Source organism: Adelges cooleyi, unplaced genomic scaffold (genome assembly GCF_023614345.1).
Source record: "Adelges cooleyi isolate 19-005CV unplaced genomic scaffold, UGA_ACOO_1.1 ACOO_flye_CR_arks_rails_tigmint_CR_PRNA_23, whole genome shotgun sequence".
Lineage (NCBI taxonomy): Eukaryota > Metazoa > Arthropoda > Insecta > Hemiptera > Adelgidae > Adelges > Adelges cooleyi.
Window position 1 is genome coordinate 18,332,193 of NW_026095893.1, and position 143,286 is coordinate 18,475,478.

At 28.5% G+C, this 143,286-nt stretch overlaps 16 protein-coding genes and 2 long non-coding RNA genes across 41 annotated transcripts; 14 read left to right on the forward strand and 4 right to left on the reverse strand.

The window, feature by feature from the left end:
* Positions 1-3,068: 3,068 nt before the first annotated feature.
* Positions 3,069-6,464, forward strand: LOC126835455 (uncharacterized). Its single transcript, XM_050568060.1, has 11 exons — positions 3,069-3,089; positions 3,382-3,445; positions 3,521-3,550; positions 3,641-3,688; positions 4,173-4,226; positions 4,628-4,657; positions 4,740-4,766; positions 4,877-4,927; positions 5,256-5,285; positions 5,772-5,861; positions 6,046-6,464. Exons 2-11 carry the CDS (start codon positions 3,388-3,390, stop codon positions 6,303-6,305), a joined length of 678 nt encoding a protein of 225 aa, XP_050424017.1. The 5' UTR covers positions 3,069-3,089; positions 3,382-3,387; the 3' UTR covers positions 6,306-6,464.
* A 2,953-nt stretch (positions 6,465-9,417) lies between these two features.
* On the forward strand, positions 9,418-21,305 carry LOC126836075 (uncharacterized). Of its 7 annotated transcripts, none has more exons than XM_050569079.1 (20): positions 9,418-9,656; positions 9,980-10,009; positions 10,504-10,552; positions 11,088-11,117; positions 11,377-11,406; positions 11,500-11,535; positions 11,644-11,694; positions 11,967-11,996; positions 12,233-12,322; positions 13,197-13,380; positions 15,146-15,179; positions 17,396-17,459; positions 17,541-17,570; positions 18,176-18,223; positions 18,346-18,399; positions 18,912-18,941; positions 19,036-19,071; positions 19,212-19,262; positions 20,167-20,256; positions 20,941-21,305. In XM_050569079.1, the coding sequence occupies exons 3-20, from the start codon at positions 10,534-10,536 to the stop codon at positions 21,213-21,215; spliced, it is 1,182 nt and encodes a 393-aa protein (XP_050425036.1). In that variant the 5' UTR covers positions 9,418-9,656; positions 9,980-10,009; positions 10,504-10,533; the 3' UTR covers positions 21,216-21,305. The 7 variants fall into 7 exon arrangements, with proteins under 7 accessions (XP_050425036.1, XP_050425033.1, XP_050425034.1 ...); XM_050569076.1 differs by having other exon boundaries at positions 10,504-10,551; positions 11,104-11,157; positions 20,941-21,304; XM_050569077.1 differs by lacking the exon at positions 11,967-11,996 and having other exon boundaries at positions 10,504-10,551; positions 11,104-11,157.
* A 4,152-nt stretch (positions 21,306-25,457) lies between these two features.
* LOC126836209 (uncharacterized) lies at positions 25,458-55,897 on the forward strand. The gene is made up of 19 exons (XM_050569415.1): positions 25,458-25,581; positions 45,309-45,464; positions 47,191-47,257; positions 47,333-47,362; positions 47,468-47,515; positions 48,195-48,266; positions 48,638-48,667; positions 48,756-48,782; positions 48,880-48,930; positions 49,190-49,219; positions 49,833-49,922; positions 52,805-52,858; positions 53,504-53,533; positions 53,621-53,647; positions 54,033-54,095; positions 54,425-54,451; positions 54,621-54,641; positions 54,943-55,029; positions 55,458-55,897. The coding sequence occupies exons 3-19, from the start codon at positions 47,197-47,199 to the stop codon at positions 55,694-55,696; spliced, it is 987 nt and encodes a 328-aa protein (XP_050425372.1). The 5' UTR covers positions 25,458-25,581; positions 45,309-45,464; positions 47,191-47,196; the 3' UTR covers positions 55,697-55,897.
* On the reverse strand, positions 26,299-40,003 carry LOC126836214 (deoxyuridine 5'-triphosphate nucleotidohydrolase, mitochondrial-like). The gene is made up of 4 exons (XM_050569423.1): positions 39,917-40,003; positions 38,506-38,560; positions 26,613-26,832; positions 26,299-26,549 (listed from the first exon to the last, which is right to left on the reverse strand). Exons 3-4 carry the CDS (start codon positions 26,830-26,832, stop codon positions 26,353-26,355), a joined length of 417 nt encoding a protein of 138 aa, XP_050425380.1. The 5' UTR covers positions 38,506-38,560; positions 39,917-40,003; the 3' UTR covers positions 26,299-26,352.
* LOC126836213 (uncharacterized) lies at positions 40,378-41,233 on the forward strand. The gene is made up of 4 exons (XM_050569421.1): positions 40,378-40,601; positions 40,656-40,763; positions 40,829-41,019; positions 41,079-41,233. Exons 1-4 carry the CDS (start codon positions 40,563-40,565, stop codon positions 41,227-41,229), a joined length of 489 nt encoding a protein of 162 aa, XP_050425378.1. The 5' UTR covers positions 40,378-40,562; the 3' UTR covers positions 41,230-41,233.
* On the reverse strand, positions 43,775-44,465 carry LOC126836216 (uncharacterized). The gene is made up of 2 exons (XR_007685296.1): positions 44,181-44,465; positions 43,775-43,971 (listed from the first exon to the last, which is right to left on the reverse strand). It is a non-coding gene; the product is annotated as an uncharacterized LOC126836216 (long non-coding RNA).
* Positions 55,898-58,355: 2,458 nt separating the features above from the next.
* On the forward strand, positions 58,356-61,876 carry LOC126836212 (uncharacterized). 2 transcript variants are annotated; one of them, XM_050569419.1, is made up of 11 exons: positions 58,356-58,498; positions 58,964-59,030; positions 59,108-59,137; positions 59,218-59,262; positions 59,844-59,897; positions 60,195-60,224; positions 60,316-60,342; positions 60,439-60,489; positions 60,770-60,802; positions 61,103-61,192; positions 61,498-61,876. In XM_050569419.1, the coding sequence occupies exons 2-11, from the start codon at positions 58,970-58,972 to the stop codon at positions 61,731-61,733; spliced, it is 657 nt and encodes a 218-aa protein (XP_050425376.1). In that variant the 5' UTR covers positions 58,356-58,498; positions 58,964-58,969; the 3' UTR covers positions 61,734-61,876. The 2 variants fall into 2 exon arrangements, with proteins under 2 accessions (XP_050425376.1, XP_050425377.1); XM_050569420.1 differs by having other exon boundaries at positions 60,770-60,799.
* A 466-nt stretch (positions 61,877-62,342) lies between these two features.
* LOC126836217 (uncharacterized) lies at positions 62,343-65,254 on the forward strand. The gene is made up of 5 exons (XR_007685297.1): positions 62,343-62,421; positions 64,550-64,613; positions 64,685-64,714; positions 64,807-64,854; positions 65,201-65,254. It is a non-coding gene; the product is annotated as an uncharacterized LOC126836217 (long non-coding RNA).
* Positions 65,255-67,431: 2,177 nt separating this feature from the next.
* On the forward strand, positions 67,432-68,672 carry LOC126836215 (uncharacterized). Its single transcript, XM_050569424.1, has 4 exons — positions 67,432-67,534; positions 67,843-67,872; positions 68,079-68,168; positions 68,415-68,672. The coding sequence occupies exons 1-4, from the start codon at positions 67,507-67,509 to the stop codon at positions 68,669-68,671; spliced, it is 405 nt and encodes a 134-aa protein (XP_050425381.1). The 5' UTR covers positions 67,432-67,506; the 3' UTR covers position 68,672.
* Positions 68,673-69,303: 631 nt separating this feature from the next.
* On the forward strand, positions 69,304-73,754 carry LOC126836211 (uncharacterized). Of its 2 annotated transcripts, none has more exons than XM_050569417.1 (11): positions 69,304-69,738; positions 70,096-70,171; positions 70,256-70,285; positions 70,378-70,428; positions 70,784-70,837; positions 71,185-71,214; positions 71,309-71,335; positions 71,459-71,521; positions 71,836-71,865; positions 72,695-72,784; positions 73,437-73,754. In XM_050569417.1, the coding sequence occupies exons 2-11, from the start codon at positions 70,102-70,104 to the stop codon at positions 73,667-73,669; spliced, it is 678 nt and encodes a 225-aa protein (XP_050425374.1). In that variant the 5' UTR covers positions 69,304-69,738; positions 70,096-70,101; the 3' UTR covers positions 73,670-73,754. The 2 variants fall into 2 exon arrangements, with proteins under 2 accessions (XP_050425374.1, XP_050425375.1); XM_050569418.1 differs by lacking the exon at positions 69,304-69,738 and adding an exon at positions 69,806-69,909.
* A 1,623-nt stretch (positions 73,755-75,377) lies between these two features.
* Positions 75,378-80,420, forward strand: LOC126836210 (uncharacterized). The gene is made up of 11 exons (XM_050569416.1): positions 75,378-75,447; positions 76,497-76,569; positions 76,654-76,683; positions 76,761-76,811; positions 76,981-77,034; positions 77,445-77,474; positions 77,563-77,589; positions 77,773-77,835; positions 78,148-78,177; positions 78,901-78,990; positions 80,053-80,420. The coding sequence occupies exons 2-11, from the start codon at positions 76,503-76,505 to the stop codon at positions 80,289-80,291; spliced, it is 681 nt and encodes a 226-aa protein (XP_050425373.1). The 5' UTR covers positions 75,378-75,447; positions 76,497-76,502; the 3' UTR covers positions 80,292-80,420.
* Positions 80,421-81,661: 1,241 nt separating this feature from the next.
* On the reverse strand, positions 81,662-87,357 carry LOC126835601 (uncharacterized). Of its 7 annotated transcripts, none has more exons than XM_050568283.1 (12): positions 86,973-87,355; positions 85,296-85,371; positions 85,182-85,211; positions 85,088-85,117; positions 84,691-84,741; positions 84,228-84,257; positions 84,117-84,143; positions 83,968-84,018; positions 83,140-83,169; positions 82,329-82,418; positions 82,117-82,176; positions 81,662-82,021 (listed from the first exon to the last, which is right to left on the reverse strand). In XM_050568283.1, the coding sequence occupies exons 2-12, from the start codon at positions 85,363-85,365 to the stop codon at positions 81,756-81,758; spliced, it is 735 nt and encodes a 244-aa protein (XP_050424240.1). In that variant the 5' UTR covers positions 85,366-85,371; positions 86,973-87,355; the 3' UTR covers positions 81,662-81,755. The 7 variants fall into 7 exon arrangements, with proteins under 7 accessions (XP_050424240.1, XP_050424239.1, XP_050424245.1 ...); XM_050568282.1 differs by having other exon boundaries at positions 86,977-87,354; XM_050568288.1 differs by having other exon boundaries at positions 82,117-82,133; positions 86,977-87,352.
* A 1,423-nt stretch (positions 87,358-88,780) lies between these two features.
* LOC126835442 (uncharacterized) lies at positions 88,781-94,721 on the forward strand. Of its 7 annotated transcripts, none has more exons than XM_050568027.1 (15): positions 88,782-88,914; positions 89,752-89,871; positions 89,985-90,039; positions 90,479-90,555; positions 90,636-90,665; positions 90,753-90,815; positions 91,190-91,246; positions 91,447-91,476; positions 91,562-91,588; positions 91,671-91,733; positions 92,041-92,073; positions 92,552-92,581; positions 92,740-92,829; positions 93,369-93,458; positions 94,333-94,721. In XM_050568027.1, exons 3-15 carry the CDS (start codon positions 90,029-90,031, stop codon positions 94,590-94,592), a joined length of 861 nt encoding a protein of 286 aa, XP_050423984.1. In that variant the 5' UTR covers positions 88,782-88,914; positions 89,752-89,871; positions 89,985-90,028; the 3' UTR covers positions 94,593-94,721. The 7 variants fall into 7 exon arrangements, with proteins under 7 accessions (XP_050423988.1, XP_050423984.1, XP_050423985.1 ...); XM_050568028.1 differs by having other exon boundaries at positions 91,671-91,721; XM_050568030.1 differs by having other exon boundaries at positions 90,489-90,555.
* Positions 94,722-98,998: 4,277 nt separating this feature from the next.
* On the forward strand, positions 98,999-105,774 carry LOC126836184 (uncharacterized). Of its 2 annotated transcripts, XM_050569372.1 has the most exons (12): positions 98,999-99,129; positions 100,208-100,274; positions 100,355-100,384; positions 100,474-100,536; positions 100,946-100,999; positions 101,511-101,540; positions 102,358-102,384; positions 102,566-102,616; positions 102,937-102,966; positions 103,169-103,267; positions 104,862-104,954; positions 105,390-105,774. In XM_050569372.1, exons 2-12 carry the CDS (start codon positions 100,214-100,216, stop codon positions 105,644-105,646), a joined length of 795 nt encoding a protein of 264 aa, XP_050425329.1. In that variant the 5' UTR covers positions 98,999-99,129; positions 100,208-100,213; the 3' UTR covers positions 105,647-105,774. The 2 variants fall into 2 exon arrangements, with proteins under 2 accessions (XP_050425329.1, XP_050425330.1); XM_050569373.1 differs by lacking the exon at positions 102,937-102,966.
* Positions 105,775-108,374: 2,600 nt separating this feature from the next.
* Positions 108,375-112,688, forward strand: LOC126836182 (cathepsin B-like). Its single transcript, XM_050569371.1, has 6 exons — positions 108,375-108,643; positions 109,022-109,234; positions 109,319-109,519; positions 111,265-111,409; positions 111,999-112,115; positions 112,309-112,688. The coding sequence occupies exons 1-6, from the start codon at positions 108,503-108,505 to the stop codon at positions 112,509-112,511; spliced, it is 1,020 nt and encodes a 339-aa protein (XP_050425328.1). The 5' UTR covers positions 108,375-108,502; the 3' UTR covers positions 112,512-112,688.
* A 199-nt stretch (positions 112,689-112,887) lies between these two features.
* On the forward strand, positions 112,888-117,467 carry LOC126836181 (cathepsin B-like). 2 transcript variants are annotated; one of them, XM_050569370.1, is made up of 7 exons: positions 113,756-113,770; positions 113,851-113,947; positions 114,293-114,505; positions 114,595-114,795; positions 115,528-115,672; positions 115,953-116,069; positions 117,104-117,467. In XM_050569370.1, the coding sequence occupies exons 3-7, from the start codon at positions 114,323-114,325 to the stop codon at positions 117,304-117,306; spliced, it is 849 nt and encodes a 282-aa protein (XP_050425327.1). In that variant the 5' UTR covers positions 113,756-113,770; positions 113,851-113,947; positions 114,293-114,322; the 3' UTR covers positions 117,307-117,467. The 2 variants fall into 2 exon arrangements, with proteins under 2 accessions (XP_050425326.1, XP_050425327.1); XM_050569369.1 differs by having other exon boundaries at positions 112,888-113,947.
* A 9,306-nt stretch (positions 117,468-126,773) lies between these two features.
* LOC126835807 (uncharacterized) lies at positions 126,774-131,902 on the reverse strand. Its single transcript, XM_050568632.1, has 3 exons — positions 131,896-131,902; positions 130,562-130,643; positions 126,774-127,685 (listed from the first exon to the last, which is right to left on the reverse strand). Exon 3 carries the CDS (start codon positions 127,520-127,522, stop codon positions 126,845-126,847), a length of 678 nt encoding a protein of 225 aa, XP_050424589.1. The 5' UTR covers positions 127,523-127,685; positions 130,562-130,643; positions 131,896-131,902; the 3' UTR covers positions 126,774-126,844.
* A 129-nt stretch (positions 131,903-132,031) lies between these two features.
* On the forward strand, positions 132,032-135,845 carry LOC126835589 (uncharacterized). 2 transcript variants are annotated; one of them, XM_050568265.1, is made up of 11 exons: positions 132,032-132,266; positions 132,340-132,409; positions 132,495-132,524; positions 132,593-132,622; positions 133,551-133,604; positions 133,938-133,970; positions 134,051-134,074; positions 134,221-134,271; positions 134,583-134,609; positions 134,966-135,064; positions 135,443-135,845. In XM_050568265.1, exons 2-11 carry the CDS (start codon positions 132,346-132,348, stop codon positions 135,700-135,702), a joined length of 672 nt encoding a protein of 223 aa, XP_050424222.1. In that variant the 5' UTR covers positions 132,032-132,266; positions 132,340-132,345; the 3' UTR covers positions 135,703-135,845. The 2 variants fall into 2 exon arrangements, with proteins under 2 accessions (XP_050424222.1, XP_050424223.1); XM_050568266.1 differs by lacking the exon at positions 133,551-133,604.
* Positions 135,846-143,286: the final 7,441 nt, after the last annotated feature.

The window sequence follows — 143,286 nt, forward strand, 5'->3', positions numbered from 1 at the left end:
GTAGCATTTTCATCCCGAGATAAAGAAAAAAAAATTCTTCCTACAAAAAAAAAAGCAAAATAGATATTATAATGTACAATTTTGTATTGTAGTATACAGGGTGATTCGTGTGAATTTTTTATTCCTGCCAAGTTTAGGGTAAAATGGTAACGCATCCATTTTATTAACTTTTTAAATTGAGATTAATGTACTAAACATTTTGACTGATCGATAGCGACTTTTGAAACTACTACTTTTGAAGTTAATTAAGTTTCAAGTTTAGGGCAGGAGGAAAGGTGGAGTGTAGTATTATTTTTATCGGCGTGCACTTCCCAACCGCACTTCTTCTCCCAACCTAACTATTAGACTCTTATTAACTTCAAAAAAAGTTATCCAAAACTAGTTATCGACCAGTAATTTCTTATATCTGGTTTTACGAACGCCGTTTAATATTGTACAGTGTTTTTGAGTACTTTTTAAAATGTTTCACACAGTTTTCGTTTCATAATTCCTAGCCTCGAAAAAAAAAGAACAACCCTAACAATTTTACTAATAAACACCTGAATACAAGTGGAGCCAATAATGTTCTGGCTTTGCAAATATTCGAAGGTATTAAATCACAAGTTGATCATTTTCTCAGACGTGCGATTTTAGGTATTGTGCACGTAGGTATTTTTTTTTTCTTACAATTACTGTCTACAAGGTGATTAATTTAAAGTAAAACGCTTTTTTTCTCGGAAAAAATTGTAACTTTAAAAGTTTTTTTTTTTGAAAAGCAATTTACTTTATGTTATTTTACAATATTATAACATTAAATACATAATTACCTTTTTTAGCATTTTCTAAAATTCTATCAACTTTCGAAACATAAATGGGAACGTAGCCATTTAAATTAGTTTTTAGATTAAAAATATTTGGCTGAAAACTTTGACTAATCGATAACCAGTTTTGGAGAATTACTTTATTAAAGTTTGAATTGTAAGACGGGCGCATACTCTACCTGGCTCCACATTCCGTTCCAAATTCTAAACTTAGTAACTTTAAAAGTAATTGCCCAAAACTAGCTATAGACCATTCAAAATTGTCAGCAAATTATTTTTAATTAAACAAATTAATTTAATCTTTACGTTGGCATTTAAGTTTTAAAAGTTGATAGAGCTTTTGATAGTGCTAAAAATTTGTGTCTTCAAAATTCCAATCATTTTAAGAGAAAATGAGCGTCTTACATTAAATTGAACACAGTGTATATTATTATATGAATTATAAAACAAATATTAAACTCTACTAAAACAACTTGTGGGAACGATTACAGACTACGTGTATTAAAACTATGAGACTTTGACTATTTTGTCATCTAAGAGCAAAAATCGAATTTAATTTACATGGGGATTACAATACGTTTTTGAAACAAGTTAGGAAATCCATCTACAAAGTTTCTAAACGAATTTTTAATAATAAATTGTAAAATCAAAAAAACAATACAATAACATGCTGAATTATCGTTTTTATTAAATTGATAAAAAAACAATAACTATAATCACGGTTTGTAACGTTACCAACCCAAAATTTACATTATTTGATTGATTATCCGTATGTTGTTCTGAAGCCTGACAGAGTTTGAACTTCAAACAAATAATAAAATAAAAAAATTAATGCATGTGATTATTATCAGTAACTTCTATTGATTTTTTGCAAACATGTTGGGTTGATACCTCCCACATTACTCTCATCATACCTAGTCCATGTGACTTATACTGGAACGGATGTATCCGTGGGCAAATCACAGATCTCGCTAAACCATAGTCTAATAAGCGAATCTACCATCTCAAGAAACTGACTTTGTGTAACCATTTCTGATAGACAGATCAACACTCAACATCGTTACATAGAAGCAATAGATAACATTTATTGGAAAAATCTGCGAATTTAACGATCCAGCGATTGAATTTCGTCCGATCGTTATGTATTAGCTATGCAGATGATACTGTTTATAGTTTTGCATTGAACGGGTTGTGGTTCAAGCTGGTTTGTAACTTCAGAATGTCTTATGGAAGGAGTGTTATCGAAAAATCATTTGACCTCAAAGTCCGGCACAAGAGCCACAGATCCCGTAGCTAATAGTGGATATAGTAAATCTAACAAAATATAGGACTTTTTTTTTGTTTAGGTTTATTGTTGGGAGCTGGTCAGTCCATTACGATAACGAGTGCAATGCGACTATAATGGTTCACTGATGTTGCCTGAAGTAACTTGTAAGTCATACATACTAACTACGAACGCGGTGCTCTGGCACCAAACAAAAACGTGGGAGATACGCTTGCGGCGTGAACTTGGACGGTACATTAAAATTGAACGTTGAAAATCGAGATTTAAGACATTTTCTCAATGCTAATTGCATTAATAAGAGCAAGTGTTTTAATGTTAAGCGCTCGTCGATTAGGGTTGTTAAAAAATAATTTAAAAAAAATCAATCTAAGTAGGAGCGCTTGCATTGGTAATCGTCGCGTTCGGCTGGCAGAGCCAAAAAAATGTAGTTAAATGTCTTTAATGTAAACATTAAGATAGTTTGAACTCTACATCAGAGAAAAAAAATATATATATATATAACCATATTGAAAAACCTCAGCTATATAAATTAATAAACATAGACAACCTTCAAAATATAACACGTAGAGTTGATTGTTTCAGTCGACATATTATAAATCAATTGACAAGTCGCAAGAAATCCACTTTAAAACAGTTCTTTAATAAAGCTGATCAAACTAATATTTTTGCTAATAGTTTTAACATTTCAATAATTCAAGTAAGTAATATTGTTAAGCTTCAATTGTTGTAAGTACGCTATTAGTCAGATATTTGTCAGATATCATTTTTTTAAAATAAATGTATTTAAATGTGTGTTTGAGAAATGACATAACTTTTTTCGTTCTTGTACCTTGAATACATGTTAAGTTATTTTACATCTTTTTAACAAGATTGGGTAATAATAAATTAACAAATAGTTATTCAAATTAGATTATTTAAAAAAAAAATGAATAGGAATAATATGACATTATAGAGTTTGAGACATTATACAATTGTTCAGCCCTACTAAAAAGCTAAAAGCTAAGGTGCAAAAATAAGTAAACAGTAATTAAGATTGTCCATTTTTCATCCGTTTTTGAAGTGTTGTTTTTTTCATTATCAAATATTGCACTTTATACAGTTTTATAATTTTCTTTTAAGAAATCAAAAGACCATGACATTTTGGATAGATAGCTTTAATGATTTTTTTGTTATTTATTATTTGCCTTAAAGTGTTTTGTTTGAAAAAATATAATTTTTTTTTTATTAAGTATTTCAACTTAAAATAACTTAAAATAGTTGACATGACTTTATGATATATCGTTTATACATTTGCAGATAAAAATGAAACTTTTCTGTGTTTTTTTATCATTTGTCTTTGTAAATGTTATAGCAGATATAAGTAATTATTTCATTTTTTATACTCACTTACAAGAGGTATTTAAAAATAAAAATAATATGTCACCCTCTTTTATAGGGCAATATATGATGGCGGTTTTCATTACAAGTCAGTAACACTTTTTGTCATGTAGATTGACTGCATACGTTTTTGAAATTTTACTGTTTTTATACAAATTATTTAAAAAATGTGTTACAGACAGACACATACAGCTAGCTTTTGAACACAACACTATTCAGATTGGAAGTGAGATATATTTTAAAATAATATACTAGTATGTAATTTGATTTGTCATAATTGCCTAATTGTCAGATTATTGATAACCTAAAAAGTATACTGGAATGGTCACGTTTAGCCGCCCCATATCATATATTATTGCTGTAGGTATTGAGAGGCTATAACAGATAACTCCTTATGGACTGAACCAAAAATTATGAAATTCGCACAGAACTTTCTTAGATGTATATAAAACAATTATTACTAGATGCTATAAATCAAAAGAATATTGTATGATTTGTCGTGGTAAAAAAAAAAATTGAAACTGACCTTGAGTTGATATAAAAGTTTTGAATTTTTGCTACTTCATTTATGTAGATGAAATCATTTATATAAATTAATTAGTTGTCATCGCTTAAATCATGGTATACACATGTATTCTGATGGTTATTGTACCTCTAATGATTTTATTTGAATTTTTTTTAAAGCCAAAACCTTTATTTCTTTATTCTAGATGGTTTGGAGCGTGTAATTAAAACAATGGTTTATGATAATGCATACTTGATGGGTAGTTATTTTTATATAATAATACAAATAATGCTTCCTACTAGAAAAAAAAATTGAAATTTGTATAAAAATTGCGAACGAAATTCATCAGTGATATAAATATTAAAATTGTTTCTTAAATCTGAATGGAAGTGTAATGAAAAACAACACTGGTGATACGTCTGTCGACCTTATTAAAACATATTTTTTTCTAATAACCACATTTGCTTCAATTTAGCCATTATATTATTTTCATAAAGTTTCCCCTCTATTCAATGGAACCCAATAAATTTTTACACGAATTTGTAATACACATATTTTTCTACCTTGACCTGGCTTATTTCTAATAGAATATTTATTTTTTATTCATTTATAATATTAATTTAAATGCCATATAAATAATTTGTTTAATTTTAATTTCAGACGAAATTAGTGTTATGATCGCTATACCTGGTAATAATTTTCATTGTATTTCATGGAAATATTTTCATTCGGTTGTTTGATAAAGTAAATAATGTCTTGGTGTTAATTTCAGAATATGCAAACCTTAACGACATACAGCGTAAAAAACATTTGTATTTACAATTTTTCACACAAATATTTTTTATATCTATATATATATAATATCATATAAAACACGTACATTAAAACGTATTTTGTTATACATTTCAGAATCCACAAATTACCAAACACTTATGCAAAATGAAATAGCAGTGCAATTATGTAAGTATAAAATAAAATAATTTTCAAAATTGATAGTCACATAGTTTTAAAAAAAGTTTTTAAAAATTATATTATCAATTAATAGTTAAAAGTCATATATTTAAACGTTATTTGCTTAATTTTTTTAATGATCTTACCAAATATAATTCAATGGTTACTATTTGAAATGATTTAATGGTAATAGAATATTTTGCATTAATTAATTGGTCAAATTATCTCAGCTTTAGATTTACTGTTAAGGATAAAATATAAAATATGCTTAAATTAATTTTATAGATATTTAATAAGTGTATACAATTGAAGCATATATATATTTTTTTTGTTACAGCTCTTCCTGTGCCTGAATTTCCAAACCAAAGTACTTACGATTTTTTTTTTTGGATACTAGTATATAGACCTTAAGGCTCATTTATTTTTCAAATTTAATTTATAGTTTTGTTTTCATACAATGATATTACAATGAAGTAAGCTTTTGGTTGGCGAGAGATATTGATATTGAATAACTGTATTTAACAATTGCAAAAAGTTCTTGTCAACAGTAACTAACAATATATAAATTAGTATAAGAACTCATGCATTTGTAGTTTAAGTTTCTAAGCTTCTACAAGTAATCTAGTTAAAAATAATACCCAAAAGGTACTTTATAATGCTAAAAATGGACATAGTTTATCACTCTCCATTAAAATTGAAAAAAAACACCCTAAAAATGTACATATTTTTATAACTTGGCAAGTTGTTCAAACATTAGTTCTACCAAAGTTCCTGAAATTATGTAATGCAACTTATTTAGTTTTAATTTGTATCATTTGTTTTCTACGACACTGGTGTTTATTAATTTTCGCAGATTTTGGAAATCTAAATTTAAGACAACTTGGAGAAGAGAGAAGATTTTTTACTGCAGAAGCTTTAAAAAATATAACCATCAGGGCTTTAGGTAAAAGTTACTACAGAGTTGGAATTGTATAGCTTGTTGAACCATTATATTATTTACCTACTAATTAAAATAATTGATTAAGGGGGCATGCATGATATGGCACAGTGGACACCTCGGCTGTGTACTAAAAGTAGTAGCTATTAATCTAAATTAAAAAAATAAAAAAGTATTTTTTATTTTTTAGACGGACTCGAACCAGGTGTCACTCTAAAACAGTTGTGTCGTATCATAGGAGTATGGACGAGTACACAAATCCCAAATTTATTTATAACATCTACCAATGTTGAACCTTATAGTGTTTGTGCCTTAGAAGATGAAGAAGGTCATGTTGTAAAATACAGATCATTTGAGGGCATATATTGGCAAGTAGACGTCACTGACATTGATCTTCAAATAATACAACTTAGAAACCTAGTGATGGCTACCAACAATAGTAATTATTAAGATCAGGATCTAAAAGCATAACTCTTCTAAAATAATATAATATATTACATAACACTGGTGTTATTATATTTAAATAGTTTTTAATAAAATTATCAAATAATTTGATGAATGTCATAAACAGTTTTGCTAATAATTATAAATTAATACATCTGTTGCTTATGTATTATTGTCATTATTACCACTACTTGCCAGCGTTGAATCTTCGCAAATATTTATTCATAGAACGTTTTAGGTTTTTTGAGACTTAATTCATCCATGTCCGCCTGGCCTGTTACTCTTCGAGTACATCATGTCCTTTCTTTAACTTTTTTTTTCTGGTTTTTATTGTTTCAGATATATTTTCTTCTCATCCTTATCAAAAAAAAAAAAAAATCACCTAGATTTTAAGTTTTATCTCTCATTTACTAATCTTACTACGGTCACAGAGCTATTCTTTTGAATATTATAAGATTTTGTCCTTTTCCTTAATTACTCCAATATTTTACAATATTATTTATCTAAACAATTGTCAATTATTGATAATTATTTTTTGTGAAATTCAAAGAAGAAACGTTTTTATTTCTGTTAATGTCAACACGTTTATATTTAATACAATTATTTAACCTTTCTCAAAATGTGCCGCCTCCACAGTTTATTTATATTATTATATTTTAAGAAAAAACCTTTAAAATAAAACATTTTCAATAATTTTATATCGATAAATAAGCATACACAAAATTATAATTCAAATTATTTAATACGAACATTAGTCTTAAAATGTAAATCCTATACCTAAGAAGAGAATAGTTTGTGCTCTGTGTCAGTATAAAGTTAGTATGTACCATATAGAAATAAAAAGTTATTTTCGGGCAAAAGAGTAATGAAATTTAAAATATCATCAGTCAAAAATGTATGACTTGAATCATAAGTCTAGTCAGATAAAACAAAATCCTTACAGTTAAATAACGTGTTAAAAAATAATTAGTAAACTATAATGTTTAAATTAGGAAATATCATATAATTAGGACAAATGGTGAATAGCTGTTGTAGTAAATTTATATACACAACAAAATAGAGGAAAATTCATATTGTCTTCAAGTCAAGAGTAGTGTAAATATCTAAAAAAAATCACCTCTGTAAATAGTCACATAGAAAAGCTTGCCAAATATTTTTCGATTTTATGCGATATAAATTGTAAGTTATACCAAAAACCAAAAGTTTTAAACTTGCGTCAAAGTGTTGTACATGTCTAGTCATAATTAAAAAGATAACACCAGCTATGTAAATAAACTAACAAAGGCAACCTGTAAAATGTAATTAGATTTTAGTGTTTTGGTCGATATATAAGCACACAGACAAGACTTTAAAATAGTTAGCTTAAGAAGCTTACTAGTCTTTTAATAAGACATGGGACAATTGCATAACACTTTAATTTTGAATAAAACATATTTATCATACCAACTTCTATGTTCTATTATGTATCTTAACTGTAAGACGATGACATTTTGGAAGTAATGCTATATTAGATTTTCAACTTATTCATTATTTAGCTTAAAATATATAATGTTGGAATAGACATTTTTTTATAATTGCCATACATTTATTTTTTAAGAATTGTTTAACGGATAAGACAATCTCCCTAAAATTGTATCATCTTTAGATCATAATGTATGTTATTATGAATGTTTTTGATTTTAATAAATTAAGGAACATGCATTAAGCTCAACCATGTTCTAGAGCTATATATAAAGTCTATTACAGATAGAGCAAGCATGTCCGAACTGATTATTTGTAAAATTACCGTTAAAGTGTTTGTGAGCAAATGTATGTACTTGATTATTGCTATAAGTGTTAAAGTGTTGTGCTTCGTTTACGTGTATTAGATCTCTAATAAACTATTAAACTAACCTTTGGCTTGAATTACTTAATTGTATGTTGTCATCCTGCACATTTTTTTTTTTTGAAGAGCTCTGCGTTATGAAACTCAAATTAAATTAAAATATCTAAGTTATGTGACGTTTAGCATTTGAATTTATATTGTCAGATTCAATAATTCCAATAAAAAGCTACTTTAATACAAATATCGTTAATTTAAACTAACTATATATTCTGTATTGCCATGGAAATATATTAGTAGCATAGTAATATAATAAAAGAATTAAACTTACGCGCTGATGATAAAAAATAATCACTATTACAGTCGCTGCGCCGATAACAGGTTAAATCAGCCAAAAAAACCTAGTCATTAAAACCTATGTATAATAATAATGATAAATTTAATTGATTTCAATTTAAAATAACATTTTTAGGTGTATTTTTTAATTTTATTACAATACAAACCTAATATTCTATTGGTCGATTGACTCTTTTAAAAAATTATAAGGCGACACATTTGTTTTGCTATTTCAAAATAATTTTACTAACGAACAACATGGATGTAGACCTAGAAGATTAACTGGAACTAATCTTGCCACCTATCAGTCATATATAGTCATAATTAATTTTTGAATCCGATTTGCAAGTCGAGGTTATATTTTATACTGATCTAGAAAAAGCCAACCACAGTGCTAACCATATCTTATTAATTATAAAGTTAAAACAATTTGGTGTGTCCAATCCCTTTTTTGCATGGTTTAATCCTCTACTTTTAGGTCATTCACAAATTATTGGCAAGATACATAATTATTTGTCTATTCCATTCTTGGTTTCAACAGGTGTTTCACAGGTGTTCCACAGGGTGGATATTTTTCACCTTGGCTATCAAACGAATTTAGCAGATAGACAAAGGGAGTTAGATTTTTATTTTGTTTATTATTTATTGATTGATTCAATTGAATCAAAAACAAAATAAATCTCGAACATTTAAAGACCTCATTAAAAAATGATCAATTTAAATTAAAATTCGTATCATGAGCCAAATTAACGAAAACCTATAATATATAAATATATATTTAGAATTTTTTATCGATAAAATGGCATACTCATTAAATAGAGAAAAAGTTATGTCTCCGCTTAATGAGTATCGTAAATATGTACAAATCGGCTGTGTAAATAAATTCATATAAGCGAGTCTGCAAAATATTTCTATATATTTCAAGCCATTATAATTTAGTTGTAAAACCAATAACTAATAATGAAAAAATCTTCGTCAAAGTAGTGCACATGTGTAGCCACACTTTAAAAAAATATATAGCAGCTATGTAGAAAAATAAACACCACCACCCTAAAAAAATCGATTTAAATTTTAGTCTTTCCGTCGATGTACAAGCCCAAAGACAAAACGTAAAAAACTCACTTCAAAATAGTTTAACAAGGTAATAATTGGTGCGTTTCAATAATATAACTAAAATGTACTAGCAATCTACAAAAGTCGTAAGTATGCTTTTAATCAGATGTGCGACAATTTTTAAATACTATCAAAAAACCCGTTATGCAGACACACGATGATGGTTGGTTCACTCTAGTACCCTAGAAATTTACCACGGTCAAAATATAGTTTTCCTAATATTTTTGTATTTTAATTATAATATTTTTATAATTATTTACAGATAATAATGAAACTTTTCTGCGTTTTAATGTCATTTCTCTTTGTGAATGTATCTGCGAATATAAGTATTTATTTTGTTTTCGTACTTACCTAAGCGAGGTAGTTGAAAAACTAAAAAAAAAAAATTATGTTTTACTCTACTTTACAGCGCGCTATACGATGGAAGTCTTTATTACAAGTCGGTAACATTGTTAATCTTCTACAGGGTGATTCATAAGGTTTAAGACACTCAATATCTCTTAAGACAATTGCAATTTTGTGATGATTTGTTTTTTAAAGATATTTTCGTTTATATTATCGTACAATATAATAAAATTAACTTAATTAAGTTAGTAAGATAGGGAATTGGATATAAAATAGTTGAAACAATAAGTAGCTAAAATTTTGTAAAAATAAAAGTAGGTCATGCTGGTGTATACATAAAACTTGGGATGTAAGAGTAGTCAGTAATCAGTATTCAGATAGTTGTATTAGCTTATATCATCTTTATAGCTGTTTTTTAAGTTAAATAAAAACCAATTGTATAAATCTTTTATTTCAAAGAGAAAAAACTACAAAAAATTGCAAAGAAAAAATGAGCATACTATCCTAGATGAATCATCCTAGAATAACTTCATGAATTCGATTGAAATTTAATATTTTATTACATATTTAAAAACAAAAATACTTTAGACAAACACATCGAGCTAGCTTCTGAACACAATGATCGTTTGCTTGGAAGTAAGATATTATATCAAACAATTTATTTAATTATATAATACACATATTCCCCGTGGAAGAGCATCAGAATACTCCCACGGCACGTTCGCATGTGGTAAGAGGTAACAAACGAGGGCATTGGTTTGTAGGGGTAGAGGAGGTCTAGTGGAGCTGTTTCACTAGTCATGTGTGCAGGTCCACCCATCGCTTTTGGATTTAAGGACATCACTACTGCGCCCTGGATTAGTTTTGAGAAACAGGTATAAAGTAAAAATAGCACATTGAATGCAAGGCCATTAAACAGTACGAGTAGAGAATAAGTGGAAGTACAGTGGGAAAATTAGAAGGTCAGTGTTTGTTGTTTTCAGGTGACTAATTGTAAATAAGGAAAGGAAAAAAATAGGGGAGTTATTATAATAGATTCAGGCAGGACTAATACAGGGAAAAGAGTGGAAATAATAACGAAGGACGAGAAGCAGGATATACTAATATAATGGTCATCGTTTAACAGAAACTTATTCTGGTATTTATATCTGTTATGATTAATTTTCAAAGGTTTTTTTTTTATTCTAGATGGACTGGAGCGAGTAATTAAAACAATTGTTTCTGAAAACATACATCATATAGGTATTCATAATAGTAAATATAGCTGCTTAAGTATGCGAATTTATCAGTGATGGAAATCTGAAATTTTACTATAAAATAGAAATGGAAAATTATCTAAACTGATATGTAAACGTTCTGGCGTTAGGTCTGTTAACCGTTCTTGTCATTCGTCGTTTAATTTATTAAAGCATGGGAAATTAAATCCAATATCAATACTAAAATATGTAATGTTAATTTCAGAAGTGATGAATTTTATGATCGCTGTACCAGGTAACAATATTTTTTCATTTCATGTTATGGAACTATTTCCAAAAAAATTGTGTGATATTCATTTAGTATACCATATTATCGTATTCATTTCAGAACATGGATTCCTCAACAATAGCCACAACATAATGAGTATTTAAATTGTTTTTACACAGATTCTTATAGTTGTGTATTAAAATTTATCAAAGACTTACATATAAAACATAAAAAACAAAAAAATAAATTGCTTTTAAATTTCAGTGTCTATACGTTACCAGATATGTATGAGAACAGTAATAAGATATAAATTAGGTAAATACAAAATAAAAAATTTCCTAAGCGGACAATTTTCAAAATTGATACTTACAGGTCTGAAGAAAAACTATAAAAGTTCTATATAAGTCATAAAGCTATAAGTATTTTTTTAAGCCTTTGATGATCATTCAACATAAAATTAAAATTATATTAATTCAAGCGTCACTATTAGAAATAATTAATGATAACACATTGTTTGGTCAATGGGTCCAATTAATCACAGTTTTAGAGTGAATATAAAATAATTATATTTAACATTTTTGTAACAGGTATTCCTACACCTAATGGTCAAAACTTGAGTAATTATGAATTATGATAGTAGCATAATACATTATGGCTTGCTGTAAAGATGAATTTTGTCTTATATTTTTTCTTTCTCAAGAAAATAAACTTTTTGTTGGAAAGAGAGAGTGAGACTAAATATCTATTTAACAACTATTATATCTAATATATTTTCTTAAATTAACAATGTTTGCAATCCTGACATTTCACCGTATTCAACTTCACTTAATTTTAGCCATAATTTATTTCTCAGGTATTGGAAACTTACATTTATCACGACTCGGAAATGACAGAAGACTTCTAACTAGAAATGCTTTAAAACAAATAATTAGCAACGCCTTGGGTAAATGTTATCATAGAGTTTTAATGTTATTGCTTTTTTAACCATTATGGAATATACTATACACAAAGCATCGCAGTCCCATTTAACACGTACAAATTGTTGCTTTATGGTGGGCTAAAATTGTCGATCAAACGGCTGGACAGAATTGACATTTTATGAGATAGATACTAACCAGTAGATTGGCAATGTTGTGTACATTAGAGAGCTAAAATAAAAATATAGATTGGTTGAATACTATCTTAGTTACTCACAACAATAGTACAACATTTTACTTATGTGGTCATAAAATGTTTAATTTATCACAACGGGGCATTGGTGACGAAGTGGACAAAGAGAGATGGGGGATTGCCAAGTCGATTTCTAGCCATAAGATTTATGCTACACTACCTTAGTAAATGCGATTGTCTGTTTAGCCGTCACGTTTACTGGTATTAGTACACACCAGCAATGTTACCATCATCAGCACATAAAACAGACTGAGACCGATTAAAGGACAAAAAAGATCAATGCTATGTAGGTCAGACACACAAGAAACATAAAAATCCAAAAAATATAAAACCTCCTGTAGTATTTATTGAATACTAATCATAGCATAAAATTAGTAAAACTACTTAAAAATGTAAACTTAATACTCAGTAGAAATGTTGAAAAATAGGAATGACTTGTTAAACAGAGACTTGAGTGAATTACAAAACATTTTATTGAAATTCATAAAAACACATGCTCACAATGATTATTTCCGGTATGACGACGCTGTATATAATAATATATAAAGAAGGTGTTGCATAGTTGCATTTGTACAACAATGAAAATTAGTATCTATTAAGCTTAATTAATCAAATTAAAAAAAATTGTTTTTTTTTTTACTTTTTAGATGGAACTGACCCTAATGTTACATCACAACAAATGTGTCGTTTCATAGGATTGTGGATAAGTACGGAAATCCCAACGTTATATATAACAAATGCTTATATTGACCCTTATATGAGTAGAGTTTGTATCTTAAAGGATAAAAACGATCACGCTATAAAATACAGAACCTTTAATGGCACATATTGGCAAGTAGACGTGAATAACACTGAACTAAAAATAATAGAACTAAAAGATCAACTGCTTATAGAAGAGTTATCATTTATCATAGTTAGATAATATTTTACACTAGGAACCAAAAGTATAACTCTTCTAAAAAGTACTGTTATGTTATTATATTTTAATAATTTTTACATAATGTACCAATAACGAAAATGACAGTTGATTTAATTTAAATCATAATAAACAGTTTTGCTCACAATTATAGATACATTTTTTGCTTTTGATAATTTATTATTTTGACCGGAATTATGGTAGTCTCTCCTCTCTCTCTCTCTCTCTCTCTCTCTCTCTAGACTGTTGAGAGAGCTCTCCCTGTCCGACGGTTGGAATGACTGTAGTCTTCCAAAGAAAAAGACCACCTACCTGAGTGTTGATCTGACGACAGTGAGCTCACATACATAATACAACCTTACCTTGCCTGATTATAAGCCATTCAAGTCCTTTGCCGCCACTACCACTCCTCTGCACCTATTTCCATCAGAAGTCATTTCTTTGCATATTTATTCTTAAAAATGTTTAGGTAATTTTAGTTTTAGTTCAACCATCTCTGTCTGGGGCACTATAATGGTTTTCTATCCTTCCAGTCAATTTAATCACTTCTCGGATCAATCCATCTTGTACCCTACATGTTTCGTGTACTGTCCAAATTATTTTCTTCTTTTTTGTTGTTCAAACTATTTTTAATTCGTACCCTCTACAAATTATATATCCCCTAGATGTCGGGTTTTAATCTCTTGAATACTCATGTATTATAATCACACTATGGCCTAAAACTTTGGTGCAGAACTTTTTTCTCTAACATAACAAAATTGTTTCTATATTTTTTTGTTTTAATATATTGATAATATAATGAAATTTGCAAAAAAAAAAGCTTGAACAGTTTATTAACGTTTCTATCTAAAATAATAAATCGTTCTTCCGAGATATGAAGCAGATAATTATGCATAAAATAAATTTACAGACTTAATAAACTCACGAATTTTAATCTTTTTTAAAAAAAAAGCCATGAATTAAATTATAAGAAGTTTTTTGGAAAACGCATTTGCTGTTTCATAGTTAAATATGTTGATATTATACACAAGTTAAACAAATTTTAAGAAAATATATTTATCTGTCCTTTTTTTGACCACTCTTTTGTTGTGAAAACGGTGATTTCAATTAAGAGATTTCTTAACTAGTAGTATTACTGTTGAAAAATATCATCAGCATTTTGTGACTTGATTCATAAATCATAGCCAGAAAAAATAAAATAATTTAATTAAAGAGCACAATATTAAAAAATTAGTAAACTAAAAATTATTCAAATCAATATCGAAAACAATGAATACTTATTAATTATAAATTTTTATTTATAATATTTTATCAATAAAACGCTATTAAAAGTAGTGAAAAATGTACAATGTAAAAAAAAAAATCATAATTATTTTTGCTTGCCTGCAAAATATTCTTTTATTTGACGCCATGACAAACTATCAGTTGTAAAACCAACAACTAAAAAGAATTTAAACTCTGCATCAAAGTATAGCACCTGTGTAAAAATAATTTTAAAAAAATATATCAGCTATCTAAATAATTTAACATGGGCAACCTGATAAATATATCTAGATACCTACTAGTGTTTCGGTCGAAACGTAAGCACATGCATAAAGCACAATAATGTCACTTAAAAATGGTTAGCCTAATAAACAGATGAAATGTATCTTAGTCTTAATAATTGTATAATTTCAATAGTTTAAGGAAGTTGTATTATCAAGCTCCAAAAGTTGTAAGTATTCTTTAAATTACATATGGATCAATCTTAAAAAAAACGTTATTAGTAGAAACTCATATAAGACAAAAAAAAGCTACTACACAGGGGTTGGGGCATAGTGGGGATGAGAAGGTCGCGGGTCTACATGAATTATTTCAAATTTATTTCTAATAAGCGCCTTTTCCATTAAAAAAAAAAAAAATTGACTTCAGATTTTTAACATCGAGTCGGTTCTCCATAAACTTTTTTGTTAACTGCAAATTTAAGTTTACAAGTTCACCTATATGGCTGCAAAACGGTAAGAAACGCACTTTCTTCTTTCCTAACAGTGTTATTTCTAAAACGGCAAACGGCGGTTTGTCGTTCGGCCGCGTTTGGTCTGGTGGCCATATTTTATTTAAATTGAACTTACGATTATACCGGGTGTTCGATCACACCTGGTGATACAGGATGTAGCAGAAGTCCGTTCTCGGATTTTGAAGAATCTACTTCCTGACCCCACCCCCCCGGAGGACTAAAACCGCGCTACCGTATTTGTCTTGGACCTAGAGACCCCAAGCCCGCGGCCACCTCTTAGGGGCTCCTAGGCACCTAACATACTGAAAGTGACCTTTCCCCCCCCCCCCAAATTTTGGTTTTTTGTAAACGTCATAACTCCGTGGCAAACGGTCTTGGAGACTTGGTTTAAACGTCGACCATTATGGTTCGGAGTACCCTTACTGGTACGCCTTCACTCCAGGGGTCTACGATCCCTTCCAAGGGACCACCCCCCCAAGTTTTGCGCCCAGAGCCCTCAAACTCAGTACCCACCTTTGGGTGTCCTAACTTGGTCTGCCAATCAAATTTCGTGAAATTCGGACGATTTTACCCCCGTGGTTAACGGTTCTAGTGTTGTACACCGTGTCTACAGCCCGTTGATCGTACCATACACACAACCGAGGATTCTGAAATGAGCAATGTGGAAGAGATACGCCATCTAGTCCACTCCATAAAAAGCAGAAGTTGAGTTCCTCACTTTTCCAGTCTAGTTTGGATGCGGTAGGATGGCTTAAGACCGCCATGCCATCGAGAAAGAAGCATATACGAACAGGAAGTTATCTGAAACGACTGCTTTACAACTTTCGAGCAAATTGGATACAATCATTAACTTAGCCAACCAGTTGGATGAAGATCGGACAAATTTCTCAGGCATAGATATTGGTGTTCTTGTGTGGAGTTCACAAAGGAAATATCGAACAAGCAAACAGAATTCGAAATTCTCAAAAATCCAAAAACCGATCACCGCGCACTATCTGCTCACAGTGAGATCCCGAAACAACTGAGATGGAAGTTGTTGTGAGTAAAGAACCTAATCGAGGAAGAAAAGAAACCAAAATCAATCCGGCAAAAGACAGGGCAGAGAAGGTACGAGGACCTCGCTGAACCACTCAGTTGGGGTTGATCGTGGCGCTGGATTTTTAAGACAATTTTACATGTTTCATTCTAGATCTACCTTTGGACTAATTTTCAGACCGAAATGTCTAAAATGTTGCTTAAAAAAATTGCAATAAAGAAAACATCTCTATCCCTTCTAGAGGAAAGGGTTTATAATATTTTTTTGTTTCACCGATGTTTATCGATAGTACTATGATGAAAAAATGAGATAAGAGATAAGTGAGACAAGAGTGATAAGAGATAAAAAATCTATGATTCGATGTTTTCCTGTAGAGCGGAGAAAAAAACTAAGTCTAATTTTTATAAAAATCACACCTGTTTAATACTCTATAGTTAATTTTATAATTAAAATGTACAACAGTTAAACAGTTTCTTTTGTTTATTATTACTTTATTGTTTTAAGTAAAAAACAATGCAAAAAAAAAAAATTCAATCTTAGGCAAACATGTTCATACTGCTTCTTAGGATTTACACAATATATCGGTTAGTACTATATCTTAACAATAATCTAAACAAAATTAAAAGAGATTTTATTTTTTTTTTAAAATTATACCAGATCTAGTTTAGTTATGTAGAGAAAGGTGTGAGTCAGTTTAAATGTTGACCCAATTAAGTACTTTCCATTCACCATATACGACTTTTATATGAACAAATTAACTAACCTATCTAGAAAATATTGTAAAGTCAAAAAAAAAAAAAATTTTAATAATAAACATTGTAAAACCAATACCTCGTCTACTTACCTGAGGCGACTGTGATTAGTTTTAAATTAAATTCATATTTTTTATTCTTTACAGATAATAATGAAACTTTTTTGTATTTTAATATCATTTGTTTATGTGAATGTATTCGCAAATATAGGTATTTAGTTTGTTTTCATACTTACTTAAGCGAGGTAGTTAAAAAACTAAAAAACAAATAATGTTTTACTCTTTTATACAGCGCGCTATAGGAGGGAGGTCTTCATTACAAGTCAGTAACATTTTTAATCATATACAATGTGATTTATTAAGCATAAGATATACCTACTCAATATTTATTAAAAAAAAATTTCAAATTTATAGTATTTCTTTTGGAAAATATGTTCGAATCAATTTAACGGTATTTTAGACACTAACCGAATCGGACACATAACGTCAAATTTTGATATTTACTATCAGCTTTATTAAAGTTTTAGGAAGGATGGAGTGTCATATCATTTTTATCTACCAGCATTAATTTTGCGCACTACACCTTCCGTCCATATATTAAACTTAAGTATTTTTTATATTAATATCGACCAGTCCACATTTTCGTACAATTTTTTCTAATTTAAAAATTAGTGAAATATTTTGTACGTTTTCTTTTAAATTTTTAAAGCTGACGAAACTCTTGAAAAAAATAAAAATGATAATATATAATTGTTATTGTCTAATGTTGTAAAAAAATAAATAAATAAAGTGCTCCCCCAAAAAAAAGCTACAAAATTTCCCAAAAAAATGAGTACCTATCTTATCCCTGATAATTCATCCTAGAATAACTCTATGATTTTATTTTTAATTTGAAATTTAATTAAATATTTAAAATAAATTTTTTAGACAAACACATCGAGCTAGCTTCTGAACGTGATAATGATTTACTTGGAAGTAAGATATATAACAATTTGTTTACTTATATACATACCCTGTGAGTAAATATAATACCCCATTCCAGTTTTAATAATTTGTTATCATGATTTAGCTTGAAAACCTATTTTCGTTTATTCTAGATGGACTGGAGCGAGTGATTAAAAAGATTATTAATGAAAATACTTTCCTATTAGGTATTTATTATTATACGGGTCTTAGTAAGAACAAAGCTACTTAAAAGAAAAAAGATATTTTGAATTTTTATAATAATTACAACAATACTTTATGCAAATTTATCAGTGATATAAATATTAAATTATACTATAAAATATAAATGGAAACTTCAGGAATAATCATATTGATACTCATCCTCAACATATTATTACAATATCTTATTCTACTCGCCACATCGTCTTTAATACAGCCATTATAATATCATAATACTTCCACTCTATTTAAAAGAGCCAAGCACAGTTCTTTTCAAAAACATGTTTATTATTATACATTGAACTTCGTCGTCCAATTTATTATAGAATAGAAAAATTAATCCAATATCAATTATTTATGTATTAATTATACTAAATATTTATTAATTATATAATTTAATAAAATATCACTGTAATCAACCTTCTACCTCCAAGGTTTGCTTATAGGATGCAGATAAACCTTAATAAATGGTTTTCTAAAAAAAAAATGTTAATTTCAGATGTGATGAATTTTACGATCGCTGTACCGGGTAATAATTTATTTTGGCTGTATAATATTTTGGTCATATTTTCACAGATTTGTTTGATATTTATTGGGATACAATGTTTTCGTATTTATTTCAGAGCATGCAAAACTTAACGGCAGAAACAACATAATGAGTAACTATATTTATATTTACAATACTTTGCACAGATTTACTATTGGTATGCATTAAAAATAACTATTAACTTACATACCGGTATTAATAATTAAAAAAAAAAAAAAAATGATAATCAAACTTAAATTCTTTCAATTTCAGTGTCTATACATAACCAGCGACGTATAAGAACAGAAATAACACATATACTAGGTATAGGTAAAATTTAAAATTTTCTAGCAAACAATTTTCAAAATGTAATTATACATAGTTCTAAGAAAAAATTCTATTTAAGTCGTAAGCTCATAAAGCTATCAATATTTTGATAAGCTTTTGATGATCATTCGACATATTATTACAGTTATTAATTCAATCGTCGCTATTAGAAATCATTTAGTGATAATACATTAGATTGTTAATGGTTAATCGGTTCAATTATATCGGTTTTATGGTTAAGCAATAAAAAAAAATATATATTTTTAACATTTTTGTTATAGGTATAGTGGCACCTAATGCTCGTAACTTAAGTACGTAGCTATGAATTTATTAGATAGTAGTAAATAATATAAAGATGACATTTTTTTATGCTTATTTTCACCACAATAATTACAATAGAGTACACTTTTAGTTAGAAAGAGAGAATGACAGTAAACAACTGTTTAGCAACTATTACATCTAATATATATATTATTATCTTTAATTAATGGTATTGGCAATCCTGAAATTTCAGTAGTTAATTAAGCAACAACTGTTATTGTTGTATAGGCATTATTTTCATTGTATTTATTTTCCTTTTTAAATGTTGCGTTTTCTTCGTTATTTATTGTAAAGCTCTAAACCGACTTTTTTTATGTTTCGAGTCTACACACAAAAAATTGTATCAGAACGGTACTTTATAAGGCTAAACATAGTTAATGTTCATTCCTCTCAATTTAAATCAATAAAAATAACACAAAAATGTACGTACTTTTTAACTTTACAGATTGTACAAACCATTAGTTATATCACTGTTCTTCAAAATGTAATACGATTATATATCATGAGCGACTTATTTATTTTTCACTTGTATTATTATTATTTTTTTTTTATCTAAATGGTTATTTAAACGTTTTGACAGATTTTGGAAACTCAAATTTACCACAACTCGGAGAAGAGAGAAGACGTCTTACTGGAAAAGCTTTAAAACAAATAATTATCCACGCGTTGGGTAAATATTAATATAGAGTTGTTGATTTTAACCTTTACATATAATTATATAGTATTAAATCTACATCTTATATGTACCAATGAAATAATTGAATCATAAAAATATTATTAAAAATCAATAACAATATAAAGTATTTTACAGACAAACATATCACAGATTTATCTTCATCACAGTAACACACAAATTAAGTTCATTATTTATTTCAAACATAGGAACTTAGAAAATAAATAATTATTTTGAGCATTTATTTTCTCCGTACTTACTATTGTTGTTAACATCACGGTCAGAATTTGTCTTTTTTATTTAGTTAATATTCTTTAATTTCCTTTGGACTCTCTTTGGTCCATATCTTATGCGATGCGTTATAACGCCAATTTGCCAATTTTTTTACAATTATTTAATAAGTATAATTCAGAACAATAAAACTTAAAAACGTATAATTACATTTCTTAACACCTAACCTGATAAGTGATCACTAGATTACCAATTTGTACATGTGCACTATCTAGTCACCACTAACACATACTTTTATTACAATACACAAACCCTTAAAGAGTTTTGTGTATAGAGCAAGACAATAAACTTCAGTTTCTTTTTTTTTTTGGTGGGGTCAATAAGAAAATTTGAGCATCACGCAGATTTTTTTTAAATATAAAAAAATTGTTTTTTTTTTAAACTTTTTAGATGGAACTGACCCTAATGTTATTTCACAACAAATGTGTCGTTTCATAGGATTGTGGATAAGTACGGAAATCCCAACATTATATATGACAAATACTTATATTGATCCTGATATTAGTAGTGTTTGCATTTTAATGGATAAAAGCAATCACGCTGTAAAATACAGAACCTTTAACGGCACATATTGGCAAGTAGACGTGAATAACATTGAATTACAAATAATAGAACTAAAAGATCAACTGCTTGTGCAAGAGTTATCATTTATCATAGTTAGATAATATTTTACACTAGGAAAAGTATAACTTTTCTAAAAAGTACTGTTATGTTATTATATTTTAATAATTTTTACATAATGTACCAAGTTCGAAATTGACAATTAATTTTATAATAAACGTTCTGTCCACGAATGTAAACACATTTGTTACTTATTAATTATTAAAACTGGGGTTGTCACTCTAACAACTCTAAAGGCATCTCTTTAAATCAAGTATCCATGTTAAAAAAATACTCTATTACTGCTCCTCATAGCCCATCATACTGGCCAACATCACACAGAAAACGTCCAGATATTCTGGACACACCAAATAACATTCAAAAATCAATTAAAAATATATTCGACCCCTGTTCTGACCCTTCTTGCTTAAATACCAATCCTGCCAATCCGCACCAATCTTTAACAAATAAAAACACAAATTGGGAAACATTCAGAAACATTATTGATACTAGTTTAACTTTAGATATTACCTTAAAAACTGTGATGATATTTAAACGCAACTAACAATTTTAACATCTCTTGTACAGACTGCTGCCTGGAAATCTACCCATACATTAAATAAAACCACCCCCCCGAATTCCACCCCTCTTCCTCTGTATGTCCGTGACCTGATTGTCTTTGAACCAAGAGCCAAAGTTGCGTGGCAAAGAACAAGATTTCTTTCTGACAAACATGTATACAATAATTTAACTCTTAAAGTTAAAAAAATGCTTTCCGAAATATAGTCTGCGTAGGCCAGAAGGCCAACAGTTGTCTGTCTTAGTGAAAAACCTACAGTGACATTTGCTCTTCTAACAACCTTCTCCAACACTAAGTCAAAGAGATTAGGTGAAAGTGCGTGCCCTGTCTCAGTCCTGTTGTTACTTAAAGTCTACGAATAATGCGCATAGGTTTTTATCGAATTCCCGTGCTTTTGAAAAATTTGTCTCATGTTGTAAAATCTGATCCGTGGTTAACCTGTTCTGTTTAAAGCTGCATAATAAAATGTAATTTTCTGTCTTTGTTCATCTAGTCTGATTATTATTTTTAAAGTTTTTAGTTTAAGAAAAGAAAAACAGATTAAATGTTTCTGAGAATTTAATAAGTTTGAAATAGAGTACGGGAGCGAACGGGAAACAATAGGAAAACATAAAAAAAATGATATCGTGGACTGTTTGTATAATTAAAACTGGTGCTTCGTCTACACAAATTGATTGGATATGCGACCAAATTCAAACGAATTTAGATTTAATTTTGTTCTGATATTCTCGAAAGCGCAGTGTTTTCTAGAAACAAACGACGGCGGAATAATGTTATTCTACTCGAACAAGCTGACATATTGCCAGTGGCTTTTTTTACACCTAAAGACGGACTAAAAAATATGACGTCCAAATTTAAAGAACTACTTTTCGGGGATAGTTCTGTCACGCGAAAGTCGCTTGAGAATTAAAAGTACGACTTACTCGTCCTCTCCTTCTACCGCAGTGGTCTTCTCGAGACGGGAGCTGTGGATACACCGCTGAACGGCGGTTGGTCGAACAGCCATTTCCTGACGGTCTTCCTCTCCATCCCCAGCACGTCCGGAGCGGAAAGACCGGAAACGACGATCGATAACTTTTCGGGCATCTTGAATACGATTCGATTGGCAAAGTCTGTGTTTAATCGGCGAAAGTCGTAAAAACTTGGGCAGTGATATCCGAGTAGCATCAACTGTTTGAACGGCAAAGGAAAAAATCTTGTTGACCGAGGTCACCTAGACGACGGCCGAGCAAACCGGCCTTGACGACCAAACGCATAATTACACAGATCGAACGGTCGCTATGAGAATTCAAATTACCTATTGTTTTTTTACCACGTTTTTTATGTTTTAATGGGGAAAAAATCGTACAACCGCCTTTTTTTTAAGAGCCGGGGCGACATAGCTGACCCCGAAAAGTGTTTAAAACTCGACAGAGTAATATTGTACCGAGGTACATTTAATCTGTGTTTCAACAGGGTTTTCTTGTGTCTGTCTTAATTAATTAAAACGCCACAAGGATTTAAAAACATTTTAGTTTTATTAAATTTTTTACTACATTTCAGTTACACAAAAAACGGCGTCTCGCAAAGGCAATTTCTATACGTCCGCGTATTCGGGTATTTTGCTGAACGTCATTATTATTTTTTAGTGTAATTTCATTTATACAGTCACACAATATAAAAGCTTATTTTACGAGTAGCGTAATTATTGTGTAAAATAAAAAAATCTTACAAATATTTTCTACAACGATATTATCTGCACACTACACTATAATATATTGCCGAGCTGTTAAAGGAGTCGTTTGCTTTCACAACGGACCGATTAGATACTTGAAGGGTTTGAAACGTGTCGCCAAACCGAATACACACGTTATTATTATACTAGTCGAGGTGGCAAAAAAAAAAAAAGTAATAACAATAAAGCGTCGATTTATTATGACAAGATAACGCGGATGTGCGTACACGGTTAGGTTAGGTTAGGTGATACAATATTATGCACGATAGACAAACGATCCGCCGGCAAAAGATTCAAGTCCGAGCCACCTTCGTATGCAAATATTATATTTAAATTCAAATACAGAATCTATTCGATATTGTTTTGCTTACTAAACTTTAAAATTTTAGTAATCGTATTTTGATTTTCACATTAAATTGTTTATTTTTGTATACAGTTGCATATTACAGGTTGTTACATTTATACATTTTTGATAATAATTGATTCACAAAGTTTATTATTTACCATTTTTTTTTTGTTTTAGTTAGTTTTATTTAAAGATATTTGTTTGTTTGTACTATATTTTGTTCTTTTCGTTATTACTACAATGTTAAAAAAAAAAAGTCGTTTAAATTGTTACGATTTTTGTGTTAGTTTAATTAATAAAATGTACCTAGTTTTCTGTCTTTGCCAAACTGGTTTGATTATTTGCTATTTTAATTTTGGCTGTATAGTGTATAATAATTGTTTTTTATACATCTCACGGCTTTAGATTTTGTTTGATATGCGTTAATAATATTGCCCGACGGTGTTGGCATGTCTGTATTTTTTTCCCGGCTGTAATATAATATTACGGTATACATCAAAATAATTATACTTTACGGGTCAGTATTTTTTTTTTTTTTATGTATTATGAAATCACGTTGAATTTTGTACCGATATTGAATATTGTTTTTATCTACTGTAATCGTCGTTTATCGGGGAAAAAATCCGACCGGTCCTTATCATAACAAATCAACACTAATGAAAATCATAAAAAAAAACTCGAGTTTATGTATAAAAAAAAAAAAAAAAAAATAGGCAATTTGAGTTTGCATAGCGACCGTTCGATCTGTGTAATTATGTGTTTGGTCGTCAAGGCCGGTTTGCTCGGCCGTCGTCTAGGTGACCTCGGTACCAAAAAGTACCAGGCTTCTATACTTGTACAGAAAAACTTATCCAAATTCCCATGTGCTTCCGTACAGTAAAAGCCATGCCTACATTTTTTTTTTTTATTCATGAAAAAGCGGATTTTTAGGTTGTTTTTCGACTAACGTTTTTTTGCATTAAGGGGGCTCCATACAGACCATTTTTTCAGTCAAAACACATCATTTTCATTCCATCGCACAGGCCTTACCAGTGCTTATCCGATAAGCAATCTAAAAACAGATTTGAGTTTGTCGTGAAGTTTACTTAGGATCGGTCGAGGTATTTTTTTCAATTTTTAATTTTAACCCTTTTAAATTTTATTTTAAAATGTTGAAATATTGTAAAATGTTTAAACGTGTTTTATGCACAGTAGGAATAAGATACCTATCAAAAAAGTACGTCGACCGATCTCAAGTGAATTTTTTGACGAATACAAATATCTTCATATTACTTATCGGATCACTGGTTGAGCCTGTACTATGGAACAAAAAATGTATATTATATTAACTAAAATGGCTTTTACTCATAGGCAAAATGATTTAATTAAAAATAATACCTTGAAGCTTGTACAAAATTAATCGGTAAATTTATTGAAATGGTCGAAATTTATTTAAACTAATTTTTTCTTAAATATTGCCTAAACAAAACTCCTTAAAAATGATCTGTATGGAGCCCCCTTAATTGAATTCTAAACGTTTAAAACCAATTACCAATAAAAAATAAATGAAAACTCTGCGTCAAGTACTGTACATATTTAAATAGTTACACCAGCTATGCAAATAAACTAACATACGGACCTTGTAAAATATATTTCAATTTTAGTGTTTCGGTCGTAATATATGACTGAAGACAAAACGAAAAAAAGTCGATTCAAAATATTTAGCTTAACAAACAGATCAATTTGATCTTTGTCTTAATAATTGTAGCATTTAAATATTTTAAGTAAGCTGTATTATCAATTTCAAAAGTTGTAAGTATGCTTTAAATTATACATGAACCAATTTAATAAAAAATATTGTGTGCTACTGGAAAAGATAATTTTTACTCTGTTATAATGTTTATAATTTTATTTTTTACCGAACATGACATTCTCAATTAAATGTTGCCCGCTTTCGATTTCGATTATCAATGTTTTTGCTTTAAATCAAGCATAAAATAAGTATTGCCTTAGGAAGTTTTTGATCGCAAAATGTTAGCAATTAAAATTGCAAGCGTGGCATTTATAATTTTACGCAGTCTTATTAACTATCGTACAAAAGAAATATAATGCAATATGTTTCTGTCAATAGCTAAACATAAATTATACAATTATTGATGTATTTGTACTTGTATTTTTATAATCAGTCAAGCTGAATTAAAGTAAATAGAAAAATTAAATGCCAAACGTGTAAAATTAATAACTAATAAAAAATAAACTCTGCGTCAAAGTATTGTACATATGTAGTCATAATAAAAAATATTTACCTAAAATATAAATAAACTTAAATATTCTTTGCAAAATAGTAGTAGTAATTTGGGGCTTTACCGCCCATTTTTACAAATTGTAGTAAATTAAACTAGAAATGAATAACAACATCTCTTTATATAGTATAATACCTTTTATTAATCATAATAATTATAATATTTTATGATTTATCAATCTGTATAGTATAAAATAAACTTATATAAAGGTTTTTTGTCTCTATTATTCAAAGCTAAATCAATTTTAAATTACATAAATTCTACCTAACACACATGAAAATTATCCTGAAGAACCGAATCCTTTTTCTCCTCTATCAGTTTCATCTAATGACCGAAGTTCCCTGAGTTCTGGATACACAATTTTTTCACATATTAGTTGTGCTACTCGATCTCCACGTTGAACGATAAAGTCTACACCAGAATGATTGAATAGGAGAATACCAACGTTTCCGCGGTAATCTTGATCAATTACTCCAGCTAGGATTTAAAAAAAAATATATATATAACATTTTATTTAGTGATTAGATTTTATAAGCATACCTCCAACATCAATAAAATGTTTCCATGCTAATCCTGATCTCGGTGCAATTCGTCCATATGTACCATGTGGTACCACAATTTGTAGATCGGTCTTAATCAATTCTTTTCCATGTGCTACTACAATATATTGGTATGCACTTTTTAGATCGTATCCAGCCGCATGTTGACTTCCTCTAATCGGCGTGTATGCTTTATCGGTTAATTTAGAAAATAAAAGCATCTAAAGTTTTAAACAATCATTCATTCATAATAATCTTTATTTAATTTAACCCTAGCTTCATTTACTAATTTTATCATAGCATCATTCGTTTTTTTGTCTAAACTTTTTTCTAATTTTTTTTCTAATTCATCATTCATTAACGTCATATTTATTTTATTTTCCAAACTAGTGATACATTCTTTGAATGAGTTATTTAATTCAGATTTTATTGTTTCTATTGTATTTTTTGAAACATTAGTTATTGATTCATTATGTGTATTTAGTTTTTTTTCTAAACTATCTTTTAAACCAGTCTGAGTTTCTAAGATAGAATTTTTTATACTATTTTCCAAATCAATTAATTTCGAATTTAAATATTTACCAACTCCGATATCATTGAAATGATTTATATGATGACCAAAATAATCCATTATTAATTTAAAAATAGAGATCTTAACAGTGACAAGGACTTCTTATATACTAAAACCAAAACAAAAAAAACTATATTATACGAGTTTACGCACTTCTCGGGTAAATGGCGAATACTCAACTATGCGGTCGTGTATTAACATACAATAAGCACTAACACCAGTTAAATTATCATCAGCTTCTATTTCTAAACGTAAGTCAATTGTAGAAGAAATTTCAGAATCGTTTTGTTTACTAACATCTAAAACAATAATTGGAGCATTTGATAAAAACAATTTTGGACTTAGTATCGGATTTCGAAGTCCATTTTCATAATATGATTCTTGAAACGATGTATACATATTATATAATAATGTAAAATCGTTGTGCGTAAAATCTAAATTTAAATTATCATAAGGATAAACATTTGAGTTCAGAAACACTTTAATATTTTTCAACTTAGAATGATCAAATTCGCTTTTGTCTGCAGTTATTGAATTGTTACGATTTTTTTGGAGGCCTACAATGATATAACGAGGTTTTTCCAATTTCGTTGATGTTTTTAAATTCCATAGTACATTTTTCGTGTTTCCGAGTTCAGGGTAAGTATATGTTTCAAATGATCTAAATGGTATAAACAAATGTTTTTCTTTTTCAACTATTTTCATTAACTTTAGACGCTGGCTATCATCAACACTAACATGAGGAACTTTCCAAACAATATTCTTAATATTCACACTACCTGTAGTTGCATCATCACTTTTTTTAATCAATGCATTTAAATCACTATTTGATCTAGTTAATATGAGTTCTATTCGTGAATTTAATAAAATTTTTCTATAATGCTCAAAAAAGCCTAACCAGTATTTTAGTGGTATACATGCTGTAAAATGACCATTTGTGTCTGATATGGATGAACTATTTTTGAAAGTCCATCCAGCATTTTCATAACAATAATAATTATCTGGTGTACTTGAAAGATATCCTTTGATAGAACTTGTAATACCTAACATTCGTGAACTATCTATCTCGATACCATTTAATTCTAAACGAACTTGTTCAAAAAGAAAAGATAATCCATTATTACCTAGTTTTACTTTATCTTTATCTTCAATGTCGCCTTCGATGTATAAAAAGCTTTCATGTAAATATGGGTATACATCAGTTTGTTGTACACATATCCTAATTTCATCATTATTATTAAAAGCTTTAGTATAAGGAATATATGAGTGAAAATCAAAATTAGTTATTTTCGAATCTGACACATAACCCATATCAACTTCCAAAATATCATTTTCAGGCATTTCGATTACTTTTTAATTCAAATCCAAGTTGTCTTAAAATATTTTTATTTTTTGACGTAAGATTTATTTTTGTTTTTCTCCTTGTTGCTCGGTTAGATTTCGTTTTGGGAATGGAAGATTTTTTATGTGACGGTTCCTTTATATCTAATATTTTGTTTTGGAAATTAAAAAATTTCAACCCCATTTTATGAACCGTACCGTCTAATATGAAAAACTGTTGTAATTTTTTCACCTAAATTCTTTAGTGGTCTTTGATCCTGATCAACTAACTTTACCGTTATATTATTTATTTCATTTGTTATCAATGGATAATATATTAAGTTGCTAGGTGCTTCAACAATTTTTGATCCGTGTACTGCTGTAGGGTAAAACTCATAGACTGAGTGTGAGGGTTTGTTACCATCAAATGATCCTTGAGCAATACTACATAATACTTTTATTGAATTAATCATACTAATATTAACAGTTTTTTGAGATTCGTGTAATTTATTCGGTTCTAATTCCACTTCATCAAATCCTAAAACATGTCTTAAACTATTATCAATAGTGAAATCGATTGTTTCAGAACAGTAAACATATGATTTAAATGTATTGATGTTTGGAAATATGCTAAATACAATATTTGGATGGGTTTTTTTAATCATGTTTTTAATATATTCATTTATTTGACTTAGTTCATAACACCCTGGTTCTATTTCAAGCTTTAAGATTTCTTTATCCGTTTGTTCACTCAGAATGTGTTCATTACTTTTTGAGAAAAAATCGGAAGATTTATTAATATTACTCGTATATGATTCCGTGAAATATTTAGATAAATGTCTTGGATTATGATCAATAACATTCTTATCTGATTCTAGTGAAGAACTACTGCTTACAGGAACATCGCGTTTATTTAATATTGTATTGTTCTTTATAATTATTCTCAATTTATTATTGCTTTCATTAATATTAGGAAAAGAATTATATGTCTGAAGATTTAATAATGCTATTTCTGAGTCCTCAGCTATAGTTAGTGATGGAAAAAAATTTGTTGATAACTCTGTAGTGTTACCTGATAAACTTATTGTTGTTGATTCATACATTGTAAAAAATCAATACATAAATGACCACAAATAAATGTATTATAATTTTGATATTTTGAGTAATTATATAAAATATTGTACCCTTTAAAACGATTTTGGAGTTCAATTGGTGGTGGTAAATTACCAAAGCTATCAAAATACCATATGTTGTTATATTTTTTAAAGTAAGCAACCCAATGCGATCCTTTTTGACTTATTCCAGCAAGGTTAATAACCGCACATTCGTTTTTAAAAATAGTTTTTGGTAAGCTGTCACGTGAAAATACACCACGGAAATGTGGAATTTTTAATTGTGCAACATGTTTTATAATGTCTTGAGAGGAAAGAGGTCTATTAGGTAGCATAGTAATTAGTTTTTTTTTCTTAATATTTCTTCTTTTCTTCACACCTAAACCTGATTTGTCTAAGTATAAACCTTTACCATTACGAACATTCAAATATAAGCCTTTACCAATTTTTTTCGTTTGTCCAGTTTTAGAATCTTTAACAGCTTTATAGATATTTGCTGCACCAGACGCAAGACTACCGAGGGCTGAAAGTCCTGCAAATATTGGTATCAAAGGTATAGCAGAACCCCTTTGATTTGGTACCTTAATTTTTCTAACTTTTTTAGACTTTCTTCGAGATATTCTTTTTCTTACTGCTCCAACTAATTTACCACCTTTTTTAGCTTTGCAACAACCCATACCAATTTTACGTTTAGCTTTCATAATGTTAGTAACGGTGTAGGCTGCAGCTTTTTCCCCGAATGAACTATCTTTTGCTTTCACCCTATCCCACGCTTGAAATTCTAATTTTTTATCAGCTAAATTACGGTTTGTTACGTCTTTATTTTTTAAATACGCTATATCGTGGTCACGACAAGCCTCATCAAGAAGATTTATAGGTTTATCACCTCTAGCCAATCTTTTTTCAAGTTTTGTTCCAGGTCCACAATATTTATAACCTGGTAAATGTGCTTCGAACGGAAGTTTATTTATTAGTGTATTAACGAGACCTTTACCGGTTATACACTTTTGCACTCTTGGCATTTCCTATATATACTAAGTATTTTTTCTTAGTTCACAACTATTATATATACAAAAAAATGCGTTTTATAGAACAGAATAGTAAATTAAATATTAAAAATATAGACACAGAAATTTCTAATAAAGCAATCTCAAGACATGGACCTTTACTACCAGATAGTATCCGATGTATTATTGTTGGATCTAGTGGCTCTGGTAAAACAAATGTAATGTTTAATCTTCTTACACATATAAATGGTTTAAAATTTGAAAACGTTTATTTGTATACAAAAACGCTTAACCAAGAAAAATATATTTTATTGAAACAAATTTTTGATGGTCTAGAAGGAGTGAAGCTGTTTATTTTTACGGAAGCTGAAGAAGTAGTTAAACCACAAATAACGAATCCAAATTCTATTTTTATTTTTGATGATGTGTTGTGTGATACTCAAATACCCATTCAAGATTATTTTAGTATGGGGAGACATTTTGGTGCTAATTCAGTTTTCTTTTTAGTTCAAAGTTATTCTAAAGTTTTAAAACGATTGGTACGCGATAACTGTAATTTATTAGTGGTGTTCAAACAAGACGAACGTAATCTAAGACATATATTTAATGATCATATTTCAACTGATATGGATTATCTAGATTTTCAAAAAATGTGTATTTATTGTTGGGGCTATGAAAAATATGGTTTTCTTGTTATAGATAAAACTAGAAATGTTAATGATGGTCGGTACAGACGTGGTTTTGATGTCTATATAAGCTTGGTGTAAACTGAAATATTTTTTAGTTTGCTAAAATGTCAGAAAACAAAATATTACTTAACAATTTGGTAGAATCAAAAAATAATATTAAGCGGAAAATTATGGAGTTAAAGCGCGGTGTTTTAGATTCTGAATATACATTTAACGAAACATTTAAACCGATTATAGAACCACTTAATATGCTAGTTAATGACAATAAAATGAATAATGTTATTGATGAGGAATTATCTGTTACAACAAATGAGGAAAACGCTGATCCTCAATTATATGAATTCAACAATTTTATGAAATTACCTCCAAATAGAAGATCATATGATCCATCTTATGGTATGCGTTATGATAATATTGATAATCAACTAAAAATTGGTAATTTCCCAGTATTCATTGCCAACAATAAAATTTATGTAGCAGACAAAGACTATGATTGGACCCCAGGTCTATGGTCGTTACTTTGTGAAAAAAACCCTAAATTAACTACACGTCAGGATTTTAAATCGTATTACAAAATATTAGATGCTACAGAGGTTCACTTAAATGTTAACGGAGGACCTAAATCTAGCCAATCTTATAAATGGACTTTTATTGTTAAGCCATATTATACTGAAAAAATGTTACAATTGAAGACAACAAAAAGAGCGAAACTTGATGTCAGTTTTATAGCTTCAAAGGCAGCGGAAGCTGCTCATTCAAAAGATCCAATCACATTTGAAAAACCTACTGACTTAGAAAAGTCAGACGATTTTAAGTCAAAAGAAGGATCTGGTATATTATATAAGAATGTACAACCTAATACACAAATCATTTATTATGATAATCCAAATGAATTAGTGTCTAGGCTTGCTCTTTTAATGGCTTCTAAAGAGGCTGGGAATACAGGTGTAAGTAATGAAATAATATCAATAATTGAAGAACTTCGTGAACAAAAAATTATTGTTTAATTAAAAAAAAAAAAAAATATATATATATAAACATTACCACTCCTCCTCTATACAATTATTTATACTTTCTTCTAAAAAGTATTTTTTTAACGAATTTAAATTTAAATTAAAAAAAAGAAATGGTATTTTTTTAGAATTAATTATTATTAAGTCATATTTTTTAATTATACTATCTACCCATTCATCTATCTCTTCCCAGCTTATTTGTACTTCTTCTTCTTCTTCTTCATCCTCTTTTTGATTCAGTAAATCCTTTCTATACCTATAATATTTTAATATATGGTTTAAAAAATAGAAGATGTTTTACATTTTTTTATATTACCAATAATCAATTTGTTCATCTTCTTCAACATCATCCTTATCTTCTATCTTCAACTCCTTAAAATATTCTTTAATCAGCTCGATTTTCTCATTATGATTTAAATGGTCCGGAATCCAAGGAACGTAATAATCACAACATGACATATTTTCCAAGTTGTAATTATAAATTGTTTGTTCTATAAATTTTCTATCATTGATGCAAATCATTATGAACTGTAAAATAATGTAATAAAAATTAAGGTGATAGAAAAAAAATTATTTCAACTAGTTTACATATTAATCTATTATGACTTCTTTAAGAGATATAGCCAACGAATTACATAGACCAGCTAGAAAAATATTTCCAAGACGTAAAGTTATTACAAGGTTCATGGATGAACTTTGGCAAATTGATTTAATGGATATGCAGGCGCATTCGAGGAAAAATAGTGGTTTCAAATATATTTTAGTTGTTATTGATACGTTTACTAAATACGTATGGTTAGAACCTTTAAAAAATAAATCAGCAATTACTATAAAAGATGCGATGATGAAAATATTAAAAACTCATCAGCCTAAATTTGTTCAATCGGATTTTGGATTGGAATTTCATAATGAGAAATTTCAAAATATTATGAAAAAATATAACATTAAACATTATTCAACTTATAGTAGTATCAAGGCGGGGATGGTAGAACGAGTGATTAGAACTTTAAAAAATTATATTTATACAAATTTTACAGCTCAAGGCAGTTGGGACTGGATAAAAGCATTACCAAAACTAGTAAACAGATATAATAATAGTAGACACAGAACAATTAGTTGTACTCCACAAGAAGCCAGATTAACTCCTCATTCTGTTACACATAAAAGTTATTCTAGCAAAAGTTTAGAGAAAAAACCAAAATTTAAGTTAAATGAAAAAGTTAGAATATCAAAATATAAACACATTTTTAATAAATCTTACACGCCAAGTTGGACTACAGAAGTTTTTACTATTAGCAACATTTTAGATACTAATCCTATAACCTACAAATTGTCTGATGAGAAAGGTGAGCTAATTTTAGGATGTTTTTATGAGCAAGAAATTAAAAAGACTAATTACCCTGATACATATCTTATAGAACGTGTCTTGAAAAGATCAAAAGGAAAAATGTATGTAAAGTATTTAGGACTAGATTCATCTCATAACTCATGGGTGAAAACAGAAAATATTGTAAAATAATTTTTATTAAAAAAAAAAAAAAAATACAATTTCTTTATATTAAACTATTAAAAATAGTAACTTAGTTATATATTTAAAAATTAAAGATTTATGTGTCTAGTTGACTAATATAAAATGTTAAACCAGTTAGGATCTTGTAGTTTATATGCTGATCTTTCAGAGCCAGCGAGGAAGATTTTATCCAGTCTACACTTCATTTGTACCCGTTCATCTCTATTGGTGGTTGAATGATGGATGCAATTGACAATACCCAATACCGGTCTAGAAAAAATGGTAGACTCTATCCGTTCAAAGTGGTACATATTTAGTTTTTTATGACCACCACATACAGTACGTTTAAATGTAGGATTTGATGCCAATAAAGACAAAACTTCACCGTTATCGTTTATGGTTACTGCAGCATTCATATCGAATTGCTCAATGGATGGATGTAGAAATATTTTCAAAATATCATTTATGACTACGTAATCCGGTCTTCTCCTAACATAGTATGTACCACCTGCATGTTCATTCCTCCACTTGCGTAGCACAATACGTGCATTGCCATCAAGTATATGACCGATGGGATATACATACTTGGCACCATTATCTATCGTTGGTACAAACGATGGAAATATCTCTTTTAGTTTTTCATCATCAAGCTCTCTATTATGATAAAATAGTATGATATCTGTTTCTGAAACGTCATCAATTGTTTGATTAAAATCATCGTCTGTCTCAAAGATAAAAATAAGAGCTAATTCTCCAGGCATTGCTGCAGTTACATTGAGTGAACGAAATGTTCGAAAAATTTCCAAGAAACGGTTGAATCGCGCCATCTAAATAACAGAATTATTTAAATAATTTTTTTAACATATAAAATTATTTACATATTTAAATTTTATAATGTTCATAAATATTTGTAGTGACCATGTGCTATTGTATCTATCCCATTTTCCAATATTATTCGCTTGTCATCGCTTGCACTAAGTGCGAGTTTGTAAATTTTTTTTGAATATACTTGATGTTTTTCTGATTGAATTGTGTTCATAGATTGATATGTTATTGTATTGTTCTGACTAAAAGTGTTTTGACTAGAATATGCTTTTAAAACGCTGATATAATGTTCCATTTTCATATTTTTTTCAATCACATACTTTTTTACTCCTTTTGCTTTCTTTGTTTCCTTTCCTCCAACATTAAAAGCATACAGTTTCGGTCGCAAGGTTACAAATTCAAGTAAAATCAAACTTTTTAATTCATCTTTAAAGTAACCTGGTACATTCTTCCTCCTTTCTGAAAAACATGGATGATCTTTGGGAAAATTTGATGTATCGAAATATGGTGACAAATCATTTGTGAGATCAGTCATAAAATCGTCTGTAATAATTTCATAGATTAAGGAATCTGTATCGGAGTAGCATAATCTAATGTTGCGACCATACTTAGGCTTCATTACATTATAGTGAAAATTATACATAACAGTTTTGGAAATATCTAGAATAGCTAATCCTACATATATGGGTTTATCAAATTTAAGTTTCTCCTTGAACATGTGTATAGCCATTAGATTATTAGAATAAATTGTACGATCTTTAAAACTAGGTTTTATCATTAAACGATGTGCCTGTCGATCAGTTGTCACCAATTTCATATTCATACGTTTTCTCACGTTTTCCATACATTTTCCAAAAACAGAATTGATAGCGAGTTTCCAAAACGCTTTTTCAAACTCATTTGTTGCGTTTCGTCTCATTTCAGTACAAAGTTTCACGTAGGGTGCCATCCATTTCTTTTGCTCGAATTTAACAATTCTATGTACTTTTGTCACAACTAATCCGTTTGCGATAGCTTGCTTCAGTGAACGATAATGTACAACATAATTTCGTTTAGGATTAAAAGTAGTCATCAATTTTTTCACCTTTGAATTAGGTGGGAATGTAAATTCGGGTAAAAATGGGAAATCGTTATGATCATTGTGTAAATGCTCAGGGTAATCAACATCAACTTCTAATATATAACCATACTTTGAATTGTTTGGTATTGTTGTAATATCTAATGATAAATCTTCTAACCATTCGAAATTACGAAAAGGTAAAACCGATAGCATAGCTTTCCCATAGAGGTTTACACAGTCAAAATATGTAAGCCAAGACGTGGGTTTATCAGGATTGTAATTAATTCCCTCGACATTAGGGATATTAGCTTTTACGTGTCGTTTAACACTGTTACAGATACCTCCGCGAATACCGGCTTCAAGCATGAGATGCATATCATAATCTTTTAGCCTTTCAAGTTCAACATTAGTAAATTTCAACATTGCTTGGAATGCGAATCCTGGAGCTGTAAAATAATGTGATGCATCAAGATGAAATGTGTTCATACAAAGATTTCGAAATGACTCGAAAACATCGGCTAATATTAAAATATCAGTCAACAGATAGTGATCAGAATATTCACCTAAAGTTTTTATTCTAAATGTATTCCAAACAGTTTTCGCATGGTTATAATCTTGGTTACTGATTTCTTCATCATTTAGTGAGTTGTAAAAGTGTTTTTTGGATGGTAAATAAGTCTGTTCAAGTTTATCCCAGTTATTCACGTATTCGTAGGGGAAACAACCTTTACGACATACTAAATCTAATTTATCTATTGAAAAAAATCGTAATGTCTCTTTAAACCTAGATTTGTCTTCGGCTAAATTATTAGCAAGCGTACTTAAAGGCTCTGACATAAATCTAAACGTATCTATGAATTTTATTTTCATAGTTTTGGAAATTTCTTTGCTAAATGAAATATATTTTTCACTCGAATTAGGAATAACATCAATTCGTTTGTTATTTATTCCTAATTGATGTACTATGAAATTACTATCGTACGCTAAGTTATGAAAATAAATTGGAATGAAAGTTACATTTTTCAACTTGAAATTACAGGTCAAACATAATACATTTCTAAATTTACCCGTAAAATGACAGTGATCTCTAACTTTTATGGTATTGATAAAAGATCGCTTACATATTTCACAATTGCTAGCGTTTTGAAATCGATTTGTTTCTTCACTAGTTAAAGGATTCATTGCTATGTTTGTCTGATATAATTTATCTACTTCTTCTCCGACTTTTATAAGAGCTTCCATAAATTTTTTGGCAGCATTTTCACCTCTGTAAATAACTGGTTTTTTAGGTATTTTAAATTCATTAACTAATTCAGGTGGAATGGTTGTGTAATCAATTTTAACATAAAAGCCAAAACTCATCGGTTTGTGTTGAAAAGTTTTAATAGATTTCTGTTTTTCATTTGACTGTTCCATAAGAGGTTTTAAAAAACATTCAAAATCTGCATAGATCACTATTGGTACGCGTTGAGTAGCTATATAATTTGTAAATTTGATTACAGAATCATCATGATCTTCAAGCATAACTGGTCTGCTTAATTTATGTTGAGAACAGAATTTTTTATGTTCTCGTAGTCCTTCAAACCCCCATAATTTATTCTTACAAGGTGTGTTGTTAAAAATAGTAAAACATCGTTTGCAGATATTTATTTGTTCTTTGTGTTTAGTTCTTTGAGACCTAATAAGTCTTGAAAAATTGGATATAAAGCAATAATGTTGTCGTGAAGTGTTGCTAAGTAAAAGTAAGTCAAAATGGTTTCGTTTTTCAATATCGGAAACTAGTATTGGATAAATTAATGATTTACTGTCTAGTCCATATATGTTAATGGAAACATTATTGATCTTTGCAAATTTTCTTACTTCTTTAATCGAAGTTGGGAATGTGATACACTTGAAATCAAATTTATTTTTAGTCTCTAAATAATCAAAATATTTTTTAGAGAATTTACTTTTATTATTACGCCTATCAAACTTAGACAATATTGCATACTTAAAACATTTTTCGTCGTTATTATTTATGTTAACTATAGCTCTTCTACCCTGAATTTTTTGTGGTAGAGGAATGTATGATGAACCTTCTAAAGGATTTACAACATTTATGCGTAGCTGTATACCATCAATATTTCGAAGAGACCAACCACTGCCTTTAGCAATAAATTCACTTTCTTCCTTCAAAAGTTTACCATATATATTATTCAACAATACTGTAAAATCGGATCCTGATGTTGTGAATGTGTTTTTTGTTTTAAACGAAATATCTTGCAACTCAAAAGTTAAAACATTTTCATACACACAATCCAAGTGAAGATTAAATTTAATTGAGTTATTTTTACACGCTTCCTTAATTTTTGGTAAAATAAATGTAGTAGCATATTTGAAAAAAAGTATAAAGTCTAGAAACTTTAACTTATTTTTTAAAAAGAAAGTTTTCGACCTGGACCTAAATCTTCCTATTTCTTGTAAACCATCACCAGTTGAACTCAAACGAATGTTTTTCGTAATTTTCATGTTTTTTTTTTTTTTTCAAACTAGAAATATAAAACCAAGAGTCACATAATCATATACAAATACAACAACAACAAAATTATTCATAAATTTAAATATTTTCTTTTATTGTTTTTATTATATCGTACATTTTTTTTATTATTTCATCGTCTAATTTATTTTTTATTTTATTTTTATAATTCTTTCTTCTCCTAGCATGTTTGCTAGGCTTACCTAGTGCTTTAATAATTTTTATTTTTTCCTTAGGGTTTAATAAAAGTGTGGAAGTTTGTTGTGCCATACCTTAACAGTTTTTAGATGAGTTGACCTTGAGAGTGATGAGGACTGTAACGATATTCTAAAAAAAAAAAAGAATCATAATGTTCATTCTTCATACTATTTTTTTTTTTTAAAAGACACTCAATATTTTCCATCCGTTGGTGACATAATTAAAATATATATTTTTTATTAGCACTGCTATCAAATAAATGACGCGACTTAAATAAAAAAAAATATGATTTTAAAGAGCACTACACAACTGGAGTAGAAAATTAGAACTGATAGCTTAATTTATGCATCCGTTGGTGACATAATTAAAATATATATTTTTATTAGCACTGCTATCAAATAAATGACGGCGACTTAAATAAAAAATATATTTTTAAAGAGCACTACACAACTGGAGTACAAAATTAGAACTGATAGCTTAATTTATGCATCCGTTGGTGACATAATTAAAATATATATTTTTATTAGCACTGCTATCAAATAAATGACGGCGACTTAAATAAAAAAAATATTTTTAAAGAGCACTACACAACAAGAGTACAAAATTAGAACTGATAGCTTAATTTATGCATCCGTTGGTGACATAATTAAAATATATATTTTTATTAGCACTGCTATCAAATAAATGACGGCGACTTAAATAAAAAATATATTTTTAAAGAGCACTACACAACAAGAGTACAAAATTAGAACTGATAGCTTAATTTATGCATCCGTTGGTGACATAATTAAAATATATATTTTTATTAGCACTGCTATCAAATAAATGACGGCGACTTAAATAAAAAATATATTTTTAAAGAGCACTACACAACAAGAGTACAAAATTAGAACTGATAGCTTAATTTATGCATCCGTTGGTGACATAATTAAAATATATATTTTTATTAGCACTGCTATCAAATAAATGACGGCGACTTAAATAAAAAATATATTTTTAAAGAGCACTACACAACAAGAGTACAAAATTAGAACTGATAGCTTAATTTATGCATCCGTTGGTGACATAATTAAAATATATATTTTTATTAGCACTGCTATCAAATAAATGACGGCGACTTAAATAAAAAATATATTTTTAAAGAGCACTACACAACAAGAGTACAAAATTAGAACTGATAGCTTAATTTATGCATCCGTTGGTGACATAATTAAAATATATATTTTTATTAGCACTGCTATCAAATAAATGACGGCGACTTAAATAAAAAATATATTTTTAAAGAGCACTACACAACAAGAGTACAAAATTAGAACTGATAGCTTAATTTATGCATCCGTTGGTGACATAATTAAAATATATATTTTTATTAGCATTGCTATCAAATAAATGACGGCGACTTAAATAAAAAATATATTTTTAAAGAGCACTACACAACAAGAGTACAAAATTAAATGTCTTTAAGTAAAAAATGATTACACTTACATAGCTAAGAATGATATAGTACTGTCGAAAACACTTCACTAGCAGGAGACGGTGTTTCCACTGGTAAAAGACAATCACAGACTGATGTTTAAAACACACGACTAGGCAGTATTTATGCAGTCGAAAGGAGGTTATTCTCCTCCTCATATTATAATTTTAAAGACATTCACAACATATACCACTTCTATAGTGTTATTAAAAAAAAAAAATTAAATCGACCTCGCTTGGAGAATATAGTTAAACGTCTATAGCAGTTAGGTTCCTCAAGGATTGTAACACGCAGCGAGTCGTAGGGTTTCTGTGGTCTGTGGTTAGTTCATTGAATCGTATTTATAAATTTTTTTTTTTAGCTATTGTACAATGATTGTTACAATGTTACAACTGGAATGAATAAAAGAAGGTTAATTATCTTTCTCATATTATTATTTCGAAGACACTCTACATAGTATTATAAAAAACAGAATCATCCCACTCCGTACATATTTTCGCTTAAGTTATTTTTTACCATGCAAATTTGAACGTTAGCACTATAGTGGGATATTTTTTATTTGTCAAGATTGGTATAAAACGAGAAAAAACATAAACATCAGAGTTATATTAACATTAGTTGTGTGACAGTACAGTTCGAATTTATTTTACAAACAAAATGTCGATTCTGGAATCATCCGACGAGGACTTCTTCGCAGTAAGTTAACTAAATAATAATAATAATATGAATGATATAAAAAATGTTTTTTAGGAGACCTCACAGAGAAATGATGAATCAAGCTCGTTTGATCCACCACAAGTGAAGAAACCCAAAGTAGTTAGCAAAAATATAAGAAAACAGTCAAAAAACAACAAAACGGTATTATTTATTTATATACTTTTTTTGTTTTTTTTTTTTTAAATAGTAAAATTATGTATTTTCAGTCAACAATTTTTCAAAAAGCGTTAAAGGATGCAGTTATTTTAGATGAAGCGAACTATGAAGAATCGATGCTGCTTTTACGTGACAATAATCAAAAATGTGTCATTAATATTAAAACACCGAGTCCAACGTCTTATATAATTATACAAGAATATTTAGTAAATGATGTATTAGGATTATCCTATAGTGAGAGGTGAGAATTTTTTTTTTTATTTTGGTACCAAAACGTAGCATAATTAATTTTTTTTATAGATGGCGAAAAGTGAACCGATCTGCTAAAATTGGTCTTACAAATAATAAGGCGAATTCTAAAATCAACAATTTATTGAAAAATCTATTTGATGAATTGGGAGAAAAATTTTTATCAGATGAATCTCGCACAATAAAAATGACAAAGGAATGATATTATTACAGCTATATCAACTATTTTAAATACATGATGGTGGAGGTTCTTTTCATAATAATAATATTAATATTGTATGGTATTAACGTAATGATATATTGTTAAGACGAGTTATATTTTTTACTTATATACCATTGTTTTTTTCAGTAGTATAGCAGAGGTATAATATAAATTAGAAATCATTGTTTTTTTTTTTTTCAGCAGTATAACAATAATAATAATGGTGGAGAACATTTCATTATAATAATAATATTGTATGATTTTAACGTAACGATATACTGTTAAGATAAGATTATATAGTATTACAATAAAATATTTTAAATTAGAAATCATTGTTTTTTTTCAGTAGTATAGTAAAGGTATATAATAATAATAATATTAATGTTTATTCACGTGTGAAGAAAGTTAACTAGACTCAAACATTACCCACATAAACCGCATAAACACAGATCACGCAGCGTATAGAATACAACTAACCACAGGGTTTCATTGACGCGGTGTGTCTTGTTCAATGAATCGTAGTAATTTTTTTGTGTAATGGTTGCTATGACTCAAATGATTATATTTATTACAAGGCGAAACTGTTTCACTAAAAAGTAAGTGGGATTTTTTTTTTTTACTATCAAACTTAGTGTATGAGTAAGAGCTGTTAGTTCAAAATGGACAGCGATTCCTATCCATCGTCTGCTAGAACGGTGAGGCGTTGCAAACGACGGCGGCGACCGCGTAAAATCCGAACACAACGGCGACGGATAGGTTCTTACACATCTCTTGAGACTGATACTACCGCATCGCGAAGTCGATCGGTAAGTGTTAATTCCAGTTCTAGTTTTTTTTCATTATCACCCCTACGTCAACGGTCGCTCTCGTCGACTTCATATTCTCCTTGGAGCTCGAGTAGCGACGTGAAGTCTTTTCATAGTAAATCAACACTGTGGTTGGAATGTAAGTTTTTTTTTTATTTAACCCATCGTTTCACACAGAGCACATTTTAAGGTTTTTTTTGTACTATACAATTTTTTTAAAAAATAAACTTATAGTTTTTTTATTTTTTTTTATTTTCTAATAATAGTAATTACAAAAAAAAAAACATATTATCAATTAGTAGTGAGTAAAAAGATACATATTTCTTTGAATGATTCAATGTTCTGAGTTTAACTAGTAATTAATAATAATGGAAAAAGTTTAGCAATCGTGTTCTTCAATATAGGTTTACCAACGATGGGTTAATAAATGAATATTAACATTTTTTTTTTTTTACAAAATAAGTAACGTACTTTTTTTATTTAGCGGATACAGATGACGAACATGGAATTGGAAATTGGTCTACATCAGAACCATCAATAATTTCGCTAGCAGATTCATGTAAGTTAATTTTTTTTTTATTTGAAATAAAATAATATTTTCTTCTTTTTTTTTTTAAAAAAAAAAAGGGTCATCAACAGATGTTACTTATGAATCGGATGCAGACGTGTTACCTCCACTTCTGCGTCTTAATCAGCCAGCTATTGAAACCATTTGGCTAACTGATTCGGATTAATATGTAAGTTAGTTTAATTTTTTTAATTATTGTTGAATTAATATTATACTGTTTTTTTTTTTTAGGGTTTTTAGGGAGGTATTTATTATTGTTGAAAACATGAACGTTAGAGATCACTGTAAGCTGATTTTAAATTAGTAAAATAAAAAAAATATTTCAATATATTTTTTTTTTTTTTAAAGGTTAACAGATAGAGTTGTTGGAAATTATTGTCATGTGTACTCTACGCTATGAGACTTAAATGTGAGTAATTATATAATATATATATATATATAACACAATTGATTAGTTAATAGAATGTTTATTAAACACTTTTTTAAATTCACAATACAATTACATTATTTAATAAGATTAATAATACTTTAAAAATAATCCTCGTTCACTCAGATTTTGTTGAATTTTTTATTCTGTAAGCGCTTGGATCGACGAGCATCTGGCGTTTTCACAATTAATACTGAAATATCATTTTCTAAGTTTTGATTAATTATTTTAACACTATTTTTGGTTGCTTCAATAATTATATATTTTAACAAACGACACTTTCGACAGGAGCAGCATTCTAAATGTGAAGGCATTATTATACCTTCTTGTAAGACGGCTATTTCTAAACTAAAACGAGTGAAATATTTTTTTAAATAATTAGCTTGTATACGTTTTCCCTCTCTCAATACATATATTTTTTTTTCCTTTTCGAAATTATACTATAGTTACTAGAAGTTCTCGCATAATCAAATTTATAATTTGATCATAATTAATTTTTAATTCATGGATGAATAGCGCATTTGTATCCGTTGCAAACATTTGAAAATCATAGTTTGCGACAAAAGCCGTTATGAAATCGATACGTCGACATTCACTTGAAAAATTATTAACATCATTAAGTATAGCTGAATATATATCGTTAAAAGATTTTTGATACAACTCCAACTTATTTAAGCGTTCAGTTATATGTGCTTCAATACAATTTGAAATCATCTGAAGTGTTAACAAATTTATACGCGTCAATTTCATACGTTCATTTTTATTACGTAATATCACTGAATCTGTTTTAGGGTTAGTAGTACAACTAAAATCTGAACCTAATTGTATTCGCTTTGCATTGTTTTGAATTGTGTTCACAATGTTGTTGAATATTTGAAATTCCATCAGAGTACGCCACTGTTTTTCATCAAGAATTAGCTGGTCTTGACTATTTTTATAATCTAAATAAACAATAATAGATAATTTTTTATTTAAAAGAATACCTACCGAGATAGTTCTTTTGGGGTCAATGGTGAACGTAGATTTAGATAACACATTTGCCATTTTGTTTAAATAAAATTTTAGCATGCACATAAACGTCCGTACAACTTAACTCTATATTAACTACTTATATCTTTAGCATAAAGATGACGTATATATATATACAAACCTTGAGTATAAAACATACCCCCTCTTCTACTTATTCCAGTGTAATTGACCAAATGGGTTGTGCAATTTTTAGATTCTTTACATTTTGTAATTCTTTTGTCTGGTGTAGAACTTCTTCAAAAGATTCCTCAAGTTTTGTTTTAGATGTAGATTTTTCTATATTTGAATGTTCAATTTTGTCTAATTTAATTATAAAATTATAAATAGCTTCTAGTAGACTACATTTAATACAAGGCATTGTGCTTGGAATAATACTTTTAACATCGACTGTACTACTATACGAAACTCTATGTACTAAACACTTGAAAAAACATTTGATTAACTATATTAGCCCCCCCCCCTCTTCTTACCGCTATATTTTATTTTTAAATTGGAAAAAAAAAATGCAAAAAGTGTAGACGCAGTGACGGAATGAATTAAAGTATGACTCAACCTCAACCTACCTAGCCTAGCATGAGTGCTATCAATCCACATCCTATTAAATTTATCCTAGAAAGTCACGCCTTAACCTACTACGCCACTGCGTCTACAATGTGAATTCATGGTTTTACTAGTACTTAAAGAGTTAATTTAAATGTAAGAATGTTGTAATAAATTAACATCTTTTTTTTATTTAATAGGTTTTAAAATCAATGAGGTGAACCCTTCACTAACCGAAGATAACCACAATCTGGAGACCATCTTGCATGCTCGATCCAAGGTTCGTCGTTCGGCTCCCAAGATCTCAGACCTTGACGACAATAAAAACATGAGACATCATCATTTGATCCATCACCAATATAAATAAAACCGGCTTCACTCATAAGTTCTCGCTTTGAAATAAGTAGTGTATTACTACATTTATCAAAAGTCTTGTTACGCGTTTTACAATCTAAATAGTCTAATGTACAAAAAACATCACATTCACTATTATAATCATCCATTATTATACTGTTTAAATTGAATTAAAATGACTATCATTTATTTGAAACATGTTTTTATATATGATTTATTTCTTCCACTTCTTATTTAGTAAAACACTCAATGTTACAAATAATTTTCTATACTAAACAATGTATAAGGTTAAACTATAATTTGTATAAAATGGGCGGTAAAGCCCCAAATTACTACTACTCAAAATATACTTCAGTTTTAGTATTTCGGTCGTAATATAAGACTATAGACAACACGGACGAAAGTCACTTCAAAATAGTTAGCATAACAAGTTAGATAAAGTTGATATTTGGCTTGACAGCTGTATCATTTCAACCATTTAACTAAATTGTTCCAGCAATCTTCAAAAGTTGTAAGTATGCTTAAAATGTTTATCCAACAAAATACCTTTCAAGCACTCAAACCTTGTTATATAATAAAAGAAATGTATTGTTTTAAGAAACATCGTAAAGTCAAAGAAATTAATTATTTAAATAATAAACATTACTGTAAAACCAAAACCTCATACAAACCTCACATACGTACCGGAGGCGACTGTGACTAATATTTTTTTATTATTTTTTTCTATTTGGTATATACAATCTATACAATTATAACGTACAATGAGTATATATGATAATTTTGATTATAACTGCGTGTTGGGCTTGAATAAGAAACCGCCCATCGACCACACTTTACGGGAATTTTATCATTTTTTTCGTTTTATTACTGTTGTAGTAGGTCTCGGCACCACTTGCGTTTCAGTCTTTAAATAGGGTTCCTTGGCATGCTAGGTAATGCTAGGTTCCTGGCCAGAATCTTAGTATAGTTGAAAAGAGAGTTACGATATCTGACATATGATTGAGTAGCACATTCAGGTACTGTTTTAACGTGAAGATGTAAGGTTTTGTTGGTTATATAGAAAGAAGCCTTAGTAATGAGACGGAGAGTTTTATTTTGGACGGTTTGAATTTTCTTTAGATTTGATTTTTTTGCGGTTCCCCAGATTTGTAAGCAGTAGGTCCATAGTGGTTTTATTAGTAGTTTGTAGAGGGTCGGTTTGGTCTATAGCATTAATTTTGACGATGGATTTAAGAATATTTTGATGATGCGTAGTCAGTGGTTAAGGTGGGTTTTAGAATTTCAACTTTGCGTCGGAGTAGTTGGAAATTTGGATGTTATGTTAAAATAAAGAGCAGTGGTTTTGTTTTTAAGGTAAATGTGACTTGTACTCATTTGCTATCATTGATTTTTACCCTCCATTCTTTGTTCTAAATTTTGAAGTTACTCGAGGTGAGGTTGGATATTGTGAGGGGCTATTTCTGGGGTTTTGTGAGAGGAAATAATGACTTTGTTGTCAGCATATTTTGCTACTGTTGTGTGTTGGTTAAACAGGCTGATCTGCCGAAAACAAATTAAAAAATAGTGCAGCTGCAATGGCTTCTTGAGGTACTCCAGCTTCTATTTTTGAGGTAGACGAAAGGGATGAACAGGTAAAGGTACGGTGGAAGTGTTTTTTTTTTAGTTTGAACAGGAGGCCTGTGTGCCACACCCGTTCGAACGCCTGGGCAACATCTAAAAAAGCTGTCGTGCATATTGTTTATTTTCTAAAGCGGCGGCTATTGTGTCAGTTAGTCTATTTATTTGATGAATTGTCGAATGGTGACTACGGAAGCCAAATTGGGTGTCTAGGATAATGTTGGCTGAGGAAAAAAGTGGGTAGAGTCTTTTAAGGATTAGTTTTTCGAAAATTTTGGAAAAGATTGGAAGCAGACTTAAAGGACCGTAAGAAGATGGAACGTTAAGAGGTTTTCCGGGCTTAGGAATAAGTACTACGACAGAAAATTTCCATCCAAGAGAAAAGTACGACAACCTTAGAATTGCATTAGAGATATATGTTAGGAGAACTAGTGTTTTTCTTTTTTGGTAATTTCTTAGCAACTTCAGAGGTTATTAAATCGAAACCAGTCCATTAAAATTTAGAAAAATTAGAAATACAGTGTTCAATTTCTCCAGGAGAGAACGCTTTAGGAGGAAGGATCATAGGGAGAGGTGTCGTGACAAACATGAAATTATTTTATGTTTGTTATTTTTTGCAGGTAACAATGAAACTTTTCTGCGTTTTGTTATCATTTATATGTTCCGTATATGTTTCAGCAGATTTAAGTACTTATATTATTTTCATACTTACCTACACAAGACAGTAAAAAACTAAAAATAATATTTAACTAATTTTTATAGATCTCTATAGAAGGGAAGTTTTCATTACAAGTCAGTAATACTGTTTAACATATAGATCATAGACTAACTTTATAAGCATTTTATTAATTTTAATATTTTTTTACATATTATTCGAACAAAAAAAAAATACTACAGACAAACACATCAAGGCAGCTTCTAAAAATAATCATGATTTACACGGAAGTAAGATATATAAGAAATTAATAATATACTAATATTTGTATCACCTGAAGAAAGGGAATACTCCCACAGTACCTTTTCTGTCATAACAGAAGCCAATTATGAGGTTACGTCAGGTCGACAGCCAGTAAAATATTTTTTCAAAAAGTACGAGGAGTCCTATTTTGTCCCATGTAAGTCCCATGTGCGCTGGGGCAATAGGTAAGAGGAAATGATGTAGGAAATCCTCATTCCTAGAGAATGAAGCTTGTGACACCAGCCGAACTAACATTGCAATGACTGTTTATCCAGCCATGTGTCTACCCAATTCTTGTGTTATTAAAAGTGGGGACATATTTCAAAGACAATATTTTGGTCTGGTTCGCTAGATAATATGAATGGACGTGTCTGTAAAGAGAGGACAGAATATGAGAGAATACATAAAGGGTGTGATTTCGAGTAAAGCAATGAGAATCGAGAAAGATTTCTAGAAGAGAGGATAGATTTATATAACTTTTACGAATGGAGGAAATAAGTAACAAATAATTATTTTATGTGAAATAGAGAAATTTGAAATTAGATTAAAAATGTTAAAGTAAATCACTGGTAGGACTAGCGTTAGAATAAATGGCGTGGTGAAATATTATTCTAATATTTTTATATTTATTATAATATAATTGAACAATTTTTTTGTTTATTATAGACAGTCTGGAACGTGTTATCAAACATATTGTTTTTGCAAATAATTATGGATATGGTTATGAATATAATATGTGTAATTATTATTACATAAAATTAAAAACTTATCAAAATAAAACGTACTAGTAAAAAACATATTTTCATTGTTTATTAAAAATTTAACAATATTTTAATTTTATGCAAATTTATTAGTATTTTTTATAAATTATACTCTAAAATTTAAATGAAAAACCACACTGTTAGCAATGTGTTAACTCTATCAACCACTACCAATCATTGTCTTTAAAACGGTTAGTTTAAAAGTCACCACTCTATTTAATAGTATCAAGGGCATTTCCCCCTAAATTACTAATACACATGTTTTTTTTTTCTATCATGACCTTCGTCTTTATTGTAGAATAGAATCTTAAATCCATCATACAATAAATTACATTATATTAATTGCAGACGCATTAAGTCTTATGATCGCTGTACCAGGTAGTAATTTTCATTACATTTTATGGAAGTATTTCCGCCCAGTTTTTTGATTTTCATCAAGTATACAATGTTTCCATATTCATTTCAGAGCATATAGACCTTGCCGATATATTTTGTAACTATATTTATATTCATAATTAACATACATTGTTTCAATCATAGAAAATATGTACATTAAAATTAATTAAAATTTAATATATTTTAAATTTTAGTTTATATCCATTTCCAGAGATGTATAAGATCAGTAATAAGACTTAAAACAAGTAAAAATAAATTTATCATTTTTTTTTTTTTTTGAAAATTGATAACTACTTAGTTGTAAAGTTCAGAATCATAATGCTTTTGCAGTATTTGTTAAGCTTTTGATAATAATTTGAAATATAATTCAAATTTTTTACTTAACCGTTTTTATTAGAAATAACTTAATGGCTATACAATATAATGATTGGTTAATATTATTGGTTTAATCAATCAATCTTAGTTTTATAATGACTGTTATCACTAAAAAACTTAACGTTTTAGGTGTACCTGTGCCTGATGTACAAAACCAAAGTAAATATGAGCTTATACTATTTACAGTCCCTCTCACCTGAATAGTTTGACTGGTCGGATTACTTACACCTTCCATTTTCAGCGTTATGGTTCGTTGTTGCTCTATAGCTTCTCATTTCAATTTTATTGTATTGCAAGTCTGTAAATAAGAAATTGTATCGGAAAAGTACTTTATAAAGCTAAAAATGGTAGAATGTTATCCCCCTCAATTGTTTGGATCCAGAAAAATACCCTAGAAATAAGTATTTTTTCAACTTGCCAGTTTGTACAAACAATTATTAGCTATATCACTGTTCTGTGAAATTTTATACAATTTTGTATCTGGAGAAACTAGTTTATGTTTTGAAGTGAAATTTTCTTATGTGACTCCAAAACATTAAATAAACGACGTTCAATGGCCGAGCTGGTGTGTTTACCTCGAAAGGTTTACGGTCATTAATAGAAAATAGTTAGTTAGCTATCAATCTCTCTTCTCTCCTATCTCCCCAATGTCATTTAGATACAAAAAGACATTTTTTTTAAAAGTTTGCTACTTAAAAACAATACTCGAGAAAATATTTGTTCAATCTTTTTATTATTTGTTATCAAAATGATGATATATACATTTTCGCAGCTTCTGGAAACTTAAATTTGCCTCAACTTGGAAAAGATAGAAGACGTACTACTAGAAAAGCTCTAAGACAAATAATTATCAACGTATTAGGTAAATATTAGTATAAAATTGTAATGGTACTGCTTTTTCAACCATATATTCATTATATTTAAAACGTTATTATCATATTAAATATAATACAATTGTAATGAGATATATTTTGCAAACTAACAATAGTTACAAATTATATTAAAAACCAAAATTTTACAAGAAACGAGGTGAAAGTTCATAGAAAAGTTGAAAAGTGTAAAAAAGCGACCACCGTAATCAAAATAGTTAAAATAATGATGTATAAAAATAAGATAACTTTTTGTTTTATTATCTTTACTATGAAATTTACACAATTTATTTTAAATTTTCTCAGCTTTCTGAAAAATTATTAGACAAATTTTTAAATTTTGGACTACGCAAATAAAAAAACAATTTTAATGATTTTCTGATGACATGCAGTGTAATTTCCAAAAAAAATTTTCGGAGTGGGGGGGGTGGACATTTTTTATTTACTTTCTCGATTTTTAAAAAAACAAGTTAGTATGGGGATGGAAATTAAAATAAATTGACTCTGTAAGTCTAATAGCTTGAAGTAAATAGACGAAATATTATTTTACTTTTTAGATGGAACCGAACCTCCCGTCTCCAAAGATAAGATGTGTCGTCTCTTAGGATTGTGGACGAGTACAGAAATCCCATCATTTTACATTGAAGTTGCTTACATCGAACCTTATCAGAGTGGTGTTTGTAACTTAAAGGATAAATACGATCATGTTATTAAGTACAGACCTTTCGATGACGTATATTGGCAAGTAGACGAAAAAAATATCGAACTAAAAATAGTAGAACTTAAGGAACAACTATTTCATGAAGACATAGCAGTTATCACAGTCAGATAATTTTGACCAGAAACTAAAAACTTCTAAAATTATATAGTATCATTGTTTTTATATTTAAATAATTGCTGCTGACTGAAATAATATTCCAATTGTCAATTTATATAATGTATTTCATAAAAAAAATATTTTGCTCACGGTTAAAACACATTTGTTGTTTTATATTTTTATCATTATCGCGTGTGGTATTATTTTGACCGAGAGTAGGTTTATGTTACGGTCTAGTCTGGTCGCAAATGACGCGAAGAGTAGTCTCTCTCTCTTCAGAAACAAGTTGTTTTTGTGAACGTATGTTATATGATATAAGGGAATCTGAATTTATGAACGATATTGGGTTAGGGCTGTTGGGTAGTTACAGGGGTTAGCTAGTTGGTGATTTCTACAATGCAAAAATATAAAAACTTCAAACATTTTACTTTTAGTACACTTATAACGATAAAACAAAATACTTTTGGAAACCAATAATGGTTATATAAAAGTAGTTTATGTGGAGTTCTAACAATGTTAAAACATATAAATGTGATACCTACAGTTGTTTGTCGTTAATTTATATTTCCACAGTCTTTGTGAATAACATCTGGTTTCTGATATGAACAAAATAAAACTAAACAAATTGTTGTAAACTGTAGTATGTTATAATGTAAGAAAACAATATATTGTTGGCTGCATGCGATTATAATATGACCTATGGAGTAAAATAACATTATTAATATTAATAGGTTATGTGATAATATTATAGCTATTTTAAAATAATTTTAATGAAAACTTGTTTTCGATCAAAAACAAAATTGTACATTTTTTTTTTGTATAATATTACAGTTTTTAAAATGGTAAACTTAAAAGATTGCAACACCTATAGGTATTTGTCATTTGTTTACGTTGTTTACTTTGCTACATGTAATTTCAGAAAAACGGTTCAAACTTTTGAATACACAAACGACAAAGCAAAATAAAAAAACAACTGGGTAAAACAAATATGAAAAAAACGTTGTGGTTTTGTTTTAATAGACGTTTTTGTACTTTTTTCGTTTGGTGAGATACTTTAGTTTGTGGAGTTAATGTTAGACAATGTTATTTTCTTCCAGAGCTCTATCGACCGTATTATTTAGTTTGAACATATTTAAATTAAATGGATGTTTTTCTAGATTTTGAATGAGACTTCACCTTAGAACCGAAACCGTACCGAAGGCGACTGTGACTAATAAAAATTGTTTTTTTTTTGTAAATTATTATTTGAAATTTAAAATGAAACAATTGTTTATTTTTTTATCGTTTGTCTTTGCAATTGCTTCGGGGGACGATCAAAGTAAGTATTTTCATGCATAACCACACAAGAGAGTTAAAAAAAAAAAATCTAAAAAAAAATGTGATATTAAATTTATAGTGGACTATTTGGAGGAGGTGGTCATTACAAGTCAGTTACAAATTTTTCATACGGAATAACTTTTAAATTATTGAAATTTTACTGTTTTCATAAATATATATTTTATTTAACAATTTACTACAGACGCGTATATCCAACAAGCGTCTGACTATTATGATGATGTAAACGGAAGTAAGATAAATTTAAAATTAATATTATTATATTTTGTAATTGTTTCATTATGTTGGCTTGGTTTTCAAATGTTTTAAAAAATAAAAATAAATAAATTCTTTGAAAAAGTGAGCGAGGTGTATACATTCCTGCTATTAAAGAACCAGTATATACAAAACTAATGTTGCCGGTATAGGTTATCACTGTAAAATTATTAAATTTCGGTCAAAACGGCAAATATGAACAAATTTTGTGTAAATTACAAATTGGGATCTCCATAAAAACGCTTAAAAAACAAAAAAAGAGTTAATATTAAAAAAAAACGGAAAATCATGTTATTTTTATACATAAATATCTTAACTATTTTTAGTAGTGTGTTAGTTTTTTCCCCGTCTTTCGACTTTTCTATGAATTTTTACCTCTTTTTACCTACCAACTTGTTTGTCTTTTATGTCTATTATGATTTTATTTGAAACTTGTTTTATAGTGTTACAATTATTCGTTTATTCTAGATGGTTTGGAGTACGTAATTGAAACAATTGTTAATGAAGATATTTATTGGAAAGGTAATTTTCTTACCTATAACATTATAGACATGGCTTGTTATTAGATACAAAAATACCACAAAAATGTATTCATTTATGATGAGTAAACCTTAGATTTTACTCTCAAATCTAAATTGTAAATTTTATGAAAAAAAAACAATGATGTTAGCTCTGACAATATCAACCTATCATTATAATATTTTGTTCTGCTCACCACATCTACTTCCATTTTATCGTTACATTATTATCATAAAGTTTCTCGTTAGAGGCTTCCCATAGGATTCACGCAAGTTCGCCGTACAAGTTGTGTGGCCGCCAAGGTCGTCCAGAGCTTTCTGTCGAACCACATTCTGTAGAAATACGTTTACACAGAACGTTTAGCTTAAGTATGATGTTTGTAGTCATTTCTCCATGCCAAACCGGCCACAAGCTTCCCTGGAATTAAATAAACTCATTTTACTCTTTCCCGCGATTAATCTATTTCTTATCTTCGCTAACCCTTGTCGCGCCAATGTAAAAGTAAGGTAAAAAACTTAGCCTCGTCATGGTATGAAAAATAGGTCGCCTATCGATCAAATAGTAGGCTTAGGTGTATAACTCTTCACTTTTAATTTTCAAAATTTTATTGTTTATGTAGCAATAATTATGTAATATATTTTATTTCAGCCCACCTGCATTTTATGCTCGCTTTTCCGGGTAATCATTTTCACTGCATTTGATGGAAATATTTCCATACCGTCGTTCGATATTCATTTAGCATACAATGTTTTATTTTAATTTCAGAAAACGCAAACCTGACCAACATACAGAGTAACTACATTTATGTTTACATTCTTATATTTGCCATATATTTGTATTTATTCTTTACACAGCCCCATTATTTATACGTATTAAAAATAATCATACAAGGTGATTCATTATGGATAAGGCTCTCATTTTCTCTGAAAATATTAATATTCCGGACATCATTTTTTCTCTATACTTTTAGGTACACGTTTTACTATATTTTACATTTTTTCCCCTCTATTTCTTCTACAAAAAAAAAAGCAGTTTGAGTTGATTTTTACAAACGGAAACATATGTTTTTAGTTTCATAAATCAGTGTGTTATCCAATATGAATCACTCTGTATGCTTACATTTTGGATTCAATCATAAGTATCGCATATTATATAAAATAATTTTTTTATTTTTCAGTACCTATTTCAGAATTTATAGATTTACAGAGAACTATACGAGAAAAAATAATAGCTACATTACGTAAATATAAGATTTAACATTTAAAAACGAACCATTTTTAAAATTTATAAATACTGTGGTCTAAAAATGAATGAAAATAATTCAATTTAAGTTCAAAATCATAAAGCAATATATTTTTTGTCTATGTTTTGCATGGTAATTATCGATTGAATAATAGTTCAAATTAAACAATTTGGAGTTGCCATTACAAATAATGTAGTGTTAATAGTATATTGTTCATTGAATAATTATTATTGTTTAAATAATTTTCAGTTTTTGAATTTATGTTACGGATGTAATAGAAAGTTAGTTTAAATTAACTGTATAATGATATGAATTTTTTTTTGTAGCTGAAATGCCTCATGTTGATGTCCAAAGTAATTATACATTTATTCGATAGATTTTAAAGTTTGTTTTAAAATTAAAATTTGCTTTTTTTGGTTTTCAAATAATGATAACAACAACATGTGTAACTTTATGAATTAAATAGATGATTTTGGATTTATTTACTGTATAATAATTTATTATATAATATTTTATTTATAGCTATTCCTGTGCCAGACGAAGGTAGTTACAAGTCATTTTTCAAGAGTCGTAAATAGCATTTAAGGCTTGTTTTATAATTGAAAATCGTATGTTGTTAATGTTTTATGTCAAACAATTCATCCAGAAGAAGAATCTATGATTTATCAATAATATGACTGTGTTATTATCATATTTTTATCGCCTAATCTAACATTATAATATTTATCATGGAAAAGTAACGTAGTATTTTTATGTTCCATGAAATATATTACAGCTCAGTACAAACAACATGACATGCAGTATGGTGTTTTTTGATATCAAATTTTCTAAATCATTTTTGCAGATTTTGAAAACGATTTGAGACAGCTTGGAATTGATAGACGACTTCTTACTGAAAAAGCTATAAAAAATGTAATCAGAAGTGCACCAGGTAAATATTACTAAAGAGTTCAGTAAATGTCATAGATTTTTTCTAATCACTTAATCATGCAAATTCAATCATCAACTATCTTATTTTGCTCAACTTCAACCCCTATGCGGCACGTGAATGGGTTGAGTAATCTAACCTAAATTTTTGCAGAATTATTTTCTAATATCATAGAAAAAAATTAGGGGGTTACAGAAACCAAATTCTAAAGTTAGATTTTTTTTTTGAACCACCCTAATAAACACTTAAGCAATATGTGGATTATGGAGAGTGTTCTTAGCTAGATTTAGTTAATGTAAGATTAAGTGTAGTTCCATTAATAAATTTAAAAAACTAGTTATTTGATATTTTATAATTATTTATAAAAATGTATAAAACTAATTATTTTACTTTCAACTTATTGAAAAAAAATTGTTTTTTTTTATTTTCAGGTTTAACTGAACCAAATACCGCTTTGAGAGAGTTGTGTTGTTTAATTGGATTGATGAATAGTACAAAATTTGGCAAAATATTTTCAACAAATGAAGGAGTGTATCCAGAAGTCTATTGTAGCTTATACGATGGAGCTTATCATTATATAGTATACAGAACCTTTGAAAGCATTTGGCACCAAGTAGACCCTCATAATTTCGATATTCAACTAGAACCACTTTGGTCCCAGCTAGAATAATAGTTTAGGCCAGGAATCAAAATCATAACTCTTATAAAATTATATACCTAATCCTATTGTTATTACATTTATATAGCTTGTTCATATTGCACTACTAACTACAATGTCAATTGATTTCATGTGTTTCATAATAAATAGTTATGCCAACTAATAGAATTTGTTTCTAGTTTGGTTTTCTAGGAGATGTATAGTAGCCTTTCTCTCTAGTCTGTTCAAAGAGTTGCTTTCCATTTTGGCCTTAGAAAAAAAGATTGAGGTTGATCCATTTCTTGATATTTATTTATGTTGCCTGTGAGCCAACAAACCTTTGTGGTCTGGTACTTTGTTTAATCCTTGTTGCTAGTAGATGTCTTTGAATTCCTCGAGGCAACTTTCCTATGCTTTGAAATTTTTTTCATTCTTGGCCCTTTCCTTTTCAATCCTTTGCGCGTCCTTAACTCTGTATCTCCCCGTGGTATCTAGTCGCACTACTGTAGACGTCGAGCTACTTGACATTGATGATAAGGAGGCGTTTGGCTCTCCTTCTTCCCACTCCTTAGGCATCTGTTATGCTTGTTTGCAGTGTACTACATTTTTTTTGTGGTTTTATCCGTCTGGTTTTTGTTATTGCTAATATTGTGTACTGTAATTATTTTTTTTTTTTTAACACACCGCACGTGTGGCCTACTTTGGCACGCGCCCGAGTTCTCGGTGGGCGGTGATGGGATGGGAAAAAATGTTTCAGTCTTATTCAGCGCTTCCTCTAGGTCTATAAGTTAGGGTGTTGTATTACTTATCATTACTACTTTATCTAATTTTCAGAAAATACTACTGTATAATATGTCTCAAAAGTGCAAAAAAAATCGAGAACGGAGCATATAACACTCCTGTCCTATTCAATTGACTCAGCTGACCAATCTATAATTATACCTATTTATAATTCTTTACATTGTTTCAGTCATAATAAACATGTACATTAAAATTAATTTAAATTTTATTTATTTAAAATTTCGGTATTTATTCATTACCAGTAATGTAGGTATATGATTAGAAATAGTACTTGGAATAAGTAAATATAAAATTTAACGTTGTCTTACGAATATTATAAATTATATATTAGGTACATATTAGATAAATTAAATTTATTATAACAAAACTTAAAGCTAAAGTTCATAATCGTAATACTGTAAGTTTTTTGGCTAAGCTTGAAAGCTCTTTTGAAAATATCTAATTAAAATTGTTCATTTAAACTATTAAAGCTATAAAGCTTAAAGCTAGTTTATTCAGGCTATTAGAAATAAATAGTCATACAATATATTATTTATTTATCGTATGGCATATACTAAATAACTTGCATATAGTATAAAGGAACAACAAAAAAAATTAAAAAAAACAAAAGTCAAACAAAATAAAAAATTATAATATATTACAAAAAACCAAATTATTTTTACAAGTGTATATCCAAGGTAACCAATCCAGGGCCTCTTTGGTCATTGTCATGGTATCCTTCATTCCTCCTTGGAATTTTCTTCTTGGATAGTCTGATACAATGTGTTCCGTTGTCTGATTTTCATAACCACAATCACACTCAAGACTATAAAATATATTATTTAGTTTAATTAATCTAAGTTTTAGAGTGACTAATATAGACAAAATCAATATCCACGTTAACCCTTATTCATTTCCACGTTTTGGTCAGAATTGGATTTTCATAATAGTAATTAATATTATAATTATTTTTACTTTTTTTATCAGCCGTAATGCTATCTTTTTGATACTATTTTCAAATTAGGATTCTATCAAAACATTGTTAAACATTTCATTTTTTAAATGGTTAAAAAATATTGGTTTTTCCTTCACTAAAACTTCACAGAATGCAAAAAATTGGTTTGAAAAAAAAATTTGTAATTATTGTTAAAGAAATGACTGTAATAGTCTGACAAATAAAAATGACTTATAAGGAGTCTTCATTTCTGTATTAAGAAGTAGTAGACGCCGTAGTTCAAGCTCTAAATTATAATTTTGCGAAAAATTGCTTATACTTTACTCATTAATAAACGGATGGTATGGTATCCTTTAAAATAAACACTTAGTTGGGAAAATAGATTGCTACTAAATAATTAACTATTAAACAGTTAAACAAAGCATAACTCGGAGGCTTACCAGACTATCAACAAGACTTCACCAAAATGTACAGAGTGCAGATTTATGAATGATGAGTCATAGCGGATGAAGTCTCAGCACGAATGTGTTATTTTTATTCAAAATAGTTGTGACATTAAAATTTATATATGAGAGCAAATGTGTTATACATATATTTTTATAATACACTCTTGACATACAACTAAGGTATTTATATATTATTAAAATGGATTTCTTAAACCGTCCAGAATAAATATTCGGTAAATTTCGAATAAACGAAAAAACAAATGTAAAAAATAACATCATTATAAAAAAAAAATGTTGAACGAATGGTAAATACATGTACAATATGAAACAAGTACGGGTTTTATCGACAAAATAATTGAAATTATTGAATATTTAAACACAAGTCACAAGAGTATCGATTGTAAAATCAATAAATGAAAAGAAAAAAGTCAAAACACTGCGATAGAAAAAAATCAAATCATATAAAATGAATACACCAGCTATGTAAATAAATTTACATGGTACTTTGCAAAATATATTTAGATCATAGTTTTACAGTCAAAATATAAGCCTATAGACAAGACTTTAGCAAGTCGTTTCAAACCGTTTAGTTTTACGAGTAAACCGAGTTTCAATCATTTCAGTCGTCGATAGTATATTTCAGACTTTAAATTTGTAAGTATGCTTTTATTAAAAAAAAAAAGGCAAATTTTAAAATACTTTAAGTTTACATATGTATTTGGGGTAAAAAATCAATTTTATATTTTATATCCTAATAATTATAAGACGATAATATTTTAAATAAAAATACGCTGTGTTAGAATTTCAGTTTATTCAATATTTGGCTCCATTCTTACTGTAGGAATACATATTTCTACCTTTTTTTAAATCGTCATAACCTTCTTTCTGAACATTTTTCTTTAAGCTGAATTCACATCATACATTATTTCTTAGAATAATTTTCTCAGTTTTGCAGGGGAACGGATGAATTAATAAAAGTGTTTGCCCGATAAATTACTTTTCTCAAATACAATTTCTGACTTGTTAAATAAAAAAATCAAATTGGCTATCAAGGAATATCGTCGGTTTAATTAAAAATATATATATATATATTGCTTTTATGATTATTATTATTTGCAGATAAAAATGAAACTTTTTTGTGTTTTGATATCAATTTTTTTTATAAATGTTTCGGCAGATGATTTGAGTAACTATTTTATTTTGCTGTTAACCGCTTAAAGTAGTTAAGATTTAAAAAATCATTAAATGTCACTTATTTTACAGTGGACTTTATGGAGCAGGTTGTCATTACGAGTCAGTAATTTTTTTTTCATATAAAATATCTTTTAATTTTTTACTGTTTTTCAATATAATCGTTAATTAATTTTCTACAGACAAACACATCCGAGAAGCTTACAACTTTAATGGATTAAAAGGATGTAAGATATATTTTAAAACAATTATACTTAACTTGTGCCAAATTATCACTGCTGTGAGTTGTCAGTATAATTTGTCACTTAACAGTTTAAAGTTTTTATTAGCTTCTACAGAAGAAAAAATACAATGCAATAAATTATTACATAATATGCAATTTTAATGGATTTGTAATAATATATTAATTAATATTTCAGAAAAAGTGTGTTTCAACACTGTGTAAATATGTAATACTAATATATAATTGTTTTTTATGAAAAATTATAAATTGTTATAAGCTAAAAATTATAGTTTATCTTAACTGTTACGATTAGGAGTACATGAAGCGTATAGTATCAGATTATCAATCACTACTCAATTTGTGTTGTTGAAATCATTTATATTTAAAGTGGCAGTTTCGATAATTTACTAACATCACATTTAAAACTCCAAGCAGGGAATATTTAAACCAACAATGGGAGCATCGTAAAGTCCTTTTATGGTCATCGGTAGAGGCATAGTGTAGTGTTATTCTAACATTTTGTGTGCTATTATATTGTAATTTCAAACTTATTTTATAGCTCAAACCTTTTATTGTGTATTCTAGATGGACTGGAGTATGTAATTAAAACAATTGTTTTTGAAGATGACTATTGGATAGGTAGTAATAATTATATAATAATAAAGTAAAGCTTCACCAGGCGGAGATGAACTGCGATATCTCACATATTCTTTTCGACAGTCCTTCTCTCTTCTTCCCAGTCGTTGCCTGATTTTTCTCTCTTCTCTTCCATTGGTTATATTTTTCCTGATATCCAGTCGCTTCTTAACTCTCGTTCCCTCATCGTTATTTCTTCCGTACCTAATTTATTTTATTTTAGGCATCATTTTGTCTTCTAATTTCAAATAGAATAGCAATTCAGGCAATATCGTTAACTGATGTAAATTTCACTTTCAGACCAATTGAATTGTATGATCGCTGTACCGGGTAAAAACTATTTGCATTGCATTTTATGGAAATATTTCCACACAATTGTTTGATCTTTGTTAAGTAAACAATGTAATCGTTTTGGTTTTAGAAATAGTTGACCTTGGAAACATACAGGGTGACTACATTCATAATTACGCTTGTTGGCTTTCTTAGTTATTGGTTTGTATCAAAAGAAACGTATACACTGAAATGTACTTTGTTTTAATTCTAGAATATACAAACTACCAGCTGTCCATGCAAAGAGAAATAAAAAATCGATTACGTAAATAGAAAATATCAAATTCAATAATTACTTTGGTCTCTTAAGAAAAACGATAAAAATATATTTAAGTTCAAAGTCTTAAAGCCGTATTATGGTTTTTGTCTAAGCTTTTGTTGATTATGCAATGTATAATAACTGAAACCGATAATTCAAACGTTAATTGGTCTAATTAAACTCATTTTGTGTATTGAGTGACTGTTATTGACAAAATATTGAAAGTTATTTTTATCAACTGTATAATGATTTTATATTCATAGTTATTATATTAGATTTTTTACAGAAATTCCTGTTCCTCAAGTTCCAGACCAAGGTAATAAGTATTTGCTCGATAGGCATGAATAGCCTTAAAGTTGAAATTTAATTTTTTATTTTTCACACAATAATTACAATAAAGTTAACTCTTTTTTTTGGTGAGATAAAGTGAGACTTAAGAAACTACTTAACAGCTGCGGTTAAAATAAACTCTACGAATTTTCAACATCGACGAGCTATAATTGATTTTGAAAAAAAGGTCTTTTTTCTTAGAAATGTTTTTAAAATGAAGAAATTATTCAATACGGGGAACCATTTTTGTTTTGTTACAAACAACATGCTTATTTATTAATTTTTGCAGATTTTAGAACCATAAATTTGACTGGTCTTGGAAAAGCGAGAAGAACTCTTACCAGTGATGCTTTAAGAAATATAATTAGACTTATATTCGGTAATCATTATTATAGTGTTGTAATGGTTTTTAAACTAATATACATACCTTTACCATTTAAAATAAATTATTTCTCTTTTATTAATAACAACGCTTAATATTATACATTTATTCTTATCACTTTAACATACAAATTTATATTTATTTTCATGTTAAAATTACAATTAAACACTTATATATTTGACCGCATTTTTCTAACATACAATTATTGGTTGCATTGTGATAAGAACAATAGAGAAAAGTATAGTGGCCAGTAATCTAAATTTAATAATTTCAAAATAATGTTTATTTTTTAAATTTTTCAGCTGAAAACCAACAAAATGTCACTTCAAGGCTTATTTGTCGGTTTATAGGATTGTTTACAAGTATAAAATACGAGAAATTATTTACGTCAACTGATGAAGTTCTCCCCGATGGCCTCTGTATCATATCGGATGGAGCCAATCATGTTTTAAAATACAGATCCTTTGATGGCATTTATTGGCAAGTAGAGGTCAATGATGTTGATTATAAAGTATGCCTACTTTGGACACAGCTATAAGTCCCGGACTGAAATATGTATATAGGTCGTCTAAAATTATAATGGTATTATTGATTTTATATTTGAATAATTTTTTGCCCTAATAAACTAATTGGCAACTAATTCAATGTACTTTACAATAAACACTTTGCTTACGATTAAAATACATTTGTTGTTTATGTATTTATTGCGTTGGACTTTATTTTAATCCAAAATAGGTTCATAAATGAGTTCTAAGATGTAAAAATTTAAAAAATTGAGATCACATTGTATAAAAACACTATGGAAAATAAAAATTAAATTTCTTATTAAACCCTATGTGAAATTGAGTGGCTCGCGATAAAATGATCACCCTGTATAATATATGTATGATCGTATAATATGGAAGAATGGTAAATAAGTACGATTATCAATACAAATTATTGAAATTAATGTAAACGTTACATGATTAAAATCAATAAATGAAAAGAAAAAAAGTCTGAACTTAACGAAAAAAAAAAAATTAAACCGTGTTAAAAAAAAAATACACCGGCTATGTAAATACATTTGTATAGGCATATTGGAAAATATAATTATTAGTGTTTCAGTCAAAACAAAAGCCCATGGACAAGATTCCAGTAAATCGCTTCAAAACATTTAGTAGTGAACCACAAATTTATCTTCGTCTGATCATTTCAATCGTTGGTAGTATACATCAAACTTTAAATTTGTAAGTATGCTTTTAATCAGATAAAGTCAAATTTTAAAGTACTTTAATTTTAAATAAGTAATTCGCGTACAAAATTGTATTTTCTATTTTTTATCTTAAATACAAAAGACAATGATGTTTTTTGGATAGAATGCTAAATTAGATTTTCAATTTATTCATTATTCTGCAAAATGCTTATAATTTTATTCCTTAAGATTTTTTTTTATTAAAACAGATATGACATTGTCTCTAAAATGTTATCCTCTTCCGATTATACAGGATGTCTCACAAAGATTTGAAAAATTAAATATATTTTGTTTTAATAAAATTTGGGCTTTAAACGCTGCGTTTTTATGGCACTTAACTATTTTACCTTTGTAAATAAAAACTTTTTTTTATTTTTTTAAAAATTCAAATGGCCATTTTATTAAGAATAATTTCCTAAAAATGTTGACTGTTCCAAAACTCTCATCCTAAACTTTATACTTAACCCTATACTGCATGAATTTTTTTATGTTTAAAAAAAAACACTATTGATAAAAATCGTTTTAAAAATCAATAGTTCATTTATTTTACCGACAGCTAGCAATGTAACAAATTATATACTAACCATAATCAATAAATGATATTAATACAAATAACCTAATGCATATATGCACTTACATGCAGTGAAGGATAACTTTAAAAGTAATTATCCAAAACAGCTTGACGACCCGTCAAAATGTACAACAAACTATTGTTAATAAAATGGACCTAATAAAAAAAAAAACTGCACAAAGTAAAACACTTAAGAGCAATACAAACCATGGTATTTACAGCGCAAATTAGTATAAATTAATTTAAGAAAAAATATTTACCTGAACAAGTTATATATTCTGGTCAGGTGGCACTGCTGAGAGCCTTCCTATTCCTACATTATCGTCACTGTATCTTTATCATCAAACTTACTGATTATACATATTTTGTATAGATTGCAAATAAAAAAAATTAAAAAAACTATAAAAACTGTAAAACTGTAACAAGTTATTTAATTTGTCAAATCTTTGTAGGGACACACTGCATAGTAAATATGTATACTACATTATTAGTTTATGGATAAATTGTTGAGCCTTCATTTTGTTTAATAAAGGCTAATAAAAAAAAAAATCCATAAGCTTTTAACCCTTAAAACTATACCTAAGAAGCGAATTAAAGACAAAGTTTTCATCCCTGTCTATGGACTTCGTTTTTGATATTTTGTTGGTTTGTCTATGTACAATTTTTAAAATCAATTTCATACAAATTTAAAACTAATTCAAACTATTTGCCTTGTACACGTGTGCGTTTTTAGTAGCTGTAGAGGCTTATGGGGTTTAATAAGAAATCAAAATGTTTTTTTTTTTTCATTTCGTTTTTAATTTAGAACTACCGTGTAACACGTGTAACATGTGTAGTTGACATGCACGTGTATGAGTTTGTGTTATTATAAATACACGTGTACCTACAACTACACATATTCTTACAACTGTAAGTTTTAATAAGACCTGTATTTATACGTGGTACTATTATTTTATTAGTGCTTGTCACCATGATAAAGCATTACAGCCATCGGGACAAGTTAGTGGAATCTCGGGTAAAATTATTGCATTTAAAACGGAGTAATTCTTTAATATAAATGCATAAATATATTTGATAATTACGCGTACATCTTACTCTCTCTTTAATGTATATCTATCAATAATTATATAACAATATTCTCATGATGTAAGTATAAATATACCATAATATAAATATAGTAAATAAATGAATAATGGAATAATAATAATTATGGTACAATGAAGTATTACAAAATAATAATACATCATATTAGGAAATAAAAAATGATAATTGAGAGAAGAATGAGGAAATTCTTACTTATTTTGTTCTCAATTTTGTAGAGGAAGGTGTAAATAAGTTACAATTTTGGGTCAATAAAGGTCCTTTCAAGTACGATTTCCTACTTGCTATACGAAAAAGTCAATTTGGCGGTCTAGGATACTGTCGTGAAGTCAAAAAACCAAAATAATTTTTAAAAAAAGCATCATGGTAAAACCAAAACTTTCTATTACCAGCACCAGAGGTGACTGTGACTAATATAAACAATTGATTCCATGTTTTTTATTATTTCCAGATAATAATGAAACATTTCTTTGTTTTAACATCATTTGTCTTTGTTAATGTATTGGCAGATATAGGTATTTATTTTATTTTTATACTTACCCACACGGAATAGTTAAATAAATTATTATTTATTTCTTCTATACAGATCATTACACGAAGGAGGTTTTCATTACAAGTCAGTAACATTTTTATCAAATACATCAACTTCATGAGTTTTTTTTAATTTGCATAATTTAATACACAACATTTTTAAAAAAAAATCTATAGACAAATACATCAAGGCAGCTTCTGAACAAAATGATATTTTAAAAGGAAGTAAGATTTGTAAAAAAATAATTTATAAATATATATTTTTTGTAAATCGCCCAAATACGTTTTTATTTAAACGATTAAACAAATCTTTATAAATACAAATCAAAGGCACGAGACATTCTGTCATAATGGATGAAGTTACAAATGAAATATAGAGTGAGGTACCACGGTACATGACATTTGGAGATGGTGTATTTTTGGTAGGAAAAACCACGGTATGAAGTTAATAGGCCTGAGGAGTGGAGAATTGCACTTGACGGAAAAGAACTCGGAATCAGTAGGAGTAATACAATACATTAGAGTGTATGAGTTTTATGATTTAATTTAAAGCCTTTTTTGTTTATTTTAGATGGCCTGGAACATGTAATAAAAACAATTGTTTATGAAAAAACATATATTATGGGTAATTATTATAACATATTAACAAAAAGACGCCAAGTGGATCGTTGGTGTTATTAGTTTCGAAAAGTTTTTAATTTATATTAAAGATAGCCAGGTTCTCGTTGTCTATTTCATGTAGCTCACCTTGTCTGTGGATTTGTTTTTTTATAAGCTAGTTCAGAATATATAGTATCTATGAGTCATGAGAAATGCTCTAAATTATCTAGACGAAGTTAATAACTATAATTAATGTAATTATAAAAATAAAAGGGATGGTAGAATGGATTGAAAACATAATATTTGTGGTACGAGTATGCTTTTAAAACATGCTTACTCGTTCTAACTCTATTAATACTCTAATATTATTGTGATACAGTATTTCCACGTACCTTATTCTAGTCCAGTGACGGTGTAGAAGTTGGCTCTGATGGCGAAGATCATTTAATTCAACGCTTTTATTATGAAGATAATATTTTTCTCTATAACTCTACACTTATCGTCCTTTAAAGGCGGCCATGCGTTTTACCAATGTGATTTTAGTACTTATGCAAATTGACCTTACTTAATTGTGATTTTGTGGATGTCTTGTTGCAAGTAGTTTTATGTGGTAAAACTAGATGCTTTGCCCTCGACATCAAAGTTCTGTGGAGTGGGTATGTAATGTGTGTTGATTGGGGAATTCTTTATGAGTTTCTTTCTACTGTAAATAACTCACGTTAATTTCGATATAATTATATTTGTACGTGTTATAATATATTGGTGCGTTTGATTTATAATGTGTGGTTTATTCTTATTAATTACTTATTTACTAAAATAATTCTTTACTTTGGATAAACATTGTTTATATTTATATATTATTACATTCATTTTGAGAAAATCATATTGAATACTTAATTCATATTAATTGTACTTAAGTATGACAACGGGTGGACACAGATAGCAGAGTAACTTCTGTAGTGTCTCACGCCTAAAGATGAGCCACTAATATTAATAAAAATAAAGCTTTTTAAGAGAAATTTTGTTTTTTTTTTGGATTTTACTAGAAATTACAAAAAATATTTTTTCGATATACAAATTCCTTAGTGATATAATTCATAAGTTTTAGCCTAAAATCTAAATGGAAACTAGTAAAAAGATAACACTGTTCGTAACTTTTAATACTTTGTCAATCTTAACCAAACGTTTCTAAAATTATTAGAGTCAAGCAAATTCCTTCCCAAATTACTAATATGCCTACATGTTTTTTCTACCTTGACCTTCATCTTATAATTTTTTAATAAAATGGAAAACTAAATCCAACATCAATAATGTATATTGTATTGTGTTGTAATACTATACACTAAAATATGTTATAAGAGTTACCTATTGTGTATATATCCTGTTATACAAAATATTAATTATTATTCCATCATAATACTTATGTTATATAATTTCAGACGTGTTGAATTATATGGTCGCTGTATCAGGTAAAAATTTTCATTGCATGTTATGGAAATATTTTTACACAATTACTTGATACACATTATATACAATGTTTTTATATTCATTGTAGGGCACGAAAACCTGGCTGACTTACAGTGTAACTATGTTTATATATTTTATTTATTTAGAAATACACGGGCTTAACCCTTTGTAATACGTTTTTATGCATCTTTTGCAGCTCGTTTAATACAATTTTAAAAACTATTGTAACATTATTAGAAAGTATGACAAAATATTAAAAAATTAGTTATCCTAATAATCCATTAAGTAACTTTATTCCCAGTATAGTTCTACTAGTTGACCACTAAGGATTTAACCAGTTTAATAAAACATGACCTACGCCATTAACGAGTAGAGAGAACAGGAGAGAAAACATATGACCAGCTCGAGGAATACTCGAGATGAAGCCAAAACAAAATTTGGATTTTGTACCAAATAATTTGACCCATTGATATCTAGAGTGAAGATATGAGCCAAACCATGACAAAAACGGTTCACTAGAACCTGATGTCTTAAGAGTTTTAAGTAAAACGTATAAATGTAAAACTAAAACAAAAATCTTACCAAATCCAGTTTACACGAAATCCACCTGAGATCGATTCTAAAAAGCATTATGAATAAAATTACTTCGAACAACAACGTTTACAATTCTTTACACAGATTCCTTTTTGTTATGTATTAAAAATAATCATATACTTACATAATGGTTTCAATCATAAAAAAACGTGTACATTCAAATTAATTTAAATTTAATTGATTTAAATTTCAGTATCAATTAATAGCCAAATTTGTATGCGGACCGAGATAAGATTTAGAACAAGTAAATATGAAATTTATCATTTTTAAGCGAACAATTCTTAAAATTAATAATTACTTTATTCTAAAGAAAAATTATAAAATGTTTTATTTAACTTCAAAGTCATAAAAATATAAGCTTTGTGCTAAGCTTTTGATGATTATTTAAAGTATAATCCAAGCGTTGCGTCACTATTAGAAATAATTTAATGTTTATACAATATATATTTTATTGGTTAATATTATTGGTTTAATTTATCTCAGTTTTAAAGTGACTGTTTTAGGTAACATTAAAACCGTATTATTATTTAATATTGAATAATTTTGTTACAGATAATATTATGCCTAGTATTCAAAACGAAGGTAAATATGAATTTATTTGATAGTCGTTTCGTTGTTAGCTATTAACTGACTTATGTAGAGCAACCTATAACTTTACAATGGTTAATGAGCAATTTCTCTTTTATTTAAATTAATTAGTAGTATAATACAATTATTAGTGTGCAGCACGAGCAACAAATCTATTTTTATTATTTGTTATTCGTTTAGTCATTTATACATTATTACAGCTTTTGAAAACTTAAATTTGCAACAACTTGGAGAAGAGAGAAGACGTCTTACTGGAGAAGCTTTAAAAAAAATAATTATTCACGCTTTGGGTGAATATTATTATAGCATTGTTGATTTTAACCATTACGTACACATATGATCACATTTCTTAGTAACTGACCTGAAGAGTAATGACTAGGTTACCAATTTGTAGATAATACGTAGTCACCACTAACCAACACTTTTTTTACAACGCACAATTCTCTACAAAATATATATTTTGCACAATAAAGAAAAGTAGTAGCTATTAGGCTAAGCTTATCAATTCACAAAAAAAAAGGGTTTTTTTTTTTTAGATGGAACAGAACCAACTGTCAGTTTAACAGAGAAGTGTCGTTTCTTAGGATTGTGGATAATTACTCAAATCCCAAATTTGCACATAAAATCTACTAATATTGATCCTTATGGTGTTTGTATCTTAATAGATAAAAGCGATCATAATATTAAATACAGATACTCTAGCGGACAATTTTGGTATGTAGACGTCAACAATACTGATTTTCAAATAATACAACTTAAAGAACGAGTTATGATTAATAACTATATCAATTAGGACCAGCTATCAAAAGTATAATTTTTCTAAATATATATATATTCTATAGTACTATTGTTATTATATTCAAATAGTTTTTTACATATTAATTGTTAATTAGTTGTCAAAGTGTTTTACAATAAACAGTAATGCTCAAGATTGTAAAAACATTTATTGCCTTTGTGTTATTATCATTATTGCGTTTGTCTGTGTTTTGTCTGAGACTAAGGTCCAGCTTGGTCGCCTATGAGGAGGATGTTAGTATCCATCTCTCTTTGGGCAGACGACTGTCTAAAGAAAGAACCACCCTAGTGACGAATCGAAAAATTTAGTTTTAAAGAACATAATAATATAAGGAACGTAAAAACCCAAGAAGCACACAAATCTACTGTTGCGGAACATTTATTGGATACTAACCGTAACATGGAATCAGTAAAATGACTTAAAAATTTAAATAATTCTAAAGAACTTGCTACTGCTAGGGAGGCGATGGAAATTTTGTAAAATAGCAACAGTTTGTTCAACTGGGCGTTGAGTCCGTTATTAAACTTTTTATTAAAATTCATAAGCAGTGTTCACGGTGATCATTCCCGGTATGACGACGCTGCACAGGTGTTTTCCCGTAACAGCGCTCAGTCTGTTGTATGCTTTTATGATGGTGACATTGCTGCCGAAATTTGCTATAGAGTGTTATTATTTTAGTGGTTAAGGGTTTATTTAAATATTTTATTATTTTTTTTTCTTTACTATAATATTTATAACCACAAGTGTTGCCTAAGTTTTTCCCATATATTATAGTGTAATAATATAAATCATACAAACACGTTTCATATTTTGTCTATAAACTCAGCATAGGAGACGTAAAACACGTTCACAATGATGTATTACCTTGTTGTTTTGTTTCATTATTAAACTTGCATACACAACTGTGGTAATAATAATATGACTAGTTTTATTATACAATAAAAAAAAAGGTTAACATATACGAACAATTATAATAACACGGATTTTAGTCAGGCGCTTTAATTTTTTTCATCGATAAAAAACACATAAAAAAGAAAAAAATAATTATCAGTTCAATAATTTAAGTAAGTATTAGGTACTATCATAATATTCCAAACGTTATAATTACGCTTCTAATCGGATATGGGAATATTTTTTCATAACGTGTATTTAAAACGAGTATTTATAATACAATACTGTGTTTTCAATTTTTTTTTATCTCGAATGCATACATTTTGCCTGCATCCCCACATCAAGTACAATTTTTTATTGGCCATATAAATAAACCATTTTGGCAGATAATATGTCGAATCTAATAAAAAAAATATATCAAACAATAAACATTATCGTTAAACAAAAACTTTATCCCCTCCACACAGGAGCAACTGTGACTAATATACTAATGTAACTAATTGGTATATTATGTTTATTATTATTTGCAGATAAATATGAAATTGTTCTGTGTTTTTTTTACACTATTTGTCTTGGTAAATGGGGTTTTGATAGATCAAGAAATAAGTAATTATTCTATTTTCACATTTACTTAGTTAAATTTAACATGCAAACATTTAAAAAAATGCAATATTTCTCATTTCCTTACAGCGAACTATAAAAAAGAAGTTGTCATTACAAGTCAGTAACATAATTTGATTCCGTACAAATTAACTTTTACAATTTTTAAATTTTACCGACTTTATACATATTTTTAAAATTATTTACAACAGATAGTTACATCCAGCAAGCTTCTGACTATAATCATTCTTCAGTAGGAGGAAGTAAGATATATTTAAAATTAATATACTAATATACAATTATTGTTATCTTTGCCTGATTGCCAAATAATATATAAACTAAAAATTATAGTTCATTTAAAGTGTTAAGTCAATGGTATTTTATACCATTTTAGTACACACTACTTAATTTGTGAAGATCATATTTATTTATTTATATTTAAGTTATCAGTTTATGTAATATGCTTAAAGCACACTTGACTATAGACAGTGTCTATGAAACAGACAAAGAAGCTTATGCTAAATGGTCATCTCTTAAGTCATGGTGTAATCTTATTCTAATGATTTTTGTTGTCTTAAATTTGTTTTTATAGCTTAGCTCTTAATTTGTTTGTTTTAGATGGTTTGGAGTATGTAATTAAATCAATTGTTTATGAAGATGAATATTGGATAGGTACTTATAATTATATAATAATAAAGATACAGATTGCTAGAAGAAATAAATATTTACAACTTGCAACAAAGATTCATCATTATGCAAATTTATCTTCTTATTTGAGTCACATAAATCTTAAATTTTATTCCAAGACCTAAATCGAAGCTCTATTAAAAAAAACACTACAGATAGCGTTGTCGACCTCAACCAAACATTATAAACTTTATTCTATTCGCCACATATGTTTCAATTTAGCCTTTACACAATAATCATAAAGTTCCTACTAATATTTAATACTAGGCGTGTACTTTCAAGTATAATGATTTTTTAAAACATGTAATTGTTTTGTGTAATGTACATTTCAGACCAATTGAGTTATATGATCGCTGTACCGGGTAAACATTTGTATTGCGTGTTATGAAAATATAATTATTTCTACACAATTGTTTGATATTCATAAAGTATACAGTGTTATTGTTTTAATTTCAGATAAGGCTAACCTGACCAATATACAAGGTAGCCTTTATATTTACAATTCTATACACAGATTCGTTATTTATAGCATGTATTAAAATAAAATCATACACTCACATGTTGGGTCTAATTATAAGAATATGTAAATTAAAATCGATTTTTCAGAACCAATTTCAGAATATATAGATCAAGAGAAAGCTATGCAAAAAGAAATAATAAATAATCTACGTAAATATAAAATTTTAAATTTCACAACGAATATTATTCAAAATTTAAAACATGTTATTGAATTCTAAAGAAAAACGAAAAAAAAACATAAAGTATATGTTTTTTGTCTGAGCTTTTGATGATCATTTTAATTGTGATTCAAATTGTTAATTCAAACGTTGCTATTAGAAATAATGTAATGTTAAAAACATATTTTGAATTGAATAATCATTGTTCTGATAAGTCTTGGTTTTAGAGTAACTGTTACGAATAAAATAGACAATTTTGGATTTAATAACTAGTCAATGATTTGATATTTTATGTTTTATTTATAGCTCTTCTTGTGACTCAAGTTCCAGACCAAAGTAAGTATTTTTCCATAGTCTTGAATAGCCTTTAAGGTTTGTTTTAGAGTTAACATTAGTTTGTATTTTTTAAATATTTTATATCAAACAGTTTACGATAATATTTTTAATGCCATTCAAGTCACTCGAAGTGTAGTACTCTAATTCAAAGTAATTACATATTCATACTTAGTTCTTAAGGCTTATTTCAAAAATGTCTTTTTTTTTAGTTTTCGTACAATAGTTACAATAAAGTAAACTTTCAGATGGACAGAGAATGTGAGACTTTATAACTATGTAGCCAATTGTTTTGTACAATTTTTACCACTTCAAAATACATAAAAATACAAAAATGATTGTAAACAAAACAATTTTTAATAACAAATATAAGAATGTGACACAATCACTTCTTTAACTCAGTGTAAATAGTTGCTAGGCCACAAAAAAAAAAAAACAAAATAAAAGCGACTCAAAAGCTGTTGTAATAATAGTATTTAATAAATTGTATGTACAAAATAATTATTTCGAAAAAGTTGTACTGATTTGCTTGGAAAAATCAAAGCAACTAATCTAAATTTTATTTAAGCTCTTACTTCTTCACAACTTTCCCATTTTATCGATAAAATATCATATGGTCAATTTTGTCCAGCAAACGCTATGCTATTTTCTTAACTTAGCTCCTCGCCACTACCATGTCGTTGAATACTTTATTCGAAATTCATTACAAATGGCACGTTCTACAGACAATTTTTTATATCACAGGTTTTTATTTTAAATACAGTCATACGCCGCTAGTAAGGTATTTATTTTAATTGTTTGATATCAACCAATTATTTAATCATATTTTCAGATTTTAGTCAATTAGATTTGACACAACTTGGAGAAAACAGAAGACTTCGTACTGGAAAAGCTGTAAAAAAATTGATCAGACGTGCATTAGGTAAATAATATTATAGAAATGTAATGGGTTTTAAACATTTTTTGTCGTTTTAAAATGTTCACCAATCAGTTCGTTTACTATGACTTTGTCAAGATACTACGTTTCCACTTATTTCTTAGAAATATGATGTGAATATTTATGAAATTAAAAACGTATGGTCCCATTGGAAAGAACGAAGTCCATGTTTATTTTATGTATAGAGGTTAAAGATAGAAATTAGATGTAGATTGTAAGACATCAGCTGGATCATCCTGTATAATACTATAATAAATTATATTTAAATATATTAATATAATCTATAATTACCTAACCACACCCATACTTTTCTTCTAAAACACAGTTGTATTGTAATGAAGGCATGACTTCAGTTTCAATGAAACGGTTTCGTCAATACAAATTCTTCTGAGTTTCTTTCTAAAATCGATTATGGATCTAACTGCGGTTTTTTGATTATTTTTAAATGTATTTTGTTAAGATTTTATGAACAACAGGTTAAACGGTGTCCGGCTAAATGTTTGACATTAAAAAAAAAATATAACATATTGTATTATATTTTTATACACTTGTAATAGTTGTGTCTTGCTCATTAAAAAGAAAAAGTAGCTATTCACCCTAACTTGGTAATAAAAAAATAGATTTTTTTATTTTTTAGGTTTGGACGATCCAGATACCACTTTTAGTCAGTTATGTAGTTATATAGGACTGATGGCCAGTACGAAAATCGCCAAAGTATTTACAACAGTTTTTAATACTGACCCTGTCATTTGTTTGTTATGGGATGGAGCCGATCATTATATAAAATACAAAACCATCAAAGGTATATTTTATCAAGTCGACAACGATACCGATACGGAAATAGAACCACTTTCGGCGCAGCTGGTTTAATAATTTAGACTAGAAATCATAAGTATAACTATTTTAAAATTACATAGTACGGTTATTTTATTGAAAAATGATTTGCATATTGCACTAAACGTATACAATGTTACATGTAACATAATAAAAACTTTTGTTCGTGGTTATATAATTTGTTACTCGTGTAGTGTTATTTATAATTCTAATAGTATTGTGTATGTCTTAGTTTAAACCTAGAGTGTGTTAATAAGGCCTAGTTTCATTCAAGTCTTTTAAAAAACTTGAAAAAAACGCTAAATGTAACACATTCTATACTCTGTCTCACGAGAGAACGGTACTGTGCAAAACCCAAACGTGTTACTCTTGTTTATTTTTGTCTACGCAGGCACATACGAGAGTTGAGCGTTTTGGTTTCCACGCAGTTCCGTTCTTTCGTGGGACAGAGTAAATGTTTAACTATTTTTAACAGAGCGGTGATTTTATATTATCACTAACAGCTAGCATAAAGCTCATTAAATTATTAAATAACTATATCTAACTGAATCTATGCCCAATGGCAATATATTTTGTTTAGAGTTCACAAACTGTTGATCTCATAAATTGATTGGTGTAATTACAATATTTGATTGGCTTGCACGGCGAGTGATGTAATTAGTTATGACTAAAATACAAATATTCAACTTGAAACCATCGACGAAAGCATCGAGTTGATAATTTCTATTAAAAATTGGTGTAAATATTGGACTAGAGCCCATAGTTGTTGAAACATATGTATAGTAAACTCTTTATTGTGATAGTTTTTGCTCAGAACCCTTATAAAATCTACACGGTTGCCGTAAGTAGTTTTGAACCTTAAAGCTAGAATATTACATTTAATAGCTACAGGTTTTATTTTTTGGATGACAGTTGCAAAAGCAAAATGATTTACCGCCGTATTAGTTTGATATAAAACTTCTGAATATGTATTTGTTAACATATACCTACTCGTACAACTTAAATCAATTCGAAACGAATATAAACACATGTTATAGTGATAATTTTTTTTTTAATGTACCTACCTACGTGACGTTGGCAAAATTTAATAAAAATAATCCTAAAGTTTTCTAATAAATTCAAATTCAGAAAGGAACGTATAAAAAATAACATCTTATACGTTATTGCCGCAATAGTTTTTAATATCTTCATTAAAATTTGAAAAGTATTTTGTACTGTTTAATATGGGAGCATAATATTAATGATATTTTGAATTTTATATTTAATAGTTTAGTCATGCTTACAAGTTTTCCAAAACTTATAATATTTTTTCAAATGTAACAACTAAATGAATAAAAAAAAATCCAATATGTGATTAAAATGATATTTTGTATGCAATTTGAGCGGTTACGGTTAGGGTTGATGGTTTTTTAAAAATAATTTGTTGCCATTGTATCCACATCTTGTAATTTATAAACTAATAATTCCTACCCTAAACCACGATGCCCCGAATTCTATGTATTATGAAGATTACTAGCAAAACCGAACCTACCAAACAAAAAATATGCAGGAATTTTAAAATTGTATATTTCATAAAATTTTCTAAGATGACATAATCAAATTTAGATGAAATGCTTTAATGCAAACATTAGTTATTTTTAACTTCGTGTCAGAGTTTATACACGTGATCCTATTAAAAAACCTCCGTTATGTAAATAAATCAAAATAGGCAGCTAAATATATTTAGACTCGACTGTTTCGGTTGGAACGGTTAGCCTTAGAAACTGATCAAGTAGATTATTGTCTTGGGAATTCTGTCAATTTTAATCATCAAAGTAAGTATTACTCCAAGATATGAACACCAAAAGTTGTAATTACGCTTTTTGTCAAGTATGGGAAAATGTTTTCTATACATGTATTTAAAATACTTATTAATGTTTTAAAACTATATTTTTAAGTATTTATTCGCAGCGTTAAGGACGATAGAAACTAAACTTTAGTCTAGTCGCGGAAGGTATTGGTTTTACAACTGTGTCTGTTGTTTGCTTAATGTGTACTGCTGAAAAAGATATTTTTTAAAATATTTTAAAACGGTCATAACTTTATTTCTGTAGACTTTTTTGTTTAAATAAATATGAAATACTCTCTTAAATATCGTTTTCATTCAATCAAATACATAAATCGAATGTTTTTGTTTAAAATACATCTCGGGTTGAGTAAAAGGCATTATAAGTAGTGAAGATATTTAAAGTTGGAAAACAGTGTGTAGAACTTCTTAAAGTATTTTGTATTTTAAAATTTAAATATGTATCTATTTTTATTTTTATTTCAATTAGCATAACCCAGTAATTTTGTACATTACATTTTGAACAATTACCAGAACCCTATTTTCGATTTCCTTTTAAAAATACACAAACTAGGTACCTATTTTATATATTTCTGGTTTTCAGCATTTTTAATTAATGTTTTCTATATTAATGTAGGTCTGTACAAATTATACTTACTTCGGAAATACTATTAGATTCATTTTATTCAAAGATAAATTCGAGTAAACTGTCGCTCTCTACCTACAATCCAAGCTTGCTTTGAGTAGGTAGATAATCGCTATGTTTAATATGTGATACTTATTTGTATGTAATAACAATGAATTTAAAATAAAAAAATATTTAAAAAAATCATAGAAAATTATGTTACAAGTACGATTTTTGACTTTCCATAAGAAAAATCCATTAAGAAGTAGGTATAGGAGATTTATGTGACTATTACAAAAAATAAAAAATGTATTAAATAATAGTCAGTATTGTTAAACCCACATTTTCTTTTTTACGCACGTGAGATAACTTTGGCTTATTTATATGTATCTTATGTTTATTATTATTTGCAGATAAAAATGAAAACTTTCTGTGTTTTGATACCATTTTTCTATGTAAATGTTTTTGCAGTTAAACTAGCACCAAGTAGTTATTTCGCTTTCATATTTATCTAATTAAATTAGCAGCTAAACATTTTTAAAAAATCCCATATTTCCCTGTTTCTTACAGCGAACTATATAGAAGAAATTGTCATTACAAGTCAGTAATATTTTATTTAACACAATTTAACATTTATAACTTTATTGGTTTTATAATTTAAAAATGACACACTACAGATATTCACATCCAGCAAGCTTCTAACTATAATCATATTCCTGGAGTTGAAAGTAAGATGTATTTTTTAAATTAATATACTAATATAATATAAAATTATGATTTTTTTTGTTATGTATACGGTATACCTAATGGCCAAATAATTTATGGACTACAAATTATAGTTTCAATGTATTGTTACAACTTAATGTCCACCTTAAACCTACATGTTTTTAATTATAGATGTATTAGAGCATGTTATTGAATCAATTGCTTATGGACACGAATACGGGATAGGTAGTTATAACAATATAATATTTAAGTAAAAGGATGTTAGAAAAAATAAATATTTTAAAATCATATTATAACAATTTCATCAATATGAAAATGTATCTTCTTATTTGCACAAATCTTAAATTTTACGCTAATAATCTTAATCTAGGTCTAAATCGAAACTTTAATTAAAAACAGCACTTGTATAAGATTTCAATCAATCAATCAATATAGAATGTATTGTGCTCGCCACTTCTGTTTCAATTCAGTCATTATACAACACTAAAGTTTCCAATCTATTTCATCAAATCGAAGCATTTTTCTTGAAGAATTTTTAATGCGCATGATTTTTCTACCTTGACATTTATCTTTTAATTTTTAACAGAACAGAATATAAAATCCAATTTAATTATTTTATGTAATGTTTGTTTCAGACCAATTGTATTTTATGATCGCTTTACCAGGTAATAATTCCCATTGTTTTTTATGGAAATATGTCCACACAGTAATTTTATGTTAATAATATACAACATGTATTCGTATTAATTTCAGATAAGGTTAACCTTACAAACACACAGGGTAACCGTATTTTAAATTTCACAGATTCATTATTTATATAACTGTATATTAGGAAAATCATTTACACAATTAGATTGTACATACACATGTATCATATATCACATTTAACACATACTTACTATAATATATATATTTGGTTCAATCGTAGAAGCATGTAAATTATTATTAATATTGATTTTTCAGAACATATTGCAGAACACATAAATCGCCAGAGAGCTATGCAAGCAGAAATAACAGTTAAATTATGTAAATATACAATTTATAGCCGAACATTTTTCCAAATTTATTATTACTTAATTTTAAAGAAAACTGAAAGCATTTGAATTTAAGTTCTAAGTCACAAAGCCTTATTATTTTTGCCTAAGCTATTGATGATCATTTGAAATGGAATGGAATTTGTATAAAATCATAATAGTAATATAATGTTTATACAATATTGTACATTGAAGAATTGTTCTAATAATTCTCAGTTTTAGAGTGAAAGTTACGAATTAAAATATAGAAAATCGGGTTTAATTAACTGTATTTACTGATTTGATATTTTGTATTTTTTTATAGCTATTCCTGTGCCTCATGTTGAGATTCAAAGTAATTATACATTCGATAATATTGATAAATAGCTTTTAAAGGTTTTTTTCAAATTGAAATACATTTTTTTTTTGGTTTATATACAAAATAATAATGACAATAAAGTAAACTCTTGATTAAGGAGAGAAAGTGAGACTTTTATAACTCTTTAAGCAATAGCTAACATTTTTCAACTTCACAAAATTTATTTTTCCAAAAGGTTGTATTTCCTAAATTTTTTATAAAAACGTATTATTTCCACTTTTGCTGCAAAACTTATCAGTTCCTGTACAAATTGTATATGAGGCCTATTTACTTTATGCAAAACATTTATAAAAAGAAAAATATATAATTTCGTCTTATTTAACTAATATTTAAAAAAATCATTTTTGTTTGACAGTGCAATAATTTTGAAATAGCTAAACTATTGTTTTATTTGAAAAACACATTTTTATGTTACCAACATGAAACATCTGATTGTAGAATTTTCCCTAAGCGTCAATCAGATCACTACATCCGTATTAATAATATCCGTATTATTAACCTCATAATAAAAAAATAAACAAGGTGGTTCAAAATGCCACTGTCTTTCTTTACTCTGTTCAAGTTTGGTTACTAATAGCACGTTGTGCAACAATTTTGTAATATCACAGTTCTTTCAAATTATATACAACTATGTACCACAAGAAAAATATTTAATTTTATTGTTTGTTATCACGGAATTTTTTTTTTAAATTTTTGCAGATTTTGAAGACTTAGATTTGACACAGCTTGGAGAAGATAGAAGACTTCTTACTGGACCAGCTTTAAAAAATATAATCAGACGTGCATTAAGTAAACATATTTATTGAGCAAAAAATATTATAGATATATTATTATCACATTAACACACAAATGTATGTAAATAAATATATGTTTAGATATATATTTATTAACTTTAAAAAGTTCAACCCATTTTCTTCAACAAGAAAACCCAAAAAATTGACATAGATCTAGAATGGAACCATAACATATAACATTTGCTCAAAAATTGGCAGAGAAACTTTTTTTGTTATTAAGGACCCCCCCCCCCCCAAAAAAAAAAAAGGGGAAAAGAAAGAGGTAGACAATTTCCAGGTTGCTATGCGTGAGTGAACCAATAATCAACAAGTTAATTAGGATATATGGTTAACTAAGGCATTTAATTTTATAGAGAGACGTAAGATTAATATAATCGTATTCACCCTAATATTAAAATTTTATTTTTAAGCACATATTTGTATTCTTATTTGTAAACACTGAACCTCTCTTACTCATTCACATACTACTTACTACTACTATTCTCTTCCGTATAATACTTTCTTGCTGAGATGGTTTATACCGTACTAGTTTTTTTTATTAAATTAACCTTTTGAGTGGTGACTAGACTTCAAATTTGTACATACCAAATATAACATTAGTCACCACAAATATTATACTTATCATACATTACAGTTATACTGGACAAAGCAAGACTGTAGTTACAATGAAAAGGTTTTGTCAGTATTAAATTTTCTGTGTTTCTATTAAAGTTAATATTTGCGAATCAAACTATGGGTTTTCTTTTTTAGATGTATTTTGGTAATATTTTAATGAAAAATAGCTATGATATACGATTAGGTTAGGTTATACGGTGTCCGGCCAAATGTCTGATATTTGAAAAATTATTGAAGTTTATATGTATAATTTTTGTTGTATTATTATTGTTATTATTGTATTGCATTATTAGATGGTTGTACTCTATGGACACCATATACATTGTATTATTTTTTATACACAAGCAATAGCTGTGTCTTGCGTGTTCAAAAAAAAAAAAAATACTAGCTATAACGCTTAAATGTGTAATATAAAAAATATATTTTTCGTTATTTATTTTAGGTGGATACAGACCAAATGCAACTCTAAGCCAATTATGTCATTTAATAGGATTGATGATGAGTACAAAAGTCGGCAAAATATTTACAACAACTCATGAAATCTACCCTAATATTCTTTGTATCTTATGGGATAGGGCCGATCATTATATAAAATACAGAGTCTTCGAAGGCCAACTCTGGCAAGTAGCTGACGATTATATTGATAAGAAATTAGAACCACTTTGGGCACAGCTATCATAGTTTAGGCTAGAAATCAGAATTATAAGTCTTACAAAAGAATGGGTTTCTAATAAAAAAAATTATTTTTGTATATTGCACTAATGTCTACAATGTCAATATTCATTTAATATGTATTTCGAAGTAAACAGTTTTGCTAACAGCTATACAATTTGTTGCTTATGTAGTATTAATATTATAATGCTGTACAATTGTATTAATTTTTACTTTAAATACAATTTCGATTTGAAATTAAATTCAATACTTTCGGTCATATACTTTGTTGACTTATTATAGGCCATTCAAGTCCTTTGCTACAATTCCTATTTCTTTACTTCTATCCCCCCATTATTAATGCTTAATTTTATTAAGCAAAAAAAAAAGGGATAGTTACATTTTGACAATTTAAGGATGCTGTGAGGGTTATTTAAAATCAACAGGTACCCAAGTATTTTTGTTATGTTGTTTATTTGAGCTACAATTAATGATGGTAAAAAATTATTAGAAAAGTCTGATGATCCCTAATATTTTCTATGTCCCGTTAATATTAAACGTACAGTTGTTTATTTTTTTAAAATAGCTGGTACATTTTTTAATATCTACATTACAGTGACATGGATTTTAGACTATTTTTTTTTGACAGCTATATTAGTGAATTTAAATTTAAATTCGATTTATATGGCCTAAGAACTATGTACGATTTTCAAATCGCAAAACTATTAAATACGTTCGTTTTCTCCATTTATTTAAAGTATACGATTATTTCTACGACATTTCTATTACAAATTATTAACACACGTTGTTTTTTTCCAATTTTGCTTACTTAAAAGTGACACAGCCGATCGGTATAACACCCGTTTTACAATGATTTATAATTTGTTTTATCTTTTCGTTATTTGTTTTTGGCGCACAGCTGCGATTATAACCGTTTTTTCAACCTCGCAAGCTATTTCATATACGTTTTACACAATTTATTCTGTTCAAATGTCACAAAAATTATAAATAAAACAAAAGTCAAAGCCATATTTTGTTTCTGATAGTTTGTGTTAATCAAAATTTTAATTAAAAAAAAAAAGTTTTAACATTTTGGCAATACATAATAACAAATTAACTGCAGTAGTCCAAATTACAAAGAACTCCAACAAAATGGGTTTTCGAATAATTTTATAAACATTTTTCATTTTTCTTAAATAATATGTTTATAATGCCAACCTTCTAAAGTTAAAATTATTAGTTATAGTACTGCTATTTATGTATGTATATTTTCTTACATTTTATAAATTATTTATTTTTATTTTTGAATAAGACCAATGTTATACAAACATGTCGTTGATGTAAGTTCTAATGGATTTTTTACAGTTATGTATGGAAAAAACTAAAAATTAACAAATGTGTTTAAAATGCTGAAAATTGTTTATTACAAAATACAAACAATCAATTGTCAATTTGAATATAAGTGCACTTTAATATAGTTTTAAATCAGCTTAACTATTGAACCGTTTCGTCCATTATGATGATATCTAACTCCTCACTAAGTTTTTGTATTTTTTGAGAATTTATAAAGTTTACTTGCCAAATTTCGTTCTCTAAGATTTTATATTTGGCAACAGTGCGTACAGTAATGATGGTGCAGGTATCATTATTGTCAACAGTAACTTTTTTTGTATATAATTCAGTACTATGGTAGACTGTACATCTGAACAATGCGATGAAGCGACACAGAATGGGGAAATCGATATCCGGTTCGTTTCCACCTTAAAATAAAAATAAAAAAATGTTTACCCTTTTTGCACCAGTCTACTCGTATGAGTAGGCAACTTTGTAGTAATTTATACATCTAGATACAAACTATACATCGAAATAATCCTATAATAGTTCACCAAAAGGTAAGCGTTTTCTACTGATAATTCTGTGATACGTACACGTGTAAATTAATTATCAGTATTATTTTTTAGAAAATTATTATTGACATAAGAAATATTCTTATAAATTTGTTTAATTAGTATTCCTATTTATACGGTTAAGAAAGCAAAACCGTTTCAACTATGTAAGAATATTTACTTATCGCACTGATGATTAAAGTTTTTATAGCCTTTTTAGTTTGATTTCTTCGTATCTTCCCAAGCGTTTCAAGTTCAAAGCGTTGAGCAACTGGAAATGTTAATAAATAACTGTACTAATTACGAACAATCAATTAAAGTTAAGTTAGTTCTTTGTGATATAATTGCATAACATTACACAGAACTGTAATATTAGTTATTTTTTGTGCAACCTGCATTGATAATAATCAAAGAAAGTAAAATTTTTATATTTAAACTCAAACAACTTAAAACGTTTTAGTCGACATTGGTTGATGTTAAGAAAAGATTTCAAGGCATTTTTTGATCACACAGCAATAGTTGATGAAAGTTTTGTTCGTTGAACAGTCTATGAAACTTGAGGGATACACATTTCCATTTTATAATTGTGAAAAAACCCAAAAGTTTTACATATTTCTCAGTTTTTTTTTTGAAAAAGTTAAAAAATAAATGGTAAGAGTTAACAAAGTAAAGTCAAAGAAGCCAACACATTTGTCAATCAATGAAAAACGCTTTGCTGATATTTCTTTATCATAAAAATGCTTATGCAGTATCTAAGACTATTGGCACAAGTTTAACTATAATAAATCAAACTTAGAATTTCTTACAGACAATAACCGAAACGTACAAATTTCAAAAAGTACGTTAAGGTGTTATTATTCTAACAGAGTTAAATAAAACATCAATTTTTTCCCCATACTTTTAAGGTGATGCAGTAGGCTGTTATTTTTAAAAATCAATCAAATCAATTAACGCTAATTATAACGCTATTTATCGAATAAATGAGTAATTACCGTCGTCAGAAATATCAGGAATATGTAATGCTGGAAAAATATAAGATAGTTATACAACTAGTTCATATTATTTTAGCTGAGAACATTTAGTTTGCACAATGAAGTAAATTTTTTGAGCTCCCAGACCGCCTAGTTCTTTTGATTCTTAATAACCATGTGTCCCATATAAATTAAGAGGCATTTACTTTTGCCAATTTATAGCCACCAGATGCTAAGTTTGCCACCCCATTGCAGCCATTAGACAGAAACTTTTTTTTGGGCCTTTTATAAGCTACTATGGCGCTGCAGTAGATGTGTATACTGTCAGCAATTTCCAGACAAGTTTTGGGGAATCTAGCAGGAATTGTGAAAACTGCTTTGCAGAAATCTGGAAAATTACCGTTTCCTAAAGCTTTTTAAAACAGTCGAATTGTTTCCAAATTTGTAAAATATAAAATATATTATTAGCCCTTAGCAGAGGTAGAAGCTTTTACTTTACTTCGCTTTTTGAAGTGTAATTTTAAGGCTCAAAATCTGACTGAAAGTAGACTGAAGGTAAATCTACTTAATCTCATATAATTTCTCCAAAATTTAGAGTCAAATTTATTTTATATTTTATCTATAAATACAGTCACTCTAAAACTGAGACCAATTTATCCATGTAAAATATTATATAACTTAAAATTGTTTCTAGTAGCCTTGTTTTCAAATATGTTTCGAGGTAACATCAAAATTTCAAGCAAAAACATATAACTTTACAACTTGAACTCGATTCATATTTTTATTGTCTCTTTAGGACTAAGTAATTTTGGAAAAAGTTCGCATAAGTATGATACATTTTATATTTACGTAATACTATGTTTAGTTCTGTTCCAATACTAGTTTCTCGATTTATGCATTCTAAAATTCAGAATGTATTAATTTTTAACGTACATTTTATATTATGATAAAGATCAATGTATGATATTAGTGATGTATAAATATGAATATGTAATTACGTCCTAAATAACGAGTGTGTGCAAGTTCTGAAATTAAAAGAAACATTTTATATTTAATGATAAACAAAAAACTGTGTGAAAATATGTCCACAAGTTATGTAATATTATTACCTGGTACAGCCAACATAATAGCAACATCCTCTGAAATTTAAATAACTTACATGGATTAAAAACTTATTGACGTTGGATTTAATTTCATATTTAAATATAAATTAGAAGATATGAGTTAAGGTAGAAAAAACATCATGGGACTATTATTTCGAAAGAAATGTGCTTCGGTAAATTATGATAAATAGAGAGGACACTGTGATGATAAAGTAGTTGAATTGAAGCAGATCTAGCGAGTAAAATAAAATTTAACTATTTGATGAGGTCAAAAGAGATAATATTAGTGCTATTTGTCTAATAGATTCTATTTAGACTTTAGAATAGGTAATTAGACAATTTTTATATCTTTCATTAATTTACATAGAGACAAATACTTGTTGTTGCAGTTTTTATATACATTTCAAATTTCTTTTTACCAGTAACCTTTATCTTTTTTTCATTTTTTTTATTATATGATTATAAGTACCAACAGATGATGGTCCACACACAATATTTTTGACAACAGTATGCAATTTATCTAGAAAAAATAAATAATGATTTAGGTCACAATAACAAATTCAAACAATATCCTTATAGGTATAAGAACCATAAAAAAGTACACTGTGTGAAATAGCCGCTGCTTTTAGCTAACCATAAGTGTGTTTAAAGTAAATTGTAGAAACTTAACTTTTGGTATAAATAATATACACAATATGTTATATTAAACTAAGTAGTTACACAATGTATGAAACACTGTTATACACCTCATGCACTCTTGATCTGATCATATTATAGAAACAATAATTTTTTATTTATAAATAATTTGGCTTTTGGGTGAATTTAACGAATTACAACTAAGTATAATTATTTTAAATAAATCTTACTTTTACTAGCGGCCTGATAGATATAATCATCTGCAATAAATTATTAAAGAAATGTGATAAAAATCAGGATTGTAGCTAAGAAAATGTTACTGACTTGTTAGGATAATCTGCCTTTTAAAATCAACTGTGAAAAAACGTTAAATGTTTTATTTTTATTTTATTTTTAACTAACTTGAGTACGAGCTAAGGTTTAAAATAAAATAATTACTTCTTAAAAATGTTGGCGCAAAAACATTTTTTAAGGCAAATGATATTAATAAAATGCAGCAGAGCTTCATTTTTATCTACACATAATAACAAACATAAAAGTCTATTTATTAGATATAGTTGATACAATTAAAATTAATTACTTCACGCTATAAGTTTTTGAAAAACAGTCTATTACTTCCAAAGTTCTGTAGGTATTTTTTTTTAATATTCCTTACCCTAAAAGGATTCGAATCTATTTCTTTTGTTAGTTTTTGATTGTAAAATAAAATAAGATATGTGGTCAAAAAATATTATTCCCAAAATATTAGATTATGTTTGATTTTTTTTCACTTTAGAAATGTGTGTTAGGATGTGTAGCATTTGGTGTTTTTTTGTATTATTATGTTATTGTATTAAAAAGATACTATAATATAGGTTTCTGAGAAAATTGTAGGTATGTATTTATTAGAACCCTCACTAGAATTATCTTTATTAATCGAGTTTAAAATCTTAAGTCCAAAAGTAAATATGAAAAAATGGGTTTTCCCTGTTTTTTGTGCTGCATCCAAATATCTTGAAGGAATATTTCTTGAATATGTCTTACGGTACATATACCTTTATTATAACTTATAAGCAATTTTAATATAATAGATAATTCTCTTTAAATGTGTTATTGTAATTTTAATTCTAATGTTCATGTTCCTTCCATATCTTCCCGTACACATGATTCTTTTTTCCTCTTCTACCCAATTTTTATCCGCCCATTCGTATTCTTCCCTAACCCACTCTATCTTTTCCCTTCTCTGCAATCTCTTTTCCTTCCATCCCATCCCCACCTTCACTTCTTCACCGCATTTCTCTTGATCTCTCAAATTCAGGTTAGGTTAGGATAGATCGAACTCATGGCTTGACTCAAATTTTCAAAAGATCCCCATTTAAAAGACATATTGACATTTTTATAATGACACAAGCTGTCCCGACCCGGCGTTCCCCGTGTGTTAATGTATTAGACACACAATCAGCTGATATCCTATCAGCTGATTGTGTGTCTAATACTGTATCCATGTGGTATGAAAAAAAACTATATTTCGAAAAGTTATAGCGTGTCCTATTTTTAGGTTAAAAATTACGAGTTGAATTTAAGCGGGTTTTCATAATTTTGATTAGGAAAAGTTGATTTTTTTAGAATTTTGTTCTTTTTGATAAAATCGACCTAGTGGTTAAAATGTTATCCCGGGCAGATATAGTAACACAAAAATTAATAATTAGATAAACTTAAGGAACAAATTTACTCTACCACACACTCTTTTATTTGCGAATTTTTTATTGTAATCTTGTAGTGTTTTTTAGCGCTGATTACAAATCTGAAGTCAGAAATTGGCAGATTCCAAAAGTTCAAAATTTATGGTTACTTGAACTTTGAACTTTTCCACGTATATTATAACAGTAGCACCATGCAACTGATGACGGCGACGCGAATTGCGATTTAAAAGCACAGCATTTCGTTTCTAAATCGTTATCAATAAATTACCATAATCAAATAAAAAAAACTACGAAGGGCAGGGTAATAATTGTTTTACATAACTACACACATGCGGACTGCAGTAGTTTGTTGGAATAGGGAAAAATTGGCAAAAAATATAAGTTTTTCTTTTTAAATTCATGCCAACTTAACAAAATGTATAATAAAACGTACTTACAAATATTTGACGTTTTGTTGATACTGTGCTACTCGCCTAAAAATATTAAAACGAAACGAACTGTTTTTAAGTGATTTTCTCGTGACTTGTGGATAGATTTTTATGACGATCGAAACTGTAGGTAAAATTCGAAACTGTATAATGAACACGGTATCTATGTTAATTTATTTACATAGCTGTTATTTTTTTAAACACGATAACGTATCATTTTTGACGAGGAGTTTTTTTTTATTATATTGGTTTTTAACATTACTCGTAAAACTAATGTTTGCACTATAGATTTTAAGAATATTTTATTGGCTTTATATGGTATTCCATCGGTGATATTCGTAATAATTTTAGGAATTAGTGCAAGCGCACTAAGTGTGATAAGTATAAGTGTAATAACGTGTTCACGCAGTGATTAGGTTAAAATTGTTTGTGTTATCACCATTTGATTTGTGATATCGCAGCACGGCGGCTCTTGTATTATGTGCTAGATGGCGACACTGGTATACATTCTTTTATATTTACGGACATTAGGCTGGTCACATGGGTAGAACCAACTCGGATACTGTTTCTATCATTAAGGTATGTGACATGTTATGGTTGTTTAAATGTTAGTCATAATAACGGCTAAGTGCCTATTCTACGTTCTTATATTTAATTATATCGAATCTTGTTTTAATGGCTTTTTGTAGTTGATTTAAATAAATCAACTACCAGATTTAAATAAATGGGTCTGTTGGCCTCTTTTAGTTGAGTGTATTACAAAACATAAACACATTTTTGGTCGTTTAAATATATTTAAATTCCCTCAAATAAATCATTCACACGCATAATTCGCTGCCTAACTTACAGCCGTCAAGGCAACCTTCATCGGTCTTAACCGATAGCGGCAACAGAATGTAAGGAGTGTATTTTGTTTTTTTGTTGTCTATGATTTATGATATAAGGTTTACAATTATTGTTGTATGATGTCATTTTAAACGTTTCTTACTCATTAGCCTCAAACATACATTTAATGGCGATATCATAAATATTTTTTTGTAGTAATTCTGTACTTGTTTGTATAAAATGATTTGCACAATTTTAACACATGTTATATGATTATAAAAAAAAATCGGTATACCAAAATATACTTCCACACTTATTGATGTACAGATAATATGTAGTCGGTTTATGGAAGTATATTTTGGTTTAATAACGCTTGGTAATAACCAAACAATAACCGGGAGTTAAGTTAGCTAATGGCCTCGTTTTATGCCCTACTCAAAACCACTGGTATCAGTGTTTACATAATGTTAAAGAACAAAAAAACAAAAAAAATATCAAATTAAAAAACTTTGTGTATTATGATATAAATATTAAAAATACATTAAAAAAACAAAAAAAAGTGGTCAAGTCATGACATTGTATGTATGGACATTTATTTAGAGTGATTTTGTTGTGTTTTTGTACGAGTACGAAATCAGTGACCCCTTATAACATGTAATATGTGGCGTTCTGAAGTCTTTTACTCAAAAATCTAGAAAAATGTTTCTGCTTCAGTGTGGAGCTGAGAGGCTATTGGTTTTATTACGATATAAGTTTTTATTGTTTCTGTGTACACTGTAACTCTTATAATACTGGACCAATTCCCTCAAATTGCAACTTCGTAAAAATAATAAACTATGTTAAAAAAAAATGCTATATATAGGTATATTTGTTTTTATTGTGTCTGGTATCATATTGTCAGATCAAATAAATAATTTAATGTAAGCCAATACATTTGCTGACGTCAATTAGACCACGTGCTAACCTTGTGCAAAACCCCAACAGGGAGACATTGTATCACTCTAACCATATGCTTAGGCACCCATTGATTGTGTAGATGATTGATTGTTCACTGTGTGCTACAAGTTTTCATCTTACTAGACCGTCAGGAATACTGGTTGGCTTAGCCATAGGTTATCCCAGGTATGTAGTCATTAGTGTTTTGTCTGAAAAGTGTTTATTATAATACTAATCAGTCCGAGTTGATTCTATTATTTTCTTTTAATTATCTACCTGTCCTACTAGTCTATAATTCTATGTAATGATCGGCTCAGTATATTGTTACATTTAATATTATAGGTTGTGAGAAACGTGTGTACATAACAAACTAATTAATAAAAATTACTTTTTGTTTAACTAGCCTAGAACTGTGCCGTTTCCGGTAGTTAGTTGTATTGAAAATCATTGTTTTTAATTTTGAATATTTATTTTGTTTTCAAAAGTTTTTAATTTCGAAATAAAAATATAATCATTCTCCTTGATACAAGTGGTTGTCATGCATATTTATTATAGTACACTATTCGATAAAATGTATACCTACTGCTACAATACGGACATTTTCATTTTAAATTTCTAAGGCCACGCAGAAGTCTTTTGTAGCAATTTGTTATTGAACCAGCGTCTGTAACAAAAGGCTGCGAAGCAAATCAGCAATAACACATACCTGTCGGTTTTAACACAAGCAATGTTTTCTATAAGCAAATATTACAAAGTGAGAAAAATAGAAATGTCAGAGAGATGAGAAAAAAAAACAAGGAATAATAAAAACAGCGGAAAAGCTGAAAACCGCAACAGCAAATTCGATATTTCAACATGCTTAAATGGAATTTAATTGTCTTACATATTGCAAACATAATTCAAATATCTGTCGTGGAATTAGTTTATCGAAGGAAATATTGTAGTCGTATTAAAAAAATTAAACAGCTATGTAAACTAACGTAAGTACGCTACAAAAAATATATTTCAATTTTACTATTTCAGTCGAAAACATAGACAAGAAGCAAGAAAGTTACAGCATACAGTTTAACAAGCTGATAATTTTCTTAAAAGTTAAATTGATTTAATAATTTAATTACGGAACTCTATCAAGCATCGAAAGTTGTATGTACACTTTTAATCATATATTAAGTTATTATATATATTTATAATATATTAAGTAAAAATACAATCATGGATAAGCATTTATAATTGATTTATAATTTTTTTTTTATTAGAAAAATATACAATCAGTACAGTTAAAAGTCATTACAATAAGCATATGATATTACAGTAAGTATAATATAAGCTTTGTACAGCTATATACAGCTTTGTATTTACATATTAGTAAATATAATATTAGCTTTGTATAGCGTGTTTAAAGATACCATCCAATGGTGAAACTCCAATGACTGGGAGAGATTTTTAAAATAAATTTTTTTTTTGAAAAACGAATGGTAACTACAAGATATACCATTTATTTAGGAGTGCGGTATAATGAATTACTCAGTCCTACAAAAAAGCTAAAAAGTATTGTGTAAAATGCCTACAACAGTATTTAATATACTCAATAATTTTGATCAGACCAATAGAGCGTCAACTAGAGAAGTTTTTTTACTAAAACATACCTTTACATTGAGTTTTATACAGTCTGTGATAGGTTTATAGCAATATTTGCTTTAACATATCTATTGGCGATTGTGATTAATATATATTATTTTTGTGTGTATGGATATTTACAGATAATGATGAAACTTTTTTGTTATTTAATATCATTCGTCTTTGTTAACGTTTCAACATATATTTTAAGTAATTATGTTATTTTCACACATACCTACTTAATATAGTTCAACGTTCTAAACAAACTAAATATTTCACTTTATTTACAGCGGGATATAAAAGGGATATTTTGATTACAAGTCAGTAACATTTTTGTTTTAAAGCAACTATTTTTAAGTTTTTTTGAATTTCTGTTTTTATAAAAATGTTTAAAAAATGTATTACAGATGCATACATTAAGCTTGCTAATGATATGCACAATGTTCTTTTCGAAGACAATTTTGCTACAAGTAAGATTTATTTATAAATGAATATATACTAAAATATATTTATTTAGTTATGTTTCTCTGACAAGTTAAAAAGTAAAATTAAAAATTATAGTTTCTATATATAGAACTAGTATACTGAAGACTGTTCTATGTTATACAAATAAAACATTTATAAATATATATGAGCATATGGATAAATTATGTTTTCTATAATTTAGTACACTTGGTTTTAAGGAGAGACTATTCAACTAAATGATGGTGGGGGGCGGACCATATTTTAAATGTCTATCACTTAAAACAAGGTCTAAACATGGACTTATTCTGTTGATTCATATATATATTTTAATTTTATTTGAAGCTTATTTATAGCTCAAACTTTGATTGTTTTTTTCTAGATGGATTGGAGCATGTTATTAAAATAATTATTGAAGATGACCAAATTTATAGTTTAGGTAATTGTTATTGTTATATAATATCAAAACAAATTAAAGTAGTAAAAAGTTTTTAAATATCAAACATAATCGAGCGGAAAACAATTATTTTTAACATAGCTAAAACAAATAATGTTTTCTACTTTGAGCTTCGTTTTTCTCTTTAAAATACAACAGAAAACTGTATCCGTTAACATTATTATATAAAATGTAAATTTCAGGAGTTATGTATAATATGATCACTGTACCGGGTAATAATTTTAATTGCATTCTATAGAAATATTTACATACAGTTTGATATTCGTAATATATACAATGTTTTCGTTTTAATTTCAGAATACCCATACGACAACGACTTACTGGGTAACCGCATATTTATATTACATTATTGATACAATCATAAGAAATATTATGAATATTAAAACGTATTTTGCTTTAACTATAGTATCTTCAAATATTCAAGAAACTTTGCAACGTCTAATAAAAGATGAATTAAGTAAATATAAAAGTGAATGTTTTAAGTGAATAATTTTTAAAATCTAAATTTTTTTAGTTTTAAGGAAATACAATAGAATTTTCTATGGTGCAGTCATATGGCTTAATGTTTTTTCTTATAATTTCGATGATTGTTTGAAAAAATATATAAACCGTTAATACAAACGTTGTTATTAGAAATAATTTCATATTAATACAATATTTTGTGTTAATTAATTGGTCTAATTAATCTCAGTTTTAGAGTGACTATTTGAGATAAAATATAAGACCCAGGTTTTATTAACTGTACAATGGTTTGATATTTGATGTATTTGTTACAGATATTGCTGTTCCTCTTATTGATGAAACCCAAGGTAATAACTAAATGTTTGCTATTTTTTTTTTAATGTGTTATGTCAGCTAATTATTTTAATAAAATTAACTTATAGTTGGAGAGGGACAGTGAGGCTTATAAACCATTTACTGTGATATTTTGAACATCATGTTTGTAAATTAATTTTTACCACTTCGCAAGAGAAAAAAATATATAAATTTAAACACAAACAATTTCTTACATATGACGAAATCCATTAAAAATGTTTGGAGAGGGTCACTTTTTTCGCATAAACTTAAAGCGTGGGGGTAAATTGACTTACAATATTCAAATTGTAAGTCAATAATAAAATGCGGCATGAATATAAAAATATTATGGCTACTCTAAAACTACTGTACTCAAAAACCCATTCGTTCTTTTTATAATACGAATAAAAAAACTACGATTTTTAATCTTCAAACTAGTAAGAGTAAGCTTTTTTAAAAAACATGTATACATTTTTTTTTTTTTGCATCAAGGTATAGCTAATCGCAAAAATCGAAGAAAAAGTTATTATATACAATATACTTATTATAAACACAAATAAATTATACTATTCAATTGTGCTAGAATAGTATGATTATATAGTATTTTTTTTTTTGTGAACAAATAAATAAATAAAATATATTATGACCAAATTATTTAAATTACTTAATATTTTTTGCAGCTTTTGAAATATTAAATATGTTAATACTTGGAACAGCGAGAAGACGTATTACTGGAATAGCTTTAAAACATATATTAAGCCGAGCAATAGGTAAATAAAAATATAGTCTTGTAATGTCCGAGGTAATCTTCGAAATCTTAGGGTTCTTTTTTTTTCGCTCTCCAACTCCGGCGACGTTGCGCCGTAAAAAAAGAAATACTAAGTTCAATGTACAAAACTAATTTGTACCTTTTTTTCATTAATTTAATTTCATGGATAATTATACTTTCAAATCATTTGACAGGGATCGTGATGCCATTCATTTTTATCTGACCATATTGATCCTGTGATTGATTTCGTTTGTTAAAATTTAGAGTTGGATATAATCTCTTGTTATCTCGTTTTCCCGCGACCATGTATTCCGTTTTGTCCTCATTTATATGAAGTTTTACTTTCAGTGCTACTTTTTCCAGTCGACATAACAAAGATCTTAATCCGTCTTGTGATTTTTCCATGATAATCAAGTCATTTGCATAAGCCAGCGATATATTATATTGAGTGTTAAATTAACAAAGACTCGTGACTTGAGCAACTAATTTATTTTCTACTTTAGTATTTAGTGTAACACGGTAATATATAAATTTTTGCAGATTTTGAAAATGTGACTAAGCTTATGGAAGAGAGAAGACTTGTTGGTACAGAAACTTTAAATATGAATAATAGAATCACCCGTGCATTAAGTAAGTATAAATATAGAGTTATAATTATTTTTAAGCCATTATTTCTTATAAGTATACAAGTATATAAGTATTTATATGAAAATGTATAGCCATGAAAATATTTGATTTATAACAATATTTGTGTTTCAATACCAATAATAATACTTTAATATCTTAGATATACATTTATTTTTACACTTTTAAAATGTCTAGTTACAACTAGTACATACTTCTTTAAACCGCATATAGCATGGCCGTCTAATATGATCACTATGCATATTCTTATTATTGTTTTATCCGAACGCACGGCAGTGCGCCGGCCAAGTTCCAGCAATGCCAGTGTATCTTTACACGAACCAATTCACCCGGTATTTCTAACTCTCATATCTCTGCTACTTCTTAAGGTAGGCGTTTAAAATTTGAAACCTAAATCAATCTTAAATATTTTAGGACACTGTCTAAAATTTAGGCCTTAATATTTAGCCGTTTTAAAATGGGAGGATTTCAAAATTGTTATTTTTATTACTCACTCACTCACTGACCATCAAAATTATAAGACACTTCCCGTATAGGTAGAAACGTAAAATTTGGCACAAAGGTAGGTCTTATAGTGTAAGTAAAGGGAAAAATCTGAAAATTGCAATTTTCTCAAAATTAATGCGCTAGGTGGGGCACAGGGCGCTGTTGATGCCCACGTCTCTAGTCAGCCATCATTTGGTCGTAGTTTGTGTCTTTTTTAATTCGTGTTCACATGTATGGCAGCGTAGCAGTGTTCTTTGTTCTTGTTACGTTTGTCACGTGGTTTATAATAAAGTGTAATTCTACACCTAAACGTTAGGTGTATAAGTTCTAGCTTACAAATGTATTAATTAAATCACACTATATTATTTTTTAGGTGGATTTCGACCGGGAATCACTTTACTACAGATTTGTCGTTTGATAGCATTGTTCATGAGTGCAAAATTTCCAGCATTACCTCCAACAGACATTCATATTGACAGTGATATGTATACTTGTACTCTAATGAATGGAATTACAGAAGACCAAAAGTTCAGAAAAATTGAAGGCAAGTGGTATGAAGTAGACGTCGATGACATCACCAATGTAGGAGAATTATTTAAAGAACAGTTAAATATTGTATTTTTCAACTACTAATATCAAGAGTCAAAGGTATAAGTTATAAATAAATAAATAAAAAAAGGTATAACAAGCTGTCAAATATTTTAATGTATTTCATAATTATACAGGTTCGATTTGTAAAAATAAAAGTGTATTTATCCTTTGCATTTACCTAACTACTGATATTTCTTTGCCATTATTTATTTCTAGTAAGTTCTAGGTTATTCAGCACTCCTTACGTGTATCTCTCTTCGAGTATTGAAGTAGAATAAGTTAATCAAGTATGAAATAAAAAAAAACCAAATTAAATACAAATTTGAGTTTTCTTTCACTGAATTAATTACAAATGTATTGAGAATATGATAAATAATCGAATAAACTTGAATCAATAACTACAATTATATCTTAAAAACTCAAACGATATATTTTATCTTTAATATATTGTACACAAGTTATAACCTCAAAAACCTAATCAATGAATTCACTATTAGAATCGACAAGGATATATTATGTAGCTTTCAGCAACCAACGTACAATCCGTTAGCTAAGATAAAATTTTATAAAAATTGACATATCGCATAACCGGGGCAACGCAAGTAGTATGTATAATAAAATCAAAAATACACCGAAAATATTGTTAGTTTTTACTTTTTTCCTTGAAATGAAGATATTAGATAATGAACTTGTATTTTAGTGGAAAGTGGACAAATATTATGATAAAATGACCAAGAATATTTAATCCAATAAACAAATGGTGAGTTTATTTAAATTTGTATTATACATTTTTTTTGTTTTCACCCCCCTCCCAACTTAGGTTTTTTGATAGCAATTCTTGAAACTTAAACGTTAATGTATATATTAATAACCTTTTTGAATAAAGAATAACGTATTACAAATTTTGACTTGTCGATAACCAGTTTTGGATAACTCTTTTTAAAGTTATAAGAGTTTAAAAATTAGGATGGGAGGGGAAGTGCGGTTTGGAAATGCGCGCAAATACAAAAAAAAAAAATACACGTTCCTTTCCTCCTGCCCTAAACTTGAAACTTGTATATTAAACTATGTATAGGTTCATTATCTTCTTTGGTGTATCGATCAAATTACATTTTTATTTTCGACTACAATGATAATTTAATAACTATACAATTTTTTTTTAAATTTCAATATTTCGCATAGAAATTATGACTTAACTAAAAGTTGTTTTTAAATTGCTCCACGATCACTACTTTGTAAATTTTATAAAATAATCCAAGAAAATAGTTTTTCTAGCAACGTATGTTTGAAACAATTCGCCATTTAGGTGTTTTTGCCTAATATCATATCAGAGAAAATCAACGCATTAATTGACTGCTCTTGTTGTTGTGTTGTTATGTAATTTGAATAAAGTAAGAATACATTCTTTGAGTTTTAATACTAATGGCACGTTATAAAATTATATAATATTATCACAGTTCTTTAAAATGTAATGCAATTAACTATTAATTATCACGATCAAATAATTCACTATCTATTTTTATTATTTCTTATCGAAATGGTTATTTATTAATTTTTGCATGTCTTACCGAAGAGAGGACGTTTTGTTCCTACAGAAAATTTAAATACGAGTAATAAATCAGGTAAGTGTTAATATAAGTTGTCGTGACTTTAAACCATTGCCCTTGTGGTCCTTGACTTCTTATTAACTGCTGTTGGTCCACCGAAGAGGAGAAGGAGTCCGTTCATCGGTCTCCTGCTTTCTCCGCTTTCGCTGTCCACGATAGTCAGTTTAACTTTGTTGTATATAAAACGGTCCTCGGATGAACATCACTACTATTTGTATAAAATAGAAATTTTTGTCGATTAATCAGTCTTAGAGTGGTCCTAGGGCTCAAAACCCTACCTAATAGGTAACCTTACCAATATCAACAGTGATAAGGTATTAGGACGTAGATGGGGATGGGGATGGAGTTAAATTGATTTAAAATAACTAACCAAGTGAATGTTGCCAATAAATCGATTAAGGCCAAATATTAATAAACTACTAACATACACATGTGCCTATGTATCCGCTTGTAGTGTGGATACTTTGAATTTTATTTTATCTTGTTATCAGTACGGTAATTAATTAAATTTTGCAGATTATGGAAATTTGACCGATCTTGTAGAAGGGAGAATGCGTTCTTCTACAGACGCTTTAAATAATAGAATCGTCCGTTCAGTAGGTTAGTATTAATTTAGAGATTATTAACCTTTTTAGATTAAAAAAAATATGTATACATAAATAATTTTCTTTACAATTAAGGTAGTATAGGCATATTTCACTATAAAGGCAAACTGAATACTTTGTACTAGTAAGCTATATTAGGCTATTTAAAATAAAAATTGTTTTTTTCTTTAGATATACTAACGCATATTCCATTACAAGCGATGTGTCAATTTATAGCATTATTCTTGTGCACAAAAAGTCCAGCACGAGAGTTAATGGCTCTGAAAAATGAAAATTATAAAACTTGTACCATAGAATATTAAAAAGGCAAGACGCGAAAAAAGGTGTACAGAGAAATTGATGGCACATGGTGGGAAGTAAACACCAATGACATAGATGAAACAGTACAACAACTTCAAGACCAATTATTATAACTTAGACCATGAATTAATGGTGTAACTCACCTAAAATTATTTAATACTATTGGTATTATATTCAAATAATGTTTGCATTGTTCACTAATATCCAAGATTTACATTTTTAATGTATTGCATAATAAACGTAGTCTGTAGCTCTTCCAGTCAATTTTTCCAGATAATTTGTTCATGGGACTGCTATACGTCATGTCCTATTGAACTGACTCTTTTATATTTATAATTGTTGTGTATTATAGAAATATCGAATGTATATAACATTATTAAGTTTTTTATACAGTTGTATGCATAGAATAATATATTTGCACTCATTTGTAAATTGTAATAATATCACAACTAATTTAAATAAAACTAAAGGTATGTACACTGGACAAGCTACAAAATTCCATTCCAATGACTCATCGCCACCTTCTTTGACAACAGTCAGTGAACAGGACGATTTCAGAGGACGGATATAAAAATGTCTATAATATATAGGATATTTTCCTATAAAAAGACAATATCCACTCTTTATTACACTTCACTCCAATATTTACTTCTTACTTCACGCTCAGTCTATCAAGTCCTTCTTTCATATGAAAACAGAATTATTTGAAATAAGTATAAACTTTATAGTTACAATTGGCCATCCTTACAAAACAAGATGACACACATAATGTGATATTTGCATATAATAAAATTTTCTAATTATTGACCATAATGGCGAAAAACATCATTTTCATCTTTTTACTTTCTATGCGATAGCTGAGAAGGTATTGGTTGTAAAATGATATGTTTTTTTGTATCTGTAGTCACAATAACTTTTTTTTATGTAGAAATTCCTTAAAATTTAGCATCATATGACCTATTATAAAATCACAAAATAAGTATACTTAATAAAAACAACAAATTTTAACATTTAAAAAAATATTAGAACTTACCCCCATCCCCCATCTCAACTTACCTCTTAAGTAAGAGGTATAATGAAAAACTGATGCTAAATTCATAATCAGTGACCCTAAAAACATATTTTATGATGTCTTTTATCAAATTATCTTTGGAAAACCTTTTGCTGGGAAGGATGAAATCATGAAGATATTGGAACAAAAGAAATACTGGGATTTGCAAGGAGTGAGGTCTATTCAACGTAAACTAAAACTACCAATCCGGTATAAATGTCTAATATGGTTAATACATCTACTGTTTAAAGGTCCTAATCCTTTAGTTGATTTTTTTTAGTAAACAAAATTTTAAAATGTTATTGTTAATTCACTTTAATCTCCCTACCCTCCCGTACTATAAACAAAATTAAAAAAATGATTCAAACATTTAATATTCTTATACATATGATAGAATATCGAAACAAAAAATGCAATTTATATTTTCTGTAAACGAATGTTACATAGAAAAATAAGCAAAATAAAAACTTAAAAGGAATAATAAAAACGGCTGTAAAAACTGCAACATCAATTTCGATCAGTTTCTTAAAGTCGGGCTATTAGAAAATTATTTAAATTTTTAGTACATCATATATTCCAAAATTCCCAATTATTTATAACAAGTATTCAGTCAATTTTTTTTCAAATCCAGAAGTAATTAAAACCATTAAAAAAGACAGTTGTCAATTTTTTTATCGCGGAAACCAAAACCCAAAAATCTATACAATTTGTTCATCGATAAAATGGCATTGACGGTAAGATGGTGAAAATTCTTTAATCTCAAACATTAAAAGATATAATTAGGACTCCACGTCAGTGTAATGTAAATAATATCGAACAAAATTTAGGGAAAAAATCGACCAGCTATGTAAATATACTAACATAGTCACACTGAAAAATATATTACAATTTTACTGTTTCCGTTCGGAGTATAAGTCCCTACACAAGAGAAGTGACAATAAAGTCACGTCAATACAGTTAAACAAGTTACTCGAGCAGATCATTTTCATACAATTTTAATCGACTAAATAATTTAAGTAAGTAACACTATCAATCCTAAAATATAGGAAAATATTTAAATTTATTATATGAGTATTTAAGATATTAAATTATGTTTAGTGTTATAATTACATAATAATATGTCCTTTATATTTTTAATAATAAATCGAATAGGTATTTAAAATAGATTTCTAAAATAAATTAAATGTTTTAAAAAATAGATGGTAACTACAGGATATTATGCCACCTATTTAGTTTAGACTGCGGTACAAGTAATTTCTCAGTCCTACACAAAATCTAAAAGCCACTGTGTAATAAACCTAAAACAGTATTTCATTTTATATTAAATTTCTTGTTATTTTGTTCAGTGTCGATTAACGACGTTCTTTTTTTATTTTAAAACATAGATTTAAATTAAGTTTTATACAGTACGTTATAGTTTCGAAGCAACATTTGCTTTATGAAATCGCATTGCAATGACATTTGGAGAGTATGCATTATTACATTTTTTATTTATTCATTGTTTGGCTTAATATGTACAGTTGGAAAATACACTTTCATACAGTTTATAACGCTTGTACTTGAATTTTTAAAAATTTGTTTTAATATAGGTATGAGATACTGTCTTAATCCTATTTTGATTACAGCATAATCCTTTTTTTTACTTTAAATCTATGAAGGGTCCGAGTAGTAAGCAGTGTGCATGGCTAAGTTGAAAATTAGGTGCACTATGTCTTCTTAAAAGCTAACTCTAATACGAATATTTAATAAAACGTTACAAATTTAGTTAAACAACTTTTTTAATTTAATTAGTGTAATCTAAGTGTGTCATACAATTTGTTTTGAATAGTTAACATACACCTATTCCGATTTATATTTTGTGCATCTTTATTAGAATGAATTCAGACAAATTTAGGCCCAATAAAGTATTTTCAAGTACAATTTCTACCTTTATGTATAAAAAATCAAATTAATGTTCTAGAAGGTAATGTGGATTTAGAAAAAATATATATTAACCAATTATAAAACTGCCTTGTCATATCAAAATTTTCTCATCTCTGCACTGGATGCACTGTGACTAATACAAATTACTTATATATTTATTATTATTTACAGATAAAAATGAAACTTTTCTGTTTTTTAATATCATTTGTCATAGCAAATGTTTCAACATATGATTTAGGTAGGTAATTATTTTATTTTCACACTTACCTACTTAAAAGAAAATTAAAAAAAAAATTCAATATTTCACTTTTTTTTTAGCTGAATATAAAAAGTATACTGCCATTACAAGTCAGTAACATTTGTATTTTATAAAAATTAAATTGTTAAGTTTAAAATTTTACTGTTTTTATACATATTTTTTAAATCATGTATTACAGATGCACACATAGTGCTTGCCAATAATTTGAATGATTGTTATGTAGGTGATAACTTGATAGCAAGTAAGATTTATTTTAATTTAATTTACTGACATTTCGTTATGTTTTCCAAAGTGGCAAGTTATTTGTAAATTAAAAAATATAGTTTCTATAAACCGTTCAGAAACGTGCAAGTGGTGTATAGAACCAGTGTACTGATCACTGTGCAAATACATATATAGAAGCTATGAATGTTAAATAATTGATGTTTATAAAATATATATGGTATATTTACAAGTAGTGGTTTCTGTAGTTTAGTGCACTTGGTTTAGACTTTAGATCAAGGGGGGGGGGGGTGGGGGTTGACGTAGTGTGAGTAGCGTTGAGTCAAAAGGTCATCATTTAGAGCGTGTAAGTGCTTATTCTGATGATTCATATATCTATTATGTTTGAAAAATGTTTTATAGCACAAACCGTCATTTGTTTGTTCTAGATGGATTGGAACATGTAATCAAAAAAATCGTAAACAGTAATAACTATAGTTTAGGTAATTAAAATTATATAATAATAATAATAATTACATATAAGTTGCTCTTTAAATTCACCATATCCAAATATTACCACCATAATTCACCATATTTATAAGTGATCTACTAGCCTACCCAAGTCATACGTTTTTCTCTTAAATCTATTATATGAAATCATTATGAAAAAAAAAAAAAATAATTTTAGCTCTGTCAACTTTGTCTAATAGTTATACTTTATTATAATCAATTTTATTTTCAAAATAGATTTTCGTTTATTTATTGTAATCCAGCCAACCTAGTTGGGTCATTTCATGTCAATTCACACGATAAATTTTGTTTTCATTTTTTCGAATTTATGGAACTATCTGCGTAGAATATATAAGTTTGAGGCATTTAGAAAATCCACTCGCACACACATCACATCACTCACACGTATTTTCTTTACCTTGATCTAGTCTTCCTGGATATTATAATAGAATAGAAAATTAAATGCAATATCGTTAATATGATATGTAATGATAATAATTTCAGATACTATGAACCGTATGATCGCTGTACCTGGTAATAATTTACATAGCATATTATGGGAATATTTCCACACAGTTTTTCGATATTTATTAAATGCGGTGTCCCGACAATATTGAGCGCGGCGACAATTGAGCGCAAGGGGAAAAAAATCGTACACTTATAGTAATGTTATCATTTATACGAGTACATTGTATCTGTACTTATTTTAGTTTTTACTTTCCGTGGCTTATTAAATACGCGACCGTGTCAATTTTTTTTAGCAAGGTGAGCTCTGTAGGCTGTACACTGTACACTGCCAATAGTGAATTCACGTTTTTCGCTATATTTTTTTTAGTATAATATCATATAGTCAGTAAATAATATGGAACGTTATATTAAATGCGAAAAATAATGAGACCTTTTGTGCTACAAGTGATATTTATGTGTTACGAACAAAATATAGCGGTCGTAGTAGTTTAACGGATGGTTTTGATATTGCAAAAAGTTGAGCGAGAAAAAGCTGTGCAAACTTTAGAACAACGGCAAAATACACCGAACTTAGTACTCGAGCAGTTTTAGGAGCGATGCCCTCACAGGTAATAATAACCAGCAATAATAATAATAATAATAAATATTGTTATTTTAAGTTATTTTTTTATATTTTTATACATGTACATTATAAAAATGTAAAACACAAATAAATACATATTGTACATAAGTAACGAGTGCTTTTTATTTGCAAAAAATATGTTTCAAAAATGAAAAATATTTTTTATATATATTTTTTTTACCTTATTGTCGCCGCGCTCAATAGTGTTCGCTCGATTGTCGTAGATTCGTTAAATACACAATGTTCTCGTTTTAATTTCAGAACAAGCATACATTGGGATTATGAATGGTAACCGCAAGATATATAAATATATATAGATACATATTTTTTTAATTTACAAAACTTTACACTTATTCATTGTTTATATACATGTATATTGAAAAGTAATCATTTTTATATTATAAACATATTGGTGTCAATTACAAGAAATATTATGTGCATTAAAATTGTTATTTGTTTAAATTTACAGTATCAATAGCAATCCAAATATCCATGCAAGAAGAAATCAAACGTGAATTAAGTAAATTTAAACTTTAACATTTTTCAACGAACAATTTGTAAAATGTATAATTCTATAATTCTAATGAGAAACAATAAAAACGAAGTTGAAGTTTAATCATAGCGCTTTGTGATTTTTTGCATAAGCTTTTGATAACCACTCGAAGTATAATTTAAACCGTTTTTTCGAACGTTGCTATAAGTAATAATTGTAAAATATTGTCATAATAATTATTACTAAGTCTAATTAATCCCAGTTTTAGAGTAACCGTTGTAGATAAAATATGAAAACCAGGCTTTATTAATTGTATAATGGTTTGATATTTGATATATTTGTTACAGAAATTCCTATTCCTGAAGTTACAGACCAAAGTAACTACGCATTTTTTATCAGTCTTAAATATGCTATTTACGGCCGGTTTTAAGACTGAAATTTGCTAAACATTTTTTTTAATTTCTTAATGTCAAACAATAATTGGATAAAAATAGACTTTTAGTTGGGTAGGGAAAATAAGACGTTCGACAAATTTAGTTTTAAATCAATTTTTTTTTTAACAAAACAATCTTTTAATAGTTATTGCAGATTTCACGAACTTAACTTTGACAGAACTTGCGGAAAGGAGAAGACGCCTTACTGAAAACGCTTTGAAAAATATATTGAGACGGGCATTAGGTAAATGTTAATATAGTGTTGTAATACGTTTTAACCATTTATATATATTTTTTCTTTTATGAATATAAAAGAGAGATTCTAATTTTTATCGACGGTAATCTTCGAAACTACTTACAGGTTTTGCATGCGACTTTTTTAGATAATAACATAGGCCTGATTAGTTTTATCGATTGTTAATTTTCATTGACTAATCTTATTAATTAATTTTGAGGGGCAAGGCAGAGACCTTCACGTGGTGCTTCTGTTAATATTGTGTCTTCACAGCTGACTAATTCTGCCAGCACCGGTGCTAAAATGCCAATAAATAGCCCCCTAAAACGGCCCTTTTTAGGACCAACCTCACAAAACATCGAAAGTTTCTGAATGTGGATTTTATTTTTGAAAAACCATTGAATTTTAAAAATGGCCTTACAAAAATAGTGGTTGAAGATTTCAACAGCCATAGCCCTAGCTGTGGATACTCAGCATCTGATCAAAATGGTGAAAAGGTTCAAGAATGGGCTGAATCAGAGTTACTCGATTTAATTGACGATCCCAAACTTCCAAATTCATTGAATAGTGGGCGACGGAAAAGGGGATACAACCAGGACCTAATATTTGTAAGTAGTAACATAAGCCAGCAATATCTCAAGGATGTATGCACTCCCATACCGAAAACGCAACACAGAGCATTAAAACTACAAATAAACGAAGTTATTAGGTCTGAAACGATACCATTCAAGAGGAGATTTAATTACAAAAAAGCTAATTGGGGAAAATACAGTGAAGCCAATGATAAGGAAATACAGAACCTAGAGCCAACACCAGAAATCTACGAAGTATTTGCGGATAAAGTAAGAAAAATATCTAGACAACATGTACCACGTGGCTGTAGAAAGAAGTACATACCAGGCCTAAGTAAAGAGACTGGACAGTTGATTGAAAAATATCAAGATTTGTTTAAAAACAACCCATTTAGCGAGGATACTATTGCAGTCGGAGAGAATCTTATTAAGCAGCTTGGCGATGAAAAATACAGAAAGTAGCACGATGTCATTGGAAGTACTGATATGACTAAAAACAGTAAGAAAGCCTGGCGTCAAACAAATTGTTACATAAGTTAAACATACAGCTATATTACAAATTATTATACAGAATCGTATTTTTAAGTTGAAAAATATATAAAATTTGTTGGTTTTTACTGCATTTTGAAGGGGAAGGGGTGAATTTTTTTTATTTAAATTCTGATCTATTAAGTTGCTGTACAAAGAAATCGGTTCAGTGGTTCAGTCCTATACATCGTGACCGATATCAAACACTAGTGACTCGACAGACAACATGCAACACAGGTTCTTATAAATGGCATCGAACCATAGAGCCAGTCATTGCAATCATAACACTCTGTTGACCATCGCACCCCACGCTCTTTTTGCCCACTTTCGTTATTAACATACGAATTTAATCGATTAAAACACTTATAATGGCATTCGTATAAAGTAAGAATATTTTCTCTGTGCTTCAATACTAGTGGCAGGTATACAACGTAAATGATCAACTTACCTAGTTATTTTTTTTAATATTTGTTATCAACACAGTTATTTATTATTTTTTGTAGATTTTGATAACCTAGAAAATTTGGCCACTCTTATAGAAGGAAGAAGATTTGTTTATACAGAATCTTTGAAAAATAAAATCATGCGTGTATTAAGTAAGTGTTAGTATAGGGTAGTTATAGTTTTTTTAACTATAATATTGTTACGCGGATAAGTTCTTTAGAAACGAGTACACCAATGTTAAAAATATCAAAAAATACTTGAATTATGCTTAACATTTTATAGACATAAATTCCACGCTATCAGAAAAAGAGTGTATTAACTAAAAAACAAATGTTTCGCGATAATCGCGTTCAAAGGTTTTGTTTATTGCTTACAATTCTTTAGAATACCAATTTGAGTTTTTATTATATCTAGTGACAACTTACACATACTTCCTTATAATTATTTAAACTGCATGGCTGCTCAATAAGAACACCGTTCATACATTAATATTATTTTATTTTAAAGTAACGTACTTGTGTCTTGCACTATAAAGAAGAGTTGTAAATTTGGCTAAATAAAAAAAAAAAATTCTTTTGATTTTTTAGATAGACGTGAACAGCATATCCCATTTTTACCGATGTGTTGTTTTATGGCATTGTTCATGAGTACAAAATTCCCAACATCGTTTATAAGAGTTATTGAGATTGGCTCTTACGACACATGTGTTCTAAAAGAGAAAAAGACATCATACAAATCATACAGAGAAATTGATGGCGTTTGGTGGCAAATAATCATAAATGGCAGTGGTGATAGTGACAGAGAAGTTCTTAGGGAACAAACACTTAGGGAACAGTTACAATAATTTAAACCAAGAAACAATAGTATAACTTATCTAAAATTATATTATACAATAATTGTACTAACTGTATTCAAATAATATTCGCATTGTTCACAAATATTCGAGTTGTAAATTTTTAATAAACAGTTTTACCCATGATTATAATCATATTTGTTGCTTAATGCTTATGTTTGATTTGAAGTATTTTTTTAAAATAAAATTTGAATTTTTCTCTGCATCAACCTATCTGAAGTTCCATGTCATTCAGCACTTCATCCATCTATCTCTGTCTGGGGCGTCGAAGTGGTTTGCAACTCTTCCAGTCAAGTTTACCATTTGTTACGTGCCTGCTTGTGTATTTTAACAGTCTGATTTCTGTGATGATAGTAATAAGTAATTGTACTAACTGCTCCATACATGAGTGTGAACATTTTTAATTTATTTGGTCTACTAGTTTAAATCAATGACACCATTGAAGGTATTTTATTTTCTCGGCATATTGTCTAAATTATCAATTAAAACTCGTGTAGTTCTTAATGGAATCCAAACCAAATAGGTGTGTTGAGATAACCAGATAAAGTACAGAGTATCCATTCAAGTAAGATATTTCAAGTAAGTTAAGTAAAGAGTCTTTGAAATCTAGGTGATGTGGCATTTATCCACAGACTAATTAACGGCAACGTTGACTGTCACGAATTATTACTCATGCTAATAAAACTAAAAGTTCATAATATCATTACAAAATCAACTACTTCTTTATCAGTACCACCTAATAAAAATTACTATTCAGCAAAAAGCTCATTAAGAAAAAATTAAAGTTAATAATTTGTCATTGTAAATTATTAGTTTTTTTTTTTTGTAGTGCCATTGTATGTTTTTATGTTATCCGTATCTATAAATATTATATAAACGTACATTTATACACTTTACCCTTTGAGTGTCAGTAATTAATAAATAAATAAATATTTATAAACAAAGGATTAACATTTTCAATATTTATTTTAAAACTAATTACATTTTCCAAGATTAAAAAACAAATATTGTATGTTTGAAGTTAAATTAAAAAAAAAAACATATTTAATGTAGATGATAAACATAGTACAAAGGAATACTGTTTGTATCAGGTGTAAAAGAGGATATGAAGATCAAAGTCTCCTTTGAGTCAGACCCAACTCTTATATACTAATATGTAGCTTTGGGCCTTTTCTAGAGTAACTTTTCCGGGTGACAATAATTTAGTCTAACTACATCTTTTTTAGCTATATAACAGTTATATTCATACAAGTTAGATCCTACCTTTGTCTATACACAGGATCAGAATAATTCTAAAATTTCAAATCTTTCGTTATTCATCAATTTTTTTGTCTATTATTGTTCTTAAATAAAGTTTGTTTGTATACAATTTCTGTTTGGACATAATTGCGAATCTGAATTTTTAAAGTCACACTCCTAATTGATATAAATATACTATACATAATACCTAATTTTGTACTAAATTTTTCTTATTATTCCTAACACATTTCAAAATACTAAATTTGGAAATTCCTTTACGATTTCATTTACATGTTATAAAAATAATCGCTTTACAACTTTAGTTAACAGTTATTAAACTCTGATGCTTGCTTGATTTTTAAAAAAATCAAATTCGTTTGGTAATTGAAGTGAAAAAGCTGTATGAGTGTGTAGTGAATAGGAAAACAACAAAAACGCTACACAGTAAAAATAAGAAGATATTTTTCTTATCTTTAATATAAGATAATATATATTATGTGAATCTCATTTTATACCTGCGCGGTATAAGTGATGTGAATTTTAAAAAGTCAGCATGTTACTATCTCAAAACGATTAATTCTCAATTCGCTCTGAACTATAAAAGATAGCAAGTTGATTTAAAACTCATTATAAAGAGCTTGTCATGAAGATAAAAAATACAAATTTTGTTATTTAGGGTCTTATTAGAACCACCTTGACATGTAGAACATACAGTGAAGAGTCTTAAAAATCAAGAAAGTACATGCCTACCCCTAAAGTGTATAATATTATCTAACATATTAAAAAAAAATATCGTGAATTTCCCAACTTTTTATGAAATATTCACCAGGAACTTAATAAAAATTACCAAGCGCGATCCATAAACTAATATAAGTAACTAACAAGAAATATTGTTATAGTAAAATATAAATATTAGGAGTAGAACTTTCAAAATTTGGGTTCACAAAACACTTTTAAGTTTTGAAGAAATGAATACTAAATAGAAGCCTAATAATACTTTATAAAAAAATCGATGAAATTGAAAGATTTTGAAATTAATCAAACATTTATTCAGTTCAACTTTTAATAACGTGTTACGCAGGTATTATTAATTTAGATAAATTGTGTCTGAAATTATAAGACGTCCAATATTTTTGTGGTTTAAAAAATGTTTTTTTGTAAATAGCCGAGTTTTTGGTATCCTAATTTATGTACATATAAATAGAAGTGTCATTGTAAATATGATCATTTTACACTAACTTATAATTATTATAGATTAATCAATGCAAAAAAGCTTTAATAAAGCCAAGACAGTATTAAATATTATGATGAATTATCTAAATTAATTGTTAGTACTACCAATGAGTAAAAAGGTTCAAAAGGTTATCTGTATGTGTATAGTGTAACGTCTCACGTATTATCATGTTTACCTTTATCCATTGCATTTTTCAAACGAATTGCGCGTTACTCCAATTTATATAATCATTTGTCATAATCGATATAGTGCGCAATTCCCATTTGTTACATTTAATAGTTTATAGTCAACCGATATTTATCATTTTGCTCGCAGTCTTTGTATTTGTAACTGGCGAAACAATATCGAGTTAAATTATTACTTTTTTTTAAAAAATGCTGCGGCCGGTGCTATGTTTTTTTCTCGTTTGCTATTTAAGCGTATTAGCCACAACATCAACACTGAGAATCGTTCCAAAGGATCCTTTGTCGGACGAGTTTATCAACCACATAAATTCTATACAAAATACATGGAAGGTATGTAATCGACTGTTAAGCATCTAAAATATTCAGTTGGTAAAAGAAAAACTCTCCAAAAAAAAAAACCAGCTCGTTTGCCAAGCAAATGTTTGGCGGTTACCAAAAAAAAAAAAAATGCGATCACTTAAAATAATGTAATTGAGTTGAACTTTTTATTAAAAACCGAGTTATGGCCAACCCTGCTATACTCTATAGTCTATACCGTACAAGAACGGCCAGGAATGACGTATTTTGGTTTCTGCCGACTACCGCTCTTATTTGAGATGGAATATAGATAATTATACCTACTATAAACTATTATACTATATAATTAAACTAATTGATTATAATACATATTGTTATACTGAAAAAACTAAGGGACTTTGATTTTTGTAGGCCGGACGAAATTTCCATCCAGACACACCTATGTCGTACCTTAGAAGGTTAATGGGTGTGCGCCAAGAAAACCATAGTCAAGAAACACTAGAACGATTGATAAGTTACAGTGAACAAAGCGATTTGCCAGAAAATTTCGATTCTAGAGAAAATTGGCCGAACTGTCCAACAATTAAAGAAGTCCGGGATCAAGGGTCGTGCGGATCTTGTTGGGCAAGCGCTTATAAAACATTTATTTATCAATTTATTTTCCTGTCAAGTTGTATTTACATTTTTTTTTTCATACATTACCTTTAGGCTTTTGGAGCAGTGGAAGCTATGTCCGATCGTGTTTGTATACATTCCAACGGAACAAAGAATTTCCGTTTTTCTGCTGAAAACTTAGTGTCTTGCTGTACGTCTTGTGGCTTTGGCTGCAACGGTGGTTTTCCTGGTGCAGCATGGCGCTATTGGAAAACTAAAGGCATTGTCAGCGGAGGCCCTTATAATTCTCATCTGGTAATATAATGTAGGATTAAATATTCTCTTATAATGAATGAGCTATAACTGAATCTTAAATACTATGGTACCACAAAGTACTTATTAGCACGCTTATTATCGCAGATTATTGTTACAGACAATTATTACTAGGTACTTATTGGTTAAGGCTGAAGATTAAGTTTTGTACTCACGATTATTTCAAGAATAAAATTTAAGAGACTCAAAATTGATAATTTATTAACCCCTAGAAAGGTAACCTCGTCGATGGGATAATATTATACTGACGATTTTTAGCATGTTTACCTTGCGCTTTTCTAGCCTATCTATCTTTTGTTGAATATATTTAATGAATGAATATAATGTCCAAATGTTATCAGTTGATCTTCGACCTTTAATTTCACAAGACCAACATCGGCTGGTTAGGTCGAATCGGCTAGTAGAAAATAATACACGTAAATAGGTACATACAATAAACAAGTTGTTTATAGTTTGTCGATAAAATGTATTACATATGTAGTTAAATAATAATGATAATATCAATTATTATAGTAATAAATATTATTGTACATATTTTATTAAATATATATACAAGGTGATTTTTTTATCATGAGCCACTCCATATATCATAGGGTTTAATAAGAAATTAAATTTTTTTTTTCATATTGTTTTTATACAATATGATCTTAATTTTTTTTTTTGTTTTTACCCCCCTCCCAACTTAGTTTATTTGATAGAAACTTTTGATACTTAAATAGTAACGTATATATTTTATTAAATTTATAAATTAAGAACAATGTACTAAAAATGTTGACTGGTTGATAACCAGTTTCGAAACCTTTTTAAATTTTTAAGAAAACAATCACAATAATTTAACATACTTATGTACATTTTATACTATTTTCGTTGATTCGATGAAGGGTAAGTAAAAAATTTTTAAAATACGGCAAGCTCTCTAGGATTACTGTACAATATTTGACAGTTAGCATGTATTTTAATTTTCTTGCATCAAACACAACAACAATCTATTGTAAAATAACAGCGTGTGCACTCTTTGTTACATAGGTTAAAATATCAATCATTTAATAAGTTTAGAATACTGGTCAGAAAAAAAATTTATCAACTTATCTTACTTTTGCCACAGTAAGCTTCAGTGAAATATGATAGGTAACAAAGGTTTTTCAGTACTATGATATTGCTAGGTATTAATTTCTAAAACTGAACTAAAAGCAATCTAGAAATGACTGTCAATGTGTGCCACTGCCAAAATGATTTTGCAAGTTAATTATTATTTATGTAATTTTCCCAAAAACTTTATTTTTGATTTAATTTAATTGCTTAACTATTAAAGATCTTAATCCTTCGGGGAGTAAATTAAGAATGCTACTCAAAGAGCGGTTTAGGAATGTAAAACCGAAGAAAAAAAAAGATTTCAAATTTTGGAGTAATGATGTATATTATATACAACTCATTTTTATCATAGTTCTAATTAAAGCCAACCGAGTAATTCACATAATTGACTCTAGGTTTTTAAATTTTCGTTTATTAGATAAAACCCTTTAGAAAAAAGAAAACAAACCCCAAATGGTTGTAAGAAGGTATACATGTCAACAATCCCGTTGGCAAAACTTTTAACAGCGTGCATAAATATCATCGCTTGTCAAAGGGTTAAAACAATCAATCTGTGTTAATTATTCAATATGACATGAGCTATAGGCGTTGTAAAAATGTTATCTTGTTCAATTAAAATTATTTTATATTTACAGGGTTGTATTCCATATGAAATTGCACCGTGTGAGCATCATGTAAACGGAACAAGAGGGCCTTGTAAAGAAGGAGGGAAGACTCCTAAATGTACTAAGAAATGTGAAGATGGGTATAAATTATCTTACGCTGAGGATTTACATCGAGGTAAACATTATTGTTACCCTCACTATTATCATTGTTTAAAAAATTCATTGAATCGTTTTTCAATTAAAAATGTAATCAAATACAGTTGATTATCGATGCAAATTAAAAATTGGTCAATAAATAAGAGTGGCCACTGGTTAAACACTCGGCTTCGGGAGTCTTCTCTTTATGGGCAGGCAAATGTCTAGAGAGAGACTGCTATCCCTGCATAGCAACCAAATAATTAAAAAAACAAAGCAAGATCCATATGTGGGGAAAATTAGCGATGAAATATCATTTGGTTTTTAAAACGACAAATATGATAACTTTGGTTTTACCAAGTTATAAAATTTCAATCACGGCTTAAATAAACTTTATTGTATATTTAAGCCATGTTTCTAATAATTTAGATAGCTACTCCCCTTAAACAATTGCAAGATTGCATGAACGATGTATAGTTGTTATGACGCCCCATAAAAAGACAAAAGTAAACAAGGGATAACTGTCGTTTTGTATAAATTAAATGTATTTATTATATTTAAATAGTTAGTATTTAACGTTGAATATTTACACACTGTAAGTTGTGCTAATCTAATTGTGTTTGTATCAGGTAAATTGGTATACTCCATTGGAAATGATGTTGATGAAATAAGACAGGAAATTTTTAACAATGGACCAGTAGAAGGTGCGTTTACTGTATATGAAGACTTTGTAGCGTACAAATCAGGTTGGTATTTTAAAATTATTATAAATATATTATTATTATATTCAATACAGACTTTTATTTTTAGTTGTAGTTATGGTGATAAAGGTATGATAATAACTAATGAATTTCAAAAATTCGTATTATCATATCTTACATAATATTATATAATAATAACGTTAAATTGCAATTAAAGTTGATTTTTTCTATCTATTAGGAGTTTATAAGCATGTCGCCGGCAATGCACTTGGAGGACATGCCATTAGAATACTCGGATGGGGTGTAGAAAATGGTACTCCCTACTGGTTGGTAGCCAATTCATGGAATTCAGATTGGGGCGATAACGGTTTCTTCAAAATATTGAGAGGAAACGATGAATGTGGCATTGAATCGCAAATTAATTCTGGAATACCAGCCTAAAAAATGTATTTAAATATATACCATACTATTGATGTGTAAAATAATATTTGATTTAAAATTTTCTGTGAATCATTTTATGTCGTCTCAACTGTAGATATATTTAGTACCATATAAATACCACCAAATAACTAAAGCTTTTAACTGATCAAAATATACTAACTAACTTAAACTGTTTAATTTACGTTAGACGTTGTAATTTAAGATTCACCTAAAATTTAACTGAAAGATCATAAAGTCAAATTTTTAGTTTAACTAAACATTAACATAAACCAAAGTTTACATTATTTTAACTGGTGATTGATAAAATTACCCTAAGATATATCATAAGGATATGTATGGATTATGGAATATATGCAATTTAAGTATCAATGTAAGTATGAACATTTTACAATAACCTATGTCCTATTATTATATTATAGATTTATAAATGCAAAAAAAACTATCATGTCGACAAAACAATTTTAAACATTATGATGAATTGTGTTAATTGTTGGTCACTTTTGTTGTAACACCACCGTAAACCTAATAGTTTTATGTAATTTGTTATAAAGTAAACGAATATAGGATGGCAGAATTATACTCCGACCTCCGCACAACTACTACCAATTACTAATTTGTACGTCTCATTTTTCCTTATTGTTCTAACACATTTTTTTATTTTTGTTCATATGATATTACATTGCGTTTTTTGACGGCATTGTCGGCAACTAGCATTGCAAAATAGTTATTGCTCTAATAGTTATTATTTAAATCAATTTATTGCACGATGATATATATTATACCCTTCAGAGCTACTGGTTCAGGGAGATGATTTCCGGCAGACAAATCAACACTTTCATTCCAAGACGTTTCTCTATTTCTATACATGTCAAAATGGTTTTACGTTCGATTAACTGTTTAAACTGTACAATAAAAATTAGAGAATTAATATTTTAATTCCTAGTGCTTAAAATTATTTCAACATCAACCACATCTGCAACAATGTCAACATAAAAGGGTCCGTAACACTATTTTGACCTTGGGTTAGATTAGCACTCTATAGCATTCAGAAAAAAAGTTCAAAAGGTTATCTGTTTAGTATACAACATGTTCAACTGTTACGAATTTCGCGTTACTCCAATTCATAAAATCAGTTATCATAATCGATATAATGTGTAATGGTCATTTTTTACATTTAATATAGGTGTACTTTAACTCTTAAAATATTTAAACGATTTTTAACGTTTTGCACGCAGTCTGTGCAGTATATTTGCTAAAAAATATTGGGTTAAATTATTATTTATTTTAAAATGCTGCGATCGATACTATGTTTTTTTCTCGTTTACCATTTTCATTTTAGCGTATTAGCCACAACATCAAAACTGAGAATCGTTCCAAAGGATCCTTTGTCGGATGAGTTTATCAACCACGTAAATTCTATACAAAATACATGGAAGGTAGTACTATTTACGCATCTAAAAACATAATCAGTTGGCAAAAAAAACCCTTAACAAAAATTGCTAGCAAATGTTTAGTGACTACCAAAAAAAAAAAAAACGCGTTCACCTAAATTAATGTAAAATTGGGTTGCAATTTGTATTAATAACCGAATTTCAGCCAACTCTGCTATACTCTAAACCATATAAGAGCGGTAGTGCGCAGAAACCAAAACGAAACGTGTCTGCGTGGCCACAAATGACGTGTTTTGGTTCCTACACACTACCGGTCTTATTTGGGATAGAGTAATATATATAATCAATTTAGTTACACTGAAAAAAACTGGTGGACTTTGATTTTTGTAGGCCGGAAGAAATTTCCATCCAGACACACCTATGTCGAACCTTAGAAGATTAATGGGTGTGCATCGAGAAAATAATAATCGAGAAAAACTAGAAAGCTTGTTAAGTTACACTAAAAAAACTGATTTGCCAGAACATTTTGATTCTAGAAAAAATTGGCCAAATTGTCCAACAATTAGAGAAATCCGGGATCAAGGGTCGTGTGGATCTTGTTGGGCAAGCGCTTATAGTTAAAACATTTAATTGATCAATTTATTTTCCCGTCAAGTTGTATTTACATTTATTTTTTTGTACACAATCTTTAGGCTTTTGCAGCAGTTGAAGCTATGTCCGATCGTGTTTGTATACATTCAAACGGAACAAAAAATTTCCATTTTTCTGCCGAAAACTTAATGTCTTGCTGTTGGTCTTGTGGCTTTGGTTGCAACGGTGGTTTCCCTGGTGCAGCATGGCGCTATTGGAAAACTAATGGCATTGTCAGCGGAGGCCCTTATAATTCTCATCTGGTAATATAATGTAGGATTAAATATCATTTTATATTAAATGAACTAACACGGAATATATAACACTATGGTACCACAAAGTACTTATTAGCACGCTTATTATATTAGCAGATCATTATTACAGACAATTATTGTTAGTATTTATTAGTTTAGGCTAAAAATTAATTTTGAACCCACAATGCTTATAAGAATAATATTTGAGAGTCCCAAAATCAACTATTTATCAACCCCTAGAACGCTAACCATTCACAGTAATTCAAGTTACTTATGTACATTTTATACCATCTCAATTGATTCGATGAAGAATAAGTAATAAATGCTTTAAAATAATGTAAATATTGGCCACCCTAAAGGACAATATTTGAAAATAACCATGTTTTTTTATTTTTATTGGCTTTCGCTTTGATTTGATTTCTTAACTATTAATGTTCTTAAACCTTCGCAGAGCCAATTAAAAATACACAGAAGCTACTTCAAGAGTGGGCTAGGAATAAATAATCGAAGAAAAAAAATTTCGAAATAAATATATATACATATATATATATTTTTTTGACAACGCTTTCTTTGGCAAAACTTTTAAAAATTTACATAAATATCAATGCTTCTCAAAAAGTTAAAACAATCAAGCGGTGTTGATTATTAAATACATTTTTTTGTTTTTAAAAGTATACAACATGAGCTATAGGCGTTGTAAAAATGTCATATTGTTCAATTAAATGTATTTTATATTTACAGGGCTGTATTCCATATGAAATTGCACCGTGTGAGCATCATATAAACGGAACAAGAGGACCTTGTAAAGAAGGAGGGAAGACTCCTGAATGTGTTAAGAAATGTGAAGATGGATATAATTTATCTTATGCTGAGGATTTACATCGAGGTAATTTTAAATACAAAGCAAAAGCAGCATGGGGAAATTTTTTTTTATATTAAAGCCATTTTTTTTTATAACGTTGACATCACTCCCCTTAAACACATTCGAGATGTCATGTATGATATAAAGTTTTTATGACGTCTCATAAAATGACAAAAGTAAAGAAAGGATAACTGTCATCGTGTATTTATTATATATGTGATTTTATTATAATTAAATAAGTAGTATTTAATGTCAAATATTTTACACACTGTAAATTGTGATATTCTAATTGTAATTTTGTCAGGGAAATCGGTATACTCTATTGGAAATGATGTTGATGAAATAAGACAGGAAATTTTTAACAATGGACCAGTAGAAGGAGCGTTTACTGTATATGAAGATTTTATAGCGTACAAATCAGGTTAGTATTTTTAAAGTAATTATAATTAATATGTACCTACTTTAAAGTTTCAATGTGGAGCTAAGAAAGTATTGTTTTATTTTTTTGTGTCTGAACCTGTGATAATTTTTTAACGGTTTGACCACTTTACTTGACTTTGTGGTAGTACATTTTATAATAAATAACCTTTAACAGCAAATCGATTTTCTACCTGTTAATTCAATTTTAATTTTGTTTATGGATATTTCATATTTACATGGTAATCAATTTAAAATAAGAAATTTTTTTTAAAAACATTAAAAAAAAAAATAAGTGTTAATTTAAAAAAAAAATTTTAAATGTTTTAAGGTGCCAGACTAAAAGTACATTAGATTAAGTATATTATAGTATTATATATAGCAATATTCAGAAACTTAATAAAATAAGTACAGTTACCATTATTTTGAAACAAGTTAGTAGTCTAGCTTTTGTTTGTTCATTTAAATGTTTTTTTTAAACTTAAACTTAAAGATGGTTTGCCACTTGGGAATTTAATTTATGTTTGGGATGTACGTCAACTAGACTAACATTTATTGAAACTTATTTAATAAATAAATAAACCTTTCGAAATGATTATTGTTTAAAGGAGTATACAGGGTGTTCCAGCATGAAAGATAAAGTAATAGCCGATTGGACATCTGGGGGACCCCCAAATAAACCCCGAAAGAGACTGAAAATGATGTGACCCCTCTTTTAAGGTGAGTTTTCTGCACTGAATAACAGGGCACAATTTTCTTTTTTTTTAAGTCATTATTCTTTTACTTAACTGTCGAAACCTACAATTTTTTACTTATCGAACAAATATAAACGAGGGGCTTATTTAAGGGTTCCCAGATGTCGAATCACCTGCTACTTACCTTTCATGCTGGAACACCCTGTATATTTGTATTTGTAGTAGTAGTAATTGTGATAGAGGTACGATAATAACTAATGAGTTTCAAAATATCTTACTATCATATCTTACATTCAAAATAACGTTAATTTGAAATTGAATTTTTTTTTTTTTTATCTATTAGGAATTTATAAGCATGTCGTCGACAAAGAACTTGGAGGACACGCCATAAGAATACTCGGATGGGGTATAGAAAATGGTACTCCCTACTGGTTGGTGGCCAATTCGTGGAATACAGATTGGGGTGATAATGGTTTCTTCAAAATATTGAGGGGAAACGATGAATGTGGCATTGAATCTCAAATTAATTCTGGAATACCAGCCTAATAAATGTATTTAAGTATTTACCATACTATTGATATGTGTGAAATAATAAATTTTATTTTTTTTTTACTGTAAATCATTTTTTTTGTTATCTCAACTGTAGATATGTTTAGTGTCATAAAGAAATCTGAAGATATTTAATCCCAATCGTTTTTAATTTTACCATAATTTGAAACGATTGTAATAAATTAAAATATTTAATTTATAAAAAAATTACAATATGTTTTTCTAATTTTAATTTATAAAATATAATAATGTTTCCAACATCCAGTAATGGTTTGAATATTAATTATAGTAATATCAATACAAAATATATATGTGTAAAGATATTTGTTTTAGAATGCAACTAACGACATTCTTGATAACTTTTTTGTTACTCTGATCTTTTAGTGGTAATTGTTCTATGAAACAAATATTTTTCAGTTAAGAAAGAAAAATACATTTACTTGAATATCTGCGTGCACGTTACAGTTTATAATGGCACGGTTGTAGTCACACAACTCATTAATGATTCTATTGCGAACTGAAATTAGAGCGTTGTGTTCATAACTTTCTTTTTATATTTATCGCACAAGACAGTTTAGAAACAGAGATAGAAACAGTTTTATCAAAGCAGTATAAATAAAACGATTTGCCCGATTTCCCTACAAATGTATTCAATAAAAGTAATAATTGATTTTTAAGTTTTTCCAAAAATACGCTATAAACGAATTGGCTTTAATTGGATAAACAAATTTATATACTAACTTGGGCACTTTAAGCATTGTCTTTTGAGCAATTTTTTTTAACACTGCTACTTTTGAATAACTTAAGTAAAACGTACCCATTCAAATAGTTTAATAGTATGGTCAATACTTCAATTGTTATCGTTAAACAAGGAAATGTTAAACTATGTTATTCTTCTATTAGATTAGTCTTATTATTTTAGAATCTATTACGCTGTTTTTTATTGCTTATATAAGATAATTAGCGGTAAAAATAAATATAAGAAAATACTGATTATGAAATAAAAATTAATGGATTCAGCTGTTCTTAATTAACTTTCTGATTTGAAACGTTTGAATTTAACATATTTTATATTAAAGGCTTTATAATCACTCTTATTATAACCAGTACTGTATTTCTCAGTAAACTCTATAAGGTACCATATATAAGGTAGATAACACTACTTAGGGCGGCAATTTTTCAGGGACGGAAAATAATTTTTTAATATTACATATTTTTTTATAAGTAACTAGAACTGAAAGAAGTGCAACTAATTATAAAATATTTGTAGTCCAACGGGATTGTGGTAATATGTGAGAAATACCGCTAGTCTTATTGTCCGCCGATGAAACTGGTTTCATCCGTATTGGTTTATTATAACATTTATTATTATTATTATTTGGTCGTTGTAATCATTTATACAATACGACTACCAAGCGTGATGAACGCTCTAAAAATCGGGCAACGCTTAAGCCCGAAACTACCGTAATAACACTTTTATAATTTGTAAGAATATTTACAAAGTTAGTTATATTAATTTAAATTGTTTATTAAAAAGCATTTTTTGAAAATGTTTATTGGACAACCGCAGTATTAGAATATTAATAAAAATCATTATTGATACATAATATGTACAACACAATTATATTATATCCATTATAATAATATACATATTGGTATATAATTTCGGCCTACAACAATTTACGTTAAGCGAATTTCCGGCAGTTTTTCTTTGAGCAAACCTAATTTTCGGTGGTAATTATTGATGACCTTGTTTTTGAGATTTTCAATTTCTAATTGAGCTTCTTCAATGATACAGGCGGGACGCTCCGTTAAAGTCTGAGGTTCACTTGTGTTTGTGATTGGCGCCATTACGCAGTTTTCGTTTGTGAAATGAAACAATGTGTTCACCACGAAACGTTGAAAATAATTTTCCAACATATTGGGAATTCTCGAACCGTACACATTGTAATCACGAAGGTTATATTCGTTGTATTTTAAAATTTTCTTCGCGTCGCGGATTGAAATGACACTACTTATTATTAGATCCGTACTCGAGCCCGACGAGCTTACACGTAATTTTTTCATCGATTCTTTTAGATAACTCAACGCATTGGTTATACAGTGAAACATTTTCCGACTGTTTTCTATTTGGATCAACGCTGAATCGAGCATGTGCCAAAATCGGTCATAGTTCAAAACCGGTTCATTGGCATTTGGAACTCTTTTCGGATAGGTTTTACGGCGATGCCTTCTCATACGGATTGCGTTACTCACACGTTTTCCCTCGCGTGAGCTCAAGTGTAGAATCAATCGGATGTATGATACATAATCTATTAGGGCCTTCGAGTACACACATTCAAGCAATCGAGCCGTCATCGAGTATTTATCGTGGACATTTTCTTCGGTTACGTAGAAACTATCAGGTTTTTCGATTGGTACAAACAGATTAGTGCCGGAAAATGAATTTGCAGAGCATTGGTGTTTGCCTTCGATATGGTCGATTAACTTCCATCCAGGTTGGCTTAGTATGCCGTTGAGTCTAAAAATTAGATCTTCTTTGTCGTCACACGATATCAACAATTGCCAATTACTGATTGTCAACAACATCATAAAGCCATTTGACACATTGTAAGACATTTTGTTGAAATACCACTGTAATTTTCTTTGTTTTTTTAATAAAAAATCAACTTTGTTATGTTATAATCGTACGTTGACTGAATCTACTTAACGTTGCTATTTGTGAATCATAGAAACATGTTTCAAACGTGTATCGCAAACAAATGTATATTTACCTTAAAGGGCCTCTTCCACCTGCGTATACTTATTACTTGGTCGAAAACAAATTGTTCTACTTAAAAAGTACTGATCCTAAGAATAATCCAATTTAGGCTTTAAAAAAATGTTTGTGTTATTTAGAACATTTCCAAGGCATCAATAGTAGCATAATTCAAATTTTTGTTTGGCAAACTTGTAAACATTGAATTTGAATAATAGTGTAAGATTGATTTTTTTTTTTAAGACATTAAAAATAATTTTGGTACTAAATTAAAATAGTACGTTAACTGTAACTACTAAAAGTTACTATACATAAACCATTTTAAAACCATACAAACGCGTTTTTCAAGTTTACCTTAGGTGAATTTCAAAACATAAGTATACACTAACGTGTATTTATAAAGAATGATTGTTTTAAAAAAATGATTGGCAACGCTAAGTCTTTATGTTGTTGAATATACACTGTGAAACATGTCTGCAAATAATTTATAATTATAGATATAGCTAATTTATAGTTACTCATAAACTATCAATAAAAGTAAAATTTGTATTTATGAAAAATGTTTTAATCATTATTTGCAAAAAAAATAAATTATTCAAGATTAAAAATAATTGTTATACATTACCAAAATAGGTTAGAAAATATAAAATTAACTTTTAGCTATCAACTTGTCCTACTCTGCACATCAGGCATCAATGTTAAGTGAGAACGACTAACAAAAATGTATGCTAACCGTGAAACAAATATGATTGGTTTATTTTCAGATTGGTTGGCAACGCCAACTGTTGTGTTTTGTCGTTGAATATACACTGTGATACACGTCTGCTAAAAACTAAACGCATAAACTAATCTGACTCGTTTATTGAAAAGCCTACTTTTTAAATTACGAATAGAAAACCGTAGTATTAGGTTGTTAAAAGAATCTTTAATTGTACATAATATGTATAACAAAATTATAAGATAACAATTATAATATACAAGTTCAGAATACAACAAATTTCGTTTTGTGACTTAACGGCAGTTTTTCTTCTTTCGGGAAACCTAATGCTCTGTAGTAATTATTGATCACCTTGTTTATGAGATTTTCAATTTCTAATTGAGCATCTTCAACGGAATGAATAACGCGCGTCTGATGCACACTTAAAGTCTGAGGTTCGCTTGTGTTTGCGGTTTGTAGCATTACGCAGTATTCGTTTGTAAAAATAATCAATTTGTTTACTATACGAAATTTAAAATGTTTTTCCAAATTAAAGGGAATTCTCGAAGTGAACGAATTGTATTCACTACGGTGTTCACCATTGTAATGTTTTAAAATTTTCTTCACGTTGCGGATTAGAAAGACACTTATCTTTATTAGTCCTATATTTGAATCCGACTGGTCTTCGCGTAATTTGTTCATCGAATCCTCTAGAAAACTCAACGCGTCGGTTATACAGTCAAACATCTTGCGACTGTTTTCTATTTGACCCAACGCTAAATCAAGAATATCCCAAAATCTGTCATAGTTGAAATCAACTTTAGCTCTAGGTATTTTTGTTAAGTTTACTTTATGGCGATGCCTTCTCACACGAATTGCAGAACTCACACGTTGTGCCTCGCGTGAGCTTTCGTGTACAATCATTCGAATCAAGGATAAATAATCTAAGATAATACTTGCGTACACACATTCAGTCAACCGAGCCGTCATCGAGTATTTATCGTAGACATTTTCTTCGGTTACGTAGAAACTATCGGGTTCTTCGATGGGTATAAACAGATCATTGCCAGAAAATGAATTTGCAGAGCATTGGTGTTTGCCTTTGATATGGTCGATTTTCCTCCATCCAGGACGGCTTAGTATGGCGTTGAGTCTAAAAATTAGATATTCATTGTTGTTACACGATAAAAACATTAGCCAATTACTGATTATCAACAACATCATAAAGCAACTTGAACCATCGTAAAACATTTTATTGAAATACCGCTGTATTATTTCTTTTTATTTAAATTAAATTGACAACTAAGTTTAGTTACAAACCGTACGCTAACTGAAACTACCTACGGTTGCTGCCTATTTCCTATTTGTATATCATGCAAACATGATTTTAATGTAAATCGCAAATAAATGTAAGTATATACTAAGTAAACTAAAAATACCTGTGTATTTCATTGCCATAATTTATTTGAAAAGTTACTTTGGTGCGAATACCTATGGAGGTTTTTAGTTTTACAACATGTTAAAAATTCTTGCACATTTTAAAGTTTTTAATTTAAAGTGGACTGTAGACATTAAATGTTCTATACCCATTATTCGATTAAAAAAAAATTTGTATAATTCAATAAAACTAGTGACAATATAAGATTCTAGTGGGCAATGACGGCCGTTAGCCACTCGGCGATGACTATACTATAACCTAACATTTTGTTAGAGTTATTTACGTTCTGTGATAACCTTGATCGCCCAAAAGTGTCTTATTTTGTTAATACCCCCTTTAACTTTATCTGAACGTTGGTGTTTGAGTTGCATTTTTTGATCAACGAGTAAAAAGTTTAAATTTGCAAATATTGATCATATAGATTTGCATTAAAGTGTTTTTATGAAACGAACATTTTTTTTTGAAAATTTATCGATAAAACAACTTATTCTTCACACAGTTGTAGTGTAGCTACAGCGATTACACCTGTGAATATGGATTTGGAAATGTTAGCTAAAAACTAAACTGGTTCGTAGGTATATTATATTTGTTTATATTGTAAACAATAAAAAAGGCTCGGGATTCGTTCAGCAGGTGGTCTAACAGGCAACTGTTTCTTATCAATTTTTTAACAGTGACCTAAATACCTACTACACCTACTAAAATTTTAGACAACACGAAATACAAATTATAAAACAACTCTCGACTCTCTCCATTAATTATTGGATTTTTCTTGAATTGAATTTGTACCGTTTTGTACTATAATAATTTTGTATCTATGTTAATTTTAACATAGATAAAAATGAATTATATAAAAAATGTATACTTATATCAAATCGTATTTGAAGCGTTTGTATACCAAGGGATATAATTTTTCCTGCGCATCTTTACGTTAGTCCTCGGTACTTGCGCTCATCTGGTTTGGCAACTATACTAATAATCTTCTGGTACATTAGTACATTAAATCCAAATAAAATAGATTCACCGGATATTCCAATTTAAAAACAGAAAAGTTTTGATCTTTGTCGACTGTCTAGTAGTATTGTAACCTATCGACATTAAGTTTAGCCGATAAACATGCTACGAGTGTACTTTACTAGCGGTTGTTATCATGTTACTTTTTCACTTCCTGTCTTCGCATCGCATCCAACTATTTATTGACTTTTGACGCCGGAAAATGTTGTGCTCTGCTGTGTGTGTGTGTGTGCCAAAACTGGAAAAGTTCGAAAAAACCACAAAATGTACACACAATAATATTTATTTCATTAAATGATCTAAATAATTTTTTAGTGTTCATGTATATCACAACGTAATTGATAGCAAATAATTTATAATTATAGATATAGCTGATTTATAGTTACTCATAAACTATCAATAAAAGTAAAATTTGTATTTATGAAGAATGTTTTAATCATTATTTGCAAAAAAAAAATAAATTATTCAAGATTAAAAATAATTGTTATACATTACCAAAATTGTTTAGAAAATATAAAATTAACTTTTAGCTATCAACTTGTCCTACTCTGCACATCAGGCATCAATGTTAAGTGAGAACGACTAACAAAAATGTATGCTAACCGTGAAACAAATATGATTGGTTTATTTTCAGATTGGTTGGCAACGCCAACTGTTGTGTTTTGTCGTTGAATATACACTGTGATACACGTCTGCTAAAAACTAAACGCATAAACTAATCTGACTCGTTTATTGAAAAGCCTATTTTTTTAAATTACGAATAGAAAACCGTAGTATTAGGTTGTTGAAAGAATCTTTAATTGTACATAATATGTATAACAAAATTATAAGATAACAATTATAATATACAAGTTCAGAATACAACAAATTTCGTTTTGTGACTTAACGGCAGTTTTTCTTCTTTCGGGAAACCTAATGCTCGGTAGTAATTATTGATCACCTTGTTTATGAGATTTTCAATTTCTAATTGAGCATCTTCAACGGAATGAATAACGCGCGTCTGATGCACACTTAAAGTCCGAGGTTCGCTTGTGTTTGCGTTTCGTAGCATTACGCAGTATTCGTTTGTAAAAATAATCAATTTGTTTACTATATCATATTTGAAGTATTTTTCCAATACAGAGGGGATTCTCGAAATTTTCGCGTTGTACTTATTATGGTTTTCGTTATTGTAATGTTTTAAGGTTTGCTTCACTTTAAGTATTAGACTGACACTTATCTTTATAAGCTCTATATTTGAATGCGACTGGCCTTCACGTAATTTATTCAACGATTTTTCTAGAAAACTCAACGCGTCGGTTATACAGTGAAACATCTTGCGACTGTTTTCTATTTGACCCATCGCTAAATCAAGCATATACCAAAATCTGTCATAGTTGAAATCGGGTTTAGCTTTAGGATTTTTTACAAAGTAATGGCGATACTTTCTCATACTGAGTACGTGACTCACACGTTTTGCTTCGCGTGAGCTTTCGTGTACAATCATTCGAATCAAGGATAAATAATCTAAGATAATAGTTGCGTACACACATTCCATCAATCGAGCCGTCATCGAGTATTTATCGTAGACATTTTCTTCGGCTACGTAGAAACTATCGGGTTCTTCGATGGGTATAAACAGATCTTTGCCAGAAAATGAATTTGCGGAGCATTGGTGTTTGCCTTTGATATGGTCGATTTTCCTCCATCCAGGACGGCTTAGTATGGCGTTGAGTCTAAAAATTAGATATTCATTGTTGTTACACGATAAAAACATTAGCCAATTACCGATTATCAACAACATCATAAAGCAACTTGACCCACCGTAAAACATTTTATTGAAATACCACTGTATTATTACTTTTTCTTTAAATTAAATTGACAACTAAGTTTAGTTACAAACCGTACGCTAACTGAAACTACCTACGGTTGCTGCCTATTTCCTATTTGTAAACAATCCAAAACATGTTTGAAACGTTTAATATAAACAAGTACATGGTTTACTTTGAATAGACTGTAAATAACTGTGTATTTCATTGCTATTATATATTTGAAGAGCTATTTTTTTAGCATTGGTACGAATACCTGAGGCGGTTTTTAGTTTCACAACATATTAACAATTCTCGCTGGCAATCCTTGCCTTAGTTTACCATCCAAAATATGTTGGCTTCAATAAATGGATGTGTAGAGCGTAGATTAAGTTTAAATTTGCGGACGAACATATTCATCATTAAAGTATTTTTATGAAATGGATGATTTTTAAAAAAAAAATATGCGATAACACCAACATATGCTGTAGTTGAAAAAAACGTCAGCTACAAACTACATATTTGTGTATATATATTATATCTGTTTATATTGTCAACAATAAAAAGACTTATGCCCAGTTGCACCAAACTTGTCGTTATCTATTGGTAAATTTTTTACCACCGTAATAAACTAACTTTTGTTAAACTTTATCTTTTGTTAAATTAACATGTGTTTAATATACGTGTGTTGCTCAATTGTTGTTGTATATTCAGGTTATTACCAGTATACTGGTTATCGAATAAATAGTATCAGCAATAGGAGTTAATATTATTATTATGATATGGCATCTAACCAATGATACATTTTGTTATTAATGAATAAACTTTGATAACAGAAATTAACTACGAATACACTTGCACACAGCGATAAATGATCCTGTAATTTAACTCATGATAAAGCACATTTCAAATACTTCATATACTTATTTCAAATTGAATATGGTGGTTTTGAAAACCAAGGGATATGTTTTTCACTGTGTGAAAGGGATAGAATACTTAATGCTATATGATATCTTTTGAACTATGATAGATATTATCCATTGTAGACCAACAAATAGGTACTATTATGGATAATAATATAATATACTATAATGCTCAACAGAATATGCCGCAAAACACAAACGCGAATTTATGGGGTTCTACATATTACTAAAACACACGTGCGTAACCGACCCCGTTCAAGTTGAACTCGGTTTGGGTGGACAATAATTAATTCAAAATAATGTTCTGCTATCGAAAATATTACAGTTTTCGTTTTATCGATAAATTTGGTCTAACACATAAAACCCTAGCTAGGTAAGTTGTCCGTAAAATCTGTGGAAACCAGAGCAAGCTCTTCTAAACAATGGCATATGATCCAAAGCATAGTATAAGTCATTGTTTACTAAAAAAAAAAAAAATTTGCTTGTTTTATAATTTTGTTTTTTTTTTAGGCACAACATAAGTATTCCAACGTTAAACATTTAGCTGATAGTATTGTTATTACACCAACTGAGCTAAAATCTTAAAAAAAAATAGGTATCATAAACAGAAGAAGGATCATAGGTTGGGACGAGGAGGTCCGGGTTATACGGTAAGAATTATGATAGCCGGGTGAATTAGTTCAATGATGCAATTCAATAATGGTATAACTCGTATACTAAAAAGCATATTTTTAAACGTTTTAAATAGACAATTAGACAATATTGAATTGTTCAGACAATTCATATTTGTATATATATATATGTAATAGGTAAGACAATATCAAAGTGTACCTAGATGATGTGTCCTTTGGTTATTGTCCGTTTTAATAAAAATAATAAATTACAAGTTCGTTACACAACAAATTGCGCTTTGTGATTTTATAGCAGTATTTCTTCTTTCGGGAAACCTAATTCTCGGTAGTAATTATTGATCACCTTGTTTATGAGTTTTTCAATTTCATATTGAGCTTCTTCGAAGATATAAATTACACTGACATGATGCACGACTAAAGTCTGAGGTTCGCTTGTGTTGGCGCTTTGTAGCATTTCGCAGTATTCGTTTGTAAAAGGAATCAATATGTTTACTATAATTCTTTTAAAATGTATTTCCAACGTAGTGGAAATTCTCGAAATTTTTGAATTGTATTTTTTGCGGTTGTCTCCGTTGTATTCTTCTACAGTTAGCTTCGCATTATAAATTAGATACATACTTTTCATTATTAGTTGTATGTTTGAATCTAACGGGCATTCGCGTAACTTGTTCAACGATTCTTGTAGAAAACTCAACGCATCAATCATAATGCCAAACATAATGTGAATGTTTCCTATTTTGCCCAATGCTAAATCGAGCATATCCCAAAATCTGTCGTAGTTTAGAGGAGGTGCCAAAACTTTCGGATTTTTCGTCTTGTGGATTTTATGGTAATACTTTCGGCAACGAAGCTTATTACTCACAAGTTTTCCCTCGCGTGAGCTCAAGTGTAGAACCAATCGAATCAAGGATAAATAATCTAATATGGCCTTCGCGTACACACATTCAGTCAACCGAGCCGTCATCGAGTATTTATCGTAGACATTTTCTTCGGTTACGTAGAAACTATCGGGTTCTTCGATGGGTATAAACAGATCATTGCCAGAAAATGAATTTGCAGAGCATTGGTGTTTGCCTTTGATATGGTCGATTTTCCTCCATCCAGGACGGCTTAGTATGGCGTTGAGTCTAAAAATTAGATATTCATTGTTGTTACACGATAAAAACATTAGCCAATCACTGATTATTATGAACACCATAAAGTTATTTGACACACTGTAAAACATTATATTCGAATATTACTGTATTATTCTTTATATATTTTTTAATAAATAAAGTATCGCATTTTTTGGGCAACGAGTAAAAAGTGTAATTTTGCAAACAATGAATAGTTCTAAAATCGTGTTTTATGAAATGGATGAATTTTTTTTTAAAAATTGTTCGATAACACCAACATATTGTTTCCACAGTTATAGTACAGTTACTGCAATTACACCGGGGAATATGGATTCTGTAAAAAAACGTTATCTACTAACTAAACAGGTGCGTAGTTGTTTGTTCGTATTGTAAACAATTAAAAAAGTCAGTATACGTTTAGCGGTTGTTGCCTACCAATATTTTAACGGTGACCTACTATATTTGCTGAAGTTTTAGAAAACACGTCTTAATACATACAACAAAACGATTCTCGTTGGCGCTGTTGTTATTTAATTTTTATACCTCAAATTGAACAAAAACCAGGTCGGTCACGTATGAAACCAAAGGAAATCCTAATAAACCTTAGAAGGTGTCTGTAAAATATCCGCTTAGCGAATGTAAAAAATAATTCATATTGTTTAATCGTTAAGTGTAATCATGTTAGGAAAATCGATTGGATGTTTTTCGTTTTGACCTAAGGTGTCCAGACATTTAAGTTTAATTTGTACCGTTTTGTGTTATTATTATACAAAAATACACGAAAATTAATTACATTGAAAAATCCTTTTACTTCATGATGATTTCGATGGAAATAACATACATTCCGTGTTTAAAATCATACCTCTGTAACCATTTAAAATGAAAGGGGCTTGGCGTTCTTAGCTCCCCTGCATTTGCGATTGGTTTCATAATTGTAGTTCTTGAGACTTGCGAGCAAAATGACGATACGTTGGGATTAGCTCTCAAAAGTCAAAAGTGATAAAGTGATAATAACTTGTAACGTCTTCAGAGAAACTACAGTGTGTAGTTAAACGGGCAAACGAATTCCGGCTTTTGATTTCTGGACAGAACGACGTCATCGTACAATGATATCGTTCACGACCTAGAATTATGTGTGTTAAACATTAAACAGCCCACGTGCCTTGGTCTAATAGTATCAAAACAAACTAAAACATTTTAGCAACGATAGTTTATGACCAAGGGATAGAATATTATTTTATATTACGGCAAGGTTCAATATAGATAAAAAGTTAATTTCCGACCATTGTTCGCCTGCAAATTATAATAGCTGTAAAGTTTAAAATTTTGTAAAACAAAATATTTTTTGTATTATTTCACGGTTAAACGTTCTATCTATGTACTCGAAAATCCTTCAAGAACAATGCAATAATATTGTCTTCGTGTTTTCACTTGTTTACAAATTTAGAATGGCCGGAACCCTTTATAGTGTTTAATATAAATTCTTGAACTTTTTTCGTTAGTTTGTAGTAGCATAAAATCGATGAGACAATGTATGTAAAGATTTTTTACTATATATAATTACAGTTATAGCTGTTTAATAGATATTCATAAACCATCGATAAAAGTAAAAATTGTATTTATGAAAATAGTTGTAATAATTATTTATAAAAAAAAAATGTAAATTATAAATGATTATAAAATAACTATAATACATCCCCAAAATCGTTTGGTGATGTTTGATCATATTCCGAAAATCATTGGCAGTCATCAATAAAAAGTGAGAGCCTCTAACAATAACGTATGCTAAACGAAAACAAATATGATAATATTTTTTATAAAGTACCGTTTAAGTGTTTATTAAATATCGTTTTTTTAAAATTATTAATTGACAACCGCAGCATAAGAATATTGAAAAAATCTTTATTTATGTATAATGTTATGTCTAACAAAATTATACGGTACCCATTACAATACATTATTTCGGAATACAACAAATTACGTTATGTGATTTTGTGGCAGTATTTCTTCTTTCGGGAAACCTAATGCTCGGTAGTAATTATTGATCACCTTGTTTATGAGATTTTCGATTTCTAATTGAGCGACTTCAATGGAATGAATAATTCGGGTCTGATGCACACTTTAAGTCTGAGGTTCACCTGTGTTTGCGGTTTGTAGCATTACGCAGTATTTGTTTGTAAAACGAATTAATTTGTTTCCTATACGATTTTTTAAAAATTATTCCAATAAAACGGGAATTCTCGAGTATTGCTTATTGTATGTATTACGGTTTAGTGATTTTATTCAATTTTATCACTTTTATTTATCATAATTCCTGTAGACCTGTGACCTCTCTATGTACCCGTTGCTTTGATTCCATTATGCTTATACTATACAGTAATAGTCCTCTCGGATAAAATCATTTTCAAATTAACGCTTTAATGCTTATTGTAAATACAGCGCATCAATTTAATACTTTCTAACTTTTGCTGGTTTACGCTGTGCTAGGTTTGGACTGTACTGGCTTGAAAATACTAACTACCGATTTGCATCGAAGCGTTTTTTCGAAAGTGATTTTATCACTTTCAGATTTAAAAATTCCTGTAAACCCGTGACCTCCCAGTCCCCACTATGCCCCGACCCAACTATGCTCCGTCCCCACTATGCCCCGACCCTACTGTACTGGTTATTTTTTTTTTAGTTCACTACAAATGAGTAGGTATATTATTTTGTACTAGTACCTATATAAAAAACAGTTTTTAACGTATATCGTTTGGTTGCTTGACTTTGTATATTTTAGATCGAAATGCAGAGTTGGATTTAGCTTCTTTTTTTTTTAATTATATCAGAAGCGAAAGCAATTTTCTCAAAATTAATTTTTTCAAACAATAGGAAATCAAATATCATACCTATTGACATTTAAGTAGTTGAACTGCACCCTCACCTTGGTCACAGCTAGTCGCACATTATACTTCCGAGCAATATTAAAACCTTAAACAAAGAAAAGCATAGCCTGAAAACAATTTCACGCAAAATTTGACAAAAGTCAGTATAATGTAAACATGTAATAATATATATATAAAAAAAATTTTTTTTAAATAATTTAACACTGCAAAATCATACAAAATATATTTCGATTTTACTGAAAGTAGTACTTGCTGACTTCTTCGATAGTAAGTACATTTTATTAAGTGTTACAAATTACTATTTTTTTGTTTCCTTGTAATTATGCACGATACATTTTTAACCGTCAGTTAATTCAGAATCGATAAATTGCCAGTTTTTTTTATTATAGAAATTGTGCACATAACGTAGATACGGTATATACTATTTCTGAGAGAAAAAAGTAAAAAAAAATTAACTCTTCTAAATGAAAGGAATAAACTCCATAAATATAAACACACAATCTTCAAACATTATTAAAAAATCGGTGTGACTAAATTTTTAGATACAGCACATTCGCAGTAAGAACCCTACTTTTTAAAATCCACTTAGGTAAGGATCTAGTTTTTTTAATTTAGAACAAAAACGTAGACTGAAACATGATGCAGCGCGAGGCTACAAAAAACAAATATACTTTTCTCAGAAATCTTTACCAAAGCATTTTTTTTTTATTTAGGATAAAATAGTATCAAAATCAGCGACCAAAATTTTATTTTAAAACGATAAAGTCACAATTTTATGTTTTGTGAATAATTTGATAAATTATTTATTGAGGCATCTGACAAAAAAACTAACAATACATAGCTGATATCTTTACCAAATTATACAAACGCTAATAGTAAATCAATTTAATATTATTATTGAATATTTTCAAGCAGACTGTTTCTCCATTTTTACCAATGTAATAACTAAAGAAAAAACAATTTTTTTACGTATCTGTGCGACACGGGCTACACATTATTTTTTTGTCATTTTCTGGTCAAAAATAATACTGTCAGTAGAAATGCAATTTTTTTATACATGTTTTTAATAATATAACGTTAAATGGGGATTTTCTGTTTATAAATAAAAATGTATTTGAAATAAAAAACAACAAATATAATATAATGAAAAGAAATGTTTGACTACAAATGTTAAGAATTTTGTAAAAGAAAAAGTGTACGTATCTGTTTATTTCATTATTATTTTTTTTAAGTGAACTACAAACCAAACAGTGGCTAGTAAAAAGTTATGGTTTTTTCAAAATTCTGGGAAAAAACATTTTTACTTTGACGGTATAACAATATGAAAACTCACTAACGCTTTAATGCAACCACGCAACGTCGATATTAAACATTTGAAAAATTGTGATAAATCATCAGGCAATGACGTAGTCAAAACAATTACAAAATTAATACTAATAAATTGGAACTCTGTTTTATTAGAGCATACATATATTAGTTTAAACGCTCGTTCATGATTCTATGTTGATAAACTTGGTTATATTTTATTAATTAAGTGGGTTATTTTAAATACATTAAAACAAATTTAATCTTATACTAGCTGCCCGTGTACCCGGCTGGTAGTCTGTAGATGTAATAATAATATATTTTTAATTATCACAACAAATAAATTTACACCGATAAAAAGAAGCTTCTAAAATCTTAACCTAAAATATTTCACAACTATTCGGTAATCTTTACTTCCACTAAATTCAAATTTTTTGTTTCACTACAAAAAACGTAACTTTTATTATTATTTCCAGGTAAAAATGAAACTCTTGGGTTTACTAATATCATTTGGATTGATAAGTGTTTTGGTAGCTGATGATCAGAGTAATTATTTTATTTTTACTCATACTTAGACAAAATAGTAGAAATTTATAAAAAATACTGAAGATTTAACTTTTTTTTTTTATAGAGGAATATTATAGCTTAGTTATAAACACAAGTCAGTATAAAGTTTTTTTTATATAAAATAATTACTTAAGTTTTAGTATGTATAATAATTTGTTACAGGCAAACAAATAGAAAAAGCATATAATGCAGGTAACGTATAATATTTAAAAATAAAACACGTCTATAAAAAGTTTTTAGTATTTTTATAAGAATAATCAAATGATAGTTAAACGTGTTACACTTTTTATTATATGCCTACATTAAGAACAAATAAGGTGTAAAGTATCCATAAGTTAAGAACGGCGCAGATACTAAATGTATCCAATCGTTTATATTCGTACTCAAAGTAGTAATATTTACTAATAATTCACTTAGCTAAAAGCACTGACTATTTAGAGTAGCAATTTGTGTAGTATTTATTGAAATGGTCACCGCTTGAAGCATAGTGTACTCTTTTTTCTGAATACATTCATATTTATAAGGGTATTAATTCACTTTCTTGATTTTTAAAACATCAATTTAGTATGGTAATTGAAATGAAAAAAAGGCACAGTCTACTTACTTGACGCCTGACGTCTAATGTTATAAAACATGGAACGTTCTTTAGCCTGCTGTCTCATAAATAGTGATTATTTCTGATCTACAATCTCCTTGCTGTTTATGATAATAGTATAGTCTTAATTTTTATGTTCTGGCCAAACATATGCATCACGACAACGACTGTGAAATGCAGTGAATACTTTCAGAACTTTATCTGATATAGTTTATAGTGAACTAAGCATTAAAATTGTATGTTACAAAAACATATCCCCCCCCTCCCCCCAATTTGTCATACTTTTTTATTTAATTGCTTGAAAATGAAATTTAATATATTTAAAAAAAATTCTAAACCCAGAGTAACTTAGGCTTCTTGTAGCTATAGACAGCAGTTGTTTGCCCGTAAGCAGTCTAGGGATTTTTTTGCGGTGAAGGTTGTCTTAAAAATATTATATTATTTTATTTCTTGACCATAATTAACTTATGGTTAATGTATTGCTTATATTTTTTTAAGCTCTTAACCATTATTTGTTTATATTAGGGAAGTTGCCAAAAGTTATGATGCAGTTTGCTAAGACAAAAACATATCCAATGCGTAATTACAATTTTATAATTAAACAGTGGTTAATGGTTTACCTTGAAGGTTGAGACATTGTAGAAATAATTCGATTGTCTGTCCGTCTCAATAGATCTTAATTATACATAATATTAAGTTATAATGAAATGTACACTTATTATAATGAAATATTAGTATTAATTATAAATAACCAATTAGGTATTTCATTACCATAGTCTCGAATTAATTTAATACAATCAGATCCCGAGCCAGTTTTTCCAAATTAATTAGACATGTCCATTTTCTACTTGTCTTCTTCCTAAATGTATATATTTAATAAAAATTAATGCGTCTATGTTATGTTAAATACAGATTACTTTTTTTTTATGTTTATTTCCATACCGGGTAATAACTTTTTTTAATTTTTATATTTTAACATGATTATTATATGGTCATTATGTAAAAACTGTATTTTATCATTTCAGAGTGGCGACCCTATAGCCCACCAAGTACATATTTCATTTTTATATTACTTTACAAAGAGTCTTATTGTTAATTATTCATAAACGTATGTTGTAAATAATCCTACACTTACGTATTGACTTCGGTTTAAAAAAACTATGTACAATAAATTGTATCTTGTTTGGAATTTCAGTAAAGAAGGAAATCCAGCTTGAAGCGCAAAAATTAATTGAGAAAGCGACTGGTAAATTTTTAATTTTCTAAATAATTTCTTTTAAACAAACAAGTACTAAATAAAAACCGATAACTATTCTATTAAAGTTTAAAGTGTGTATGTTTCTGTTTAAAACTTTAAAGATATTTCAAAACATAGTCCAAATTAATCTAGGTCAATAATGTGTTTTTAATCATGGCTACCAGAAATTTTAAGTTCATTCTCTGTTTATATTGATTAAGTTTTGAAATACTCTAAGCCTCAAGATTACTGATATAAAAAAGGTATAGAAAACAGAATTATTTTTTTAACTGTATAGTTATTTGATGTTCTAATTACAGGTATCAAAGCACCTAACGAAGCCGAAGGTAATCATAATCATATATTTATTTTTCAATCATATCGCCTGGTAAACCGCTAATGTATAAGTTGCTTTGAAAGGGGGCAAGAACTGAACCGTGCTTCATTGTTTACCTATATTTCCTGATAGTTTTGTTATCAAGGCATAATACGAATTATATCATTGAGCCTACTGCTTAAGAGGTTTAAAAGATTAGGTTAGGTTGTTTTGGTTATTTAAGTTGAAAAAATCCAATACAGTGGAGTCGGGCCATAGTCGGGTCTAAAGAAATTATTGGAAATTATTGGAAAAATCTATTTAACGCAATGCTATCACACGCAATTAATTTATAACTATATATTTTTTTAATTATTTGTCATTAAGCCTTGTACGGTCCGGGCTTTAAGCTCTCAGACTATGAGGATATAAGAAGAAAGTATGTAACAAAAGAAGTTATCAAACACATACTCAAAATTGAAATGGGTAAATATTCATTTTAAATTAATTATACTGGCTTTATTAAATTGAAACAATGTCTTTTTAGTAATTATTTTTAAATAATATTTATTGATGATGGTAAGACTGATTTCCAATGACTTTGTTGAGTTACTTATTAAAAAAAAATTATTTAATTAACAATTTTTTTTTTCTGAATTAAGTTTTTTAGAACTTTGATAAATATTAGGTTAGGCTAGGGGGTGCATCCGTGTTTTCTTTTTTGAAAAAAAATGTATTGACTAACATGTACGTGCAATACGCACAATCTGTGTGTTGTATTATTTTCAAATGATTTATGTACGTTGTCTTGCAAATAAATAAACGTAGTAGCAAATAAGCTAAATCTGGTATTTCTTTTTTTAGCTAAAGATGCAGATGAAGCAAAGCCAATAAAATATTTCCGGGATTATCCGGAAACGTGCCGTTTCATAGCAATGTTCAGAAGTCTTAAAAACCCTAATGAATATATTGTTGAAGCTGTTATTGCGGGCGTGAACTTTATTTGTACTCTAACAGATGTAACAGGGAATAAATTCAAATACAGATCCCTTGGAGGCATTATTTGGAGAGATAAGCCTGATATTATGAAGGCAGACGTGACACTAGCATCTGAGTTAGATTAATTTGGAACAGGAGTTATAAGCATACATTTTTTTAGAGCACTATTGGTATTACATTTAAATATTTTTTGTATACTGCACTAATATTTACGTTGTCAATAAATTAAATGTATTCAATAATAAAGAGTTTTAATCACTACTATAAACACGTTTATTGCTTATGTTTTTTGTTGTAATTTAATAATTGTTTGCATACAGGGTGATAATTTTATGTTGAACCACTTAATAACTCATAGTGATGGGGGGGTAAGTTGTATTACAATGGCCTTCGCCTAATTTCATATTATAATTGGTCCCAAGCCAATGTTTTTGAACTTAGTAAATATGTGATTTTTCTACTTTTTACCACCTTCTTCTTATTATAAGAATAATCTAATAATATAATAACGCTAAAATATTTTTTGTCTACAAATTTGTGTAATGAAAAACATACGTTTCCATTAAAAAAAAAAACCAAAAATACCCCTATTTGGCTTATAAGGATCGGTGATAAAAATTTTCAAAATAATGAAAATATAGTAGGTACAATATGTACCAAAAAAACTTGGAAAGAAATGTTGTTCAAAATATTAATATATTCCGAGAAAATGTGTGTCTTACCCAAAATGAATCACCCTGTATATCGACATTTAAAACAAATTGATGCACAAACAATGCAGTGTTTTGTTAACCGGTATTCATATGTAAATATATAATACATTACAGTCGCTTTGGTTTTCGATCAAAAAATGGGCCGGGGCATACGGGGTAGTACTCGTTTTTATTTTCTAAAATTTGGAAAAAATCGTTTTGGTTTTTCACGATTTTAAAGGTTTTTAGGATGCAATATTTTATATTCACAACTTGATGGGTTTGACGTTTTCAGAAAATTAGTGCGTTCAAACAATCATTGGGTTCCCCATGTATTAACAGATATTTGTAATAATTTACACCAATTAAGAATTTTAACAACAATTTATTTCCCTCCAAATAATTTTACCTTTGGCCTAACCAAAGTCAAATGAATGTACCTACACATTTTTCAATGTTTAGATTTCTGGTACTTATTTCAAATTAATAGCTTAAAGATTTTTAACTTTATAGATCCATTGCCCTCAAATGTGGTTGTGTGTTCGTAAATTCGAACGTTATTACAAATGGCAAGTACAAAATATCTTCGAAACACATACAATTTCGGCACCTGTGCACATACATGACGTCTTAATACATTTTTTTCTTTACTGTCATCGATGAGTACATAAATCAAGTATAAGGAAAAAACGTCGATCCAACGAAAAATAATTTTTCATGTGCACTTCTTAGTCATACTTTTTATTTTGAAAATTCCAAGGGCATAATAAATTATAAGTCGGCAATTTTATCGGAACAGATATACTATTTACTCAAGATTGAGCACAATATAGATGTTTTATACTTTTACAACAACCGAATTTTGTAATCCACATGACAATTGGTAAATTTTAGTAAAAAAAGCTCGTGCAAACGATTACAGACAACGACTGCGTGTATTAAATATGGCTGTGTCATTGAATATTCCTAAAACAAAAAGCCAATTCTTAGGACATAGGGTTAGGGCTTAGGACATTGTTGGATGGACCTCGCTGAATGTTATAAAATCGTTTTCAAATAACCACTATGACGCGAACCTGTAAAAATAAAACTATCGACAATAGCATTATGATGGTCAACGACAATAATTATCTTAATTGAATTTTTTAAAATTAGGGCCATTACGATTAATGTTGATCGTCTGTCTACAACAAATTTCTACCGTTCTTATCCATGTATTGTCATCAACAGTACAGGGTGACCCAACTAACGTAAGACACTCATTTTCTCTGGACATATGAATATTTTGCGAATTTTTTTCCCCTAAAATTGTAGGTACATATTTAACTACATCAATCAATATTTAGAAAAATTTTATCTTTAACCCTTACACGTTAAAAAAGTACGAATCTCGTTTTTTCAAATGGGAACATATGTTTTAAGTTCCATAAACATGTAGACAAACAATCTAAAAAAATGTTAGTGTTTGAATTTTTAATTTTCATCCGTTTGTTCGCTGTTTATGACTTTGTAAAGATCTGAATTTTTGTCTATATTTCTTAATAATTTCATTTGATTCAACAAAGACAAGTAGTAAAAAAAAAAAATAATAAATTAAAACCTGAATTAAATCAATACTGGTACTTGAGTATCAAAACTTAATAGTATCGTTCTGAATAGTTGCCATAAAAATTTTGTAATGATTTGATAAATTTTTTTAAGATTAAAGGGGTTCATAATAAAATATACTAAATCTGCGAAAAACATAGTTTTCCGGCAATTTGAGAAAAACTGAAGTCCCGAATTTTTTCTACGTAAAATATGTTATGGATACTAATGAATTCTAAGTCCTGACGACTTTTCAACTTAAAGGTCGTAAAATTAGGAGTATGGAAAATGGGTATAATTTAAATTTGAGACTAATGACTTGTGGGGGAATACTAAATAAATATTTCTTAAACATTTCAACTCGATCCGACTATTTTTTTCAAAATTATAGCCAGTAAATGTTCAAACTCCGCATCGAAGCCAAAACTTTAAAAATTCTATTATTTTAAGAGCAAATGAGTGTCTTATTCTAAATAAATCAACCAATTTATTTAATGTATTTTGGTTTATCGAAAATAATAGAATAACAGGTTTTAGTAATACATTTACAGGTACACGTGTGTTAATATAAGGTGCTTGGTTAACAGCGATTTGTTTTTTTGTTTTCTTCATCGATGAGCAAAATGTAGTCAAAGAAAACGAATATAGAAAATAACGACTGAAAACGTCAAGTATTTTTTCGTAGGCGTATAAAAAGTCCCTTGAACGTTGAATTTTTAAACCTACATTGTAACCTATACATTTGGTTAATTTTTTAGATAAAGAATATTTTGCTGAAAATGTAGAGTAATTTCTAACAATTATTTATACTTTGATTCTTATTTGATTCTAGTTACTTGGATTAACAATAATATTGTGTGAAATGGTGAATTTTTTATAAACATTCGAACAACGGTGGCCTAAGTTGACACATATGAAAGTATACTTTTTAAGGCAAACTTATTTTTTTGCGATACAGCTGCGATGGATGACTATATACACAAATAAAAATGTATACATCTTGGGTAGCTCGATGCTACAAGGTATAATTTTTTATGTGCAAATTTCAAATTCGTTAGCCGCATTTTTTTTTATGAAACTTAAAAAAAGTTTTAACAGTAAATCATTTCAAAGTTCGCTTTTTTGTACCTAACTTAATAGTCGAAAAAAAAGGTAATAAGTAAAATATTAATTATTTTAACTACAATATTTGTGACCTAGTTTATTTCAGCTGATATCACATTCCATTATATTGTAAATAAATTTATTTTTACAGAATAATTGTAATAAAAAAATAATAAATCATCTCTGTAAACAAGTTCACATAGGTTCAACCGTGAAATATCTCTAGATTATACGTGCTACCCAATAACTTTGCTGGATTGCTGTCGATATAGGTATAAGCCAATAGACAATACCGAAGAAAGTCACTTAAAAACAGTTTGTCAATCTGATCGAATCGTTCAAGTAAACTGTACTATCAAGATACAAAAGTTGTAAGTATGCTTACAACAATGTAAAAAATTCATATCATATTATATAAAAACATAATGAAATGTAACTAAATTTCTTATAACACCCTATAAGTGATTGAGTGGTTCACGATAAAATGATCGCCCTATCGCTTGTCTCCATGCTAAAAGTATTGTAAATAAGTATAAATCATATAAAAAAAAAAAAACTATGTAAATAAATTAACACAGGCTCTCTGAAAAAATTATTTTTCGGCATTTCGGGTGACATATAACCCATAGGCATAAACCAAAAAGTCATATGAAAACCATTTGTCGAACTGATTAAATCGCTTAAGTAGCCTGTAATATCAAGTTTTAAAAGTTGTAAGTAAGATTTTAATCAGATATGGGAAAATTTTAAAATACTTTTTAAAATTTAAATGCATTTTTAATTTGAAAAATGCATTTAAGATACAAGTTTCTATATTCTATTTTGTATCTTAAATATAAGTCGATAAAATGTTAATTTCGATTTTTTATTTAATCTTTCTTTGGGTTAATGTGCATTATTGGAATAAATATATTTTTTTTTTAGTTGTAAAACTTTTTTTGTTAGTTTGTCTATAAGCGTAATATACGATTATGTTTTTTTATAGCAAGTGTACAAAATATAAAGAGCTTAGCCCTTTCCCATCTAAATTCGATGCTAACTGACTGCATTTCATTCACTACACATAATATACAATTCTATTAGTGTTTTCTTTTTTTTTATTGTACGATGAAAATAATTATAAAACTTGAAAATTTTGATCGAGCTACGGTTTTTTATACTTCTAAAAAATAAATAATTGTCTACCAAGTAATATAACTGTTATATTTTTATTTTATTTAATAGTATTCAATTTACGTGTCTACTTACACCGTAATACAATGAAGTTCAATGGATTGCATATTTTATCTGTTTTGCTAGTTAGTTCTTTGAATGTCGTTTCAGGACATGAGTGTCTTTATATCGATCCCATGGATAATTTTAATATGGAACAAGTAAGTTCAACGATGCATTTGATACTTGACAGGATATAATATTATAACAAAATAAAACAATTAAATACCAAATTTGGATATTCATAAACTTTAACTAAGATAATTAATGGTTATGCTTATTATATAAGCTCAACTATATTTGTAAATATAGAAAAATCATATTTATTATATTAAAAAAACGGAAAATGATCTAATTTTGACATATCATTATTTCAACTAATTGAATAATGTTGTTGTTTTTTCCTATTGTATGAATTTTTACATTTTTTTTTTTTTTTTTGTAAACATTTTTATGGATATCTCAATTTAGAACTTACACATTTTATGTACAATTTTCTCAGATTTTTGGAAAAAATATTGGAAAAATTGTGCGCAACGGGAAAAAAATACTTTTTAGGTTATAAATTCAATTTTAATAACTCTGTAGGCGGAAAAAACTTAATGGTTTTTTTTCAGAAAGCTGAGATTATTTTACCTAAGAAACTGATTTATATGAATGTGTTGAAGCTTTCGCGGATTGAAATATCACATGAAACTTATTTTTAATACATTATTTTTCTTAATGGCCGAAGTCACTGGCTAGAGCTGGCTCTAGTATAATTTCGATATACCTGAGACAATTTCGAACTAAACTTGGTGCATATTTTATGACAACTTATAAGAATGATTGTAAACCTTTAATGTTTTTATAGTTCTTAGGAGAATGGCATGCCATTCAAACGACGTCACCACAAACTAAATGTTTAGTGTATGATTTTTACACACAGCAACCAAAAAATGCAATGAATGTCGAAAAATCACGGGAACTCGAACACAACTATTCGTTTAATAATAGAAATATAGACTCTAAAATAATGCCAGTAAGTGCTGGTTATAGAGGATGTGAAAAGTGTTTAGGTTGTACAGGATGTAGAGGTTGTGTAGATTGTACAGCTTCTAACTATTGTGTTGATTCTACAAATCTTAGAGGTTGTGATTACTGTTATGATTGTAAAGATCTCGTTGGGTGTACAAATTTAATAGGCCAAACAGGACTTACAGACGTCCATGGAATTTTACCCATTAACTACAATTTTGTTGGAACATTGGAAGCCGATCCAGATTTACCATCAAATATGTCTGTTTCTTCCATTCTAAGTAAGTACTTAAAATTTGAATATATTTAAAAAAAAAAAAATTGTTTTATTTTTTATTAAACAGAACAATTTGGACATTTACATTTTGGTGAGGGAGCACCCCATTAGTACTCACATAGCCTAACCAATTTAATATATTTTTGTTTTTAAAGTGTATACCGATCAATTCCCATGATATGATAGTTTTCTACAAATATGTATGTGAATTCGTTCATCGCGACACACCACTAATGTACTTAAAATCTTCCTAATATTGAAAAATTAATGATTTAAAGGTTAAATAGTATTTAGCTACCCATATTCAAAAAAATATATATTATTTAGGTACTTAATTGGTAATTTATTTAATCACTTTGCAGATATTTTTGAACAATCATATTTTGCTGTGTTCGCCACTGATTATACAAATTATGCGGGTGTATACACTTGCCGCAAAACGTCGGACGGTTTTAAACATTCTGTCACCCTACTGTCCAGATCAAAGGTCTTAGACAAAGAGCACGTAGATAATGTAAATACAAAAAAATAATTGTTTCGTGTTATTCATTATTCTTGTTCTGGAATAAACAGGAAAATTAATTAAAGTTGATTCTTTATAGTTAAAAATGAAAAATTATTTTTTCAAATTTACAGTTGATCAAAATTATAAGCGAGGATCCTACGACACTAGAAAAATTGAAACTCTCAATCGTTGACCATAAACACTGTAACTATCCTTATGAGAATGTGAATGTGAATAGTAATGTTCAGGATATCTATGACGACGATGATGAGATCGTTTACGTTTCTGTGAAATTCAAGTCGGAGGAAAAGATGGACCCTGACACCATATGGATACCTTAAGGCCGATGAAATACGAAAAAATTCTAAAGTTTTGCAACATGAAAAAATACAGCTAATTAATTATGTTTATTATGATAAATAAGTATGTTTACAGTTGAATCATAAATCTCTTACCATTGTTTATAAACACTGTTAATTTCAAAACTAATGATAGTAACTTTATTTTTTTTTAATAGAGCTACAAACATGTTAAATCCTTAGGCCTATTTGTTTAGTTTGAGACCTTTAGCTTATTATAAAATAATTTTTGATGATTATGCCTTGTTACATAAAAATAAATTGTACAATATAAAATTAAAAAGGAAAATGGATAAAATTAAAAATCGTTTGTATGTGTTCAGTAAAAGATATTTATTTTTCAAATGTGAAATATCTAATGGGCGCCCATATGGGTGGTCGACGCCCAGTGGTTTGAAACATAAATTTGGCTGACATAAAACCCAATTTATAAAGTATGGTGAAAATGTTGAGTTACTCAACATCTTTTATAATTTTCAGACCAATATATACTATTTTGCAAGTATAATTATATCCTTGAAGATAAAATGAAATTAATACAACATTCAAATCACTTTAACAGTAATCTAGGGATAACCGTTTTTGATAACACTTATATAGACATAGGCAGACAATAATTATTTTACATTGGAGTTAACTATACACAATACAACTTAGTCATCACAACATTAACCTAAATTTAAACTTATTTATAATTTAAAAACTGTAGTATACCAAATAACTGATATATATATATAGCTAAACAATTTCTTGTTACCGATACAATAAAGGTACCGTTAAACGAAAAGAAGTTTAATTTAAGATAGTAAGTAGTTCAGTTACACATTTTGAAAATTCATTAGACCTTTTAAGCTGTCGAGTATAAATTGTGTAAATAAAAAAAATTATGAAGAAATAAGTTACAATGTTTTGTATTACTTAATTATGTTATTAGTGAGACATTTAAAAAAATACAA

Coding starts and splice junctions, on each gene's coding strand:
- LOC126835455 (XM_050568060.1), top strand. CDS start 3,388: ATGAAACTTTTCTGTGTTTTTTTATCATTTGTCTTTGTAAATGTTATA. Junction 4,227..4,627: donor TGATAATGCATACTTGATGG/GTAGTTATTTTT, acceptor TTTTAATTTCAG/ACGAAATTAGTGTTATGATC. Junction 4,928..5,255: donor TGAAATAGCAGTGCAATTAT/GTAAGTATAAAA, acceptor TTTTTGTTACAG/CTCTTCCTGTGCCTGAATTT.
- LOC126836075 (XM_050569076.1), top strand. Junction 11,407..11,499: donor TTTTATGATCGCTGTACCAG/GTAACAATATTT, acceptor TATTCATTTCAG/AACATGGATTCCTCAACAAT. Junction 11,695..11,966: donor AGTAATAAGATATAAATTAG/GTAAATACAAAA, acceptor TTTTTGTAACAG/GTATTCCTACACCTAATGGT.
- LOC126836214 (XM_050569423.1), bottom strand. CDS start 26,832: ATGCTTTTATTTTCTAAATTAACCGATAAAGCATACACGCCGATTAGA. Junction 26,550..26,612: donor ACATTTTATTGATGTTGGAG/GTATGCTTATAA, acceptor TTTAAATCCTAG/CTGGAGTAATTGATCAAGAT.
- LOC126836213 (XM_050569421.1), top strand. CDS start 40,563: ATGTCGATTCTGGAATCATCCGACGAGGACTTCTTCGCA. Junction 40,602..40,655: donor CCGACGAGGACTTCTTCGCA/GTAAGTTAACTA, acceptor AATGTTTTTTAG/GAGACCTCACAGAGAAATGA. Junction 41,020..41,078: donor GGATTATCCTATAGTGAGAG/GTGAGAATTTTT, acceptor TTTTTTTTATAG/ATGGCGAAAAGTGAACCGAT.
- LOC126836209 (XM_050569415.1), top strand. CDS start 47,197: ATGAAACTTTTCTGCGTTTTGTTATCATTTATATGTTCCGTATATGTT. Junction 47,516..48,194: donor TAATCATGATTTACACGGAA/GTAAGATATATA, acceptor TGTTTATTATAG/ACAGTCTGGAACGTGTTATC. Junction 49,923..52,804: donor AATAATTATCAACGTATTAG/GTAAATATTAGT, acceptor CGTTTATTCTAG/ATGGTTTGGAGTACGTAATT.
- LOC126836212 (XM_050569419.1), top strand. CDS start 58,970: ATGAAACTTTTTTGTGTTTTGATATCAATTTTTTTTATAAATGTTTCG. Junction 60,225..60,315: donor TTGTATGATCGCTGTACCGG/GTAAAAACTATT, acceptor TTTTGGTTTTAG/AAATAGTTGACCTTGGAAAC. Junction 60,343..60,438: donor TGACCTTGGAAACATACAGG/GTGACTACATTC, acceptor TTTTAATTCTAG/AATATACAAACTACCAGCTG.
- LOC126836215 (XM_050569424.1), top strand. CDS start 67,507: ATGCGGACCGAGATAAGATTTAGAACAA. Junction 67,535..67,842: donor CGAGATAAGATTTAGAACAA/GTAAATATGAAA, acceptor ATTTTGTTACAG/ATAATATTATGCCTAGTATT. Junction 67,873..68,078: donor GCCTAGTATTCAAAACGAAG/GTAAATATGAAT, acceptor ACATTATTACAG/CTTTTGAAAACTTAAATTTG.
- LOC126836211 (XM_050569417.1), top strand. CDS start 70,102: ATGAAATTGTTCTGTGTTTTTTTTACACTATTTGTCTTGGTAAATGGG. Junction 70,429..70,783: donor TCATTCTTCAGTAGGAGGAA/GTAAGATATATT, acceptor TGTTTGTTTTAG/ATGGTTTGGAGTATGTAATT. Junction 71,215..71,308: donor TTATATGATCGCTGTACCGG/GTAAACATTTGT, acceptor TTTTAATTTCAG/ATAAGGCTAACCTGACCAAT.
- LOC126836210 (XM_050569416.1), top strand. CDS start 76,503: ATGAAAACTTTCTGTGTTTTGATACCATTTTTCTATGTAAATGTTTTT. Junction 76,570..76,653: donor TGCAGTTAAACTAGCACCAA/GTAGTTATTTCG, acceptor TGTTTCTTACAG/CGAACTATATAGAAGAAATT. Junction 77,590..77,772: donor TAACCTTACAAACACACAGG/GTAACCGTATTT, acceptor TTGATTTTTCAG/AACATATTGCAGAACACATA.
- LOC126835601 (XM_050568283.1), bottom strand. CDS start 85,365: ATGAAGCTCTGCTGCATTTTATTAATATCATTTGCCTTAAAAAATGTT. Junction 84,742..85,087: donor CTATCAGGCCGCTAGTAAAA/GTAAGATTTATT, acceptor TATTTTTTCTAG/ATAAATTGCATACTGTTGTC. Junction 82,419..83,139: donor TCCTGATATTTCTGACGACG/GTAATTACTCAT, acceptor TAACATTTCCAG/TTGCTCAACGCTTTGAACTT.
- LOC126835442 (XM_050568027.1), top strand. Junction 90,666..90,752: donor AAGGGATATTTTGATTACAA/GTCAGTAACATT, acceptor AATGTATTACAG/ATGCATACATTAAGCTTGCT. Junction 93,459..94,332: donor TAGAATCACCCGTGCATTAA/GTAAGTATAAAT, acceptor ATTATTTTTTAG/GTGGATTTCGACCGGGAATC.
- LOC126836184 (XM_050569372.1), top strand. CDS start 100,214: ATGAAACTTTTCTGTTTTTTAATATCATTTGTCATAGCAAATGTTTCA. Junction 100,385..100,473: donor AAAGTATACTGCCATTACAA/GTCAGTAACATT, acceptor CATGTATTACAG/ATGCACACATAGTGCTTGCC. Junction 102,967..103,168: donor TCCTGAAGTTACAGACCAAA/GTAACTACGCAT, acceptor ATCTTTTAATAG/TTATTGCAGATTTCACGAAC.
- LOC126836182 (XM_050569371.1), top strand. CDS start 108,503: ATGCTGCGGCCGGTGCTATGTTTTTTTCTCGTTTGCTATTTAAGCGTA. Junction 108,644..109,021: donor CTATACAAAATACATGGAAG/GTATGTAATCGA, acceptor TGATTTTTGTAG/GCCGGACGAAATTTCCATCC. Junction 109,520..111,264: donor GCCCTTATAATTCTCATCTG/GTAATATAATGT, acceptor TTATATTTACAG/GGTTGTATTCCATATGAAAT.
- LOC126836181 (XM_050569369.1), top strand. CDS start 113,801: ATGCTGCGATCGATACTATGTTTTTTTCTCGTTTACCATTTTCATTTT. Junction 113,948..114,292: donor CTATACAAAATACATGGAAG/GTAGTACTATTT, acceptor TGATTTTTGTAG/GCCGGAAGAAATTTCCATCC. Junction 114,506..114,594: donor GGTCGTGTGGATCTTGTTGG/GCAAGCGCTTAT, acceptor CACAATCTTTAG/GCTTTTGCAGCAGTTGAAGC.
- LOC126835807 (XM_050568632.1), bottom strand. CDS start 127,522: ATGACGGCTCGGTTGACTGAATGTGTGTACGCGAAGGCCATATTAGAT.
- LOC126835589 (XM_050568265.1), top strand. CDS start 132,346: ATGAAACTCTTGGGTTTACTAATATCATTTGGATTGATAAGTGTTTTG. Junction 132,623..133,550: donor AGAAAAAGCATATAATGCAG/GTAACGTATAAT, acceptor TGTTTATATTAG/GGAAGTTGCCAAAAGTTATG. Junction 134,272..134,582: donor ATTAATTGAGAAAGCGACTG/GTAAATTTTTAA, acceptor TTCTAATTACAG/GTATCAAAGCACCTAACGAA.